The sequence below is a fragment of the Lissotriton vulgaris genome, chromosome 3_1 (assembly GCF_964263255.1).
Source record: "Lissotriton vulgaris chromosome 3_1, aLisVul1.2, whole genome shotgun sequence".
Classification (NCBI taxonomy): domain Eukaryota; kingdom Metazoa; phylum Chordata; class Amphibia; order Caudata; family Salamandridae; genus Lissotriton; species Lissotriton vulgaris.
In genome coordinates this window covers 1,053,552,284-1,053,696,462 of record NC_141689.1, presented here as the reverse complement: position 1 = coordinate 1,053,696,462, position 144,179 = coordinate 1,053,552,284, and positions in this window count along the sequence as shown.

The window sequence follows — 144,179 nt, the reverse complement described above, 5'->3', positions numbered from 1 at the left end:
GTGCAATTGGGGTGAAATGACGTTTGAGTCTTTTGTGGCTAGATAAGAAAAGAAGATCTTTCCAGTCAAGCGACAGAAAGTCGCATTTGAAAAGGTTCTGTATTAAGTGAGCAGGGAAAGATGCTTTTGACACATTTTCAATAACTTCACACCCAAGGCCAGGCCTGATATTGGTATTCAGTTGGGCAGAGAGACTCTTTCTGATACGGACCTCTGCAGCTTGAAAATGTTTAGGGAACACATGGTCGCAATAGTGTTGATGAAGATGTGCATGAGGGCTTGCATATGTCAGTTTTAAACTGGTGAATTCAGTAGGGGAGGTATTTGTGCGAAGTGTTGATTATGCCACAAAACAAAATGAAGGTAGGTAGGTACAACGTAGTATAGTTTAAACCACACGAAGAATGGTGGAGGGAGAGAAAGAACTCTTTGTAGATTACTAAGAGTTCTTTGGTCTAGTTATTTATAAAGTTTGGCCTGTAAGATGTAGTATCTAGAAGTTGAAGCCTGATTTGTTAATCAGTTGTGGACATGATTGTATATATGCACAGTAGTGGTTAAAGGGAGTAGTGGGCGTGTGTGTGACTGCTCCAGTGTGTGTGTATGTGACTGCTCCAGTATGTGTGTGAATGACTGCTTCAGTGTGTGTGTGTGTATGCGACTGCTCCAGAGTGTGTGTGTGACTGCTCGAGTGTGTGTATGTGTGTGTGTATGTGACTGCTCCAGAATGTGTGTGTGTGTGACTGCTCCAGTGTGTGTGTGTATGTGACTGATCCCGAGTGTGTGTGTGTGTGTGACTGCTCCAGTGTGTGTGTGTATGTGACTGCTCCAGAGTGTGTGCGTGCGTCACTGCTCCAGTGTGTGCATGCGTCACTGCTCCAGTGTGTGTGTGTGCATGTGACTGCTCCAGAGTGTGTGTGTGTGTGCGACTGCTCCAGGGTGTGTGTGTGTGCGACTGCTCCAGAGTGTGTGTGTATGTGACTGCTCCAGAGTGTGTGTATGTGACTGCTCCAGAGTGTGTGTGTGTGACTGCTCTAGTGTGTGTGTGTGGCTCTGGGTGTGGCTGGCTCTGGGTGTGTGTGGCTGGCTCTGGGTGTGTGTGTGTGGCTCTGGGTGTGTGTGTGTGTGTGTGATAGTAATTGCTGTCTGCTGAGCTCGTCCGTAGGGTACAATAGGTCTCACATTTGCGAGAGAGTAAGCTATTGGCAATGTAAATGACAATGCCATTTATTTACCTGTTTTCAAAACAACACATAAATACAAATTTTGTCATTTACAATGCCAATAGCTCTAACTTTTCCAAAGGCGAAACCGTTGCATTGTAAATGCTTGTTTTTCCTTTTGGAATTGACAAAGAGATATACAAAGCTAAGATGACTAGTAAAGCTGTGACTAAACAAGCTATTCATGATGAAGCAGGCAAAACTAATAGAGTTATTGTGCATAAACCAGAGATCCACCAAGATAGATCTGTTGGTGATTTTTCTAGTAATACTTTCTCTAGACTCTTGTCAGAATATGTCAAGGTGATGAATGTTAAGGATTGTTATGTTTGTGTGAAATTACCTGCTTCAGTTTCGGAAGGGGTTACTTATAATATGCTTCCTCTTACTTATGGCATTACTTGTAGTGTATTAACTAGTTTGTTTTATGAAACAGGTCGGTTAGAATACTATTATTCTGACTTTGATGAAATCTTTGCAAATCTAAAAGTTGTAAATAGCTTAAACAAAGTAAGGCCTGCGAAACAGATGAGGGAAGTTTTCTTAGTGTCTGGTGAACTCAATTATGAGTATGCGTATAAAAATTATTTAACATGGAAGCTGAGAACTGAAGAGAAAACTTTGTTAAATATGGTGGAAGAGAGAAGAGCAATCTATAAGAGAAACATGATGATGAAACATACTAAATCTAAGTTTTGGCAAAAGGAGGACGAGAAACTTAATGAAAGAAATGAAAATGTTGCTATTAACATAGATAAACCTGATAGAGGAAAGCTTTGCATTAGGAGAGATAACACGTTATATGACAATTACTTTGTTGGGGCAAGTCAATTTGAAGATACCTATCGTATTATAAGGGGTTGGGGATTTAAAGGGGGCAAAGATCCGATCTTTCCTGGAATTTATTTCATTTGTGGGAATAAAGCCTATTATAGTCTTCCCAACCATTGGTATGAGACCTGTTTTATTGGTTTAGTTTTCCCACAGATAGTCCATGTAGATAGAAATTCGAAGGGCTCATTTGAAATTGGTGATCACCTGAGCAGATTTAAAAAAGAAAGTTTTTCAGAAATCATGGGAGATATATTTGGTGCAATAATACCTATGGTGGGAATTACCCTGAATGCAAATAAGATCAGAAAAATTTCTACAATTTTTGACAGATTGTCAACAGACACAGCAAGTGGATTTCAATTAGTTGATACTGAACTTGTTGCCATGAGATCCATGGTAATGCAGAACCGTCTTGCTTTAGACATTCTGCAAGCAAAAGAGGGAGGAGCCTGTGGAACATTGCATGTCCAACATTGCTGTACATATATCCCAGATAAAAGTAGAGATATAGAAATGTATATAAAGAATTTAACAGAAATACATACTGAAATTGAACCTGTTGAAGATGAAAGTTTTACAGAGCGCTTGGCTAAAAGATTCGCAACAATTAAAAATTGGTTCCAAGAGATTGGTAGCTCAATCATTGGGAAAATAATTTATCCTGTAATAGTAGTAGCTATAGTAATACTTTTGTTAAAGATTAGTTGCATGCTACACAAGAGAAAGACATTTGTGAGGGAAAAGAAGAGAATTTATAAGCTCAAAAAGGAACAGGAGAAGGAAATAGAACTGGAAGAGTTTCATAGAGCTCAATATGAGAGTAGTAGACAAATTGCTGAATCCAAGCTTTAGAAAAACTAACACAGAGGATGTTCTAAACATGATCAATATAGCTAAAAAAATTCCTGAAAATTTTTGGGTGTGGTTTGGTGATTATAAAATCACCAGATGAGGGAGTTGATGGAGCGAGATGTTGTTCAAAAATCGCAAAGTCAAACTTCATAATAAAAATAATCGTAATAATAGCCTGAGTTGAAATAATTAACCAACTTAGATTTAAATTGCACACACTACACGCGGGACTAATATGCTTTCATGTTGCACTTGCAAGTTTGTGAAAAATAATAAACTAACCTTGTCTATCGTTATTGTCAGTATTAAATGCGGCTGTTTAATTAATGGCATGTGCTATATTTCTGTGCATATGTTTTGTCGTGTCTTTTCTGTGGCAAAAGCTTGTGGAGAATCCTGGTGGCTTAAAAGAAGAAGGTTTTTATTATGCCGCGTTTTGTGCTTTGGCTAGATAACATCATTAACTTGGTTAATATTTAGCAAAGGGGAGGGAAACAGAATGGGTTTCAATTTTTTAATTAATTACCGTCTTGTGTTTCTTTAAATATTAGTTCTCGTGTGGGCCCAAGAAAATGGTTGACTGGCAGTGCTGGAAAATACAAAACTTGACCAGAGTGAAGCCTTCACTCACATGCAGGAAAAAGAGTTTTCCTTTCAAACAATGGAATAATAAGCGGAACGGTTATGGTCGAGTTGCACGTGTTCTTAGAGAAGAGCACCAAGGACAAAAAGCCTGAATCGCCTGCCCTGCCAAGATTAGGAAGTAAAAGGTTTCGTGTTCGGTGAAATGTTTCTTTTCCGAGGAAGCTAGAAGGATGGAATCTAAGAACAATAGGGGTTTATGATGTGCCCCGGACTTGGTCAGAAAGTATGACATGAAAATGGTCTGACATCTGTCAACCAATGGGAACCCTGATGGCAAGGAAAAGTGTTCTTTTTGAAAAGATTAGCTAGTAAGAAAGGTATAAAAACTGGCCCTACTGACAGGAGGGGGCTCTTGCTTCCCGATTCCTGAATGACGTGCTGTTGGACTCTTGGTGCACGTAAGGATAGCAGCCTTTATTAATAATTCTTTAGTTAGGGAAATAGGTCTTAGGGAATGAGAACTTTATTTGCTTAAATTCATGCTAAATGATTTACTTTGAAATGTCAGACTAATAAGTCCATCCTTGAACGATGCTTTCAATTTGTTAATAAAATAATGATTTCTGAATAAAGAATACTCTTTCCTTGGATTTAAATAAAGTTAATAAAATAGATTTTGAAATGACAAGCTGGTCTTGTTTATTCATGGTCTAGTTATCATTATTAGATCCATTCGCCTTTTGTGACTTAATTAATGTTGTGTGATCAAAACCATGGTTAAATTCATTAAACTGCAGTTGTATATAATTTTGTAAATAGTTTTTGAACAGAATGTTTTAATTAGGTCACATGATTCAGTCGCTCAAAAATTGTCTCTAGTTTATGGGCCTAGGTAGTGATTTATGATTAATGGTGAGTATTGTGGAGATGAGTAGCGTTTGTGAGACAGTTTTTCATTAGGGGCGCTGGATCAAGCTCTTGTACCTTTTACATTAATTATTCATAGTTATAAAACATATGCTTTAATATAAAAAGGGATTTGTCAAATAATGGTATTTAAAATTTTCTACATCACTATTGCACTTAATAGCAAACACACATGGTGAGATCCTAGGGTGTGAAGTTGATTCATTGCAAAATAAAATACGGCACACTTGAGGGACGTACGTATACAAACTCTCAATTGCTCAAGTTACTTTAACTTGGGTTCGAATTTAATTCATGGTCATGAAGAGGGGGGCCATTCTCTGTAGTCAAAGTCTTTTTTATACAGTTCAAAATTCAGATATACATGAAGATACAAAAATACATATTGTGCTGCTTGAGCAGGGACTTCCTGCGTACCTGACGTACAAACGGTCAGAACATTTAGGACATTGCAAGACTTTCACATCATGAAAGATTTTGCTTGTTTGTCACCTTGAGAAGGTGACTTGTTACAGCCATTTATTGTTAATGAAATTTAACGTACTGGTCATGTATGTTTACTCAGGGACTCAAACGTACTTCAAAACATCCTTTTTCGTAAAACTCATCCCAAGTAACACAGAGTGTGATGGCAATCCATGTACAAGCATCTGTGTATGGCAATCTTTGCCTGTTTTTCATTGCACTCACAGTTCTCGACAAGCAAACGTTCTGATTGAAATTCATGGTCAAAGCCTCAAATGTTATACAGTTCAACCTGTACTAATTAGTGATGTGCCTCTCCTAAATGGTTTCTTTATCCGGACATGGTTTGCCCACACCTTCATAACATCAATGTACCCTTTTCCACCCTACTGCATCTGCAACATATGAGTGCAATGTGTAAATGTTTGGAAATATTACAAAAATATTAAAATGTGGCCAGTCAAAATCAAGGGCACATCATTTTTAAAGAATGTGAGTAATTTCTTTACATTTTTCTATACTTTTTAAAAGTCTGTGGGCCTGATTCCCAAAGTGCCTCTGCACTCATGGCAGAGGCCCTGAAGTCATGGGGGAGTCTGCACTTGTAGCTGAATCTCCACAATGAGAATTTTATTTGCAAATATTCCTCCAGGAAAATGGAGAATCCTGCATGATTACAGGGCTTCAGATTGAGAGAGGAGGCCCTTTGTGGACGCGGAGACCCCCCGTGAAGCAGGCCCTTAGACTTTTAAAAAATGCAAAAATTGGAATAAAAAATACTTTACAAAAATCCAAGACAACCCAATCAAAGATCTGATGGTCTGCGAGCCTATTAAAACAGGGTCCGTGAATAACTTACCCAAAAGGCTATAAGCCATGCCCCACAACCAAAATGTGCTGTGCAAGTTTAAGGGCCATGTGTGGCGGGGTAGGCAGTCTGCGGCAGATTAGCAAATGATTAGGAAATGAGCATTTTGTTGCAGTATCAGAACCATGCCCCCTGTTAATGGATTTGAATGAAACCCCATAAAATATGGGTAGCTAAACATGCAACAGTTCTGCCAAATTTCACACTGGTCCATGATATGGCACCAAAACATTAGCAAATAAAATAACTTTTGACCCCACTTTAGTTTTGCCCTCTTTGTCATATCTGTCTGTAACTTGATATCCCTGCACTGGGCTCAACCGGCTTACAGCCTGTCACATATTATACTGCATCAGTAACTAGTGTCAATATTACTTGCAAATTAGCAAATATTTTACCCCTCCCCCCTATTTAACTCTGCTCCTCCTTGATGGATATACTCAGCATAAAAAGTAATATATGATAATGGCCTGCGAAATTCCGTGCAGATCTGTGATGAGGGGGAGGCTTAAAAAAAATTGTAACCACCCTATTAAATTTGCTTCACCATAATTGATTTGCATAAAACATTGCATACCAAGAAAATATATATGCTACATGTCAGCCAATTTTATCTTGATATGTGGTTCTATGTAACAGTTATTAGTAATTGAACACTTTTTGGCCCACCTCTTGTAGACTGGCCATACTTAATAAATCAGTACACATTTTAATATAATAATGAGCTGATCATGCGAAATGTCTGCCATATTTTATTATCATTTGTCAATCAATGCTAAACTTATGAACAAATCAACACACACTATACTGGTGTTGAACGTTCCAGTGTAGTTATGATGGAGTCAGAGTTTCCATTTTTAAGGCCATTTTGCTTAATTATAACTTTTTTCGCCATTCTCAAATCTGCATGAAACATTAGAAAAAACTGTTCAATCCTCTTTGCTACATTCAAAACCAAAAAGAGGCCAAGAAAAAGAGGGTGGATCTCAATAGTGTGATTTCTTGTTTTTATTACCCTTGTGTAGTTTGTTCTTTGATACAGAAACATCTGCTCAACAAAATTATACCAAATTTGACACAAATATAGAGCTTTAGTTAATAATTGTGGGGCATATTATATAGAAGTGCGTTAAAAAACACACATCGCACATCTTCATATCGCTAGATTTTTTCGCCGTGATAGCGCGTAATTATCAATGCGCATCACGTAGGCGAAATTAAATCTGGCGATAGTCGGCGATATGGAACATTAGCGCATGAAAACAAACGTTGTTTTCACGCGCTAATGTGTGCCTTGATAATATGGGGGGGTGGAATCAGCGTTATGATCCACACCCCCATGTTATCAATGCCTTAACACCTGGTCAGAGCAGGCATTTGGGAGACCTGCGATAAACGAGTTTATCGCAGGTTTTTGTCTCCCAACGCCTGCCTTGGTAATAGGGTGTTCCCACCTCCAACCACATTTTACATGTGGTTGGACTTGGGAACGCGCACTTTGCATGTCATTAGCGATGTTTCTCACTGACATGCAAAGTGGGCTTGTGGCAGGCGTTAACATGCCCATGTGGATAGGGCTCTAGAAGAATCTCTGCTTTCTCGGCACAATTCGCCGAAAAAGCGGCGATACTTCGCCTTGTTAATATGCCCCTGTGTTGTTTGGTTTGCTGTAAATTCATTCAGCAGTTTTTGACAAACGAGTGTTTAAATGGATTAAAGTGGTTACTTTTTAGGTATATCATATATATAATTTGTGGATATTCATGGATACAGTTCTGCTGATACAAAATGGTCTGATTGGTTGTCCACAACACTGATAGAAAATGCTGCGGCCATTATTACAGGACCCATGGATTTAGTCCTTCAGTTCTGGAAAAAACGTTAGGAAAGGGCATTTAAGGAGGTGGGAGTGAGCATACCACTGCCACCTAAATCCATATGTGGGAGCCTCAGAAGGACACCATCTCTGATCAACTTAAAAAAATATCAATTTAATCACAAGAAGATACATTCAGAGCAAAAAGAAGGGGCTAGCTGCCTATTGCAGTAGGACACAAGGCCTGCAGCCAAACACCGGTGTGCATGTGTAGCATAGCGTAGCGTAGATACTGGGCACTGGCCAGGTCCTGTGACCAACCATCGCTGCACACAGCTGAAGGATCTTCCCAGTAGGAATGGGCCTCCATGGAGGGTTGGGCACAGGCCTGGTATCCAGCCAGGCACCACAGCCAAACCCCATTGCACAAGGCTCAGGGCCACGAGCAGCAGGGCTTGGCTCCCTGTGGAGGGTTGGCACAGGACCTGTCCTCCAGCCAGGCTCTACAGCCAAGTCCCTGCTCAGCTGGGATGGCCACCTGTATACGATTGGGTGCATCGATGCCTTTGATGTGGTGTTGGATCAAGCATCCCCAAATTAAAAACTGAGGTTAAAGTGGAGTTATCATTGTCTTTGCAATGTTCAAAAAAGCCCACATCTAAAAAGTCACTGTTAAAGTACAGATATAGTTTCAAATTAAAATTGAAAACCACTGAAGTATGAAGGTTATGGTTAGGACCATAATACATAACTTGCCCTACGCCTCGGTCCGACTCGGTAATTCATTACCGTTGTGCGGAGGGCGGACAGGTGAGGGCCAGGCACTTCCAGGAGCGGTTAGCGCTCTAGTTGTCCACTGGGGGCTACTTAGGCGGAGCCTTCAGACAGCGCAGCTGCGGTGGAAGACGGTGGCAGTGTCTTCTCACCGCTAGCTTGCTGTATGCGGAGACAAACTGTTAAGTGAGAGACTAGTAGCGCATTTTTATTCATCAGCGCATTTTAAGACTTGTGGTGTTTTAAATTACTCAGCGCACGATTCCTAGAGAGCGCTGCTCTAAATTGTTTAATTCTCTTTTTAAATACCTGTAACATCATTATTATAACTTCACCGGAGTGCTGACCCGATTCCTCTTCCTGCCCGCCTCGGTCCGACTCGGTAATTCATTACCGTTGTGCGGAGGGCGGACAGGTGAGGGCCAGGCACTTCCGGGAGCGGTTAGCGCTCTAGTTGTCCACTGGGGGCTACTTAGGCGGAGCCTTCAGACAGCGTAGCTGCGGTGGAAGACGGTGGCAGTGTCTTCTCACCGCTAGCTTGCTGTATGCGGAGACAAACTGTTAAGTGAGAGACTAGAAGCGCATTTTTATTCATCAGCGCATTTTAAGACTTGTGGTGTTTTAAATTACTCAGCGCACGATTCCTAGAGAGCGCTGCTCTAAATTGTTTAATTCTCTTTTTAAATACCTGTAACATCATTATTATAACTTCACCGGAGTGCTGACCCGATTCCTCTTCCTGCCCGCCTCGGTCCGACTCGGTAATTCATTACCGTTGTGCGGAGGGCGGACAGGTGAGGGCCAGGCACTTCCGGGAGCGGTTAGCGCTCTAGTTGTCCACTGGGGGCTACTTAGCCATCGCCTCTCCGGAAGCGCGCAGCGATTGCGCGCAGCCTCATTGCAGCCGAAGACCAGCCTAAGAGCTGCCCGTCTGCGCCCGTCCGCGACAGGACGGGGCGACGGGGCGAGACACTTACAACATGCCGCCTCTTCGAGCGGATAATCATATCAGGTATGAGGCTACCTTTCTGAAAACCTTAAACCAACAAACATCTCTGTGTTATTCAGAGGATAGCAGACCCTGCTTTGTAGGACCGTTTTCATGCAAAAAATGTCATTACTCCTCTATGCTTTTCACTGAGTCCCATAAACCTAGCAAGTCACTTCATGATTTGCATTGTATCCTAATCAATGCTCGCTCAATGCCCAAACATCAAATTGAGATCTGGGATTTAATACATTCTTTGACCCCAGATCTCTGTTTCATCACTGAAACTTGGCTAAAGCCCCACACGGTATCTGCCATTGCACTGGGAGTACCTCTGGGATACAAACTTCATCACTCTGACCGTCCTGACAAAATAGGTGGCGGCATCGCCATAATTTATAAAGAGTCCCTCAAACTAGACATTTTGGACAAACAATGTTGCAAAGAAATGGAAACTATGGTTTTCAGAATTATCTCTCCAAACAGAAAGGCTAGCAAAGGCGCACTTATATACAGACCACCTCCTCCTTGTCCCAATTTTTCTACATCTCTTTTAGAGATGTTAGGCCCCCATATACAGGCCAATGAGGATTTTCTCCTCCTTGGAGATTTTAATATTCATACTGACCAACCTGACTCCATAGGCGCTAAAAGTCTGACTACCGACATGAACACCATCGGTCTGACACAAAAAAATCAGGATCCCACTCATGAAGGTGGACACTGCATTGACCTGATATATACCAACTTTGACAACATACTGTGTCATAAACCCATCCAACTCAATTGGTCAGATCATTTCTTACTACAATTTACAATTTTTAAAGTCAATGTAGGTCCCCATAAGAAACCCCTACCCCCCTCTATACGCAGACAGTGGCATAAACTTACACTGGAGACGTTACAAAAGGTGTGGGAAAAACCCGAGATTAGAGACACCGAAGACGCAGAACACAAGTTAACTATGTTCCAGCAATCTCTTACAACAGCCATTGATAAAATTGCCCCCCTGAAAACATTCAAACAGCTTCCTGTAACTAAGCAGGAGAAATGGTATACCGAGGCCCTTAGGAAAGAGAAACAAGAATGCAGGAGGATAGAAAAAAGGTGGAGGAAATTACATTCTGAGGAGAACGAAAAGGCACACCGTGCAGCGCAAAACAACTACTATAAACATATTAAAGCTGCCCGCAAAAACACTATTGCTCAACAACTATTAGAAGCAGGCAATTCCCCTAAAGAATTGTATAGGATTCTGGAAACTTTCGCTAAACCCATGGCCTGCACAAGTCCAGATGACTTCTCACAAAATCTATGTGAAGAGGTCTCATCATACTTCGAAAACAAAATAGAAGCAATCTATGAAAAAATTCTGGCATCCCAACCAAATAGTGATACCATGAATACTTCCTCCCCCAATAACAATACCAACTTCACATTAACCACATTTCCTCCTGTTAATACCGAAGAGCTCTACATAATTATGACCCAAGTAAAATCTGGTTCACCGAACGACCTTATTCCTGCCAAAACCCTGACCTCTCTCCGCACCTTGCTAGCCCCCCACATTCAGGATGTAATAAATCAGTCTTTGAAAGAGGGAAAAGTACCAGCTGAGTGGAAAAATGCAGTGGTGAACCCCATCCGCAAGAATGCGGCACTCCCGTGGACAGAGCTTTCCAACCTCCGTCCCATCTCCCTTCTGCCTTATTACAGCAAGATGGCCGAGAAACATGTCAATGCACACCTGTCTAGTTACATCGAGGCAGCGGGCGGCCTAGACCACTCGCAATCTGGTTTCAGGCCTAACCATAGCACCGAATCAGCTCTCCTCTCAGTGACAGATAACATCAGAATGTCACTTGACAGGGGGAGCTCAGTGATTCTGGTGCTATTGGATTTGTCCGCTGCCTTCGACACGGTGTCGCATGAAATTCTCCTCGACCGTCTGAAGGCAGTGGGAGTAAAAGGGACCGCCCTTGCATGGCTTGAAAGCTTTCTTGAAGACAGACAACAAGGGGTCAAACTAGGCTCTCATAAATCTGTCTGCAGGAAGCTTACCAAGGGTGTGCCACAGGGCTCATGCTTGAGCCCCACGTTATTTAACGTATATGTGGCCCCTTTGGCAGAGATTATAAGATCTTACAGGTTCTTTCCAATCTCCTACGCTGACGACACTCAGCTGCTGTTTCCCTTTCAGACCATCACTCCTGCAGTCATGAAATCTTTCCAAGACGGCATGAGAGCAGTGGCGGGTTGGATGGCTCAGAACTTCCTCCAGTGCAATGTGTCCAAAACGGAGGTCATGTTGTTCGGAGGGGCCACTCTGCTCTGGTCGCCAGATTGGTGGCCACTTGAGCTAGGACCTGTCCCAGCGCCCAAACTGACCATCAAAAATCTGGGAGTACGCCTAGACCAAGCTCTGATTATGAAAGATCACGTCAGTCAGGTTACGGGAACATGTTTCCGTACAATTGGTCTTCTACGGCGTATCTTCCCTTTCCTACCTAACACCTATAGGAAAACGCTGGTACAGGCACTAGTCCTGGGACGAGTGGACTATTGCAATAGTCTACTCATTTCCGCCAACCAGGAACAACTACGCAGACTGCAGGTGGTGCAGAATACTGCGGCAAGACTCACCCTGAATGCCCCCCCCGCACCCCTTCCCGCCCTCTTCTCTCCCACCTCCATTGGCTCCCAGTGCAACAGCGTATAAACTTTAAAATCTGCTGCATTATGCACAAGTGCATATATGGATCTGGCCCCAAATATCTAAGAGAAATTTTTCTTCCCTATTCTCCTGGACGTGCTCTGCGCTCCAGCAACACCATGCTGCTGTATGTTCCTAAAGTCTCCAGAGCGAGACAGGGGGGGCGTGCACCCTCCTATAAAGGCCCCTTGTTGTGGAATTCTCTTCCACCTCAGCTGAGGCTAATTCCCAACCTCCTTTCCTTTAGGAAAAAATTAAAAACTCACCTGTTCTCACACGAATAACATGGCCACTCTCTCTGTCACCCCACCTACTACAGTCTGCCCAATTCATGCAAGCTACGCGCGGAGATACCCCTTCGGGGCTGATTCAGGCGCGATACAAGACCTAAAATAAAATAAATAAAAATAATCATGGCAACCATAACTCGTAGAACAAATGCAATGCTCTTGGCTTTACAATATTCATACCAATAAGTAAGAACGCCCGAAAGGAAAATGTAGATGAATAACAACACACACTTAAACCAAAAAATAATACTATATTCATAGTCATCCCTTTCTAAGTGGTAACTGTAATGTAATATGTAATATAATATGCAATCTTATTTATAATGTTTGCCATTGCATCTCTCGCATTAAGGTTGAGGGCATGAACAAGGCGCAGTTTAACCAACTGAATGTATAAAAATTATGAGGATTGGTCTAAATGTATACATCATAAAAGGTGGGGACCAATGGGCTTTTGAACAGGTCCAGCATACATGCCAAGACTAAGTATACAAAAAAGGGTCTAAATGACCACGCAAAGAAAGGTGCTGTTCCATAAGTAGCGTGGTTTAGGATGATACCTTTCACATTTAGCGATACAAAAGGGGATGATGGACGGAGCGTTTGAGCCAATCAAACACTCACCCCCAGTCAACTGATCTGGGTTTAATCCATCACCATTCTTTAGCTCACTCAGCCACCTCAGTTCAGACATGGCCATATGCAAATCAGTCTGACCCTGTGCCTCATGGGAACAATCCAGCCCGAACTGCCAAGCCATGTCTTCCATGGACCAGAAACAAGCATCCTGGGACCAGTTTCGGATTCCTTATCCTCATCAGCCAGGCTATCTTGAATCCAGTGGCCAAGTGAGCAAGGGACTCACGTCTGAGCATACCCTGCCAACTTAGGGCGAACAAAGCGATACAAAAGGGGATGATGGACGGAGCGTTTGAGCCAATTAAACACTCACCCCCAGTCAACTGATCTGGGTTTAATCCATCACCATTCTTTAGCTCACTCAGCCACCCCAGTTCAGACATGACCATATGCAAATCAGTCTGACCCTGTGCCTCATGGGAACAGTCCAGCCCGAACTGCCAAGCCATGTCTTCCCTGGACCGGAAACAAGCATCCTGGGACTGGTTTCGGATTCATAATCCTCATCAGCCAGGCTATCTAAATCCATTGGCCAAGTGAGCAAGGGACTCACGTCTGAGCATTCCCTGCCAACTTAGGGCGAACAAAGCGATACAAAAGGGGATGATGGACGGAGCGTTTGAGCCAATCAAAAACTCACCCCCAGTCAACTGATCTGGGTTTAATCCATCACCATTCTTTAGCTCACTCAGCCACCCCAGTTCAGACATGGCCATATGCAAATCCGGTTCTGAGTGGCTGAGTGGGCTAATCCCCTTTTGTATCACCTTTCACATTTAGGCATTGTTTCTGAATTGTTTTTATGAAGGAAAATATGGCTGATTCCAATTTGGTGAGACATATTACACACAAACGTAACTTTGTATGTGCACAAAATTGTACGAATTTGTAGGTAGGGGAGAAAATCCTAGAATTTGCGTCAATGTGGCAAACTGTGCAATCAATGCCTTTATTAGCATCTAAAACCAATATTGGATTTTAATAATTTTTCTAACTTGAGATCCTCCAGCATTTACGCACACTGCATACTATACAAACATATTCCTGATGCAGCAGTAGAATCCCTAGGTTGGACTTGATCACAGGTATTCGAGGTTCATCAAGATTGCAAGAAGGAGAACTTCATCAGACGTCTATGCAGGTTGCACACTATCTTACACACCATTTTGATCTCTGGCTGTTGTTCCTTATAGTTTCAACTGCTTAAAATCATCTCATCTGAAGAAGGTGCTACAGGCACTCCTGTATTCATTCATTCATCCGCCTGAGGTGTTGATGCTATTGTGGTCTGGTAGTTCCCGCTAATTGTTCTATGCCTCCATTATGCATTCTCATACATTATGCAAGGCCTAAACACCAGCTCGATATTAATGCATTAGCAGGCCACAGTGATGGCCCAAGCAGCAATATAAACCATTTTTAAGTGTGTCTGTACAGGCAGGTACAAAGCCAATCGATTCCACCTGTTTGTGTCATTCAGTAATAGTTGAGGAGGAGCAGTGGCGGTGCCACCGAGATGCATCCTGGCACTTCGAATGGAAATATTTCACAAAACCAAGGAAATCTATTATTGACGCGTTTCCAGAGGTTCAGAGGGATTTCCACATTGGTAATAAAATCCTCAGATTTATCGGGCAGGCTGCCAGGGATGTGGGAAGGAAGCTTCACATGCTGAGAGCTGTTTAGAGAGAACAACTTAAAGACGCGAGAAGACATTTGACGCGATTTCTCCTTCTCGCGATAGTTCGTTTTGTTTGGCCACCCCAGTTGGTCTTGTTTGATTTAGCCTTTGCATGGCGTATTTTTATGCGACTTTATAGTCTGTTATTGACGGGGAACACATAGTTTCCAGGGAGCTTATCAGCTCAGGAAGCGGACAAATTCAGTGCTTGTTGAAGACCACTCCTTAAAATTCCCGGGTATTTGTTGATATAAAAAATTGCTCTCCTTTCAGTTTTAAATGTTGACACTAGCACCAACTGTCTATTGAGCATGGAGTTTAAATAAGCAGATCTGTACTTGAGGCCATATCCTGGAGTTTGACAAATATTTCTCACAGTCCCAGTCCTGTCTTCCATCTCCTCTCTCCTTCTAGCTGCGTCGCCATATTAATTCTGTGTTTTCCACTAGCTTCAGACCCAGCTCCCTGAGCTTGCACCAGAGCAAGAAAGCAAAACCACACAGCAATAAAGCAATGTATAGGGCCCAAAGTAATAACTGACAAGCTGCAATGAGTGGGGGCAAAGTGCACCCCAACTGTTTGAGACCAGTCTGTAATATTGCAGTGCAGCCCAGAGACATCTTAAGGATTTTGGGGGCCCCGGGCCAAACGTATTTTGGGGGCCCCTCTTCGTAACAGCTTTTAATTGATGATCAATGTTCTGCTCTTTGATGCACATTTGGCCAGGTCACTACCAGTGCACAGGCACACCCGTCCAAATTCTACATGTGTTCTCATCTAAATATTCAAGGATAGTGACGTGTGTTTCCAATACTGTAACCCAGTTGCAATTTGCTAATATTACTGCAAATAATCTCCCTGAGACCCTCATATTTCTCATATGTGAGGTCCTGTTTTGATCTATAAGAAACTTTTATTAATGGATGTTGCATGAAACATAAACACAACATTTCACTACAAAATATCTGTAGTAGACTCTCACACATCACCCATATTAAAAATGAATGAAAGGTATTTAAAAGGATCTGTTTAAGAATTATTCAAGGTCATCAGGTCAAGACTCTCTGCAGAACAGAGCTGGGCTGTCAGGGAGGCCCCCTGACAGGCTGGGAACCTGGACCAGAGCCCCCTTTGCCCATCCCTCAAAACTCTTCCGAGGCAAGCAGTGTACTAATAGTTCATGTCACAAAGTGTCCACTTGCAGGGGACCGACAAATGATTTTCCCAATTAATATTTATCAGGCAGGTCACTATTTGCAATCCCCTCTGCTTGCCTAGGAACATAGGGTTCATTTGCCTGCAAGAACAATGGACTGTCATTCCTGCTTTTATATTAGGCGCCTTGACGCCCTATGGGCTAAGTAGCGCAATATAAGTCTGGTTTCATTCATTCATTCATTCATTCATTCATTCATTCATTCATTCATATTCCCAAATGGGAAACATATTTTTTGAAGGAACCGGCCCACCTGATGTTGCTTGACACAATTCTCAAAGGAATAGCTGTACCGCCTCCTTTGAGATAGCAGTAGCTTTCCAGTGGTTTGCAATTGCAGTCACAAAGCATTGATACATTTCATTGCATATTGCAATGGGGGATGGGGGGGACTTCCCCAAAACTGCTTTTGCAAATAAAAAAAGTCTTTCTGGAGCTGCAAATGGGATTTTGCGAATCACAGAATTTGTCACAGCAAGATGCTTTCAAACATCTGGTCCATGGTTTGCATTTACTTTCCAACTCTATATCACCCATGAAAGTTGACATGTTTGACAGCAAACTTCTCAGAGAGCAGAATAGAAGTTAGATCAGAGGAAAGAACAATACCTTTAGTCATTGATTACCCGTATATGCCCTGGCAAAGAATCACCCTCTCTTGCATCAAATTGACTATAATAATGGGGCGTCCAAGGAGGAAAAAACAATTTCCCACCGGGGTAAAATTAAAGCAAAGGCTTATAAGCAATGTGGTTGTACAATGTATATGTTGATAAAAGTGAACAACCTTGAGCACTCTTCTGGCGCAAAAGGAAGCACGGCTGGCCATTTGATCCCTTCCTCATTCCCTTAAGGATGAGACACCTTTCGAAGGTCAATAATGTGTCAACAAAGATGGCCATACCTTAGGGTGATAGACTAAGCCAGCCCTTATAAACGGGATGGGATTTTCATGTAACAAACGCTGTAGGGTGAATATAAAGCAGACTCATAATAGAGTTCATAATTGTATACACAACTGTTTAACCCCTTCGGTGCTCATGACGGTTCCCAGTCGTCATGAGTCATGGTGGGCGTGTGCTGATGACGGCTTGGAGCCATCACGACCACGCCCGCTATCGGAATGTTCAGCACCGGCGCCGAATTCGCGCAGCAGCCAAGGTGTTAATGCATTGAAAACACAAACATACCTGAATTTCACATATGATCAAGCCACAATAGCCTCTAGGATGCCCCCATTGACCCAAGCAAACTCAGTGGTCAGCTGCTCCAAGTGGACTCATTAATTACCATGCAAATACAGCGCATTTTAGGAGTCAGAAGACTCTCTCACTACATTGCTGCTACCACTGTCACTCTGCACTGTAATGTCATGTCATCTTCTGATACCATTCCAGCCCACCACCAATCCCTCCTTACAGAAAACATAAGGAACTTAGGTCACAATTTAAACAGTGAAAAAGAGGGAACTCTGTTGCAACAGCGGAGTTCCTTCCGTGCCAATGTTATGTTATGCCCTACTGTGGGTCTGTTTTGTGGACATAGATATGACTATGTGTGTATATCTGTTTTTGTCAATGCGTATCACATTGAGACGGGGTTTTTGTTATTATTGTTGAATTTTGCAGAGCGATATTGAAATGTATTTGCAATGACTATCTATGATATGCTATTCTGAAAAAGCTCAATTAAAAAAAAAAACGTTATGCTATGCCGCCCAATTTTGATTTGGGGGGACCATAGTTTGGCGATGATGGAGACTACTCAGTCAAACTGGTTAGGCCATCAGAGATTAGACTTGTTTAAGAGTTGTCCCAAATTGCACCTGAGTTCACCCTTTACGAAATGCTGGACGCACAGTAAATTCAGCTTTTGATATGCCTATGATGTTCTAAATGTCTGATATTAGAAAGGATGTGCCAAGTGATAACAATGACAGCTTCTTGATCACCCACAAGCACAAATGGAACCAAGTCCAGCCAAGGTGAGTCTGATTACCTTTTCGAACTTCTCTAGTGCAATGGAAGAGTGAAGAAGGTCCTGGAGATACAGACAGCTGTGTCTACCTGGAAGAGAACCAGAAAACTAGTTGGAAATGGACATTTGGCTATAGACCTAAGCGGTAGTTGTGAGGAGCCTTTCTAATCTTAAACTATGGACCTGATCTTTAAGGAGATGTTACTAAAAGTTTTAACAGTTTTAGGTCACCTGGAAAGAATATCTAGAACTTTTCCTTAAAGTTATGAGTGAGAAAATATTTATTGCTGAAGAACCAAGACGTGTTACCAGGGCTGCTAGAAAAAAGATGCATCGTCAGTAGTTACATTTTCTAGGTTTACCCCAATTGAAGTTTTTGATCAGAAGGTTTAACGCTTCTGTGGGACCGACAAAAACAAGTAGCCTACTAATAAAACTGGCTTCATGACCAGTCATCTGCAAAGTGTACCTAGGCATTGGTCAGACATTCATGGTACAGAGATCCTAGTTAATCGGACCACATTGGCTTGCATTGTTTTTTTAATACATATTGTTACTTGTTGAAATCTTATTTTTTTACAAATTCCTGATCCCTACATCCAAATGCCTTAATGTTTGTAGAATTTAGATCATTAGTTTTTTTCTTCTTTAGTAAATTAGATCAGGATTTTTTAAATGATTATTTTCCACCTATTGTGTTGTTTAAAATGTTTTTCCACGTATACCACATTTCATTTTCTATGAAGATGGCCTTGCTGCCTCTTCCAAACCACCAAGAGTGTATTCTAACAGAAATCCAATTTACATACTAGGAATTAGATTATGTTGGGCCTGTGAGAGCAGCACCACAGCAGACATCAGCCCCCTGGCCTCCTCCTTTTTCTCCCTTATAGATTAGTAATCCTGTTACCTACAGCCACTTAAGAAAGGCGATTCATTGCAGATAAATTAGAGACCCAAGAGAAAAGTTCATTATTTTGGCAGAACTAAAATATGGTTTCTTTACAATTCCAGCGTTTTCAATTACAACAGACACTTGTTTACTCTATAAATATTATTGTGGTAATTTTAACAGGTATTACCCTATGCTATTGTAACAAGTAGACAGATTCTGCCTTAGATAACCACATTCCTGTACATTGCCACCACGTTACAGGGATGCCAATCTAATTCCAGATCTGACTACTATCTCCAATGACCAATTTGGAGGAAAAGATCACTAGGAACCAGCAGCCTATGCAGGATAATATAATTTCCATAGTACCCCACCTCAATCTTACTGACCCTAATGGAAATTCTAATAACGCTTAACGGGTCCTAGTAAATCAAATACAATCTAAAAACTCTGTGGTTAATGGACGATTGGAGTCCAATAAACATAGGGGGGAATCTAGACTTAATACATCCGGTTTGCCTACTCTAACCCAAGTAGTTGTCAATGAAACTCCAAATTTAAATAGAAGAGCTGAGGATACAAGAGATGCCAATACAACCTCAAGCCTCCCTATTTTAAATTTGTCTCCTGAAGCGACGCCATATACGGTGGTGCTAGCCAATGTTCCTCCCCCACCTCCTAATGTTTATGAACATTGGTCGACTTTAAGGATTAAATCCCTCCATTTTTTATCAACTAAATTTGGGTTTAATAATTCTCTTTTTTCGGAATTTAAGATGGCAAGAAGAGTGAGTTGGCTGGGCACATCAAATAAATCAATGAGTGGGGACTGTGTAATTCTTACATTTCGGTCTCCGCCATTGGTTCGTAAATTAATTGAGAGGGGCTGTACCGGGTCAATTGACCCCAATTTTGTTAACATTCTCCCCCTCGGTTTCTTTTATTGTCCACCTCGACCAATTAGGTGCCCAGTTCCCCCTTACCCATTATTTAAGCAGGATGGACTGTGGGTTTGAAGATATGACATCCCAATTTATAATCCTTTTGACATTCTTAGTGGATTAGAAACTAACGACTGACAACAGTTAGACATCACTACACTAAACCTTCTAGGTGCTAAAACTGATTCCACTTACATTCTTAGCAATGAGGAAAGTGTAAAGGCAGATGGGGAAAAGTCTCTAATAAAGCGATCAATATGGTAGGGAGCATGGATCACATAGTGAGTTCAGAGGTCATAGATGAAGGATTAGAGGTTGAAAGGGAGAATAGGATTATTCTTTCATCAGTTGGTTCCACTGCTGCTGTTTCTGTCACTTCCCCGCTGGTCTCGATGCTATGCAAAATTTCCTCATGGAATGTTGCTGGCATTAGATCTAAAATTGTTAATCCAGTTTGGGGGAGTACTTTATTCAGACCCAAGATGTGCTCTGCCTCCAAGAAACATGGAGTCGGGATCTGGTCCATTTAAACGGTTTTAGGACCTTCCATACTCCAGCTGTTGATTCCCTGCATGGAAGAGCCAAGGGTGGATTGAGCATATATTTGTCAAATAAATTGAAATTAATAAGAGTAATAGAGCCTGTTATAGATACTTATTTTCAACTTTTAATATTGGTTTTGGTCTCTGATACTCCGATTGCTCTCATAAATTTCTATAATAATATCCCCAGTGGCGAAGTATCTACTGTTCTAAGTAAATTGGCCAAAGCTCTGTCTCTGCAGGATAAAATCTTTCAGACATGATTTGATGATACTTTTGTTTGGGGATTTTAATTGCACCTTGTGTAGTATGTCAGATAATAATAGGTGCGGAATGCTTTGGGAAGACGGCTTGTGCCACTCGCACTTTAATCACTCCTTTCAGGGTGATCAACTTAACAACTTACTTGCTAAATATGTTATGTGATGTTATCTGTGTTTTTTTATAGCGCTCGGCTACTCCAAGGAGTGTCCCGGCGCTTTTATTTTTAACCTGTAACAGAGAACACAACAGGGCAAAAGAAAAAGAAACCAGAAAAAAAGTGAGAACAAATCTAGAGGGCAAAAAGCCAAGTTTTAAGGCCCTTCCTAAAAGCTAACAGGTTGGAAGTGCTACGCAGTGACACGGGCAGAGTGTTCCATAACTGTGGTGCCAACAGCCTGAAGGACTGGCCCCCAATGCGTGCCCTTTTTATCCGAGGAACCACAGCAAGGAACAAAGACTCGGATCTCAGGGATCGGGCAGGGTGGTAAAAGGCTAGCCTCTTTTGAAGATATTTCGCTCCAGAAGCATAGAGAGCCTTTTGAACCAAAGTCAAGGCCCTAAAAACTATCCGCTTCCGGATAGGTAGCCAATGGAGTGACTGCAGGAGGACAGAGGTTCTGGCTCGCCTGTGGAGGCCAAAAATTGCCCGTGCTGCCGAGTTCTGGACCACCTGCAGCCGTTGCAAAAGATACTCCGGCAGGCCGAGATAAAGGACATTTGAATAGTCCAATCTCGAGCCAATTAAGGCCTGAACCGTAATCTTCCTGTGATCTTTCGGGAGCAGAGGAAGAAACTTGAATTTGATTTGGGGTTTGCTAATGAAGTCTGTACTATACCATCTTCCCCTCATCCAACATTTAATGGAAGGGGTTGTGCTTCCACTATCGATTATGCTATTGTATCAAATAAGTACGATAACAGAATTTATTCCTTTAAGGTTTCTGATGTTGCTTTGAGCGACCATTTCCCGCTCTGTGTGGCCATTTTGTTTCCAAAAACGTCCATCTTAAAAAACAGTAAAGAAAGGGATAGTGTGGACGAAAATCTATCTATTGGTAGTACAAATGGTAACTCATTGAAATGGGCTATGGTGGACCAGCCGTAAACACTCAAAATAGTCGTTTGTAAATGTAGACCTGAGCTAGCGACTTGCTTGGGGGAAGATTCTATTCCTGAAATGATCCTTGCATCTTTCCTGACTATCTCTAATGAAATTAGGACCTCTCTCACGAGACAGATTAAAGAACAAAAAGGAGGTTGGTTTGACTCTAGTTGCACTAGAGCTTATGCACTTCTAAAGAAGGGAGTACATAAGAAACCTAGGTGTGTCGAGGAAGTTTGCAGACTCAGGAAAGAGTACAAAATAGCTATAAGAGATAGAAAGAATATGTTGAAAATAGAAGCTTGGGAAGCCTTGCACCTAGCTTCCAGTAGTAACGATAGTGCGGGCTTCTGGAAGATTATTAGAACACCCTTTCTTAGGGAAGATGTTGGTCCCAGGCTGGAAATGGCAATTGCCGAATCTGATTGGATTAGGCACTTTTCTAAGGTATATGAGGGTGAGGGAGGGATAAGTTCACAACCCACCATTTTTGCATACCCCGCCTCAAGAAATTTGTTGTTCACTTTGGAAGAAGTAGAAAATGCATTGCATGCAAGCCAGGGTGGAAAGGCTCCCGGCCCGGATGGTGTCCGCATAGATATTTTTAAGACTACTCCCGGTCTGTGGGGCTCCCTCCTAGTACAGGTGCTTAATGCTAGTTACACTTCGGAATTTCTGCCTACATGGGTGGAGTCTGTAATAGTGCCTATCTATAACAAGCACTGGCGTTGCCAATAGGTCTCGCAGTAGGAAAGTTGGAGCTATTGGTTTTGTAAATGACAAAGCCCTTTATGTTTTTAAAATGAAATCAAAAATAAAAGGCATTGTTATTTGCAATTGTAATAGCTCCAACTTTCCTACTGCGAGACCTATTGGCAACGCCAGTGCTTGGTATTTAGGGTAATGGGGTGTGTGGTTTGTGTGACAGTTTGGTAGTAGCATTTGGTCTTCTGTACTCCTTTGAGTTTGGTAGTACTTTTGTTCCTGGAAGTTGTTATTATGAAGCAGTTCTGCTATTTTCTTGTGTGTGAAAAAAAGGGTACAATTTAGATATATTCCTGGGCGTGTCAATGGGCGTGTTGTGCCCCAAACACGTGGACTTTATTCCTCTGTCTGTTAGTCAATTCACATAAGGAGATGTTTCGCAATTTCATAATTTTGTCAAATTTCTGTAGAAACGGTGTTAACTCAGCGAATGATCTACTCCTTGTTGGACTAGGTGTAAAGCATTTGATTGTTTAGAAACAAATACACGTTTCTAAAGATTGTTGTTGGTAAAACTCGAGATAAAATCTAAATTTAAAAATAATTTACACTTCATCTTCTCTAAAAAGAGACTGGATACATATTAGTTTGCAAATATACGCACATTTAAATGAGGGTACAAATAGAAATAGCATTGTCAACACAACACACTGCATAGTTCTCTCATGGTTGTGTTATTTTACTTTCAGTTGTTTGTGTGCGTCACAATAGCACTCAGAGGCTTTTCTGGCTCACGCCACCAGTGCAAATAGAACTAACAAACATCACCCTGAATAGAGCTGAAACACGTCATGGAAGAGATAGCAAGGCACAGCAGACAGCAATAAGCATTGGCAAAGCAAATTTGTCCCACCTTTCAATGGCTTAACCCGACCTATTGGCTTAGCCTATGTATTTACCGAAGCTGCTCCGCCCTTTCAAAAAGACAAAACAATCTTGCTTGCTAATGTGGAACAGTATGGGCAAAAGAACGAAAGCGTAATGACAAACACAAATGCATGAGTCATCGCGCGAGCGCATAGAGTGACAAGAACGCGGACCATAGCAGAAAATGTTAAAAATATCACAAGTGCCCAAAAGTGCATTATTTTAAAAGTAAGGTGTAACCCAAAAGCATATCGGACCTGCTTGGCCCTCTAACAAAGAAAAATGTAAGAAAATAAAGAACTCAACGATGTGTGGGGGGACAGGGAGCAACAGGAGCAGTTGGGAGGGGAGTAGGCACAAGAGGGGAGCTGGGTAGAGGGTGGATTGTTTAAATAACTATGAAGACATTGGGTGAGGGGGGAGGCAGGAGCGTTGCAGGGGACGAGAGGAGGCTGCGTGTGAAAGAAAAGGCATAGGGGAGGAGAAGCCGCAGAGTGCACGCTGGGCGAAGCCCATTGTTGTGCTGTGAGCGGCCAGGAAACTGAAAGTACGGCCGGCCAAGGCTTTGAGGAGGATTTGTGCATCCAAGGCTGTGAGGGAACAGTATGCCCCCATGTCTCTGAGGGAACTGTGTGCAACCGTTGCTCCGAGAGGACAGTGTGCACCCACTATAGTTCTGAGGAGTGTGTGTGTGCACCCTTGACGTTTCTGAGGAGCCTTTGTGCACCCATACCTCTGCAGTTTGTGCGCCCATGCATCTGAGGAACCTGCGTGCACCCATGCCTCTGAGGAAGGAACATGCGTGCACCCATTCCTCTGAGGAGCCTGTGTGCACCCGTGGCTGTGAATATATCGTGAGGACAGTGTGCACCCACTATAGTTCTGAGGAGTGTGTGTGTGCACCCTTGACGGTTCTGAGGAGCCTTTGTGCACCCATACCTCTGCAGTTTGTGCGCCCATGCCTCTGAGGAACCTGCGTGCACCCGTGGCTGTGAATATATCGTGTGCACAGAACTATAGTGGGTGCACACAGTCCCCTCAGCCATGAGTGCACACAGACAGAGCAGCCCCACGTCTGAGCGGAAATTGTATTGACCGAAACCTGGGGACACGTCGTATGCGCCCAAGGCTAAGGAGAGACTTTGCAGCTGTGCTTGCAGTCTTTTAAGAAGAAGCACCCAGGCCTGGGAGAAGGCTAATCGCCGAGTGCAGATACCTTTCGCATTTCTCGCACTTTGCCTTTCCATGGCTGTAGTTAAATTAGAGCAAGAACGCAAAGGAATTGTGGTTTCACTTTCATTACGACGCGGCTCCCGCTCCAGCATTGACCCCCTCCTGATATAGGGTTGTGGGTGTGCATTGACTCTCACGTGATGGGTTGTGTGAGGGGGCACTGTGTGCAGAATCTGGCCTGCAATCAGAGCACGCTTTTATGTCGACTGATTAAGGCCGCGAGAAAACATCACATTCACTGAGTAAAGGTGCACATTTAGCAGCCGCTATGTAGGATTCTGAGGTCACATTGTTAATGTATGATATAGGGTCTGATAAGGGCATACTGTGAAAAAGGATTCCTGGGTTTTTATGGTAGCTTTGTTTGCATCTACTTATTGTAGAATGCAAGAACTAAGGATGACAAGAGGGTGACGCATGTATTACAATATCTATAATGTGTGGAGAAATTAAGTTAGTGGTGTGATGTGACATGGCACGGGCCGATGCACTCGGGTTGGAGGGAATGGTGCGAATAGCTTTTCAAGTGCATTTATGCCAAACCACACTCTTCACAGGTAAGACTTGGACACTGTATTTAGCAGTCGATGCCGTGGCCAATTTCCTCTGCCCTGACTGCATTTCTGGGAAAAGTCATCATGTAGTGCGTGAGCACGTAAAGCATGTCCCGCCTACCAGCAGAGGTCATGCCTGGGGCATGCCCAGTCTTCGTAAAGTTCGTGCACCCGACTTGTTCAATGCTGCGAAGCCGGAATCTGCTTGGGCTGCACAAGAGTATTGCCGTTCTGTTTTATAATCAATGTTCGAACCATCATTGGAGAGATGTTTAGCCTTGGAATCAACATTGGTTATTATAATTATTTATTTTAACATCTTCTGCCTATATTGTGAATATTTATCTCCAGTAACTGAAAAGCAACATTTAGCTGTGACCTCGCGCTGGTGGCAAGATTTAATCTCGGCATACACAACGGTGCTTTAATGTCTCGCTTGTTAACAAATGGTTAGATTTTAGCAGAGCGAAGGGAGAAGCCCTTTGATGTGCTGTGAGGGCCGGGAAACTGAAAGTAAGGCCGGCCTGTGGCCGGCCATGGATAATTAGGGGAGGAGAAGTAGGCTGTGAATGCGCGTGCTTGTTTGGTCACGTGAGTCATGTGAACTCAATGAAAACCGCAGCGCAAGAAGCCCTTGGTTTCACGAGGATTTTCGCTTGCGCGCATTGATAGGTCGCGAGACCTAAAAAGGGGGATAGATATGACCCGGGTAGTTAAAGACCCATCTCCCTTTTAGATTCTTTTACAAAAATAGTGGGTCGGATAATTCTAGATCGGCTCTTGGTGTGGGCCAGAGAAAACTTTATTTTGTCTGACCTACAGTATGGCTTCTGTTCTGGTTTGGGTACAATGAAACAAGGCATAAACCTCCTAATGCTGATCGGGAAGTACACAAGGGCCAAAAAAGGGAACTTATTCCTGGCCTTTGTGGACCTGTCGGCCGTATTCGATTGTGTAATTCATTCCAAACTGTGGATATTAATGGGACAACTTGGGGTTGACGAAAATATTATTTATTATCTTAAACGCTTTTACAGCGACGCATCAGCCCGCGTTCGCTATGGTCTGAAGGGGGAACGCACTGATAAAATTCCAATCAGGAGCGGGGTCAGACAGGGCTGTGTCTTGGCCCCCTTCCTTTTTAATTTGTACATTAATGGACTGGAAAAAGACTTGTGCAACAACAGCTTAGATCCCCCATATGTTGCCGGCCGCCCAATCCCAGCGCTTTTGTACGCTGACGATGCTGTACTGATGTCACATTCTCAAGTGGGACTCCAGCATGTGGTGGATAGTTTTTTCCTCTACATGAAGAAGTTGGGTTTAAGAGTCAACACATCTAAAACTTTTACCATGCATTGCGGCAGGTACCATAAACCCAAAAGAGCCATTTGTATAGCAGGCCAGAAGCTTGAATCCACTAATCAATTTTTGTACCTGGGTATATTGTTCACTCAGAGTGATTCCTGGTCGCAGGCTGTGACAGCGAAAAAACTTGCGTTGGTTTGCTCGACTGCTGCCCTCAAGAATTTCTCAAAGAAACTTGGCACCAGACCTCCAGTGGAGTTAATTAAGATCTATAAAGCCAAATGTGTGTCTGGTGCAACATATGGTAGTGGAGTGTGGGGCCTTGTGGACCCCACACCTATCCAGGTGGTGGAAAACTCCTTCTTAAAGTTCATCCTTGCAGTTCCCAAGAGCACCCCGAATTATAGCTGCCATGCAGAATTGGGTATTGCCTTTATATCTGATTTAATTAAGCTGGAGCCTGTGCTATTATGGCACAGACTATGGACAGAGGATGAAACCAAGCTTAATAGAGATATTATGACAGATATTTTAAAATTAGAAGGAGCTATGAGGATACCATGGCTGAGCTATGTATGTAAATTCCTAACAGATATTGGAAAGTTAGATTACTTACTAAATCCTCTTACTATCTCAGCCATTTCGCGCAAAGAACTAAAAAAGGAGGGTTTGGCTTTTTGGATTCCTTAAGAGTTACATCTGAGGTTCTAAAACCTACTGTCCTGCATCATCAACGATTTTATCAACTTTTAATATTCAACCCTACCTGAGCTATGTTCCAGATAATTATGATAGATTTTTATTGTCTCGTTTTAGATTTGGAATTTTCCATAGACTTGTTAGTTTTCCAACAGTAAACAATTGGATGCATGAATTACCTCCCTGTCCCTGTGATAATGTATCACCCCAGAGTACATTACATGTTGTTCTTTTTTGTAAATTTTATGGATCAATAAGACATAATGTTTTATTGCCCCTGCTTAGAGAGATGGGCCATCGGCAATGTCGTGTGGCGATGCTTAGCCTCCAATATTTAGATAACCATCTATGTGTTGCAACAATTACCTTGTATTTGAAAAATGTGATGTGTAGTAGAAAAAGTATGCCTACATGGTGCAATTTAAGATATATGATATTACGAACTCTGAAGTATTTTATTGTTGGTTTTTCTTGTTCATGTACGCCATGAGATTTTAAAATGAATTAATGATTTTTTTTAATGGAATGTTTTTTATGTACACTTTTATGATTACTTTTTAACAATCGAATAAAGTTATATTTGAATTTGACTACTATCTCGCCTTGGCTGTTAACAATTGTGTCAAAGATATCCAGAATATACCAAGGGTGGCCATCACTTTGCCAATACCACCTTCATGCCATGGATGGACTGCATAATGCCAAGAACACCTAGAATAGGCCAAGGAATGCTAGCATTGTGCCATAATGGGTGCCTTCATGAAAAGGATGCCCACAATATGCCAAAATGATCACAATTAAACCAGAGCCATTATTATGCCAAAGATGTACTCCATACTGCTAATTATAACGACAATATGCCCAAAAAGTCTACCCTAATGTCGACATGGGCTCTTGGCCGGACTGGCCGTACGGGCATCAGGCGTTTCCCCAGTAGGCTGGAAGGGTGGAGGGCTTCTTTTGTTACTGAGGGCTGCTTTTGTGCAGAGCAGCAGTTTTAAAAGCATCAAAGGGTTCCTTGTGCATCCAACAGTTTTCAGGCAAAAATAAAAGTGTCAAGCTAAAGCTGGCGATTAATGTATCTGCTGGAGAGAGAACAGAGTTTTGTCTAGTGGCAGTTTTGACTCATCTAAGGTTACACAGAGGGTTATTATGCCTGCTGCAGAGAGCAAGCATGTACTATGCAGGTCACAGAACAGTAGGTTACTGCTTTTGTCACAGAGATCCTTTTGTCACTGTGCAGTTCATAATATACAGTCATAATCTAGGTTAGAAAGTTATGTTTTTTCCCAGTTTTTCATTATCCTAATTTTGCTAAAAAGGGTTTGTTCGGGTAGAAATACATTCTTATTACTAAAGTCAACCCTAACCACTATGTTACATTCTGAATCCTGAGTTTGTGCTTCCCTGGACCAAGGACTCTAAAAAAATGGATGACATGTGAATTCTACACCTTGTAGTCCCCTTTGTCTTATATACATTTTCTATACACTGATTTACACACATATGAATCATTGTCTCTGTATGTGTGTGATGCAAAATGCTCTGACACCCTACTCTAGTACGAGAGGTGCTATAAAAAAAATCAAATATATGTGAGAGGGGCTAGGGAGAGATGGGAGGCACTGTTGGAGGGGGGTAGTGAGGGAATCAATGAAGAGCCCCAGTAAAGATTGCTGCATCCTGGTGCACAGCAAGGTCATCATTTACTATGAGTTAAATGCTAATTCCATTTTATATATAATAAAAATGTGCTGTAGAATGCACCATATTTACCCAAATTTTCTTTGGGGGGAGCCCCCACAAGCTCCCTTGTAGTGGTCAGACTTGCTCGCTGTGCTTGCTTGCTCTCTATGCACTGTATGGGGGCTGGCATGACAAAGTTTGCCAGGGCTGCCTTGGCTACCCAGTCCGGCCCATTATGGACACAAGGATGCTGGAATGCCTACAATAGGCTACAGACAGCCAGCATTGAGCCAGGGGTGAGCACCATCATGCCAGGAAAATGCACCTTGTTGCGCCATATTTACAAAGTGACGCATCTAGGTAGATGCGTCACTTTGTAAACCCCTGCGCCACATTATACCTGCGCCAGATATAATGTATGCAAGGGGGGGCCTATTGACGCAAGGAAGGGTCGTAGAAGTGACGCAGCGAAATCTATAAGATTTCACTGCATAACTTTTAGGACGCTGTTGCGTCAAAAACTTGCGCCTGCCTCACAGCAGGCGTAAGACTGACGCAAGCCCTTTCACATGGGGCTTGTCCCATGTGAAAGGACGCATTGCTGGAGTTGCGTCACTTTTGTCACACACTCCAGCAATGCGTCACTTTTGCGCCATACAGATACGCCAGAAATACTGACGCATCTGTAACTCCTTGCGACATGATGTGTCATACTGTAAATATGAGAAGTGACGCATCGCTGCTTTCACGCAGCGATGCGTCATTTCTCATAAATGAGGCCCCCGGAGATTGTTCATATGAAGGGTAGCTGTGTGTGTGTGTATTCTTCGAGTTCTACCTCTTCTTTTATTCATTATAGCTACTTGTTCTTTTTTTTCACGAATACGATTTTAAGAGAGGTTATAAGCTATCATCGCCACATCCCATGTCATGAAATAGATGTTTGCATTTTTGCGGCACACATACATATTGGTCACCTGTGTTTTAGGGTGCTGTGCTTCTGTAGGTGAATGACGATCGTGCACGTGAGCCTGTGAATGTCTGAGAATGAAACTGAATGTAATGAGAACGCTGATGATGCCAGCCCCTTGTTGAACTCTACGATTTTTTAAGTTCTCTCCAAGGCGGTAGCGAAGGTTGAATACCTTATTGATTGTTAGCATGCTTTTCCCATGCTTATTAGGGTAGGAAAATGATTGCACATTTACAGCGCACGTGCAATCACTCTCAGGCCTTGCAACACTAGGACTGACCCATTTTAGCAAGGACGCGACTGCTTTTTGACGTTTTACCAGTGTCTCAACAGTTTTGTCCCAGGCCTGGGCAACTGCGGGTTAGAGCTGCCATTTGCTGCAGACCCTTTCATCCTATTTGCCAAAGGAGAATAAATATTGCTTAGAAAAACTGCGTTCTAAAAGGCTCCATTCAGGGAGGCCGAATACCGCAGGCTTTCTGACACATGAGTGTCAAAAAATCCCCAACGTGACAAAGTTTCTCTGAAACTCCTGACAGACAAATAATCTAAAGTCAGATGTAGAGATGAGACATTGTAAACACACCAGCACTTTTTTTCTGAATGCTTGTACAGAATAGTTGTGTGCATATGTGTTAGTGGTATATGTATAAGTACTCATAAGGGTTGTTGGACATGAAAGCCTTAGGGTGGTCTCCCCCGCAACTTTTTGTCTACCTCTCTCCATTTTTCAGATTTAATTTTTGCTAGCATTAGGACTCTGTGCACTTTACCACAGTTAACCAGTCCTAAAGTGCTTGTGCTCTCTCCTCTAAACATGGGGAAATTGGCTCATTCCAAATTGGCATATTTCATTGTAATGTGGTACTACATATAACCATGGCCAATACATTAAATGGTACTAGTGGACCTGCGCCACCTACTTAAGTAGCCTTCTAACAATGACTCAGGGCTGCCATTGCAGAGCCTATATGTGTAGTTCCCACACTGCCATATCGACCTGGCAAAACAAACCTTTTGCCAGGCCTTAACCTTCCCTTTTTATACATATAAGTCACCCCTGAGGAAGGCCCCAGACAACCCAGTGTATATAAAAGGTAGGACATGTACTTTGCTGCAAGGCCAATCTCTCCCATAGGATAACATTTGGGATTTTTTTTATTACGTCTTATAAGTTTAATTCATAATCTGGAAGAGATAAACTTTTCAAGTTTGGTGTCTGCAATCTCAATTTAAAATCACAACATATGGTGTAATCGGACTTTCAATTTCAATTCTAAAAACGCCAAGAAAGTTTTTTTTTTTGTTTTGTTTTTTGGAGTTCAAAACTGCTTTATTGCATAGGAGTAAACACAGTACACAGCTTTTTGCGCCTACAACCCGGAGGCCGGCAGCGTAGTAAGGTGACAAAACACAGCCTTGTGACCGGCAACCCTGAGGCCCGGCGGCGTAACATGTGTGTAGACGATGGTAGTGGCACAGCCGGTGTTGTGGTGCGTTGAAGGATGAACTGCAGCAGAACAGTGTTTTTAGTTATTGTTCATTTTCGTAAGAGTTAAAAGAACTTCCCAACAGTGAAGAAACTAAGAGGCATTACATTCTCGCTCGGAAATGAGGTGTCAAGCCGGTATGGCAACCCAGATAGGCAGAGTCATGTATGTCGCAGTAGCCGTAGCCCATTGATCTCGACGGCTTATCATCAGTGCCATAGTGGGCGACGTGTGTGGTGTCATGGAATGTCATTGAATAGAAAAGGTGCGAGTAAATGTCGTGTGTGGCTCAGGGGATCCCTGAATAGGATAATTTATTTATTTATTTATTTATTGCATTTGTAAGGCGCACAGATACCCACAAAGGGTTTCCCGGCGCCAGGCCTATGGAACCAGAGCTGTACAAAAGCAGAAACAACTAGAGACCAGATTATTTATTGAAAAGCCAGGTCTTAATGCTTTTCCTGAAGTTGGCAAAGTTTTCCTCCTTTCGTATAACAAGAGGAAGGGAGTTCCAGAGGGTCGGTCCCAAAAAGGAAAAGGACCTCCCTCCGACTCTAGCCAGTCTGAATCTGGGCACTGCAAAATTCGCTGCATTTAAGGAGCGGAGATTGCGTGTGGGGAGATAAGGCCTAACCAGTTTTTGCAGATACTTTGGTGCGGTACCTGCCTTTATTTTAAACATATAACTCAGGGCCTTGAACCGTACCCGGTTTTCCACCCTGAGCCAATGTAAGTCCTTGAGGTGTTTAGAAATCCTCGCTGTTCTGGGGATTTTGCACAACAGCCTGGCTGCAGAATTCTGGACAAGCTGGAGACGTCTGATAACAGCTTGATTGGAACCCAGGTACAGGATGTTACCGTAGTCAAGCCGTGATGTAATGAGGGCATTGACTACGGTCTTCTGGGTGACCGAGGGCAGCATCCATATAATCTTGCGCAGCCATTTAAGAATTGTAAAGCAGATGCCAGCTACTTTATTGGCCTGTTGTTACATCGATAATGTGTCATCGATGTGCACCCCTAAGTTTCTAACCTGGGTAGCTGGTGTAGGAAAAGCACCCAGGGATGGCGGCCAATGAGTGTCCTTCCAGAGGTCCCTATTTTTACCTAAGAGAAGAATCTCAGTCTTTTCCCCATTGAGCTTCAGCTGGTTATTTGACATCCAGCTGAAGACTTCATGAAGGCCAAGTTTAAGCGCAGATGGAGATGAAGGGTCAGATTCTGAGAGAGAAAAAATAATCTGCGAGTCATCCGCATAAGTCATTAATTCTAAGCCAACTCGCTCCGCTAAGTCAGCGAGGGGACGAAGGTACAGATTAAAAAATAGCGGACTCAGAATTGAGCCCTGAGGCACGCCATGGGGCGAGCTGAAAATGTCCGACTGAGCCTGAGATGACGCGATCTGGAAGGTACGGTTGCAAAGATAGGATTCAATCCAGTCCAGCGCTGCCCCTCCGACACCATCCTCACCCAGCCTGGCAAGCAGCCTGGAGTGAGAGATGGTATCGAAGGCCGCACTAAGGTCGAGCAGGACAAGTGCAACCGTTTGCCCATCGTCCAAGAGCTCCCTAATCTTCTCAGTGACTCCCAGAAGGGCGGACTCGGTGGAATGTCCAGCCCTAAAGCCTGACTGGGAGAAATGGAGCAAGCCGTTGTTTTCCGTAAATGTGCTGAGAGCACTGTGAATATGCTTCTCCAAGAATTTTGAGAAGGCAGGAAGTAGGGAGATAGGACGGTAATTGGCTAACACCTCAGGGTCGGCGGTAGGCTTCTTCAGCAAAGAGCTCACCATGGCGTGTTTCCATGCCGCTGGAACTTTCGCAAATCGAATAGAGGCATTGAGTGTCTCAGAAACGATGGTCAGGGCAGGGTCATCCAATTGGCTCAGAATGCTGATAGGGAGAGGATCACATGGGGAACCTGACTTGATGGAGGTAGCTAGAGATTTCAAAGTATCCAGCGTAATAATGGGGGGTAGACGATCCCAGGAGGGAGGTCCGCACTGGTGGGCACCGTGTGGGGTGGGTCGGGCAGGCCGAAGCCTCGCGGCCTGAGGATATCATGTCCCCCGTGGTTACCCCGAAAAGGAATGTGGAAGTATTAGTGGGGATGATGGTCTGAGTCTAAGTCCCAGCCGTATTATTAAACAGCAGTAGGACTTTCCTCAGGTGTATCAACGTCATCTGCCCGCGCAAGCAAATAGCACACTAGAGGACCCCAAAGGTCTTTAGGCCGGCTTGAGATGGGTAACAGTTCAGCGAATGTAGTATGCTGTTCCTGACAGTAGGTCAAGTCCGCCAGCCAGTCCTTAAATTTGGGCCCTCTGCCTCGACCCGAGCGGCACGCCACACGCCTCTTGCCCAAGAGTAGTGCGGTATCAACAAATTTCCGACAAGATTTAGGGATTTGCAAAGTGTATCCAAGGATTGTCACCAAGGGGTCCATGGGCACGGCTCCCTTTGTCATCGCTGTGAGGGCGCCTGTTACCTTTTGCCAGTAGCGCAATATCTGAGGGCATTCCCATGCCAGGTGCAGGAAGTCCGCATGTTCGGCCCGGCAGCGTCCGCAGCGATCATCGTCCGCTAAGCCGAATCTGTGTTTCCTCACCGGCGTATAGTACACCCGTTGAAGGAATTTGTAATGTATGATTTTCAGTCTACTGCTGGCGGAAATGTGAGATGTGAGAGTACAGCAGTATTGCCGTTGACCATCAGTGATGTCAGTAGCCAGTTCAGTAGTCCAGCGCGCCCGAGCACTAGATTCGGGCATCGGAGCTGCACCCCTGAGCTGGCGATAAAGTCCGGAGACCAGATGGGCCCCATCCTGTGAGCATAACAGGAAATGGAGTGGAAGTAGGATTTCAGGTTCGTCAGGAAAGTTGGGTAGAATGTCTCTCATCCCCGCTCGCTGGCGTATATAATAAAAGAGCTCGAGAGGGGTGTGGCTGTGTGACGCAAAGAACAGCTCCGCAGATTTAAACTGACCGTTAGAGAATAAGTCACCCCAGCAAGTGACATGAATCCTTGCACAGAGGCTGTGAAATCCCTGTTCCCGCAATAGGGCGAGATCACGATGATAGGTTAGTGCAATCTGGGCGAGTAAGGCAGATGACAAGACAGATTCCTGGCTATGCGGCTCCAAGCATCTAATGTGCATGAGACCGAAGTATTCGGCGTAGTGATGGACGATTCAGGGCAGTGGAGCAACCCATTGAGCGGAAGGGGGTGTACTATCCAGTCTTCCACCGCAATATGAGGCATGAAGGGTGTAGGGGCCATCCAATGGTAGGCGAAATGTGCCTGCGCACATTGATAATACGCCTCAAAATCAGGGACATCGAAACCTCCTTTGTCATAGGGGAGGGTGAGCGTGGACCATTTTAGCCGTGGGTTCTTACCCCCCAGAACAGCCGACGCAGCTCCATCTTCAGGGTTTTGAAGAAAAAAGCACCAGGGAAATAGGGAATGTTGAGGAAAAGATATAGGAAGCGGGGGAGGATTACCATTTTTATGAGGGACGCCCTTCCGGCCATGGAGAGCGGCAGGGTGATCCAGCGATCCACGGAAGCGGTCAGCTTAGTGATTGCCACTCCATGCTTGGATCGCAATGTCTCATCCCTGTCTCGGGAAATTCGTATCCCCAGGTATCGGAGGTCGGTCCGGCACCATTCCAACGGATAGTCAAGGGGAAAGTCGGCAACCGCGTCCGTTAGAGGGAAGAATTGCGACTTGGACCAATTAATATGCACACCTGACATCCCGCCAAACACAACAAACTCCCTGAGTAAGGGATTGAGGTGTGTCTCGGGGTGCTTGACATATAGCGTGACGTCATCTGCGTAAAGGGACACATCAATTTGCCACTGCAAGCATTGTACCGCCCGCCCCGTTGCAGTTGACGCAAGCGACAAGCAAGAGGTTTGACAGCTATAGCAAACAATAGGGGAGATAGTGGGCATCCCTGGCGCGTGCCTCTGGTAATGTCAATAGGTTGCGAAAGACGACCATTTATCAGTACTCTCGCCGTGGGACGAGTATAAAGCAGGCGGACCCAGGAAATTAATAGTTTCGGGAACCCCATGCTAGCCAACACAGAGAATAAGTAAGGCCATTCAACTGAGTCAAAAGCCTTAGAGGCATCAAGGAAGATGGCCGCGACAGGCATGTCGGGGTGTACTGTGCGGAGCAGAGAGAACAGAGTACGGAGGTTGTGTGAAGTAGACCGGCCAGCCACAAACCCAGACTGATCGGGCAATACAATTCTGGTCATCAGCAGGGACAGACGAGTGGCCAGAACCTTAGTGAGTATTTTAACATCGCAGTTTAGGAGGGAGAGCGGGCGGTAAGAGTTGCAAGAGCTGGGATCCTTTTCAGGCTTCAAGAGGGAGGTAATTACCACCTCACGCATAGAGCAGGGTAGAGCGCCGTCGCTGAGCGATTCTGTGTAAACCTCACGGAGGACAGGAGCCATGATATCAATATATGCTTTGTAAAACTCAGCAGGGATGCCATCGAGGCCGGGAGCCTTGCCGTTCTTGAGGGACATGATGGCCTCGCGAATCTCATCCAACTCGAATGGTGCCGCTAGAAACGCCCTGTCCCCATCGCTGAGCCAGCATAGCGCCACATCTTTCAGATAATCAGCATAGGATGTATTGGACCCTGTGTCAGAGGTATAGAGCGAATGGTAGTGGGCTGTGAATACAGTAGGTATCTCGTCTGAGTCCCTAATAAGCATGGGCGAATTTTGCGAATCTCGCGTTCGCGAATTTTGCGGATTTGCGAACTCGCAATCCGCAAAAATCCGCGAATTCTCGCGAATTTGCGGATTTTTTTGTGTGTTTGCGCGGGTTTCTGCCAGTTCGCGAGGGTTTTGTACAATTTCGCAAACGCGAACTTACCTGTCGGGTCGCAAGTTTTGCGAACTTGTTGTTTCTACGTGTCCAGCCTGTTTGGGACACTCTTCTTCATCACTGCCACCCTCTGTCACCACTGCCACTCTCTGACTACTCATGCCACCCTCTGGCCCACCCATGCCACCCTCTGTTTCATCACAGCACCCTCTGGTTGTCCAGTGTACATTATTGTGGCAAAGCAAAGCACACCTTCCCTGCCTCAAGTGACCTGAATTAATTTGAGGCTGATTAATGTGTCACAGAATATTTTTTTAGCTGGCACCTGCTTCCTTAGTGCTTCCTGATTAGTGATCTTTTGCACTTGCTAAGTGCTTTCATTGTTGCAAAATTAGTTACAACACCTGCCCTGCCCCAACTGACAATAATGAATTAGGGGCTGATTAATGTGTCACTGTTGGATTTGAACTTCCAGCCTGGCTCCTGCTTGTCTCCCTTAGCTGTAATTCAGGACCTTTGTGGCATATGTGTAACTATTCTGAGGGTCAGAGCAGGGTCACATAATAGTTGCAAGTAGGCAACTGAACTCTGGAGGGGCCCTTCAGGAAGCACTACAGGAAATGGCTACTAATGATGAGCTTGAACTTTTGAACCTGGTAAGTAGTTTCAGTTTTGCTAAGATCGTATTTCTGCAATTTAGCGCTTATTCGCGGGGCGCGAAGTTGAACTGGGAAGCCGCGAACTCACGTGAACAGTGCGAGCAAGCCATAAAATCCGCTGCTCGCGGATTTGCGGATTTCGCGGGAAATTCGCGAATCTCGCGGATTGCGAATTTACCGAAAATCCGCAAAATCCGCGAGCGGAACGGATTTTCCGCCCATACTTAGTCCCAAATCGTGGCTCCGTGTGTGTCTGTAAGTTCAAGTATGACATTACGCTCTCGTGGTGTTTGTGTAAGCGTGGCAAGCACCTTCCCCGGCCGATCACCCTCGCAGTATTTCCTGGCCTGCCAGTGTTTCCCACAGAACTTAGTCTCCCTAGCCGCTTCCTCCTCATACTTCGACAACGTGTCTCTAAAAGCAGCGTGTGGTTCAGTGCCACTCTCCGCCACCATACGGAGTTACAAAGCTCGCAGCTCCTTCTCTAGTGTGTTAATAGTATGTTGGATGTCTCGCAGAACACCATAGCTCTTGGAGATGCAATAGCCTCTAATGGTTACCTTGAAAGCTTCCCAGATGTGTTCGACCGAGTCCACTGACCCTTTATTCCTTGGGAAAAAGGCAGCTATCTCTTCCCCCAGCTCAGTGCGAAACAGATTATCCAATAAGATCTCAGGGCGGAGTCTCCAGTGTGGTCTGGGGCTATCCCACCCAGGTATGCGAAGGTGGAGCAGAACGGGACTGTGATCGGAGTATGTTCTCGGCAGGTGCGCTACCCCTAACACCTCCGTCGTGATCCCTCTGGTGACTAGAAAGTAGTCCAGGCGTGACCATGTTCCCGTGTGTGAGGTAAAATGTGTGCCTTCCCTCCCATGTGGATGTGAGTGCCTCCAGGCATCTATTAGCTCGCCCTCTGCGATCACCCCCTCCAATGCCTCGCGTGCTCTAGGCTTATAGGAGCACACACCGTCTGCCCTATCCAGCCGAGGTACCAGCGCTAGATTGAAGTCACCACCCCAGATAACGTGACGTGAGCCAGCGGCCATGATCTTGCCCCACAATGTGGTGAAGAAAGCAGGTGTATCTACATTTGGTGCATAGTTGACAACAAATGTGTATGTGTCTCGACCCAGTCTGCCCCATAGTAATGCATAGCGCCCCTCATTATCCACCAGTTCCCCGTATTTATGAAACGGCACACTGCGGGCAATAAGGATGGTAACTCCTCTCCCATAGGTGGAATATGAGGAGAAGGTGCGGACTCCAGCCCATCTACTCGCGAAATTGGTCCTACCCTGCGGTGACAAATGGGTTTCCTGCAACATGGCCACCTGAGCGTGATGTCTATCAAGATAGGCAATGACATTTCGACACTTCTTAGCATCATTTAGTCCTCGAACATTCCACGACAGGCAGGTCAACTGTGTATTAGCATTCAGAGCAGCCATCAACAACAAATGCAGCAGTACCAGCCTATGTGACAAAGTAAGGCTCGCTCCGCCCCGCCTACATAGGAGCTCACACCAGTGTAAAGTTTGCAGATACTTTCAAAGCGATAAAAGCCTCTTCATGAAACGGCCCGCCCCCTCCCACCCCAGCATCCCAATCATACCAGTAGCCATTGAACCCCACCCAGTATCCCACCCCCACCCCCTCCCCCCAACCCCTGCATCAACATCAAAAACAGTAGCAGTCTCAAGGGGAATACCCTGTAGGGGTATAGCATAAAGTACGCACAGCCACTTCCCGGCCCATAGCTCCAAGTCTGTACCGCCCTCGGTGGAGACTAGGGCCAAGAGAGTGGTCCTTGGTTTACGTTACCACAGGAATGGTGAGGCAGCATGGGTCCATCATGTGTAGTCGTCTCTGTATCTGCGCTCAGAGCGAGAGTCAGCATTTAAACAGTGCAGGTGAAGCATGCAGTTCAGCTGGTGCAAGCAATCAGTGGCCGTTCACTGCCGGAGATGGGTCCCCGTCCTCCAGTTCCTCTGCAGCATCACGCTCTTCCCTATGTGCTCTTCGGAACGCTTTCAGGAAATCCTCCACTTTTTGTGGGTTCGTAAAGAAGCGTTGTTTTCCCTGATGCGTGATCCGCAGCTTTGCCGGATAAAGTAAAGCATAGTCCAATTGGGCTTCTCGCAGCTTCTTTTTCACCGGGATAAACTTACGTCCTTCTTCCTGTACCAACGGTGTAAAGTCTGGGTATATGGAGAAGGTGACGCCATTGTACTGCAATGTTCGCTGAGACCGGGCCGCCCTCAGTGCAGTGTCACGGTCTCGATAGTTTAATAATTTAGCAATAATTGGCCTAGGCGGCAGCCCGGGCTTAGGCACAGGCGCCAAGGAACGGTGTGCTCTCTCTATGATAAATTGGGGAGAGAAAGCGTCTTCTCCAATCGAGCCTTTAAGTAGTTTTTCAATATAGAGCTCCATCCTGCCCGTGTCTGTGGATTCCGGCACATTCGTGACGCGTATATTGTTTCGGCGGCTGCGGGCTTCCAAGTCCTCATTCTTAGCCGCTATGACTCTAAGCAAGTTGTCCATTCTGGCTAGTTGCGTTGTGTGAGTCGAGGCGACATCTGCGTTGTCGGATACTCGTTGTTCCGCAGCCGTTAGTCGCTCCTCGTGGCGATCCACCTTATGTACCAGGGCGTCTAATCTAGCGGTGACGCCGTCAACCTTTTCAACAACGGTTGCAAACCCCTGCCTCATCTCCTGAAACAGGCTGTGTAGGTCAATGTCTTTAGTGGGAGTTGCGACGACCTTCGAAGCCACATCGCTGGGCCCAGGATCCGCAGGCACTGATTTAGCGCCTCTTTTGGCGCCATCAAAGCTTAGCTTCGCTTGACGATTGTCAGGCCGCACCATGGTGGCGGCAGGTCGTGGCTCTCAGTCGCCGCGTACCCTGTCTGCGTTATGTGACCAGAGGCTGACCGAATGGACGTAGATGTAGCCCCAGAGGGTGGCACGCACAGGCAGTCTCAGTGTAGCAGCCGCCGGAGGTGATGGCTTCGATGTAAGGCAACTGCCGTTTGGGGGAAGGCATAAGCCTCCGACATCCCTCGCGCCCCCAGGCCCTCCAGCGATAATGGGCTACAAGGCCCGGTGGCGGCAGTGGCACAGCCGCAGTCCTCCAGCGAGTACAGCAGGCCGCAGGTGTAGCCCCGCAATGAACGAGCAGGCGTGCTGGCCGTCAGCACTTGGCACAGGGGGGAAGCAGCGCCCAGTATGGTTATGGCAACCCCAGTTACCCCACCGCGACCGGGCACAGGTCAAAGCCCAGCCATGCAGATCATCAGCGGGAGGTGATGCAGTCCACACAGTCCGAGGAATTCGGCCCTACCTCCAATGTGATCAAGGAGGACGCTTACATTCAACAGCACACCGGAGGGTTTCCGTACAGTCTTGTTGTCCTGCAAGTATGACCGAGCGCGGCCACCCCTCCTTCAGCGGGGAGCGAAGATGCAATCGCCTCCGTCTGGTTCGGGTGCCTCTTGGTCCACGCTACCCCACCGAAAGCACCGCCGTGGTGCGGGCCTCTCTCGCTGCTCAGGGGGTCGTCTCGCCACCCGACGCCCCTACGTGCTCGACCAGCGGCTCACCTCCAGCCTGGGCGCCGAGAGTCATTAGCCGGGGGGGGGGCAACGCACATAAAGGGGTGACAGCACCTCGCCTCAGCCTCAGGATCCCACGCAGGAGCTATCCCGGCTCCGGGCGGCCGCCCGCGCTCGCGGCCTATCTCCTCGTGGCCGTCCCCAGGGTCGCGTAGTCCACCTCAGCAGGCCCCCTCTGCACGCGAGCTCCGCGCAAGCTCCCGGCAAATCTTGAAACGGTGGAAACGCCGGCTCCGAACCTTATAGCGGCACCAAACTTAGGTCGAGTGTGGAGGGCACCCCCCTGCAGCAGTCGAGGGGTGAATCCAGTGATTTTTCACCCTGTGGCACAGGATAAGTGAAGGATAAATTGCCAAGGAGCGGGAGCTATTCGTCTAAGCAGCCATTCCGCTTGCGCGCCCTCTAGCGCCCCTCCAAAACGCCAACAAAGTTGGCATTTTTTACTTTAGCTATTTGGTGCCTACTGCCTGTGCCTACACCTCTGTTCACTTGTCTTGCCTGGGGCAGGTGACAGCTTGAATGTGTTTATTCCCCTTAACAGTCACACACAATGGGAGCTTATGTTTAACTTGATGGGCCATCCTGGAAGGATGAGCTGGACCCAGCCTCACTTACACTGAAATAGGTTGTGTCCTGTCCCCACACACTGGGCTTCATACCCCCCTGTAGCGAGTCTGGAGCCAGGGCAGGACCTCTGTGCACTTCAAAGGCCTGTCTTTGAAGTCTCCCCCACTTCAAAGGCCCAACTGGTAGTAAGTACTGGACCTCTGACACCACCACTTTAATGCACCTCTGTTCCTGTGAATAGCTGAGATTCTGTAACTATACAGATGGAGTCGGAGTAGGCTAGGCCCCTGCATAAATGGTGAATCTTCAATCTCTGAAGAGCCTGATAATGAAAAGGACCAGAGAAAATGGCATGTATGGATGAGGATAGGAAACCTACAGTTCTCGCCAGAGACCTTAGGGAAATAAAAGAGCTCTGAAGAGTCTGTAGAATCTCAGATTTAATGTATTTGACTTTTGTCAGGGGAAGAAGGAGGGTTGCACTTGGTAAACTTATCAGAAATCCTAGGAACTCCATCCGTTTTGAAGGAATTAGAACTGACTTCTCTGAGTTCATTAGAAAACCCAGATCTGATAGAAGGGAACAAGTGTATTGAACTTGTGATTGGAGCTGATGTGCTTTTTGACACATTAAAAGATTATTGTCTAGGTAAATGGTGAGTGTGATACCTTGGGATCTGAGATGAGCAACCAATAGCTGCAATAGTTTTATAAAGCACCATGGTGCTGAAGAGAGTCAGAATGGAAGAGAGAGTTAAACAATATGGTTGTCTCAGCCGTTGGAACTGAATACATTTCCTATGTTGGTGATGAATGGGAATTGTGAGATATGCATCTTGCAAATCTAACCTTACTATCCAGCAGTGTTGGAGCAAAGAATCTCTGAAGTATATTATCATTTCAATCTTGAAATGACCGTAAACTACAAACTGGTTGAAGTGTTTCAGATTGGTAATCAGTCTCATGTTTTTTTGTTTTTTTGTATAAGCAAAAGGGAATTGAAGAAACCTGAGGGGTCGGAGCGGAAAACTGGATTGCTTGTTTTTGTATGAAAGACTCAATTTCCAGGGATATTGGATTGGAAATGCCTGAACAACATTTTAGCCGAGGAGGAAACACGGTTTAAAAAGACATTGCGTTGAGCTCTGTAGCATATCCCTGAACTGTGTTGAGAACCCAAGGATTTGATGTTATGAACTGCCATTTTGTGAGGAAAAATTGGAGTCGGCCTCCTAAAGGAGGATGGCCAGAAAGGAGACTCACCTACTTGCGTGTTGGCTCTAAAGATTTTTTGTTCACTGCCTCGAAAACCCCTACCTCTTTCAGGGTAGAACTGAGGTTTGCACTCTTGGTAATTTGAGTAGGTTGAGTTGTAGGAGACTCTGGACCCTTGGTTACGATACTTACGGCTGGTAAATCAGCTCCTTCCTCTACCGGCCCTTGGAAAAACACGCTGTGAGAACATTTTTTCAGTGATTGCTGGGCTTTGCCAATAGAAGCAAAAGTGGTAACATATTTGCTGAATTCATTTTATAAAGAGTCCCCAAACAAGAGTCTTCCACCTTAATACCAGGATCCAGGTGACCAGATTTGCTGGCTTGGAGTCTAACTACAAGAGTAGGCCCTTTCTTCGGTCATGGGTATTGGCGGAATATGCATTTCCCAACAGGCAAAATGCCCTTTGAATCCATAAACACAGTTCTTCTGGGGCAACTAAGGAGTTGTCTAGTCTGGCTGTTTCTGCCATATAGAAAATATGAAACAGAGGCCCTATAATGTCCAGTAGCTTTCCCTGGCACATAGACCAGGGTTTGTCCATGCATTTGCAAGGGTATTTGCCAAACTTGGAAAAGAAAGTAAGGATAGTGGGATGATGGGAGGGAGTAGAAGTAATAATAGAGGCTTAAAAAAGGCCTATGGCATTCTGATTCTAACTTAGTCCTAGTCTGCTTGTCTGAAAGGCAAGAGAAGTTGAGAAGAAATGTATTACCCTGCGTGGTCAGTGGGGAACCATTCAGTTGAAATGGGATGGTGCATAAGTTTGGTTTCAAACATAGGTCTACCTTCTGCATCCAGAACAGTTATAGTCGAAAAGGGGTTGTGCGCAGGAGAGCCCAATTTGGACTTTTTAGGTGGAGAGGCTGAAAAAAGGGTCAAAGGCCTCCCACGCATCTTTATCATCATCTATATTTCGGATCTCCCATTACATCATCTGTGTCAAGAATGTGTGAAATGGCAATTTGAGAAGGTTTATTTTGAACATTTGTAATCTTGGATTTGTATTTGGACGCAGACTTAACCTTCCATTACTTGTTAGGCGGCCTGGGAGGAACCATGTCCTCCATCATTTGTGCGGAAGCCTCAGTAGTCATCAGTTTACACTCTGGCAATTGAACCTTTTCTTTGCCACTGTAGGAAATGCCATAACTACGTTTTCTGCTTTCTACAGCAAAAGGGGCAAAACTAATCTTAGACATAAGGTTCATAATCAAATTCTCATAATTTTTAGTCTCTTTATACCTAGTGGCTGCGACAGCCTGTTCATAGAGGAATGAATGAACTAATTCAAGTCATTTTTATATGCTTCTCCATCATCCTCATCGTTATTTACTAAAGTGGAGCTGTCTATTTCCATGGCTACAATTTGTTCAGAGAGAACTATGAGGAAAATATGAGGCAAAATGACAGAAAACGCGGGGTAAAATTGCACAGGGAGGAGTAAGGAGTGTGAGCCCACCCAAAGGGCATGTACAAGCTGAGGCACTGCAGCTGGAAAGATGGAGAAAGAGCCAAGGCTGCGCCACCTGGGAGTGGTTAAAATTCTGGGGGGCATATTTACAAACCCCTTGTGCTGCTGGTGCGACACTTTTTGTGATGCACCGGTGGCGCAGTTTGCTGCCCCATATTTACAAGGCCACTTAAAGCCACCATGCGGGGCTTTTGTGGTCTTGTAAATAAGGACCCTTATCAAGCATCACTGTAGGTGTTCCCACGCGACACCTATGGATTCGGCTGCATTTCCAGATTTACAAGAAATCGTAAACATGGAAATGCGGCAGGATGCTACACCTCCCCAGAGGAGGTGTAGGTAGGCGCAACAAGGAGAAATGTTTTCATATTTCCTCCTGTTTCTTTCTTTCTATGTGTGCTGCATTCTGCAGCACACATAGAAAGAGGAAAACAACTCTTGTGATTGTTTTTGTGCAAAAAGGTGTCCCTTCCTGAACAAAAAAATCATCCCCGCAACGCAGGCACCCTTGCACCAAGGAGTGCCTGTGTCGGCGCATGGCAGTCAATTGTGTGCCAGTGCAGGGGAGAGCAATGGGATCCGTCATATCGCTGTAGATATGATGCGTCCCTTTGCTTCCGAAGTAACGCAGCAAAGAGCAGCTAAATGGCTTGTTGCACCTCGCTGCATTACATTGTCCTAAACAAGGCCCTGAGTAGGCAGGACACAGCATCACCCACGGAAAGAGAGGACTGAACCACTGCATGGAGCTAGAAGTTGTAGTATTTTGGGGGCGAGGATGCCCACAAAAACATTCAAAGATTTGGCAGTGGTAGGCTATAGGGGTCTTGTCCTGGCCCCGGTCTCCCCTATTGAGTCTAAACTTGATGCTGAAATACAAGAAAATGGTAACAGATCTTGAGAATTTGTCGGGTGGTTCTGGGCTATATTACATGATGTTATCATTGCCGAATTGTGGGTTGTGGTGGGAGATGGGGGACAACCCGCTCAAATTGTAATCGTTTCATTGAGTATGGGAATTTGATTTATAAGCCAAATTCAGCCTGGATATAAAAAAAAACTTTATAAAATTTGTTGTGAAAAAAACTCAGCAGCAGAAGACGCTGACCGGAGTACTGAAGATGAAGATATAAATACCTGGAGGCCCCTGAAAATGGCCAAGAAGCAGCGGAAAATGGTGGCAAGCCAAAAGGCAACCAGCGCTGATAGGCGTGAAGACTATGCAGATAAGATGGTGAACGTAAAGAAGAGCGCACCTTGGAACGCCGGTCGCGGGTGATTGAAAGCACCATGAACACTGGTACCAGAACATAAGTGCACAACAGCAGCTGACAAAGAATGCAAAATTACTACAAAATAAGTATTATATTACAAACATATAATATAAATAACCGTAATATTAGAGAAAGATTAACGTGCAACACTTAGGTGACTGTGAGCAGCTAGAAAAGAGAAATGTTCGCCGTCAAGTTGGGTGTTATAAGCATTGCTGTGTTACCATTGGTTGTCATTCATGTTAATTTTTTTTCTCCCATTGGCTATTGTTTCCTAAGCATCATGGGAGTTGCAGTTCTTGACTGCTGCCATTTAAATAAATGCAAGAAAGAGAAGTGTAATAGGAGCCTCCGGTCTTGCAATAACAATCTAAATAGTCTATCATTGATTAGGACGTGTTTGCAAACTGAAAATTTTCTTGATGGCGGTACAATTTATTGAATCCAAATTTGCAGCTGCCTTAAAAAGGAAGGCATCATTCTCATAAGTGGGGGAGGGCATAACCTCTACCTTTATTTTTTTATGAATTGGTTCAATTTAAGGGGTTACAATCTTTGCATATAATCTGGCCAAGGCAAATGTGATTGAAGCACCTCTGATTTTTAACAGTGGCCATGTGATTTCATAGCACCCCTGTGTCAGACATCTACACTCTGAGATAAGTGTAAACTGAGGCACATCTTAGCAGCCTATCACCCATATACGTAAGTGAGAGCATTATCTTAGTTTTACAGTTATTTGCCTCTAATATATTGGCTCGACTCTGTACTACTCCATTTCCTTTAGTGTTCTTTACTGTTAAGAACTATGCCATAATCACACTGGAGGGCCTGGAGGTGCTATGACAATATTTCCTAAGGGAAAGACCTAGCTAGTTTCAAGGTTTTAGCCAAAACTGCAGGACTAATGATGAACAACTGAGGTACTAACTTGCACCCCCATTTCAGACCTCTCCTTGTGTATATACGCTCAGACACTCAAGAGTCTTTCCCAACCTTCACATTACCCAAGATTCCTGTAACCAAGGATTTAAGACTTGGAATAAATAAAAATATATAAGTATTGTAGTCCTGGAGACAAGTATGATTCAGTATGGTAAAATGTATATGGTGCACAGTATAACTACTAGCAAAATTTGAAGTGCAAACAGTACATTATTTAAACAAGGTAGAGACGTGGCGCAACTAGTGTGTGTTGCAGAAGTACGCTACAAATAATCTGTGGCTTAAATCAAAGTCCTGTTGCCAGATATGAAAGAAAAACTAAAGCTTATGTTTACAATAAATTGTTCACCCGTGGATTACTGTGCACATGGTGGCATTAGAGAGTTTGCATGTAGTGCTATTGACAATTTTTGTACAAAGTTGAAATTTATAAGGTACAAATATTTATTTTCAGAGGTTTCATGAAAATTCTGAGACGTACATTGTTGAAGAATGTATCATCTATGGGTGACTCACTTACAAACGGTTCAAGTCACAGAGTGATTGTAAGTGTTGTAATGGTGTACGCAATTCTGCTTGTTTAACAGTCCATAAAGCATAGATGTGAAGCCATTGACTTAAAATTGTTTGTCAGATTAGGAATTTGATAGGTACATCTCATTAAGGTAAATAATGACCAAACCCTCTTTAGAATGGTATTTAAGGTTTAACACAGTTCTGATTTCTTTAATGTATACAGAGACATTATGAGGTCTATTATGATAGCGGGTGGATTGCCACAGCCGGCCCAATGGTGGCCACCGCCGGCTCGGCGGTAGCAATCCACCCGCTATTTGACTAATGTTTACCCCCGCCATATTATCATGGTGGGGGGCACCGTGGTGGACGGGAAGACAGTCCGCCGCTTTTCAGCCTGTCGACAAGTCGACCGGGCGGAAAAGGGGGTTTATATGTTGGGGTGTCTTGACACCGCCATCCATATCAACATTCAGGCGGAGCTGTGCCTTTCCATGGCAGCATTGCTCGCCATGGAGAGGCATGCATTGTCTGCATGAGGGGGCCCGTTGCGGGCCCCCGGAGTGTTGGGGGGTCTACATGGGGGGTACCTATGGCACTCCCCTACATTGGCGTTTACAAGGTGGCAGGCACCTGCCACAATGTTGTGGATGGGGGATGACACCACCACTGTGGCAGTGGCATCCTGATGGCCACAGCAGGACCGCCGCCCCCCTGGAGGACGGTCCAGCATACCGTTACAGTGGCGGGCGAACATCGTAACAGATCCCTATGAGTCTTACTTAGAGTGTAAAGGAAAGGGTATTCAGTCGTAGCCGTGACATATTACTCTTTCAGCCATACTGAAGATATGCCTTCTTCATTTAGAGTCGGGTGAACCTTCAGTATGTCAGCAGCGGAAACTACTTCATCTCTGCCGCTGACATGCATCTCCAGTGGCCCGATGCCGCAAAATAGCCGATGGCCCTATTCAGAGTGGGCAAAGAAAGGGAAAGTTTTTACTTTTGTTATCTGCTATCCAAAACATGACAATATAAATAGTAAATGGGGCAACCCTGTATTATTAGGAAACTGTTATCGAATCTCACTCAGCACATTCACTGTGCCATTTATTTGAGCCCTACCACCTATTTTGCTGAATTGAAAAGATTGATAATGGTACATTCTGGTATTAATATATTTTGTGTGTGTGTCGATTGCTCAGGCCAGGGAAGTTGAAGCGAGGAGCTTCCTCTGATGAAACCATTGTTTCTTTATACTATTCTAAGCATGATGGCGAGTAAAAGCATTTCTATGACCACCGCACCAAGGGAGAAAACTCCCATGGTTAAGGGGCCATAGCTTTTTAAATTATCAAAAAGAAAATGTCACTCTCGGATATTTTTTTTGTTTTAAAAAGAAACTGAAAGTTTGCCATATGGCTCTGACACGATGATGGTGGTGGTTCCTATCAATGTAAGAGATGTCTATGGGGGCTGCAGACATCCGTAAATTTGAAATATGTTTACTCTATCAGGGCAACAAGTAAAATACACTGTCGCCCTGACAAAGCAATCACACCCTAAATAAAGCCCTATGTTTCTTAGCACCTGAATACCTGTAAAAGAAGAGCATAATCTTTACTAAATGTGGGTGCTTTCACAGATGTGCTTTAAATTCTGGATTTTGAAAAAGGTTACATCCATTAGCACTACAGAGGTTACAGAAAATTAGGTCTAGGTGTAGCTTGCTAATACATTCCAGTATGAAAAGAAAAGAGTATAGTAAATGGTCACATTCACTGGATGATGTGATCAGTGATATAATCAATGATGTATTTAATTATGTCATCAGTGATGTCATCAATGATGTCATTTACCATGTCATGAGTAATGTAATATATGAGATCATAAGCAGTGCATGTCAGGGGTGCAAGTTATAGTTGGTTCCCTGAACCATTAATGGATAATTTCAGTGGCATTTATTGTATTTTAAGCGTTAGTTTTTAACTCATCCCATTCACTTAACTATAATGTTACTTTGACCTATTGGTTTCTTCAGTGAAAAAAAGTGGTGCCTAGGCAACAGTATTTTTTTAAATTTCATATGCAAATTGTACATTGCTATAGTATTCCATACTTGTTCTTTGCAGATGTCTGTAAAAGGCTTAATTAAAGTGACTGTACCAGACAGGAAAAGCTTTTGCCAATCAATCTTTACAGCAAAGTGCCTTTATGTTGCAGTTTTGACCATGGATAGGTGTTTACTACAGGGTCCATGTTTAAATATCTATGAAAAAAATATCGATGTAAAAAGGTCGATAACCAAAATATCTACTCCCCATACTTAAACAGGTAAGTATAATAATATCAACTCAAAAATATCGATGTAAAAAAAATAGATGTAAAAAAAATTGCATCACTTAAATAAAATTAATTAAATAATATTGATATTATTAACAAAATAAATTAAATGTAATATATATTGTAACTAATTATAACAAATAAACTTAATTTAATAATTATAAACACAAACAAATGTGTACATGTACATATATTTACTTAAATACATTTTATTAACTATTATCTTTATTTAATTTATAAACTTTTTTAATTATATAAAAATAAAATAAACATATATATAAATTTTTTAAAATAAAATAAAATATTCTACATTTAATTAACACAATAAAATATTAAAAATAAAATACTACATACATATAATAACAAAATAAAAACATTAGTAGTTAAAACGTTAGATAGCGAGGGGGTAAATATTACTATTCCCACTCCAGGGAGGGCAACAGTAGGGAAAGTGCTGGATAGCGGAGGGGTAAAAATTACTATTCCCACTCCAATGAGTGCAACAGTAGGGAAAGCATTGGATAGCGTAGGGGTACAAATTACTATTCCCACTCCAGTGAGTGCAACAGTAGGGAAAGCGCTGGATAACGGAGGGGTAAAAATTACTATTACCGCTCCAGTGGGTGTAACAGTAGGGAAAGCGCTGGATCCCACAACAATAAAAAACAAAACTATCAACAATGTTATTACATTTAATTTACAATATTAACATAATTAATATATACATTTAAATATAATATTATTAACAAAAATAATAAAAATATTTAATTACACAATAAATGAAATAATTGCTAATTAATTAATGATAATTAATTTATAATTATTTATTAATTAATGAATAAAAAAGTAATTACTTACCACCTTTCACACCATTTACACAAATAACCACCACAACACAAACCTAAACTTAATTACACAATTACAATTAATAATTACTAAATATTTAATTGTAATTAATGTATAAATATTTAACAAATATCAATAAAAAATTAATTACTTACCACCCTTCACACCATTTAGACATATAAACACCACAACACACACCTAAAATTAAATAAACAATGAACATAATTAATTATTAATTGACTAATTGAAATTAATTAACAACGAATTATTAAACTATTAATAATTAATCAATTAACACATTAATTATTCAATACATTTTATGTAATTAAATTACTTCCCACCCTATTCCCCTATAAATTCACAACCCGCTACGGAACTAAAAACGCAAAATTAAAATTTAAAAAAACGAAATTAACTACTAAAATTATTATTTAAATCTATAAAATTAAATTACTTCCCATCCTATTCCCCTCTAAACCCACAACCCGCTTCGGAACTAAAACGCAGAATTAAACTTAAAATACATTAATAACTAGTAAAATTCTGAAACATATAATAAGATAACAAACAATTCTCATTAAAAACACTAAAATACATAACATTATTAATAAATTAATATTTTTGTCAACTATATTTTGTAAACGATATTTATTACAACAATATTTTTGTAATCGATATTACTTATCTGTCAGTCGATATTCTTGACAACTATATTTTTGTTGTTGATATTTCTTCCCCATGATATTTTTGCGTCGATATTAATGGCCCACGATATTCTCCGTCGATATTCCTACTCTGCACCTTTACTACACCTGGCTTTTTCACTCATGCCTTTACCATGCATGTCTTTAATGCACTTAATGGTAAGTATAGGTGAGCATGTGCTATTATATTATTGATTAATAATTGGAAGTACATTTAGGTTTTAATTTAAAATAATTTCAATCTTTTTAATTTAAAAATTAAATGTACAATGCATATTTGCTTACAATATGCAAAGTTTTTTTTAGGAGTGGGATATAAGAAATGTTGGGGTAATGGGTGGGAAGTGCATTAATTTTTAGGTAATAATCAAAATATTTGTGTACAAATTAATTTTAATATTATAAAAATTATTAAAATTACAAAGCACATTTGTTTAGAATATGCCTATTGTAATTTGGATATGAGTGTAGTGAATATAGGTGTAATGAGGAAGTGTTTTAATACTCAGATATTAATTAAAATACTTGTTTATAAATCATTTTTGAAAAATAAAAAATATAAATTCAAATAATATGTAGAGCAAAAAAGAAAATTAAGATAACTTTTTTTAAAGGTATTCAAATACTAATTATATATTTTTTTAATTTATCATTTATTATAATATAAACATTTTTTTAAACTAATATAAATTAGTAAATGCACACAACGCAATACATCCCATGATAATATTTTTATATAATACAGTACATATTTTAAACATATAAAAAAGTTATTTTTTTTTCAAATATTGTTTTATTTTTGACAAAATGTACATTTTTATTTTAAATGTATTATTTGAACAACAATTCTTAAACTACTTTCCCCAGTTTCCCATTCATTCCTGTATTAGGAACTGTCTTTTTTTGTTTTTTCTTTTTAGGGTGATGTTCTTGGTTGTGCATCTATTTCTACAGTTGGTAGAGTGTCACTGTCAAGATCAGAAGCATGGAGGGGCTGCGGTCAGGTAAAGGCTTAATTTACCAATTTATCATGCAGGTTAGGACATTTATTGTATGAGATATAGGGAGGTAGTTGAATAAAAGATTACTGCATGTATTTTGTGTTTTAGCCACTTTTACATCCCCGTACAGGTAGTGTTTGTATGAACACATCAAGTTGGTTATCTTTTTTTAATAATAAAAGGATGTTAAAAATATGTCATTTAAAAAAAAAATAATTCATGTTTTTTATCACTTTCCATTTTGATGAAGAAAACAACTCCTGTGAAGAAAGAAAACAGAATCACTGGATTGCATTACCCATATTTTAAAAGCAGCGTGTTCTTTTTTTGTAATTTAAAATGTTTGCATATAGGTATTAATTCATTATAGAGTGGTCATGGAACAAAGAAGATAGCATTTTGGAATTTGTTTTGCATTTTTTTGTTATAGAATGATCCAATCAAAGAAAAAAGTTTAACAAAAGGAATTCATGCAGAGAACATTGTGGTTAACTTTAATGAATTGTTTGATTAACTGAGACTCTTGGTGGGTGGCTCAGTAATTATTCACCAATAGTTGAAGGGAGAAGACAACACAAGATAGGACAAAATATATTTTGTAAATTTAAAACAATTTTGAAAAATGCCAATTGAATTTTGGTAATTTTTCAAAACAGGAGTGTAATATGTTTTACTTATTAATGTTGTCAGGAATGTAGATGTATGCAATATTGTGTAGGTAGACTGAACCTCCAATTACTAAAAACTGTTGGAGTTTGGACAATAGTCTTTAAGACATTTCTTTGCTTCTTTTTTAAATCTGAGGAGTCAGACTACCTGTCAATGACTGCACCTGTCTCATTGCCTGAAAACGTCCCTTTTTCAAACCTACCAGGAAATGATACAGGGTGGAGTGAGCTCTACCCATAGAACCGTTAGAAGAATTATGCTAACTCTTGATGGCATTGTTTCTCTTTGCAGCTCCCTCTAAGCAGGTTGAGTAGCAGTTCCACCATCCAATTGGAAATCTTGTTTTAATCTTGCAACCTGATCTTTTTAGATGGCCAAACCAGGTCTTCAAATTAATTCAAGAGTGGTGTCAATTTCTCTTTGTTTTGTGCAAAATAGTCTGATTGTACAATTGATGTACAGAAGTTATTTACACATTCAGGAGGTACAACATACAAATATTTGAATTTCTTTAGCTCAAATATAGTTTACTACTAGACATGTAATGCTCAGCTAGGAATGTTGTATAACATCTGTTCCAATATGCCTGGAAACACTGAAAAAAAACAATCCTTGAATTTGTGATTATGGATAAATCTTAATAACAGTATTTATCATTTGTAATTCAAAGTTTACTATTATTTTCGTCAGACTTTTGTGTATAGTTTTAGATTTTATTACTGATAAAAATTCAGAATGTGTTAAGGATTATTTGTCTGGTGGTAAACCATAAATTAGTGCCACAGTAGTGTTATAGATATTGGCATGTATAGTGTAAATTTGGGCAACAGAATGAGGTGGACTTAAGTGCAACATCCATTGTCCAAATGTCACTATTTTTAAGGGTTACTGTGTTATGTAAGATTGTAAAGATTAGTAAACATTTCTGAGGGTGCTCGTTATCAAAGAGAAGCAAAGGTTCATGGTTAAAGGATTCTGTTATTTCAGAGAGAATGTTAATATCAGAATATGGTATGGGGTTCTTAGTTGTGGATTACTCACCTATTTTTGTCATTGCACCATCTTCTCCAATTTGGGATTGTGGGCATACCAGTTCCAACATTCCGGGGGCTGGTCTGGGCTATCTCCCTAAATACCAAGCCACAGGGTTCATTGTAGTTAGCACCACGTGCTTTTATGTGCTGGACATGTTCTCTAACCTCCAACTCAGTCGCTGGGGCAGAATGGTTATGATCACTGGTCATCCCAAAAATATTACAAGTGTAACAGTTCTGCCTTTGCAACAGGTTGAGAAACAGTCCGCACACCTCCATTGCCGCCTGGGCTCAGTAGGTCTCTCCTTATAATAAAAGTACCCACCATACTTAAGAAGTCTATTCCCATTCCTAGTTAGAATATAATGTGTTCCACAGAAAGGTTCCATATTTAGATGATCTATAAAAGAAAAAGAAGTATTTGAATTGCTTTAAAATTATTTTTTACAGTTTTGTCCTTTCTGTTTAATCCTGCTGAAATAATGAGAATGTTATCTGTACATGTATTTAAAAAAATACTGTTAATGTTTTGCATTCTGTTCAGAGAAAAGAAATTAAAATATTATTTTTGTTAGGGTCTAAAATTTGGTTAACAAGTTGTTGTGGAGGTTTTGCCTTGATAGTTATCTTAGGGAGGTGAACATTATTTACTGAAGAAGATTTTTTCCTGGTTGGCCTAGCCAAAAACGGCCATCTTGTATAAGTGTTCGCTGTACTGCTTGTGCTTTTACTAGTAAAGTAGTGCAGAGGTTAGAGTAACGAGTGCCTCAAAGGCCTGCTTTCATGTTTTTTTCTAACACACTGGGAGTCTCTCACTGGTTACTGGTGTTGTGGTATTTTGAAGGCTCTGAGTAAATTTTTTTTGATGTGAAGACCCACGCTTAACCTTTCTTGGTACTCCAGCATCAGTCTTTTGTGTTGGCTCTACGATGAAATAAAAATGCACATTAGTAAAAAAAGCCTGAACAGCTCTTTACAACATTATGATCATAACCGCCAGTCTAACTATTGCTTTACTTTTTTTATAGCCCTTACTAGATTCTGGAATAAGATGCTAATTAAGACAAAAATACATTGGGGTCCTTTTGACGCTACATTTTGTAAAACACACCTGCTTTGCTCCTTTGTGGAACCCCTTTTTTGTAGCCGTCCATCTAAAGGCCTGGAAGGCTTCCTTTTTTTGAATGAGGTTGCAACACTTCCAGGACTTGTTGAGGCTCCGACCACCACTTTTGCTTGGGGGTCTGAGCTTTGGCAAAATTGTGTGTTTCTAAGGGAATTGTGAAGAAAAAGAATCACTGTCACATTTCCAATATAATACACGGGTTCAGCGCACTCTCTGAGAGCACAATGGAGTCTTGGGGTTTTGGAATGTACAAAAATGCTCTCTATGACTCACGGCCTAATCTTTACACACCATTTATACAACAAGTCCACCCATTATTCACCTGTAAACGCAGGATTATGCTGTTCGCAGTTTAAATCAGCCAATGCGTCTTTAGACTCTAAGGGCCTGATTATGTCTTTGGTGGTACTCAGGGCTTTAAGTGGGCCGGGTCTCAAGGGGTCTGAGCACCGGCAGTTTTTTAAAGGGGGCCTCGAAACGGGTCTCTATCGGGCTCTGTTTTGAGCCCTGGCACAGGTGGTCCGTTTTTTTCCGGCCTGCAGTGACAGCAGTTTGCTGTCACTGCAGTTCGGGGAAAAGTGCCAGGGTGCAAAACAGCCAGATAGAGACCCGTGTCGAGACAGCAAGCACATCGATGTGCGCTGCCCAAACTGCTCACTTCTTACTAGTGGAGAAGTTACGGCATGCCGTCATGCCAGGTGAGCGTTGGGGGGGGAGAGAAATCCTTTAAAGAGTCATTTTCTTTCTGGATTTCCCTTCTCTTTCTGAAACGCAAGAGCAGCAACATTGTGGTAGGGTCATCAGGTCTTTTTCTGAAGCTTTTTCAACATTATATGTAACAAGCCATATTTGCAGCATATTTATTTTATGCAACTAATAACCATTGACAAAGCCAATAGTCCTTACTTGTTGTAGGTATGATGTTACCTGTTGTATCACATATCTGGATGAAATGACAGAAACAGCAAAATACAAGTCGGGCGGCACACTATGCTACCACCGTATATTCATGCTGGTTGCAGACTGCTGGCCCAGAGGGATCCTTGATACCGGTGGAGCCGGTGGTCTCATGGAAGTCTGACCACCACACTCTGAATACTGCCACAAGAACGGCGGTCCTGTCTGGTTCTAATTATGAGTATTTTTGGATTAGAAATAGTGGGTTACAGTCTCATAGTGTTATTATGTTTCTTAATATTGTTCCTAATGGAGAAGAGAAACTTCTGTGTGCTTCCCTTAGGTCTAGCACTACTGATAATACCTGTAGTTCTGTTATGTTGGGTAGGGTGTTATGTTCTGTAACTTTCTCTACTCGTCATTAACAGTGGTCGATTTGCCACAGAAGCTGTTGGAATAAAATGTACAATATTTTCTGTGGGCACTTTCATTTGTATTACTTCTTTTATATTGGTATAAGCCATGTGACGTAGTAAGGAGTTCCTTTCTTGTGATGTAGTATGAGTAGCTATAGCTAGCTAACACAGGTAAGGTTCAATGGTAATGTTAATTTTGCCCTATTCATGCATAAACCTGAACTGTTGGTGATATCACACCCGAAAAATACCAATTCTAGATATGCCACTCCTACTGGATGAGGAAGCTTCACCAAAATCTTGTGGCATGCTTTATCCTTGGAACCACACTCCACCCATGCTGAGAACTGCCTGCATTTTAGGAATGTCCCGCATGTATGCTAATATGTATGGTGGTGTCTACCAGACACCGCCACCATATTAACAACTTTTCCGCCCGGTCGACTCTTCAACCGGGCGGATAACCGGCGGACGGTCTTTCCGTCCGCCATGTTCCCCCCCGCCATAGTAATGTGGCAGGGCGAAATGTACGTGAGGGGGGAATATGTCGGGCGGATCGCCACCGCCATGCAGGCGGTGGCGATCCGCCCGACATACTAATGGGGCCTTAAATTTCAATAAGTGGGAGTTCTTAAGAAGTGTACTAAATAAAGGAAGGATCCAGATTAAACGAAAATACCTTGAGGTAAACCCAAGGGAATACCTCTAATGGTGGGTGCCTCAGGTATATTAAAAACAGAAAGAGGTGGATGATGTTTAGGTGCAATGGCCTATTCATATCCTTATTGAGCCAAAATGTTTCTTCCCTCTCCAGTGCAAAAAACAGGTTAGCAGCATTCTTCAGGTCAAATTGGATCCTTGACTCTAATTCTAACTACAAAGATTGCAGAATTGTCTGGAAGGAAGTTCCTACCATCACAAAACACATTGATGTAAATCCCTAATCCTGGGATAATTATACTTCTTGGCCTGGTTAGATGATGTATGCCTTGTAGTCGCGCATTCATCAAGTCGTGAACCAGCGATTTCACCTACCTTGCCCCTGTGGAGGACACTTTAAATTTTATATTTATGTTGTTTCTCTTTTTCTTAGAGTTAGTCCTATTTATTATAGTGTTTCAGCATTTCATAATTTTTCTTTCAGTTGGTTGTTTCCATTTTCAGTTTAAATTCTGTTTTGTATATATAAATAAAAATATGTTGTTTTAATTATTTGGTTATGAATACGTTTTTATATTGGTAAGGTGACTACATCACAACATGTGGTTTCCGGAAGTCTGAATATTTGTATTTAAAATCATTATTTTTACTGGTATTACTTTTATTTATTTAATGTAATGCATTAGGATATTATAAAATAGTCTAGGATTGTACACAGCATTTGTGGTGCCCTGGAGGAGGTGGTTACTTTCTACAGTTTGATTTTTATTTTTAATAGTATTTTATGTACTTATGGCTATGGATCTGACTTTTCAATTTTCATTATAATACTTTACATGTGAATCTGTTCAGTTTTTTTTTCTATGACAACTTGCAGGTTTCTGTTTTTTTCACATTTATTTTTCAATTTTTTACATTTATTTCAGAAATATCATTAAAATGTAATTGCTGCAGTTGTTTAGTTAAATAATATACTTATCATTATCACTGTTTTAAGTTTATTTTTAAACAATGTATGAACTTACGTTTTTGAAGTGCGTTTCTGTTTTCATTTGTTGAAGTGCTTCAATGCGGCCTTTCTCTCTGAAAGAGTGACTCCTGGCATGATGACTACAGGTAATTTATTTATACAGTTTTTTAATTTGTGATTTGTTTCTATTAGTTAACTGTTTTGCTTTTAAATGTTAAAAGTTAATGTCCTTGCTAGGGGTTCCAACTTTTTAAACCTCATATGGAAGATGCTAATTTATTTTTTGGCATTGATTTTTAATTACATGATAATATTTTCTATATTCATTTTATTTTATGCTGGTGACATTTATTACAGGTTTTAGATTTTTGATGATTTATTTATCAACATTTTAGTGTATAATGTTTTAAGTATTTAAGTTGTGCAGCATTTGTTTTATTGTGTTCTCAATATTATTATTGTCTATATTTTTGCGTTTGATTTACAATATTTTTATCAGTGATTTTTTTCATTTCAAATTTTTTGTTATTTGTATATGGGTTTTAAAAGTATATATTAAGGTTATTGATAAAACTATATTTTGGGGTCGATTCCGATTCGGGAAAAAAAAGTCTGTACGATTTTCATCCGAAACCATCGCAGTACGAATCGTACCCGTCTGTCCGATTCGCATAGTACGATCCGTATTCCGTCAATCCGTCCGAATCGGCACGATCCGTACGTATTGCAAGGCTGAAACAGTGAACCGTACGACTCGTACACATGCCGTACGACCTGTGAGTACGATCCGGACCGGACTATGAGGACGCGATTCGTACGGTCCACGTCAGGTAAGGGCGATTCGTATGGAAAAGCGCACAATCACATACACACCGTATGGCGTGTACACCCCATGATCGCGGGGGTACGCGCCGTACCCCTGCGATCATGGGGGGTACGCGCCGTACACCCAGCGTACATGGGGTACGGTGCATACCCCATGTATGCTGGGGTGTGGACTATTATTTTTATGGGGTACGCAATATTATTTTTAAATATTGTGCCCACAGAAGTGCCCAAAACCAGGCTTGCAAACCTCTCTCATGGGGAAACAGCCATTATTACCAAGTAGCTGTTACCACGTGTTACCCTAACAAGGAGCACCTTACAATGCACATACCTTTACCACGTATAGCCTTTACCACACATGGCTTAACAGCGAGTATGCCTTTCCACGTATGCCTTTATGAAAATCCTTTTAAAGGTAGATGCATGGTAAAGGTAGTCAGCACTCTAGACTCTTAGTGAATGGGCAGGGGGTGGGAGGTGATGGAGAAGCTTGGAGGGACTTCCTGCTTCTTGTCTGTGCAATGCCCAAGGGGGGGCTTTGAAACTTTATTGCCTTCTGCCTTCCTGTGCAGGGCTGTTGCTTGGTGAGTAATTTGTGGGCTCAGGGCAGAGGGTTGGGGTGTTTGTAGGGCAGGAAGGTCAATTTTCGGGTTGGGGTGGGTAATTTTCAAGGTTGGGGTGTTTTTAGGCCTGGGAAGCTGATGATATTAGGGCAAAAGGCAGGGCTGGGGCAGGGTTTTTGGGCTCAGGGCAGGGGGTGGGGTGTTTTTGGGCTGGGAGGCTGGTTTTAGGTTTCAGGGCTAGGGGCGGGTTGGTATTCAGGGCTTGGTGAGAGGGAGAAGTGTCGCATAAGGCTCGGGCGTGGGAGGGGCAGTAGTGGGAGCAAGCAGTTACAAAGCGGGTCTCGTGACCACACGTAACTTTTACCACCCATATGCCTTTACCAATAATGCCTTTACAATGAAATTTGTTGTAAAGGCATGCGTAGTAAAGGTATATGCATGGTAAATACATACGTGGAAAGCATGATGACGGAACCACGTTTTAACAACCGCATAGTAAAGGCATGTGTGGTAATTGCATGCATGATTCCATCATACAACCTCTCTCAAGTAATGCACCAAATATCTCCAAAATGTAAGCTCTCCATGCCTGGACTGGTACATATTTTAAATGTACATGTCTCAGTCCACATACTTGTTAACTCTTTCAACACCACCCAATATTTGCAATGAAATGTCTCAAACACTACTGTATTGATTTACTTCAAACCAAGCAAAGGCAGTCTCATGAGTAAAGTTCACATTTCCTGCCAAGTTTGGTGTAGTTCTGTTCTGCCATGCAAGGAGCAACAAATGTTATGGTAGTGAAAATAACATTGACTGAATGGCACAAACAACTAGACTGCACATAGCATATGTATAAAGACATAAATTACAAAACAAAACTATAAACAATAAAGACTTCGCACTATACATATATGAACATTATAAAATACAGAACAATACTGTACACATTAAGACGTTAAAAGGTGTCACAATAATTTTTACTTGACACACAACTCATAAAAACACCCCAACATAGATAGTCCATCAGTTAAGTGCAGTATATTCTCAGCCTCACCATTGCTCCAGCAATTCAGGAAGGACCTCAAGACATGGATGTTCAACCAATAGGAAAATAGGCAGCACTATCTGACATCTCCTCGAGACCCTCAAGGGTGAAGCTGTCACGCTCTACAAATCCTGATTGATTGATTCAGAATATCTTCATCTGCCGAGCAATCTGGATCTCTTTGTGCTATGAGATGAAGCACTTGTCAATACTTCTGGTTACCCCCTGATATCCGCCATTGCTCAGTAAATAAGATATTGCCACCAAACTAAGAGATAGACCAGAACCCAGAACCTTGAAATACACCTTCACAGGCCGATACAGTGAGCAATCCGGGATGAAAACATGTGGAACTCTACCCAGACTGCAACAACAGCTACACAAATGCCCACAACAAAACAGAGTGTAACAGAAAGGGGGAGGGGGGCGAAGAAAGGTAAGGGGTGCATAAAGCCCAAGTTGTTGGTGGTGCTGCTGGTCTCAAATCATTTGATTTCAAGAGATGGAGACCCTGACAAGGGAGGGTGCCAAGAATGTCTCATCGGTCATGCTTATGTCTAAAATAAACTGATAAAGTTCGTGGAGTGTGAAGGAGGGAAGGTTTTGAACCTTAGAAGGGCCCAGGAGAAGCAAGGTTATTGACCTGATGCCTCTTCTTTTCAAACTGGAGGCTTTAAATCCACATATTCGGAAGTCCATTCAACAAAATATTATTCTGTTTTGCAATGTGCATTGATTTTTTTATTAACAAAGGGTGATACACGCTTATTTTCCACATTCAAAGAGCTCATTGCAAAAGGTGAAAGACATTTCCATAACAAGGTACATTATTGTACGATAATATAACATATTTTAATGTGTTTTTGGAATCTAGAAACATATTTTTGTAAACATATAATTTTTGTAAACATTTTATGTTAGGTTTTTTTTCATGACATGAAAGGCTAGGCTTCTTCGCTGTACTCATAATAAGCAAAATAAATCAAAAGTTTATTTTCATTGGAAACCCTTACATTTGGATGAAATATAACCAGTATTTATCCTGCTTCATTTATTTTATTTTATTTTGAAGGTTTTATATAGCGCCTACAAGACCCTTGCGGTATCAGATGTATCTCGTTTACAATTGCTGACTTTTCCTACTCCTTGCTATAATTTCTCGCCTAGAGTCCACTTTTGCAGCTCCTGGCTTTCCAAGCATCCTTGTAGGTTTCACATTTAGAGCCCAAAGTACAGAGAGGACGTGATTTGCCTAATATCACATTATGGACCGTGAGGAATCATTTCAATGTACCATCAACACGAACAGTCGTTTACTGGTGCCACACACACTTCTACTCGACAATGCATCTGTGACAGTGAGGGGGATTTAGCTCCACCACCCTGCACACAACAAAATGTCTCTTCCTCGTGCCTGCATCTGCGTGGACTAAGATGCGTAGTAGATTTCATTCACGATGGGCTTTTTCCTCTGTCATGGCGTCGAGCCCTGCCCGCGGCGGGCACAGAGACCGATGTTTACACGAGGGCTGGTTTCTGACGCTATTATTTATTTGTGTCTGGTACCTCGAGCTTTCCTGAAAAGTTCAATAACACGGACTCATGGAGTGGATTAGCGCATTCAAACACAAGTTAAAACATCGAAAGCTGGGCATTGAAATGCGTCCGCCACAGTTTGTGGAGGCTTCATGGCATGGAAGAAGTTCCAAAACACTGCAAGGTCCTGGAGAAGGATTAAGCTACAAAGGAGAACGAATGGTGGGCGAAGAAACTGCTTATGGAGGTCTCTGCAACTATACAGCGGAGTGTGAAAGAGGGAAAGGTGTGCAATCCCTGCTAAACATAGGTCCAGATCCTTATGAAACTGCAAAGGAGACAGCCTGAAGTTTTGGACACTGAGCACCATATTTAAGGCAATTCAGCACATTCCTGCCCTTTCTGCTGCACTGTAGCCCTTTTGCCTACTGAGCGCCAGACGCTGGCACGCTTGCCCCATGGTGCAAGGGGCCTGCGTTGCATGCAGGATTGTTTTTGTGCAGGAAGGGGCATCTTACTGCCAAAGGCAGTTAAATAATTTTATTGAAGAAAGCGGTGCCCTACATGAAACTCAATCTGGCTTTAGAGCCGGCTTCAGCACTGAGACGGCCCTCATCGAGGTTGCCGAGTCTATCAGGTGGTCCTTAGATTCAGGGGCATCAGCTATGCTGGTGCTCCTGGATCTATCAGCTGCTTTCGATACTGTAGATCACAGCAGACTGCTGACCCGACTTAAGGACATTGGCCTTGGAGACAAAGCACTTAACTGGCTACTCTCCTACCTCACCAATCGCTCCCAGAATGTGGCCCTGGGTCCCTTCTCTTCTGGACCAAAAAACCTTTGGTGTGGCGTCCCACAGGGGTCGGCACTCAGCCCCCTGTTGTTCAATGTCTATTTGGCCCCGCTTTTCACCTTGATTGCCAAATGGGGGGTCAAGGCAATATCCTATGCGGATGACACTCAATTAGTCTTCCCATATTCAGACACGTCTGAGGCAGCCTTCAGCAAAATCAGGGGTTGTCTTCAAGACGTAGCCAAATGGATGAACACCAACAAGCTCAAAATGAATGCGAGCAAAACGGAGGTGCTATTCTTCGGAAAACCTCAAACATCCCCCCCCGGATCTGTGGTGGCCAACGGAAATGGGCCCTGCCCCATCTCCCGGAACCCATGCAAAAAATCTCGGAGTAAAATGGGATGAGAACCTGTCTTTCCTGCCGCATATACAACAGCTCACCGCTGGCTGCCTGCATAAACTCAGAAATTTGCGGAAACTTCTGCCCCTGCTACCAGTCGAATGTCGAAAAACGGTCGTTCACGCAACAATCACATCTCGACTCGACTATTCTAATGGCCTCTATCTTGGTCTACCCAAATATGCGGTGCAACGCTTACAGATTGTGCAGAATGCGGCTGCGAGATTGATAAAACGTGTCCCTTTTAGGCAGCACATCTCTCCGCATCTGCACGAGCTGCATTGGCTGCCAGTGGCAAGCAGAATTAAGTTCAAAGTGCTGACCCTGGCTTTCAGAGCACTAAAAGGCACGTGTCCCAATTATCTAAAACTCCGACTCCCTCGCTACCACCAAAAACGAGAGCTGCGTTCAAACTCCTTGCTCAAGCTTACGGTACCGCGCGTGAGGAAAGCTAGACTTGGAGGCAGATCCTTTTCGGCCGGCACGGCGAAACTTTGGAATACTTTGCCACCTGCCATCCAATCCGCCACCTCAGAAGCCAGCTTTAGGAAACTCCTAAAAACATGGCTTTTTACTCAATAATCCTGTTCTTTCTCCTGACTACTCACTCTTGCTGTAGGACTCGCTAGCGCCGGGACACCTCCCCAGAGGTAGCTGTTCGCGCTTAACAAGCTTCTGTATTATTTATTATTATTAAAGACAAACCTGGGAGGCATATTGTGTAGCACACATAAAAAGATGCAGTCCTCCTTTCCGCCTCCCCTGGGAAGGTGTCAGGTTTTGCGGCATTTCCAGGTTGACACGTTATTGTAAATCTGGGAATATGTGAAAAACCATGCGAAATGCAACGCCGAAGGAATGCATTCCTATTCTTGATTTTCACTGTGTTACTCCAGATCTTCGATGCCTCTCAGAACGACACAAAGTGGCTTTACGTGGCTTCAAAAATCTGTCTGTGGTGCAAGATAGACATAAATCAGCTCATAAATATGGCCCTGAAAGTAGATCTTGTGAACTAATTTCCACAATCATAAACACTGTAAAAAATGTATAACCTTCAACAACAGGTGAGGACTTCTTTCTGGCGTCATGCTTCTGGTGGCACCCTTCCAAAGCAGGGTAACAGCAAAAAATTGTTAAAAATGCTAAAGCATTAGCCTTGATATATTTTTCCCACCTCAGACTCCCTCTTTCATCTGACACACTAATACCAAGTCATTCCTCCCTGGCAAATCTAAAGTACACTTCTTCTTCTGCTTGGCCAGGAGGCTCCTCCTCTGCACCCGGTATACACCTGTTACAACGCATTTGTTACAACGCAATACTGTTACAACGCGACTTTTACAACGCATACCATTACAACGCATTGCGCTGGGGGGCGCTCTAGGATAGGGAATAAGTATAATTTACTATCCAACACCTTCCCTAGGGTCCACGGGGACTGGAGTTAGAATAGTAAATTATACTTACCACTATCCAGCACCTCAAAGCGCTATGCGTTGTAATGGTATGTGTTGTAATGGTCGCGTTGTAACAGTAGGTAGTTGTAATGGTATGCGTTGTAACATGGTACATCCGCGACCCTGGCAAACAGATCTGCCCTCACAACCCTCCAAACATCTGATTGCTAGGATGAGCCTAAAGTTATCCCACCACCATTAGGGCTTGTGAAAAACTGCCACATAAAAGAGTCAGCACAAGCATGCATGCAGATCTTTCTTTGTCCTCCTAATGGCATTTATTTTTGTGACCTACTTACAGTATTCACCTGGCCATTCACTTTGTACAGAGGGGCCTCTACACATAGCAAAAGATGTCCAAAATCATTTTGCGGTCACACACTCTGCATGGCCCTCGTAGGGCAACTTCCCCTTTGGGAATCATATAAGGCAGTCTTGGGGGAGTAGGCACTGGGACCACGGCCTGCTCCCCTAGATGTCCTTCTAAATGGAAGACAGTTTGACTACAGCAGTAGGCTGCTTTCAATAATTTGGGAATGTGAACACAGGGATGAAGGGCTGCAGTCCCTTGCAGGCCACCATTGGTAGCCAGTCGCAGGGGGCCGCAAATAGTGACCAGCCTATTTATTATTTATTAAGCAGATCTTTCTGCAAGCTCATAGGAATGAATATTTTCGAATGCTACATATTAGTACATAAATCACATCACATTAGATAGGCAGGTCGTAAAAAGTCGGTGATCAATTAGCACTGGCTATTTGAGACCTGGCTGTTCATAAATCTGGCCGATAATTCTGCTGCATTCCAAAAATGCAATCATACTTTTTAAACCACAATAGCACTTTGTGGTACTAAAGAATTTAAGTCACTGCATTGTTTGACAATTAGGAAACAGCTGTAGTGTATTTGTGGTGCAAGGGAAGGCAGGCCCTCCTCAGCATCCCTACGCCTGACAGCAAACAGTGATTCATTAGACACACATAACAACAGAAAACCCAATTTTAATGATTATGGTGCCCAACCACAGGTTAGAAAGAGCCACAACCAACCAACCCCCTTCTTCCACTATTGTGTTAACTTGCATGGACATGATAGCCTGTAATAGGTACTTCTACTCCACCGTGGCTTCCAGAATCCTTCCCATCTCAAAAGTCACAGAGCAAACAATTAGGTGGCCACAGTTATACTGTCCAGTTCACTCCTGCATCAAAGAACATGCCCCCAGAATGGCAAATCAGGACTAGTCTTCCCGTGACATCTTTTCATTGGCATGCTGACAAATGTAGTTTTGTGGTTTGAGTTTTAAACACAATTTCCTGGCACATGTTTCACTTGCACGAAGACTCATCAGAGGAACTCAGCAATCCCTGTACTTTGAGGACCTTTAAGGTCAACTGCCACCCGTTTCATGCAGATTCCCTGTTTACAAAGGACCAATGCCACATTACCACTGCAAGGAAGACACACTTCTGGTGCCTGGGAGCACTGAGTTGACCCATTTTAGTGCCAGTTAAAGGAATCAACTGCAGAGTGTTTGTAAATTTTTTTTTTTAGACTCACTTGAGCCAAAGTTAGGCCTACATGCGAGTGTGTGCGGCTAGACAGGGTTTGGAAGTTTGGCCCAAAGAACAGTGTCTTGAACTTAGTTACTTATTTTTACGGAGCACTAACTATGTCAGCAGTGCAAGCCAAGGGCTCCCTGACAGATGCATGGGACATTCTTGCAGGATTTTCTCGTCTCACAAGCAGATTGAAGTTATTTTCAGTAGTCATTCTTCTTTCCTTGGCTACTAAAGCTAGTGAATGAGTAATTAGGCCTCCTGGAAAAGATCTAGCATTACCCACACTAAAGACCTGATCATGAGCTGGCAAGATTTAGGTGCAGGGATACTGGGTGGCCTGAATTAAGGTTTGCTGATGGTACTGTTCCACCTACATCTACATGTTAGGAATTATTCTCCCTGGAATGAGGACAAACATGACAACCTGAATTTACCAGATCAACAACTGCATGCTGATTCCTATTCTGAGACAAAGAAGAGGCATTTATGCTCCCATTTGCAACCTGCTTGGGGTGTCTAGGGCCTGAGAAAGCTGTTTGTAGGCAGGGGGAGGCTCTCTATGCTCCCCCTGTGCAGTTGGAGCGGGTAGGTAGAGGCTGAACTGTGCTTCGGGATGCCTTCTCTACCCAGATCCGCATGTGATTTGAACCGGGTGCAGTCCGCCCCCCTAAAATGTGGTCCAGTGTACCCACAATAAGTAATCCCACATGCAGTAACACCAGGCCTGTTGTGATTGGCCAGAGCAGCATCATCCCAGGGACACCGCTCTTGCCAACTTGTAATCTAGCCCCACGCGTTTGGCTGCCCATGTATACATGGAGATGAAAACCATCACAATAGCCAGTCAGACAACTTAACACCTACTTGAAGACAACTGTGTTGCTTTGCATGTGGTATAACACTGCCTGCAACGAATTACCCTTCTGCTTTTTTCCCCAAATCTTTAATATTTCATACCTACACCTATCTGACTGATAAATATTCGTGAGTAAAGCATCACTCGCTTTAAGACACATACCACGTCTCCATGTCATTTAATATCAGGAGAGTTTGCAAGGCTGGTTTCTGAGCCTGATCCTTCCACAATCCCATAGCACGCGCCAGACACACGTGAAGTAGGAGGAGAAGATGTTCCAAACTACCAGCAGAGAAGCATAATTGGGCATGGGATGATTGTTGTAAAAATGTGCATACAGTATAAATAAACATCATCAAGATGCTGCCTCAGAAGACAAAGAGCTGGAAGTGGTTAACCGAGTGATTACCACGAGGGCGTCAGTCTACAAATTAGCTTCAAACACTGATGCCAAGCATGCTTCCTATAAACAGACTGGAAACGCTGCAGATACGCCTTTGCCGCCAGCCTTCGGGAAGGGTCTTCCTGAGCTGAGGATACAGGCAAAGAAGTTCCTACAGATGGGAGGAGATTGGGAGAAGGCCTCTTTTGGGGCCTGGAGGCAGGCATTGAGCCTGGAGGAAGGAGTGATGCCAGGGAGGAGGACTTCATTCATTGTAGCTGGTACAGGACAGACTAGTGAAGATTTAAAATCAGCAGACAAACACAAGAGACTAAACATTTGTATTATTGAGAACATCTGGTGCGATTGCTCTGAAAAACCACTGTGTGATATAAATGTTCACTTGAAAATTGTTAGCATTGCTGTGCACTATAGTTGAGCCTTGCATTTTTTGTAAATTGTAAATTCTTGGAAAATGTGTGAATGTTAAATACTCAGAGAAGGTGAATGAATGGCTTTCTCCCCACGAATTCCCTAGTTTGAAAAGTCCCCTTTCCCCATCTAGCCTTCTCCTGCTGTGCCTAAAGTTCAGGATTACAAACGCAGAAGCGAGCCCTTTGTTTTACAACCACCTAAACGCTTCATCCTAGCAGTATTTCTGTTGAAAACTATCTCACTCCTCCCTGCACAAATCTATCATTGTTTTAATCAGATTGTGTACTCTTGGACCACCGACACTCGCCACAAATGTAAATGTAAATGTAAATGTGTGTATACTTGTAAAGCGCACTGCCGCCCCATCTCGGGGCATCCTGGCGCTGTATACCGCTGTGGAACCCTTCCTGGGCACCCCCAAGGTGAAGCCAGGCATCCCAGCACTGTTGGGGCCATTGTGGAGATTAAGCAAGCTATTGCCCAGAGTTGCAGAGTGGGACCCATGATTAGAGTAGGCACCGAGGCAAGAATTATTGAGTCCGCGGACATTGAGCCCAAGACCCTGCCGCATCGGGATTTGAACCCTGGTCCCGGGCCTGACCTCTGCTTCAGGGTCTGCCACTTCTAACCAGTGAGCCACACTTCTCCACTACGGTCAGCTCCCCATGAGGATCAGTTCCTAAAGCCAGCAACTCCAGGTCTTCCGGTTTCTCTCCCTCCTCTTCACTCTCTTCTCCCACCATCCCGCTTTATTCTCTCATTCGTTTCATCCTGTATCCTCATTTTGTTTTGTTTTTCCTTTTATTAAATCCATACTCTAGATCAGATTTTTCATTTTTTTTACTAACAAGAGCTACTTATGTTCAATGAAAATCCTATTTTAGAGAAGTAATGAAAACCACATAGCAGAAGATTGCATTAGTGGATTCCTTATGCATGATTATCAGCAGTGATACCCTGAGTGCATCAGGCATGGTTGCCAGCCCTATTCTAAAAAATGATTTGTTAATGTTGAATTATTCTACTTGACTTGGGTTACACATACAGCCATAGCTGCAATGCCCTTGGCACCAAGTTAATATTAGTAAAAAATCACCACAACACCGTTTGAGTTTTATTACTCATATATCTGCTTTAAATATATTTTGGAATTTCAACCATTTTTTGTCAGACATCAACATATGAGTTCTGAAAAGTGCCCACATTTTCATTTCCAATACACGCTTTTGAATTTTGGTACACATGTATTAATTCAGCCAAGGAAAAGCTTCTAATTTAGTTTACTGGGCTGCACACAGGAGAGCTACTTACAGGTAACTGGAGAGCTACCAGTAGCTCAAGAGCTACTCGTTGGAGAAGCCTGCTCTAGATTAATGTGGACATACTATGACGTTATTATTTCGTTTCAAATATTAAACTCTGATCTTTCCTACACTATCTACTGATTTGTACTGATGATTGGTCTATCAGTGCTCTAGAAGGACTCACCTTCATTGTTCATGTCAACGCCTCCACGGGCAATTCCTTTCCAGAGTCTTCTACAGTAGCGGCTGGTGTCAGGGCAGAACGGCTGGGCAGGGGGTGGTGAGTAACGTCAACAATGAAAATACAAAATAAATACCAAAATAGAACTGACCTATCCCTTCAGCATCGCAGCTCTTCTGCTCCATTCTGGCTCCAAAATAGTACAGGCTCCTAGGCTCCCCTACAGCCAATCAAGATGCTACTCTCATGCTGCATGAGAGCAGTATCAGGATTGGCCTGAGCACCCTGGATTTGTGCTGCCAGAGTTACAAGTAGAAAAATTATGACTACTCAGTTGACTAGGTGTTGGCGGTCTACATGTTTCAGTCCCAGAAGAAAAATTTGGCGGGACTTTCGTCAGGACCAAAGGGAAATGAGTGAGTGGCAAAAAGAGTGCCTCATGTGAAAGATCTCTTACACACGTGCTAAGGAGGGATGCCGAGGGCACCAGACTAGGTTTCCCGCAGAGGACTCCTAACTACCAAATCGTACACGGGAGAAGATTTTTTCGCCTACCTGCAGTCCCTGTAAGTAACTCAGCTGCATCTTTGTCCTTTTTCCACACACTCTGAGACAAAGTGAGCATGAGTGACTGAGCGGAAAATACTATACTGTTTCCACAATCCCTGATGGGACAGAGTTGTCATATTCGATAGTTGCTAAGAACTATTCTCTCCTTGATAAGAGGTGTTTCTAGTGGCACTGTGAGCTAGCTGGTATGCAGTCGAACATACCCGGTGGGTGTGTCCGTAATCAGTCTGGACACCAATCCCACAGTCTATGTTGTCTAAACGTGCAGATCCTATATAGGTTTATAGGAACTGCACAACATCTTCACATCCTGCCTAATGTCACATAACATGTGGACCCAAGATGGTTATAAAATGTGAGTGAGTAAAGGTCCCACCTAGCCACAGAATGAGTAATACAAAACATAAAGGCAGTTAAACTGTAGGGCTTTTACCTTCTTTTCCGTTGTCCAGGATGAAATCCCTTTATAGAGAATATGCATTACTGAGGTGATCTGGTGCCTTGGAAGTCTTGTCACCGAACCAGTCAGGAGACATCATATGGTCCAGCATGGTCATGGGGGCATCATTATGCAACCTGATATCTTGTTTGTGAAATTTGAAAACTCTGATCTTGACTCTTGTTTAGCTTCTTTTACTTACTATTTGTGATTCCTAAGTTTATAAGGAACTTTCAGCAAAGTGCAACAAAAAATCTAAACACTAGTCTAGTCTAGTCTGGATATTTGTATTGCGCAACATATCACTTCCCAAGGGAGTCTCATGACGCATGCGGACAGTCCCAGAAGAAAAAGGTAGGTCTAGAATGGGATTCTTAACTGAAGAGCCATGTTTTCAATTTTTTTCGAAAGCACATGAGTTCAGTAGTTGTGCGTATGTCTAGGGGGAGTTTGTTTCATAGAGATGGTGCCATAAAGTAAAAGGCGCGTCCGCCACTTCTAGCAGTTAGAACTCTGAGCGGCGTAAGCTGCGACTTGGAACTTGATCTCAGTTGTCGACCAGGCTGGTACCATGTCAGTTTTTGATTCCAATATTTTGGTCCTGAGCCATACATGTGTTTATGTACCAAGCACATGGGTTTTAAAAATGGCTCTTTTTTTAACAGGGAGCCAATGTAGACTTTTTAGGCATGGCATAGAGGGGGATCGTCTGGGTAAACCCAGGATCAGGCGAGCTGCCGTGTTTTGCACTACTTGCAGTTTCCTAATATGGCACTCATTTATGGCAAGAAGAAGAGAGTTACCATAGTCTAGCCTATTTAATATGAGGCCCTGAACAAAAGTTCTGCGTGCTTCTGCTGGTAACCATTTGAAGACCTTTCGTAGACTCCTCATGATTCCAAAACAGGTGCCTACAGTATGATTTACATGGTCCTTCATGGATAATTTGTTGTCCATACGAAATCCTAGGTTACGGACTGATTCTTTTGGGACGGGGCACTCCCCCAGTTCCGGGGGCCACTAGTCATGAGTCCAATGTTCGCTTGCTTGCCCAAAGGTCATAATTTCAGATTTGGTGCCATTCAACTGGAGATGATTTAAACTCATCCAGTTTTTTACCTCTGTCAGGCACATTTTAAAACGCTTTTTGGTGTCATTTACATCCAGGCCAAGGGTAACCAGTATTTGCGTGTCACCCGCATATGATAACAACAGTGAAAAAGCTAATTACACATAACCAACAGCCCAGCAGGACTGACTCAAACGTCAGCGGCTAACAGATATAAATAAGAACATTGAAGAACAGTATAGGGGAACTTAAATTCCATGTTAAAGATTAATATAAATTTAAGAACAGATTTATAGACGAAACAAAGAAAACAACATTTCAAACGAGGAAAAGAGAACCAGTGGAGATAGAAAACATAAAAAGAAATCCAAGCAGTAGGGGGATATTTATAAAGGAGCTATAAAGGAGGTTAGTAGCAGAATTAATGATCAGTTGGGGTAAGTGATAAACACATGCATATGGCTCACCATAAATCAATGTGAGGAAAAAATAAGAATAAAAATTAGGTTGGTAAATAAATGAAAAGTAAGAATATAATCAATCCTATTGATGATGAAAAGTTGATATCAGTAGTTGAGGGCAACTACAGTATATCACCATCCTGGTGATGGCAACACATCAGCCAGCCCATTCTTCCTTGCCTGGCCCGGAAGTCAGGCACCTGGGAGGAGTCACGTCATCGCGCCAGACCCAAAACTACAAGAAGACAGGAGATTGTACTGCCGTGGAGAGAGAAAAGAAGACGGAGACCAGACCAGAGAAGAGAGGAGGAAGGAAGCCAAGCGGAAGAAGACTCCTGGGAGGGAACGTGGGAAGGAGCAACGCAGAGTGAGTAAATGCCATTCATGAGTGAGCAAGAAGCCCAAACTGGGATGGATCCACCTCACCACCAGTTGGCAAGGGATACCTGCTGCGTCCCAGGAGGGGCGTGGCTTAGCCAGGTGCGTACCCGTTTTTTTAAATAAAATTGCTAGAAGGGTAAAATTAAGAGGGGGCTGTGGAGGAGAAGGGAGGAGGAAAAGAAAAGGGGAAGACAGAACGTGAAAGGGAGAAAGGATAACTCTAAGAAAGGGAGCTTAAAAAGAAAAGAGTCTGAACAAGGATAGGAGGAGAATACAGAGTTTAGGCTGAAGGAAGAAAGAACAGTGAAGAGAACAGTAATATTCATCTAAGAAAAGGAAAAGAAAATGGATACAAAGCATTGCATCAGTTATTTGGGGCTACCAAATATTGCTGTTTTTAATGACCGCGTTGATTTAGAGTTGTAAATGTGTACACCCCTCCCATAACAGCAAAGCCAACACTATTCCTATAAAACAAGGGCAGACACTTACCTGCTTCTTTGTTTTTGTCAAGGGTGCTGGCGGAGAGGGCCTCTGAAGGAACTGGAAGAGAAGAAGACGAGTGAAACACCTGAACAAGAACTTTATTCCATTAACACTTAATTGTACACGTTTGAATAAAGAAAAGAAAAAAACGAACTTGAGACCACTCTGAGTAGTCTTTAAGCGCCAATTTCAAACAAGTGGGCACACAGTGATACAGTGATATGAAATAGTAAATATCGTGGGAGGACTCAACATTGACCATAAGACTACAAGCAGGTGATAAAGGCTACATTGAGGAATGAGAATCAGCACAGAATGTGTGGAGGGCAGGCATGAGTAAAAGAACTAAGGAAGAAAAGTAAATTTTCTTGTTAGGATTTAAGTAACAGAGCAAAGCATCATCAAGACTGGTTGGTCAAGAGGCAAGATGAAAAGAGGAAATAAGAACAGTCAACTGGGGGTGCCTACGTAGTAGGTGGTGGGAAGCAGCAATAGAGCCCGGCACATCATAATGAAGAAAATATAGGGAAGTTCAAGGGACAGAACTGGTATGAGAAGAGGTTGACAGGTGAAATAGAATGAGAATGAATGAGCGCTTAGCATGACACTCAAAACATCATTGCACGGATAGGCAGGTCAAAGATTAGTCTGAAATTCGTAGCAATAGTAGGAGGAGCAAGCGAAAAACAAGAAAATTGATTGTAGACTATATATTCCAATAAGAAGAGGCTGATCAGGTATAAATTAGAAGGTGTTTTGAGGATAAGAATGGCAAAAGTGTATACAAAACAAGTTAGGGAAGGTTCCATGAGACAGTAGTTAAAGAAATTATCGAGAAATTGGGAGAAGGGCGAAAGAGTTTAGTGTGAATATGTGGCTTTTAAAAGTAGGTCAAGAAAGACAGCAAAAGGCATCCATTTCAGAAACAGGAACAAAAGCAGAGACTAACAAAGTAGCAGTACAAGAAGAAGCACATCATTTTAGAAGAGGGCTGGGCAAAGGAAGTCCAAAAGTCTAATAGTGGCTGAATCAGAGGAGAAGGGAGAGGATAGAGACATATGGTCAGGGGAAGGGAGAGAAAGAAGCTGATTAATTAAAGAAAAAAGATGGTCGGAGCAGGTGAGATATTAGTTATGGGATGGTAATAAAATGATTGCTCAGTGGAAAGTAGATCTGAGTCACTGGAAGAGTAACTGGAGGAAAGATCTGCAGTTATGTTATGTTATGTTATGTTATTCTGAACTTGTTAAGCGCACGGGCACCCAGCGGTTTCATGGCGCTAGCAGTGAGGAAAGAGTGAGAAGCAGATAACCTATCCCGAAGCTTGCTTGAATAGCCAGGTCTTCAGGGCTCCCCGAAACTCCATAAGATTAGTGCATTTCCTGAGCGACAGAGGGAAAGAGTTCCACACCTTTGGGGCAAGAAAAGCAAATCGACATCCGCCCTGGCGCTTCCGTTTGAAGGAGGGCAGGGTGAGAAGGGACAGATGGGCAGAACGAAGATTGCGGGAAGGCTCATGCTTGACGATTAGGTTATTGATGAACATGGGGCTTTTCCCGTGAAGAGCCTTAAAGGCCAGACATCCTACTTTAAATATTACCCGTTGGGCTATGGGTAACCAGTGGAGAGTAGCCAGCAATGGTTTTGCCGAGCTCCCTCCGCGGTGCTTGAAGATCAATCTGGCAGCTTGGTTTTGCACAATTTGCAGGCGTTTAGACAAGAACAAGGGGAGGCCTAGGTAAATAGAATTAGAAAAGTCTAGTCGGGACAAGACCAAGGCGAGTACCACTTGAATAAGCGCAGAGTGAGTGAGTAAATGAGCGATTTTTCTGATTTTGCGCAGTTGATGGAAGCTGGAAGAAATCACAGCTCCCATCTGGCCTTTCAGAGAGAGATCAGAGTTAATGGTGATCCTGAGGCTTTTCACCGAGAGAGAGGGGGAGGGAGGAGATCCCATTGTAGACGGCCAGTAGTGGGGGCCCCAGCTGATCGCACTTTTGCCCTGGAGTACTAGCTCGGTCTTCCCTGGATTGAGTTTTAGGTGGTTCAACTCCATCCACCGTTGAATGTGCAGCATGGTTGCCTGGAATTCCACGGCAGAATCAGTAGAGTCCAGTGGGAAAATTAGCTGCAGGTCATCAGCATAGTTGTAGATTGTTACCCTCCTGTTCTTTAGAGAATGTAAAAGGGGTTTGAGATATAGATTCAACAGGAGGGGGGACAATGATGAACCTTGCGGAACACCACAGGTGGTAATCAATTTGGGCGCGGTAAAGTTCCCAAGTTAAACTGCCTGGGTCCGATGCTCAGGAATGATTTCACCCAACCGAGAGCCGAGCCTCGCAGACCAGCCTGTTCGACACGGTGTAATAAGATGGTATGATCCAACGTGTTGAACGCTGCAGACAGGTCCAGGAGCACCAAGGCTTGATGTATACCCCTGTCGGCGTTGGACCTCATAGTGTCCAGGAATGCGAGAATCAAGGCTTCGGTTGAGTGCGCCTGGCTGAAGCCGGCTTGGTTGGGCTCCAGATAATCTGATGTTTCGATGAAACTGGATATGCAGCTTGCCACATGGGCTTCCAAGATCTTTGCTCCAAAAGGGAGAAGGGATATGGGCCGGTAATTAGAAAGATTAGCCGGTTCGCCCCCCGGTTTTTTAATTAACGGGACCAACGTTGCATTTTTAAACGCGGTGGGGACCCTTCCCTGTGCTAGGGACTCATTCAAAAGGGGGAGTATGCCTAGCGGGAGTGCTGAAAAAACGTCCCTTAGGACGTGAGGGGGGCAGCAATCACTAGGTGAACCGGACTTCACTCGATTCATCAGTTCCACTGGTCAATCGGGGTAAAAACCTCGAATTCAGATGGATTTCTGCAGATGTCCTCAATAGCTGCCGTACTTGGCCTTTCCGGGATACTTTCTTTTATGGTAGCTATTTTATCCATGAAGAAATTGTTGAGCTGATTGCAGAGTTCTTGCGTTGGAGCTTAGGGGGGGAGTTCTTTCATCGTTGCAGAGATCGTTCACCACCCTAAAGATTTCTCTTGATTTATTGTGCGCGTTCAAGATTTTCTCAGAGAAAAATGCTGCCTTAGTGGTTAGAATGGAGTTCTGATAGTTCCTACGGGCAGTCGTGTATGGCACTCTGTCCACATCAGAGTACCCCTGTCTCCATTTCCTCTCATATTGCCGCAGTTCCAATTTTTGTTTCTTTAAGTCTGCCGTAAACCACCTATGAGCAGCCATGCGACGAGCAAGGGAGAATTTGGATAGTGGTACATGCTCATTACAGGCTGCCAAGAGCCAGTCAGAGAGATTTTTTTCCATGAGATTAATATCGTGAGTAGGCGCTGGGATTGAGTATGACAGGGAGGAGAAGAAATCTTGATTGTTGAGCGATCTCCATTTCCTTATTACCCCTCCTAATGGGATAGAGGTCTTTGAATGGCCGTGTAGAGTGCAGGAAAACTGGATTAAATGGTGATCAGACCAAATGCAGGGGGTTGCAGTCGGGATAGACAAATGGACGTTATGGGACCAGATTTGGTCCAGGATGTGTCCTTTTTCGTGGGTGGGGGTCAGGACTGATTGAGAAAAATCAAAATGGAGGAGGAGCTCAGAGAGTTTGATGGCCTGGGGCCCTGCCGCTGGGTCGTTAAACCAATAGTTGAAATCCCCGATCAGCATTACCTTCTCATAATTGACAACTAAGCCAGCCATTTGCTCGCTCAGGGAGGCCGGGAAGGTGGGCATGACCTTGGGGGGGCGATAGATCAATGCCAACACCAGTTTTAATTAGAAGGTTTTCTGTATCCGGTAAGTCTAGGGAAGGTAATGTGATAAACTTATAATCTTTGTGGATAATGGCTGCAACGCCACCCCCTTGCTTTCCAGATTCTCTATTCACTGACAGTATGTAATAATCTGCCGGGAGAGCTGCAAGGACATCCGGTAGGGAGTCTTGGGTTAGCCAGGTTTCGGTGATAAGTAACATATCCGGTCTGTCTGAATTAAGAAGTAGAAAGATGTCCAGTTGGTGTTTTACCATAGACCGCGTGTTCAGATATAGACAGCGGAGCGTGAGGTCTTTGGATATCAAGGTTTTCCTAGTATAGAGAGAGTCAAGGGCCATTTTGTCAGTGGAGGTCTGGCCTGGCTGGAGGAGGCAGATGTTATTGGCCGTTAGGCATGATTGTGTGGCAGGGTCCAGGCTAGGAAGGCGAGATTGTTGTAAAGAGCGAAGTTCCATGGAGGAGTAGCTAAGATTTTTGCCATTCTGCCTAGTCCCTAGACCCGTCCAGGCGCGGACGGGCGCAGACGGGCTTCCCTTTGGCGCGCCTTCGGCGCGCTGACAGCGCGCCCACTGCGCTCGTCCGCTGCACGTCTGAGAAATGCACATTTGTTATAGGTGAGGGGGGCGTGGCCTCGCGGCCGTGGGCGTGGCCTGTGGGCTCTGAGGTAATGGCGGCAAGAAGTTTGTAACCAGCGGCAGCGCTAAGATCCGCTGTGCTGGGATGCCCAGCACGTGATTATGAAGGAGAAGTACTCAGGGAGAAGAGAATAGGTAAGTAAAAACACAGTATTACAATCAATTTTAAAAAGTTTCGTATAGCGTTTCTCCCGGCTTCCACCTCAGGAGATGGGTGTCCTCTGACTCGCGCTTGTAGTCATTGCGGCTTAAATAGCTTTGGTGAGGGCGGGCGTGGCCTCGCGGCCGTGGGCGTGGCCTGTGGGCTCTGGGGTAATGGCGGCAAGAAGTTTGTAACCCGCGGCAGCGCTAAGATCCGCTGCGCGGGGATGCCAAGCACGTGATTATGAAGGAGAAGTGCTCAGGGAGAAGAGAATAGATAAGTAAAAACACAGTATTACAATCAATTTTAAAAAGTTTCGTATAGCGTTTCTCCCGGCTTCCACCTCAGGAGATGGGTGTCCTCTGACTCGCGCTTGTAGTCATCGCGGCTTAAATAGCTTCGGTGAGGGCGGGCGTGGACACATAGCTTCTTCCAAATCCTTTCTGTCTTGCAGTGGACAGTATGACGTTCTTTGATGGAAGAGTTATGTTATTTGTCATTTATAAAACACTCTTTCACTGAAGTGTCATGGTGCTGAAGATACAAACCATACACAATAGAACAAAAACTCTATAAGTGACTGAAGAAGTTGCCCGAAATTCCCCCTTGGTAACGAAACTTGTCGGCGTAGATCATTTGATAATGGTTTGAAGGGAACCAATTTAATCTGGGAAGCTAGCAGCACCAAAAAAAGTTAGTTTTAGCTAGGTAGCTTCCCCAAGTTTTAGTGGTGAGGATTGCTTGTTTAGATCCTTACTACCTTGAGGTGCCTCCTTTCCGCACCACACTTTTTTTCATGCACATTGGGTGGATTATGATGGTATAGATACTTCTTTAGAATTTGAACACACCACAGCTGAGGGACCTAGGTATGTCTGGGAGTGAGTTATAAAGTATAGGTGACCGCTCCATGGCTGGATACACAGAGTTGGGTGTAATACTGATTGATCAGGCCCTTTGTTGATTTATATTACGGTAAGAAGTATGTGGGTGTCTGATGTTTTCAAGGCACTGGCTAACTCCAGAATGAGGTGGTCTCATTAAATTAATGTGGTTGCCTCATTAATATTCTTGTGACATCACTAGAAGTGTCACACACATATCAGATTGACCATGGAGGTATTCCCTACCGATCCTAGGTTTCATCGAAGGATCGAGCTGGTGGTCAGAGCTACGGTATGGGTCTTTGACAGTTATTACTCCATTCATCTCCTCCCTAGCAATGCAAACCAGCTTGATTCACGTTTTCTGTTCTCCAAATCAAACAAGCATTGGCAAAGCAGATAAATCTGGAATTGAATGTTGCTCCCCTAATTTTTATTTCTGTTGAATTTTTTTTAGCACAGAATATTAAAAGACTTTCAAGGATGGCAAGAAAGCATGCAACATGCCCATGTGATAGGCTGCATAAACAAAATCTTGTGGAGCGGTCCCATTTCTAATTTAGAATGAGGAAGATGGATGTTGATGGTGGAGGTGGCTTGCCCAGATCATTAGCATTGCAAATAAACAGCTGAATGTGAATTCTGCACTCACTCCCAATTCAACCCCACTGATAACAAGCATCAGTGTACCTGCCCAAATTTACAAGGCCACGTAAAGCCACCCTGTGTAGTTTTTCATGGCCTTGTAAATATGGCCCCCTTTCATGCATTACTTGGCATGAAAAGGGTGTTCCATGAGTGTTGCTGTGGGTGTTCTCACTGAACATAGATGGAACCTGCCTAGCATTCCCAGATTTACATGATTTTGTATTTCCAGCAGTAATCTCACAATTGCCAGCTTGCGCTCCGAATTTGATCGCTTTGTAGATAAGCATTGCTGATAGCACGCTATCTCCGCGATAAAATTCAGAGTTGGCCGGCGATAATTATCCTAGCGGTAAGTGCGTTTAGTGATAATTATCTCGTGACCTTGTTAATATGCCCCTAATTTTGTCCTCATCACCGCGAAAGAAGGAGGAAAAGAAAGACGGAAAACCGTGACAAAGGGAGAAAGCAGTAACCTCAACAGTGAGATCAATGGACTTGCAGGGCCTGCTGATGGATTAAAGAGTCATGAGGTGGAACAGTCAGATCTGGCATTCGCCATGTCCACATTCAGTAGCACAGATGCAGGCTTCTGAGCAAAACTTTGGGTCCTGGCGATGAGTTTTTGCCAAATTTAGCACCGGTAAGAGAACTTGTAGTCAGGCAGAAACACTGCACAGACACCATTCGGGGACAATGCCCAGCTGTGTTTGTTTTCGACCTATTTGACCTCTACAATCAACTTGAGGGGATCCCCAACACTTTCAAACATGAGACAAGAGCTGCTCTTCTGTACGACTTCCCCATTTCTAGTGTTTTTGCCACTGCCTCTTTACAAAATCATGTTGCATTTCCAGGCAGCACAGCACTGGATGCCTGGGCTGCATTTTAACGAGCATTTACAAAAGTCCGTCGACTCGTATTTTATTCTACTTTACGCAGATGTTTTATTTTAGTTTAAAAGAGAACCTGTAAAAACACGGAGCATGAAGCCGAGCATTAGTTCCGCCTGTCTTGCAGCGTCGCCTGACCTGCAGCCTGGCCACTGCTGGAACGCTGCCCGTTCCAGTCTGAAGGAACTGTTGCTTTAAAAAGCAAGACACTTCAAACAAAATGCCCCAAAAAGCCGAAGAACACTGAAGCATTCTTATTGGATTAGTTCAAGAAAACGATGGTCATGTTCCAAATTCCACTTGAGCAGATCGGGATTCAGATTTCTAGCTAATTTAATACAGCAGCCATTTCTACAGTTACCTACGTAGGCTCACGTACTGCAGGGGAAAAATGTTTGAGACCAGATAATTACGACAGAGGAGCCTGCATGATACACAGCCCTGCACGAGGAGCAGGCTGTGTGCCATTGAAAGAAAAGCAATATTGCAAGCAAAAACTGATCTTTCTATCTATCATCACATGAATGGCAAACAGAGGGGCATCAGATAGCTACACTAGAGGCTACTGTTCTTGTGCTGTTGTTCAACTGCTGGCACTGAATTGGGCGTCGCATTTGTGGCATGTGACATGCCTCTATGTCTCAGCAGGTCCAACCAGGGTGCTGGTGTTCAAAATGGGAAACAGCCGCTACAATGTAGGCATTACAACGTCTTTACCACACATACATTACCACACAATGCCTTTATCATGCATTGCCTTTACAACGCAAACCTTTGCACTGAATATGTCTTTACAACGCTTGCCTTAACATTTCACAGTAAGTATATATAAGTGATCTAATATGTGAGGTCATAAGCAGTGCAGTGCGGGGGCATAATTTATAGTTAGCTCAGGCAACTATAACTGCTGAATTTCACTGGTTTTGAATGAGTAGAATGTGAGCCTAACTATAATGTCCTTGTAACCTTTGCTTTTCCTGTGAATTTCTAAGGTTTTTTTTACATTCTATTTCCTAACTATAACACCCCTGTAATCTTTGGCTTTTTCAGTGAATTTCAAACGTTTTTTTACATTTTATTTCCTCAGTGTAACCTGTAAACTTTGAGAGGGGGTGTGTGAAAGGTTATATAGGTGCGTGAGTGGCTGTATCATTGGTTTTGCAGTATGGGTGTGTGAATAACTGTCTAAGTGTTTGTGTGGGTCTGTGAGTGGGTGTGTAAGTGGTTATATGGGTGTGTACGTAAGTGTGTGAGTGGGTGCGTGAATACCTGCGTGGGTCTGTGAGTGGGTATATGAGTGGTTCTCTGGGTCTGTGAGTAGATGTATCAGTGACTGTATAGGTGTATGAGAGGGTGTGTGAGTTACTATATAGGTGTGTAAGTAGGTGTATGGATGTCTGAGTGAGTGTGTGAGTGGTTTTGTTGGTGTGCCAGACAGTGTGTCTGTGAGTTGGTGTGTTTTTTAAAAATTGGGATCTGGAGCTGTGGGTCCTTCGCAGATTCACACTGGGGTCGCGCTGAGAGCTGTGGTAAATCTGCAGATTCTCATGTGCCCCAAAAAAGATTTTTTAGGGACAATTTCTTTCCTATGAGGGGTCCCTCACAGACCCCATCAGTCCCATGGACCTCTAGCCTGATCCCTTGTATCCTATTAACACATTATTTTCCCCAGAACTGTGTCCGATGGACAAAATGGCATGCAAAACTTTTCTCTCAGACTGTGGCCAGCCAATCACAGCATTGCTGTGGCTTCACGTCTCTAGTAATACATACATACTTTTTCTTTAATAACACTAAAACTATTGAACAGATTTACACCAACTTATAAAAAGCACTCTTTCTAGACCAAGATCTAGCCTTCTGCCAAATTTGGTGTTATTACGTTCAGTGGTTCAGGCTGAAGTCGTGTCTAAATTCTCTATGGGAAATTGCATGGGGAAAAAGCATTTTGTGTCTCTCCCTTTTTCTCAGCCCTCGCTTGACAGATAACCCCGAAACTTCCCAGACAGCAGCTGCAGTGAGTGGGAAACTAGATCTAAACAGTTTGGAAAGATTTGTCAAATGGAGCCAAAGTTATTAGCAACACAAAAATGCTGTCTATGGAAACTAGGTCTTTACTATAGCTACCTACTGACGAGAATAACGTTCTAGTTAGGTGAATTTGTGAATATTATTAACGTTTTGAACTAAAAAACACAGGCAATCACCACTTACACTTAGCAGCTCTAACTATGACTTGCACTCCCTCCATGCACTGCTCATGACCTTGCATATTACATCGCTCATGACATGTTCCATGACATTACGTCATCAATGATGACATCTCAAATGACATCATTGATGTTATCACTGATGACATTATCCAAGCTTCTTTTGTGCACATCACTCTATAAACTAAAATGGCATTAGATCCCTGAAAGTAAGTACTAAATAGCTCAGATTAATATAAAGCATACTTAATGCTATCACAGATACAACTCCCTTAGTTGTAGCAAACATGTGTTATGTGCAACATTGACCCTATACCATACACTTTACAGATAGATTAGTTCACACTAACAATCAAAATCACAGGTATGTGGGAGGCCTTAATACAATGCGGTATTCAATCTGTTTACAACTGTTCCAAAATTAATGCTCTACTATGATCAGCTTTTATCTGTCCCAACCCCACTCACAGGACCTACATTGAGAAATGGCATTGATTATAATATGAGTAGAGAAGTAGGTACTGTAAACACTGTTTACCTTAAGGAGAGAGTTAATTCTATACCACACTGTTTGCAAACAGTGAAACTATCATGAGAAATACACCACAGAATATTAAAAAAGTATATATATTAAGAATAGTGTACACCCTTTGCAACAGTTGTAAAAAAGACACTATTCCCTTAAATAACTAAGATCTAAAGATCATACTATCTGCACCCTTCATACTGTAGTTAATGCTTTATAGAAATCCCATCTTCTGATGCAAAACAAGCACATGTGCATATGTTAGTACCTTGGGCACACAGTTTTCTATGTTAAGTATAAATTGTCACGCTGAGATAATTCTATCTAATAACTCAAGGCTGCTTACAAAACATGGTATCCACTATGTATAATCTTTGCTCTGTTCAAAACCTTTTACAAAGAACCAAAAACTTGTGTGGAACATAATGAACACAAGTCAACTGTCACCTGCACACTGAGTTACTGTTCAATACAACAATTTATCATATATGCAATACCTCTAACACCTACGGTGCATTAGGAGCACATGTGTTTTATAAACACTCACACCCAGTAGCCTCACACCAAGTAGCTGGACCCAGGCTTTACACAGTTAGGTAGAAAAGTACTATGGTAGTTTCCTGTCACTATGTAAACTATAAAACAAACTAGCACACTCATTGTATGATCTCATCAGTGATTTCTTCAGTGATGTCATCAATGATATAATTTCACATTTCATCAGCAATGTCATAAATGATGTCATAATGTCATGGGTAATGTAATATGTGAGGTCATAAACAGGGCAAGGTGGTGGAGCAAGTTATATTTAGCACGGCCAACTATAACTGGTGAACTTCTGTGGCTTTGCAACCTACCTCACACATGCAACCAACACATGTAAAGAAAGCCAACCCCAAATTACCTAGGGCCTTTGGTCATGCAGGGCAGCGGATTGGCCACAGGGCCTGCAGACAAACCCCCACATGCAACCAACCCATGTTGTGCAGGCCTGTGGCTGTGCACATTGGGGAGGGCTGGCCTTGAGGCCTGGCTGCCAAAATACCCCAAAGGAAGCTAACCCCATACTGCACATAGCCTTCGGCCATGCATGGACGCGGTTTGGCTCAGTGCTTGGCCCTAGAGACTCCATCCCCCAGGGCCTTAATTATTTTCAACCCCAACTCTTATTAGGCCCTGGAAATCCCATCTCCAGGGCCGTTTATTTTTAATATATGGAGGGAGCTGTGTAGCCCCCTTCCAGAACCTATTAGGCCCTGGGGACCCCATTTCTCAGGGAAATTTCTAAAAATGAAGGGGAGGGGGACCATGTGACCTCCCTCCCGAGGCCCTGGGGACCCCAACTCCCAGGGATATTACTACAAATAATGTGGAGCGGGCCCGCAGAGTCTCCCTCCAAAAGTCTCTTTAGGCCCTGGGGAGCCCATCCCTCAGAGCCGAAAATATATATGAGACAGGGGAGGGGAGCTGAGTGGTCCCCCTCGCCAAGTCTTGTTAAGCAGTGGGGACCACATTCCCCAGGGCCATGAGTACAAATAAATGTGTGGGGGTGCGCGGCCCCCTTCCCAAGCCATTATTGTCCCCGAAGACCACAGGGCCCAGTGTGATTTTCAGTGGTAGGGGGCAGTTGCTCCCCTCCTTCGGCCAATTTTGGCAATGGGACCCTATCCTCAGGGTCCATCATGATTTTAAGGGGCAAGCGGGAATGCCACCCCTCTTACCGGACCATTACCAGTCCCAGGAAGCCCATTCCGTAGGGCCCTCACACTTAAAGATGATGTGCCTGGGGCCCACCCATGGCACTGACATACTCTTGTTGAGGGTGTGGGGGGAGCTCCAAGACCCCAGCAGGCTCCCTGCATGTAGTGGAAGCCAGCATTGCTCCCACCTACAAGTAGCAGCTACTAAATCTGCTACCTGCAGGCAGGAGTAAAATTTTGTTCTGTTTCTCTGCCCGCATTAGCTCTGGCAGGGAAACAGATGAAATGTCCGCTCCCAGGGGTCGGGTGCATTTTCAAAGCCGCCAACCACTGAGTGCGGACTTGGTGCTTGCTCCCGCTTAGTGGGAGTTAAAAATTGTTTTCCTGCCAAGCGAGAGCAAACACAGGTATTCCTACCTGCGCAGCTGCCGGGAGGGAACTAATATGTCACAAGGCTGGGCTCCCCGGGGCAGAGCTACTGAGCCATACCGGGGAGATGGGGTCCCCAGGGCCAGTAATGGCTCAGGGAGGAGGGCTGCGCAACCCCCCTCCCTTAAAGTAATCAAACACAGGGGTGGGCTACCTGGGGCCTTTAACTAACAGCTAGTCTTGCTCACCCCTGAGGCGGAAGCCGGGGGCTCTACATTGTGTTTTAAATTGTGTGCCTTATTTTGTGTTTGACATACCTGCAATTTGAATTCTTTTAAATTAGAGACCCCATTGATAAAATTACCGCTCATTACGCTCTAGCATCACGCGCAGCAGAATACGTGCTGACGTGGGCGCCATACTGGAGGTAGGAAGGGTGGCGGTCTAGTAGCTGGACGCCTCCCGCCCTCCCTGTCTACATAAGCAACGCGAGAACGCTCGCTCGCTGACTAACAGCTAGTCTTGCTCACCCCTGAGGCGGAAGCCGGGGGCTCTACATCGTGTTTTAAATTGTGTGCCTTATTTTGTGTTTGACATACCTGCAATTTGAATTCTTTTAAATTAGAGACCCCATTGATAAAATTACCGCTCATTACGCTCTAGCATCACGCGCAGCAGAATACGTGCTGACGTGGGCGCCATACTGGAGGTAGGAAGGGTGGCGGTCTAGTAGCTGGACGCCTCCCGCCCTCCCTGTCTACATAAGCAACGCGAGAACGCTCGCTCGCTGACTAACAGCTAGTCTTGCTCACCCCTGAGGCGGAAGCCGGGGGCTCTACATCGTGTTTTAAATTGTGTGCCTTATTTTGTGTTTGACATACCTGCAATTTGAATTCTTTTAAATTAGAGACCCCATTGATAAAATTACCGCTCATTACGCTCTAGCATCATGCGCAGCAGAATACGTGCTGACGTGGGCGCCATACTGGAGGTAGGAAGGGTGGCGGTCTAGTAGCTGGACGCCTCCCGCCCTCCCTGTCTACATAAGCAACGCGAGAACGCTCGCTCGCTGACTAACAGCTAGTCTTGCTCACCCCTGAGGCAGAAGCCGGGGGCTCTACATCGTGTTTTAAATTGTGTGCCTTATTTTGTGTTTGACATACCTGCAATTTGAATTCTTTTAAATTAGAGACCCCATTGATAAAATTACCGCTCATTACGCTCTAGCATCACGCGCAGCAGAATACGTGCTGACGTGGGCGCCATACTGGAGGTAGGAAGGGTGGCGGTCTAGTAGCTGGACGCCTCCCGCCCTCCCTGTCTACATAAGCAACGCGAGAACGCTCGCTCGCTGACTAACAGCTAGTCTTGCTCACCCCTGAGGCGGAAGCCGGGGGCTCTACATCGTGTTTTAAATTGTGTGCCTTATTTTGTGTTTGACATACCTGCAATTTGAATTCTTTTAAATTAGAGACCCCATTGATAAAATTACCGCTCATTACGCTCTAGCATCACGCGCAGCAGAATACGTGCTGACATGGGCGCCATACTGGAGGTAGGAAGGGTGGCGGTCTAGTAGCTGGACGCCTCCCACCCTCCTCAAAACTGGATAAAAACAGACGGCCACCCCGTCCGCGCAGCGGGCGGGCGCAGCGGGCGCGCCGGCGGCGCGCCGGAGGCGCGCCAGAGGCAAGCCCGTCTGCGCCCGTCCGCGCCAGACCCGCGCCAAGCGCCATACCCCCTGCCCCTTTCAGTATCGAAAGGATAACTTACACATCTGCTCAAATACGTATGTGGAATCCAGGACATCTGACGACCTGCACCAAGCACAACCCAGAGGATCTTCATGATCAAACTGAAATTGGTTGTAGCGACTGTAAATCTCCCGTACCGCTAATTAATAATAAAGTCAACCATTTGACTGATGGCTCTACTAAACCTGCTAATATATCCATCTTCCTTATCAACGCTCGCTCCCTGGCTCGCCATAGGCAAGATATAGCCGATTTAATTGTGGACCATGCAATAGACATCCTTTTTGTAACTGAGACATGGATGGATGACTCATCCGAGCCCGACCTACAGGTAGCAGTACCAGACGGCTATAAGGTGTTTAGGAGGGACAGGCAGGGTGGAAAAAGAGGCGGAGGCTTGGCAATCATTAGCCGAGATATTTTCCCGGTCAGAATCTCCCCTGTGCCATCGGCAGCTTGTGAGGCGCTACACTTTACCATCAACCTAAACCCTTCATATAACCTTAAAGGAGTGCTCATATATAGACCTCCAGGTCCCCGCGCAGAGTTTCTTTCCTCTTTCACCTCTTGGATGGAACCCCTAGCCATTGAGGATTCCTTTATGGCACTGGGAGACCTAAATTTTCATTTAGACAAGACGGATGAGGTTGACACCCAAGCTCTTTTAGCTGAATGTCACACACTGGGTTTAAACCAGCACATAAAGGCATCAACTCACGAAGCTGGACATACCCTGGATGCCATCTTCTCTAACATCAATGAGTTGGAGGTTTCCAATATACTGCCGCTGACATGGACAGATCATCACGCCATTCTGTGCCATCTACCGATTAAACGGATTAACCCTTTTAAACAGATCTCTTCTCAGAATAAATTTAGAGTATGGAAGGACATCGATTACGATACCTTCAGGATATCCCTGACCAATACTCGCCCGGAGATTCAGTCTAATCCTACTGAAGCAGTAGGTCAGTTTCTCAATTGGGTAGACAACGCTGTGGAAAAGCATGCTCCACTAAAAACCATCTCGAAAAATAGAAAAGTGCCTTCAGCACCGTGGTACTCAGAGACCCTCATAAAGCAAAAACAGATCTGTAGGCTCGAGGAAAGAACATGGCGAAAAACTTATGACAACATAAGTAAGGCCAAGTATAAAAACGAACTAACCACTTACAAAAAAATGATTCAGGAGGAAAAAAAGAAATACTTTGAGCAGCAAATTGAACAATCAAAAAATTCAAGTCGCCAACTGTTTGAGGTAGTCAAGACTTTGTCAGGGAAAGTGGTAGATCTGAGCCCCCCCCAATCACAGGAATTCTGCAATAATTTAGCAGGTTTCTGTTTCTCAAAAGTCAATGACATTTATTCCGAACTTTCGGTTACCTCATCCAATACCAGCATGCAACCTAAACAATTAAGAATTATCCCGGACTGCTCATTTACTAAATTCAGGGACGTGACGAAGGAAGAGATAATAGATCTCATGAGACAGGTAAAAACTGGCTCATCTCTAGATCCTTGCCCCCCCAAAATTCTTATTTCAGTAAATGACTTGGTTAGTGAAGTCATCACTTCAATCTGCAACGCCATGTTCCAATCCGGCATTTTCCCAGACAAGTTAAAAAATACACTACTGAAACCCCTCCTCAAAAAGAGTGGTCTAGATAAAACAATCCTTAAAAACTACAGACCCATCGCCAGCTTGCCTTTCCTAGCCAAAATAGTGGAGAAAGTTATGAATAGTCAATTAGCCGAGTATATCGAACATAACAACCTCCTGGACGAGTCCCAGTTCGGATTTCGCAAACTACATGGAACTGAGACCGCTCTTATAAAGGCTGCCGATGACATTAGAACCATCAGGGACCAAGGAGGAACAGCGATATTGGTCCTGCTGGATCTTTCGGCAGCCTTCGACACGGTCAATCATGCTGTCCTGATTGACCGTGTCGAAGAAATGGGCATTCGCTCAATGGCCAAAGAGCTTCTGGCTTCCTTTCTGTCGAACAGAACGCAAGCAGTGACCTTGGGCGAATTTCAATCCACCGAGCTCGCCCTCCCATGTGGCGTTCCGCAAGGCTCATCCCTAAGTCCGACACTTTTTAACATCTATGTGTCGGACTTAGCTAGGGTAATCAAGAACTACCGGATGAGCCTTACCTCATACGCCGACGACACCCAATTGGTGATCGCAATTAAGAATGATGGTGAGGAAGTAGCTGCCAGCTTCCAGGAAGGTATGGTGGCTATCAAGGATTGGATGGCTGAGAATTGCTTGCGTCTCAACTCAGATAAAACGGAGGTGATGATCTTCGGAAAACTATTCCCACAATGGTCCAACACATGGTGGCCGACTCCGCTTGGAGCCCCCCCAGAACCGGTGCATAAGGTCAGGAATCTGGGAATTATTTTCGACGACAATCTCAATTTCGCCAGCCATGCCAATCAGGTAGCGTCATCTGCCTTTTACAAACTTAAGATCATCAGAAAAATCCTGCCCTATCTACCTGAGAGTACAAGGAAAACAGTGGTGAGCTCCTTAGTACTCTCATCACTTGATTATTGCAATGGACTACAGGCACAGGTGGTGGCCAAACTGCAGCTTATTCAAAATGCTGCCGCAAGGCTACTATCGGGCATCCCCAGATTTCAGTCCACCAAGCAAGCAATAAGAAACTACCATTGGTTAACGGTGAGAAATCGCATCAGATTCAAGACCTTGTGTCTCACCTTCAAAGCTCTCAAGGGTCAGGGCCCAGCGTTTCTTAAACAGAAACTTTGCCACTATCTTCCGAAAAGATCTCTTCGATCTGAACAGAGACTTCTACTGGTAGTGCCACGAACCAGGACGGTTAAATGGGGCGATAGATGTTTCATCAATTCCGCAGCCAAACTTTGGAACATGCTTCCAATGGAAATAAAATCGGCATCCTCGTTACTCCAATTCAGGAAACTTGTAAAAACTTGGTTATTTGACCAATAACCGTTCAGCACAAATATTCTTTAAGGCAGACACCCTGATTAATTAGAGATTGTTAGCTAAAGTCACAGCGCCAAGACACCCACGGGTATATGCTGCGCTTTATAAATGTTTAAAATAAATAAATAAATAAATGGCTAGGGGAAGGGTCCAGAGAGGACCCTCCCCATTTTGGCACATTTTGGCCCCATGGGAGGGCTACCCAGAAGTTTTTGAGGCTCAGGGAGGGAACTGCATGGCCACCCTCCCCATATAAATATATGTTGGCCCCATGTATGGGCTCCCCGGGCCAATGGAAACAAGGGGGCATGTAGCCCTCTCCCCTTCATGAATACAGCCCCTGGGTTGAGCTCCCCAGGGCACAACCTTCATAAATACAGCTGTTTTTATCCTGCTGACATTTCTTGCTGATTTATTTTTCTTTTTGGCCTGGGGGTTCACAGTATCCCTACCCTGCCCCTTTTTTTTGTTTAACTTTAGGACAGGGGACTCAGGGCCAGATGTACAAAACTTCCAGTTTGGCATTTCCTAAATAGCGAATCCTAAGAAATCACTATTTAGGAAATGCAAAATGGAATGTGCAAAAATAGAGATTTCATAATAACGATTCCTACAGTGTAGGAATCGCTATTAGGAAATTGCTATTTAGGAAATGCTAAACCATTCATTCCTATGGGGCCTAAAGGTGCATAGGTACGACTGGTTTTGTATTATCACATTTGCAATTTCCTATTAGGAAATCGCAAATTTGCACATGCTTGGAGTCAATGGTAGTAGCATTTCCTAAATGCCCATTTCGTATTCGGGAATTGGTTTGTACACGTGCTTAGGAAATCGCAAATAAGAAATGCCTATTTGCGATTTGCTATTTAGGCAATCGCAAAATGCAATTTCTACTGGTAGAAATTGCATTTTGCAATTCCCTATCTGCTATTGCACATTAGGAAATGTTGCTTTGCATTTCTTAAAGGGTCAAAATTGTGATTTGGCAGGTTGAGAAATACAATTTTATTTTGTACATCTGGCCCTAAATCATCGCGTTCTGTAGTGGCTGGCAGCAATATTTTTCTCACGTTGCTGGCAGCCAATCAGAGTGCTCCCTCCCCCTGGAGTCTGTCTCCTGTGGGAGCAAGATGGCCGAAGGGAAATAAAGCGCCCTGGGTCAATCAGAGCACTTTTAAAAAAAATAGTGATCCTTGACCCAAGCATCTACATATGTAATTATATTTGTCCCATAATTTCTAAAAAATTACTGAACACATTTACACCAAAACATGAAAAGCACAATCTGCAGACCAAGATCTAGCTTCCTGCCTAATTTAGTGTAATTCCATTCAGCAGTTCAGGTTGTAATCATGCTCAAAAAATGAAAAATTCCCATAAACATAACATGGGGAAAACATGCTTTGGGACACCCATTTTTATTAGCCCCCGCTTGACGGATCACCCCAAAACTTTCACACAGCAGTGGAACCAAAAAGGGGAAGTATTGTGAACATTTTGTGAAGATTTCTCAAGTGGTGCCACAGTTATGGGCAAAACAAAAATAGCTTTTCATATGGAAACTTTGGTGCTACCTATAACTACCTACTGCCAGCAGGTAATGTATATATATGTATATTTATTTATTTAAAGGTTTTATATAGGGGGCATGGCCAAGATGGCGGGCTGAGTGGTCGCACTCGCTGTGAGCTCCGCCGGCCCTGGGCCCTTAACCTACTAAACTAGCGCTGATCTCCCCCCGTAACGCTGCACTTGGCGAGATATAAGCGCCGGACATCGGAGTGGCGGCTGTGAGGGCAGAGACCGCCGGAACCGGAGGCTGTGCGGTCCCGGAGTCCTCGCCGGGAACGAGGAGGGCCCTAGGCCCGGAGCGGAGGTGGAGCCGGAGCTTGGTTTTGGCGGCCGTCTACCTTGGTGACTGCGGAGGGGATGCTGTTTTTTCCCACCTGACCCCGACCACCATCACCTCAACCCACCCTGTGGCGAACCCCGAGGAGCTGCTCCGCTTGGCGCCCGGAGGCGGGGCATCGGTGGAGTAAGCTGCGGGGCCGGACACTACGCGAGGCCGTGGCTTCGGCCTATGCCCCCGGACTGCGGAGGCACTAGAGGTCACGAGGTGTGGCGCTCACCCAACGGCCCATCGGAAGGACCCCTGGGTGCGGGACTGCGCCCCCAGATTCGCAGGTGCCGAGAAGGGGGCTGAGAGACTTGGTGTTGCTGCCCAGGAAGATCCCGCACGTGGCGCCGAGACTGTGGCCTGCCTTTCCTGGAGCTCCGGAGGTGCAATGGTGGGTGCTCTAGCGGCTGGCTGTGGAAGGGCTCGGCTGCCTGTGTCCTCCCGGGGTCGGCCCCTCACCCGACGCCGACGCATTGCCTTGGAGGGGCTGGAAGGGAGGCGTTTGGTGTGATATGACCTGCACAGACTTGGCGGTGAAGCGGTAGCACGCTGGAAAGTTGGCGCGGTCCCCCCTGCTGACGTACCTGAGAAGGATATACCGGACCGGCTCGAGGGGGGCCGTCTGAGGAGTAAGAGAGCCGGGGATCGCGCCTGTGGTGTCGGCCGAGTTGGACGAGGGAACAGGACTAGGCCAGTCAGGCCTGGAGACTCGGGTGGGACGCCAGTCCCCAGGTTGAACGGATCGCGGGCCGCTCCATTGCTCATCGGAGGAGGCCTGCTGCCAATACGGACCGGCCCCCTTGGTTGTTGGTGGTGAGGTGCGGGGCAGTAGCAGCCTGGCCTGAGCGTCAACCAGTGGCTTGGACAGGGCCCCACCGAACGTTCCGGAAGGTGCCCTAGCAGACTCAATGGCGAACAACAAAGGGTCCAAGAAAGGGGATCGCACTCTGCCGTACATGTTAGGCAGGAACACCGCAAGACAGGATAGGGGACAGCCGTCTCCGAGTCTCTCGGGTGGCTCCCAGGGAGCGAGTGGAGGGGAGCCCCCGGTCACGAGAGCCTTCGTGGACTCCCTCTTCGGGACATTGCGGGACGATTTCCAAACACTCAAGCAGGAGGTGGCGGGTGAGGTCCGGGAGATACGACGGGAGGTTGATGGCCTGGGAGAGAGAGTGGCAACGGTGGAATGTGCTGGCCATGCCAGGGATGAAGAGATCACGCACTTGCAGCAGGAGGTTATACGGCTCCGGGACCAGCATCTTGATCTTCAGTCACATGCCGAAGACCTTGAAAACCGTTCCCGGAAGAACAACATCCGAGTCCGGGGAGTTCCTTCCCGAGAAGAGGGGGAGGACGTGGCTGCATACTTAGGGCACTTATTCAGAGAGGTGCTGGGTGAATCGGCCGACTTCCCCATTCGGATCGATAGGGCGCACAGAGTGGGCCTACAGCGCCGGGCCTCGGCACCCCCCCTGACATTTTGGCCTTCCTGCCAGATTATCCCCTGAAGGAACGAATACTTTGCGAGGCACGGAGGAGATCGTCCTTGGAATTTAGGGGTCACCGGGTGGCACTCTACCAGGATCTCGCAGCATCCACCCTGCAGAAACGCAAGGCCTTTAAAATTGCGACTGATTTTCTTCGGGAGCATGGCACTCAATACTCCTGGGGGCACCCTTTCCGCCTCATTTTCCGGTGGAATGGGACTCTACATCAGCTGCGTTCCCTTCAGGATACATGTGGGGTGCTGGGTATCACTGCTACGGACGACGGAACATACACACCTCGCCGGCGCCGTATCTCTAGGGATGGCTGGCAGACAATCCCTGGCCGGCGGTCCACAGCCTCCTCAACGCGACCGGGCTCGCCTGCTGCAGCTGCGGACCTGGACGATGCAGCGCAAGATGGAGCCGCCGTCACGGCGACAAGTGAAGTCGCGTTGACAGCCTGAATGAACTCCGGGGGGAGATCGACATCGCCATAACTGTAATGCAGGTTTGGGAGTTCGGGGGGGCGGGGTGGCAGGGAAGTGCGTAGTGGCCGGACGTCCACTTTTCTGACTCTCCACAGGCTTGTCCGCTACGGACCGGACTGGGACAATGGTTTTTGAGGGACCGGGGGGGTGGAGTCGGGGTTGTTTTGACAGTCCCAGTTGTGGGTGGGGACTGGGGTCAGTTGGGCAGTTGGAGGGGAGGGAAGCAGTTCTTGGGGGATCGGGAAGGGGGTGGGACAGGCAAGGGGGGGGATCCGGGAGTTGGTGGGGAAGGGGGAGGGTCGTCCAGTGCACAATGGGGTTCCTTGTTATTCAGGCAATGTATGTGCTTTTTGGTTTGCTCAGAATTGACTGCTGCAATTACAGCTTTGACTTTCTTTTTGATTTGCTGGAGAGTAAGGGAAGGAAAGGGAGGGCTGTCCAGTACACGTGGTGGTCTCTAGCTTTCCGGACATTGATTGGGCCTCTTGCTTTGATCGAACATATTTGCCCCACACATGTTAGCGCTTTGTTCATTATTGTATCACCTCTACTACATTGCAGCATTTGTGCCCTTATTGCCCTGTTGCTATGGGGCCCCTTCGCTTTCTGCTACACCCCTTCACATGCCTCCTGATACTTGCAAGGTTGTGACCCTGAATGTCCGGGGACTAAATAATCCGGTCAAGAGAAGGGCTGTGCTCTCACTTCTGGAGAGTACCCAGGCAGACATTTGTCTTCTCCAGGAGACGCACCTATTGTCACAAGACACGCACAGACTCCGTTCTCATAAGTTCCCGTCACAGTTCTTTTCCTCTGGTACTACTAAAACGGCTGGGGTGGCGATACTGGTGGCCCAACACTTTAGGGGAGAGGTCCTCCACAAGTTCGCCGAACAAAAAGGCAGGCTACTCGCATATCGGTTTAAGAAAAGGGGCCTTCTGTTCACGATCGGGTCCCTATATAGTCCTAATGAAAGGCAGGATCGTTTCCTACAGACCGCGATCGAGGACATTACCTCTTCCCAGGACAGACACATTATACTCGGTGGTGACTTCAACATGGTCTTTAACTCTGCACTGGATAGATCGGCGCAACGCTCCCCGCAGGTCGGGGAATTCTCCGCTGACCGTAGGGCTCAGTTGGAGGAGGTTGACCTCCTTGATCTGTGGCGACACATGCACCCCGCGGACAGGGACTACTCGTACTACTCCCATGCGCACAAGACGTATGCGAGGCTGGACCACCTTTTAGTTACTTCCCCGGTGCGGACGTTGACCTCGGGGTCAGAGATAGGTGTGATTTCCCTTTCGGACCATGCCCCAGTTGAGGCCAAGTTGTGTTTGCCCCCGGCCGTTTCTCGGCCCAGGACGTGGCGTCTACGTGACACGCTGTTACATAGGAAGGAGGTAGTGGTCCGCATTAAGGAGGCGATCCGGGACTTTCAATCCCATAATGACAACGCTGACACTAGCCGGGCCACGCAGTGGGCGGCGCTGAAGGCGGTGATTCGAGGGGAATTTGTGGCGATTTTCTCGGCTGACAACAAAGAACGGCAGGCCAAGAGAGATGAACTTATGGGTCGGGTTAGAGAACTTGAGCAGATACATCGTAGGACTGGGGCTCCCAGGATCTGGAGGCGGCTCAAGGAAGCGAGGAAGCTCCTGGCAGCCCTGGATCTCGACCGGGCGGAATATGCGGCACTCCGGCTGCGTCACACTTTTTATACTGGAGGAGACCGCTGTGGTAAACTGCTAGCCCACAGGCTCCGGGTGACACGTCAGAATTAAACTAGTTAAGGAAATCTCCGATCAGGCAGGGAACGTAGAGACGGAGGACGCTCGGATCGCGGCCGTTTTCCATGACTTTTATAAGGACCTCTACACGGGAGAGCCTCCGGACGAGATGGCTATGGCTGCTTACTTGGATTCGGTTACGTTGCCGTCACTGGATCCTTTGCAGGCTGAATATTTGGATAGAGACATTCGGATAGAGGAAGTGGTCTCTGCTATTGCCAGACTTAAACATGGCAAAGCGCCTGGGCCGGATGGATTCACGGCCACCTCATATAAAACTTTCTGCACATCTTTAGCCCCTGTGCTTATGCACCTCTTCAATTCCTTTGCTGCTCCCGGAGCTATCACACCTGATCTTCTCCGGGCCTCTGTTACGGTTATCCCTAAGCCTGGTAAGGACCCGAAGCACTGTGGGTCTTACCGACCGATCTCTCTTTTAAATATTGATTTGAAGTTGTATACAGGGATTTTAGCCGCGCGACTAGCTCTTCACTTGCCCGGTCTCATCGACCCTGACCAAGCAGGTTTTGTCCCAGGGAGACAGACTGTGGACAATACGAAACGGATTGTCCACCTTCTGGAGAAGGCTTCCCGGGTTCCGGGAGAACGAATGATGCTGGCGGTAGATGCAGAGAAGGCATTTGACCGAGTCCACTGGCCTTATCTGGAGCAGGTTCTAGTGAAAGCGGGGATAGGGGACAAGTTCCGATCCATGATTCTTAACTGTTACAAACAACCTTCAGCAGTGGTCCGGGTTAACGGGTTTACATCTGCGACCTTCGACATTGAACGTGGCACCCGGCAGGGCTGCCCGCTCTCGCCCTTGCTCTTTGCTCTTTATATGGAGCCGTTTGCTCAACGGGTGCGTGATAATCCTGCGGTGACCGGAATTCGGATGGGGGGTTTCACGCACGCTATCAGCCTCTATGCAGACAATGTCATCCTGTCCATTGACGGACCCCGGACGGCCCTCCCGGCGTGTATAGAGGAATTGGACTCCTTCGGCACGGTAGCGGGGTTTAAAATGAATATGGGGAAGTCGGTGGCTTTAGACATCTCCCTCAAGCCAGCTACTAGAGCCTATTTGCAACACAGGTTTCCCATGCTTTGGTCTTCGGGTGCAGTACCTTACCTGGGGATTCAGATTGCTCCCACTTTGTCAGCCATGGTGTCGGCCAACTATCAAGCCCTAGGTGCAAAGATTAGGGAGGAACTAGGGCGGTGGAATCGCGGAACTCTCTCTTGGCTGGGCAGGATAGCTGCTGTCAAAATGACGGTCCTGCCCCAAGTACTTTATCTTTTTCGGGCCTTGCCGCTCCAACCGCCGGTTGGGTGGATACCGCAACTACAAGCGGACGTTTCACGCTTTGTCTGGCAGGGGAAGAAGCCTAGAATGCGCAGAGCCTTCTCGCTGCTGGCCCCTGAAGCAGGCGGTTTGGGGATACCTGATTTCCGCAAATACTTTCAGGCTACGCAGCCACGTTATCTCGTGGAATGGAGTAGGTGGGAGTCCGGTAAACATTGGCTCTTCCAAGACCAGGCGGTGGCAGGGAGACCTTTGCAGGAGATTCCTTTCCTGCGTCGTCCGCATAGGCCCAAAAACCTCTACACCTCCTTTGTTACGAGAGTTCCCCTGCGGGTGTGGGCCGCTACTAACCTCCCACACGGTCTCACCACGTTCCCGTCACCGCTCACACCGCTGGTGGACAATCCAGACTTTACCCCGGGACTGGAGAGAGGAGCGTTCACGCATTGGAGGCAGGCGGGGTGCCGAGCCCTGTGCCATTTATATAGCCCTAAGGGGGTTATCCCCTTCTCCCAACTCCGTCAGGAGTTTTCACTCCCGGAGAGCGACAGACACCGCTATATGCAGGCTCGCCACTGGGCCCTCCAGCCGCAAGTGAGGGAGTCAGCCGACAGGCTTTTTCTTCCTATCAAAAGTGGCTCCTATCGCGAACATCAGATGCCAAACTGATTACATATCTTTACAAGCTGCTGCAACCACCTGCGACACACAGTTATCATCCCGGGAGGGAGCACTGGGAAAGGGAACTGGGGAGGACACTGAGCCCTAAGGAATGGGAACACATATCTTATAGGGCGAGGCACTCGGCATATCATATGGGGCTCACTGAGACTCTGACCAAGGTCTCCACCTACTGGTACTACACACCTGAACGAGTCCACGAATTTGAACATAGCAAAGAGGACACATGTTGGCGGGGGTGCGGGCATCGGGGTGCACTCACGCACATTCTATGGGACTGCCCGTTACTGGAGCCTTACTGGAAAGAAGTGTTGGATGATATTGACTCGCACTTCAACATTGAATTGCCACGCTTCCCTGCTTATAACTTGTTGGGGCTTCCGAACGGGCTGATGTACCCCCTTAGATCCCGTAGGGGCAGACAGATAGCGATAGCTCTAGGCTCTGCAGTCCAAAACATTTTAATACACTGGCACACTGCTACGATACCCTCCATCACAGGCTGGCTCCATAGGCTGTGGCACGTGTTGGGTATGGAGAGAATGTCCCTCATAGTAGCAGAGATGTGGAACAATTCAGGGAGCTCTGGCAACCGTTTCATTCCCTATTGCTCACGGAATTTAGAGAACTCACCTGCCTCTGCGGCTTCCAAGCCCGATAGAGCCTGCCCAGTGAATTGTTACTGGACTTCTTCTCGAGGAAAGGACGTGGCCTTGATGTATTTTTTTTTTTTTTGGTTGGGGACTGTGCACTGGACGGGGGGTGGGGATGGAGGGGGAAGGAGGGTTGGGGGAAGGGAGTTGGGTTGTTGGGGTTTGGGGAAGGGTTGCGCGGGGAAAGTCATTTCATGCTGTGACAGAACATATCATGTATTCTGTGAGGGCATAACTAGTCATGATGATCTTTACTGATGGTGCACCTGAGATTTGGGGGTTATTTCTGCCCTGTCGTAGTGCTTTTTGAAGATGTGTGTTTGTCCCAACATGTTATGCCGAATAAAATACTTTAAACCTAAAGGTTTTATATAGCGCTGGCTAGACCCAAGGGTATCAGAGCGCTTTACAGGAGTTTGAAGAGGAACAGCAATAAGACATTTGGTCAATGATATAGCATTCTGTTCCATAAGGCCAAAAAGTACAAGTTAGTTAATATAAAAAGGGCTGTTTACATAGAGATTACATAAAGCTATAGAGAGTACAGAGTAAGTTATTCTTGGGAAGGAGAGTGAATAGTAAATAGGGGAAGGGGAAGTAGTATAAATGGAGGAAGACTGAGGAAGGAGAGGGTAGGAGTAGATCTGGAACAGAAAGGCGGGGGAAGGGAAGGGAGCAAGGGGCGAAGGGAGGGAGTAGGATAAGGCATAGTTGGAGACAGGGCAGGGGGATTAGGGGCAACGGGAGTGTGTGTGTGCCCACACTTGGGAGGATGTACATTTAAAAAAAGAAAAGAAGGACGATTTGCATAACCTTAGCTGGACGTGATGCCTGTTCTTGCAACTGCACCGAAGAACTGGGATCATGAAAATGGGAACCTGGCAGAAAGGTAGATGTTGGTCCAGAAAGCGTGCTTTTTTGTGATTTGGTGTAAATCCGGTCTGTAGTTTTTAGATATTTAAATTTAAAATTATAATATCTGAGAACGCCAGTACTTGCAGTGGAATCGCAGATTGTACTGAAATTTGATTGGCTGCCACCACTTTAACCGAGAAATGTTCCTAGCCATCTCGGGACTTGGCTTAAAGAAGAGTCCCACAAATAAGTAATAAACAAAGAAAAGGGGGTTGAGTACGAATACAGTGAAACCTCCTGGTATGATGGGGGTGTCCCACAGGGACCCTGTCGGAGTTTAAAAGCGTTTTTTAATTGAATTTTGCTGCACATTTGTGGGCAGATCAGAGTCAAAAAAATAAATAAAAAGATGCACAGGTTCCCATGTCTTTTTCATGAAGCCCACTGTTGGGCCAAATTCTGGGGTCCTGTTTTTATAATAATGCATGGGGTGGCCATGTAGCACACCCTTGAGCCCCAGGGACCGCCTCCTCCCTGAGGCAAACATACCACCTCCCCGGGTCTTTATCTATAATGAAAACTGGGGCTGTGCGGACCCACACGAAGCCCTGGGACTGCCAACTCCCCGGTGCTCTAGTAATGTGGGGGATGCAGACTCCCCATCCCCATCCCCAAGGACCGCCACCTCCTGAGGCTCAAATAATATAATTAAGGGGGTCTCTTGTTGCCCCCGTCCCAGGGACCACCACCGCCTTAGTGCTACTTGAAACAAAGGAGGGGGCCACGCAGCCTCCCCTCCTAGAGCCATACACTGCCCTGAGGCCCGCCACCCTCCAGAGGCGGCTCCTACTATGCCCTGGGGTGCCCACTCCTGAGACATAGCTGTGTGCTACGGCTTGGCGGGATCTTCACTACTTCTGCCAAGCCATAGCATACTGTGCTCACTTTCTTCAAGCAAGAGCATTGAAAATGCCCTTGCTTGCTGAAAGCATGCACCATTGCTTTGACAGAGAGGGCTCCCGCACGAGTCAGGGAGCCAACAGGGACCCACGGGGGCCTTAAGGCTCCCCTCACAGTCCCCAACATTGTCAGAGAGTGCCCTGGGTTGGGACCAGGGTACCCACAATTGAGGCCGGGCCACCGGGATGGGGTCCCCGGGGCCAAAATCGACCCAGGAGGGGCAACCCCCTCCCATTATTATCCATAGGAAAAGCATTTTTTGACTTGCCTATAACATTGGCGCCAGTTGATGAATCTTCACAACATTTTCCAAATAATCTCAGTGTTCATAAAAGGTTTCGGGGTAAACTGTCAAGCAGGGGCTGACAAAAGGGGATGTCAAAATAGCTATGCTAATTCCCATAGGACCTTTGAACACAACTACAGCCAGAACCAGGGGACGGAATTACACCTAATTTGGCAGAAAGGTAGATCTGGTTATGCAGATTGTGCTTTTTCTTCCTTGGTGTAAATCCATTCATTAGTTGTTGAAAAAGTTAAGAGAATCAAGATAGAGATATCTGTGGCAGAGGATATTTTGTGACGATTTTGCAATTACTAGCGAATGCACGCGCCAACAGGAATACTGTGATTGGCTGGTCACAACTCGTAGAGAAAGTTGCGGCCACCATTTTATAGATTGGGGAATGGTTCCCAGGGCTATAAATTTGGGATGAAACTGAGGTGCTCTAATCCTAAGTTTGAGAAATGGGGGTGTTATGTTATTTGTTGAGAAATTGTTTTTTTACATGCAAGCCAATGCAGTCCCCTGTGTAACATTCTGATGATTTCACAACTTTTATATATATTGTCACATCCATCCACATTTTACTTAGATGCTCACAGACACTCACGCACCCAGTAACAGACTCATTCAGATAGTCATAAACCCATCTGCAGTCCCACATTGACATTAACACACCCACTCACAGACCTACTGAGACACTTACACACCCACTCACAGACCCACTTAGTGACTCATGCACCCACAGACAGACCCACTTACGTAATCACTGACAAACTCCATCAAACACTGATGCACCCACTGAGAGACCCACTGCAAGACTGATGCACCACTCACAGATCCACTCAGAGACTCATGCACCCATTGTCACACCCACTCAGACACTAATACACCCAGTCACAGACTCACTCAGAGACTGAGACACCCATTGACACTCCCACTCAAACACCGATGCCCCACTGACAGACCAACTCAGAGATTCAGACACCCACTTACATACCCACTCAGACACTAATGCACCCAGTCAGAGGCCCACTCAGAGACTGAAGACACACAATTGATGGACAGAATGCAGAACAAATCAAAACATTTGCTACCCCAGTTTAGACCTGCCATATGCAAATCAGTCTTGACCCTGTGCCTCATGGGAACAGTCCAGCCCAAACTGCCAAGCCAGGACCTCCCTGGACCGGAAACAAGCATCCTAGGACCGCTTTTGGGTTTTCACCCATCAGCCAGGATAGCTTGAATCCAGTGGCACAGTCAGCCCGGGACCCACGTCAGGACATACCCGACACACTTAGGACGAAATAGCAAAAGACACACAATTGATGTACGGAATGCAGAACAAATCAAAACATTCACCCCCCAGTCAAGAGAGCTAGGGAAAATCCATCATTCTTTTGCTCACCATACCACCCCAGTTTAGACCTGGACATATGCAAATCAGTCTTGACCCTGTGCCTCATGGGAACAGTCCAGACTGAACGGCCAATCCAGGTCCTTGTGTTTGCCACTCAGAGACTGAGACACCCACTGAGAGATCCACTCAAACACTGATGCATACACTGACAGACCCAATCAGAGATTCAGGCACCCCCGCACACTGACGCGTCCACTGACAGACTCACTAAGAGAGTCAGACACCCTCACAGACTCATGCACCCGCTCACATGCCCATTGATGCACCCAGTCACAGGTCCACTCAGACACTGAGACACCCACTGACAGACCCACTCAGACACTGGTGCTCTCACTGACAGAACCACTCAGAGACTCAGACACCCACTCACACACCCAGTGAGACACTGATGCATCCATGACAGACCTACTTTGAGACTCTCACACCCACTTACAGACCTATTCAGAGACTCATGCACCAACTCACAATCCCACTTAGTTATGTCCCCACTCACAAACTCACTTAGACACTCACAAAGCCAATCAGACAATCACATATCCACTCACAGACCCACTCAGTGATTCTTGCACCCACTCACATACTCACTGAGATACTCACGTACTCACTCACAGACCCATGCAGAAACTTACACACCCACTCACAATCCCACTCAGACACTCATGCACCCACTTTTAGCCACTCAGACACTAACATACCCACTCAGAGACCCCCTCAGAGTCTCTCACACCCACTCACACACCCACTGAGATACTTAAATACCGTCTCATCGCTACTCTACATAATAAAGCACAAACTCCTATGTTACACCCTTACAGATAGAAATTTAAAAGCCCTAGAAAACAAAGGTTATAGGGACATTATAGTTGGGAAATACCATTAAAAAAAACGTAGAAATTCACTGAAAAACACAAAGATGACAGAGACTTTATAGTTAGGTAATAGAAATTAACAAAACAAAGAAATAAACTGAAAAAAACAAAGGTTCCATGGACATTATAGTTAAGAAATAACATTTAAAATACCTTAGATATGTACTGAAAAAACAGAGGTTACAGATACGTTATAGGTAGGAAATAGAATGAAAAAAATGTTACAAATTCCCACAAAAAAATATTAAAGGGATGTTATATTTTGGCTCACATTTCAATCATACAAAACCAGAAAAATTCAGCGGTTATGACCTCACATATTCCATCACTCATTACATGGTCAGTGGCATCACTGATGGCATCATCTATTGAACTACTCACACTAAGCATGGGCGAATTTTGCGAATCTGGTGTTCGCAAATTTGCGTATTTGCAAACTCGCAATCCGCAAAATCCGCGAATTCTCGCGAATTTGCAGATTTTTTTTTGTGTTCGCAAGGGTTTCTGCAAGTTCACGAGGGTTTTGTACCAGTTCGCAATTGCGAACTTACTTGTTGGCTCACAACGGTCACGACTTTGTTGTTTCTACGTCTGGTTCATCATCACAGGTTCACAGCACCCCCTGTTTCACCACTGCCACCCTCTGATTCACCCATGCCACCCTCTGGTACATCACTGCCACCCTCTGATTCATCACTGTAGATTATGGGGGGGAAAAGCAAGCACACCTGCCCTGCGTCAACTGACATGAATTAATTTGGGGTTGATTTATTAATGTGTCACTGTTTTAAAATTCCAGTCTGGCACCTGCTTCCTTATCTGTAATTTGCTTTCTGTTGCAGTGCAATTTTTTTTCCCAGGACCTTTGTGGCCTACTTGTAGCTATTCTATGAGCCTGCTGTGAGGGTCAGAGCAGGGTCATAGAATAGTTGCAAGTAAGCAACTGAACTCTGGAGGGGCCCCTCAGGAAGCACTACAGGGAATGGTTACTAATGATGAGTTTGAACTTTTGCACCTGCTGACTGCTTTCAGTTTTGCAAAACTCGTTTTTCTGCGGAACAGCAACTGTAATGCCCCAAACAAACATAGGCAACTGAACTCTGGAGGGGCCCCTCAGGAAGGACTACAGGGAATGGTTACTAATGATGAGTGAACTTTTGCACCTACTGAGTGCTTTCAGTTTTGCAAAACTCGTTTTTCTGCAGAACAGCAACTGTAATGCCCCAAACAAACTTACTTGTGAAAGTTGATTTCTAATCCAAAAGTGATCCAAAGAAAGTCAAAAAGGCCTCAAATCCAAAAAAGTGCAGGCAAATGTCAACCTGAGGAGTTATTCTGATAAAAATCATCATTTTCAGAAGGTTTATGCTGCTTGCTAGTGGATTTCTTGTGCAGAATTGCACATTTTGTAATTTCGCGAGTGCGAGATTGTTGCTGCCCACCGCATCTACATGTTCGCAATTGCGAACTCTTGCGATGCGTCGCCAAACTCCCGCGGAATCCCGCAGCAAGATCCAAAATGGCGCAGCACTCGCAAAATATCGAGAAAAACAACTCGGCAAACGCTGAATGACGGTAAGTGAACGCCGCACGCCGCAATATTGTATCACCAAGCAAAAAAATCAGCTGCTTGCGAATTTGCGGATTTTCGGTAAATTCGCGAGAGTTCGCGGATTGCGAATTTACCGAAAATCCGCAAAATCCGCGAGCGGAACGGATTTTTCGCCCATGCTTAACTCACACACCCACTTACTTCCCTATAGAACCTCTCATACACCCACTTACACTTCACCACAAACCCTCACATACCCATTTACAGATCCATATCAGTACTTACACAACCAATCACTCATCCATAGAGCCGCTCCCACATCCACTCACTCATACTGCCACTCGCACACACCCTAACTCATCTCTAAAGCTACTCATACAATCAGTCACTCACCCATAAAGCCATTCATACAGCCACACACTCACCCATAAAGCTACTCACACACCCACTCACACCCCAATAGAATCTTTCATATACCCACTCCCACTCCCACACAATCCATTCCATACCCATTCATAGATCCATACCAATACTCATAAAACCAATCACCCATCTATAGAGTCACTCACATAGCCACTCACTCATACTGCTACTCACACACGGCCTAACACATATATGCAGCTACTCAAACAACCAGTCACTCACCCATAAAGCCACTTACATAGCCACTCACTCCCCCATAAAGCTACTCACACACCCATGTATTCACCCATAGAGCCATTCACACAGACACTCACTCTCCAATACAGCCACGCACACACCAGCTCTCTTAACAAAACACCTAATCACCCATACAGCCACTTCCATACCCAGTCACTTATTCATACAGCCTTATAGACACTCACTCACTCACCCACACAATCCCTAACACACCCACTCACCCACCCATGTAGCTGCTCACAGCTTCTCACTCACCAACCTACACAGCCTCTGACACGCCCACTGACAACTACAGCCACTCACACAGCTACTATGTCATCCCCACAGCTACTCAGACACCCACTTATAACACCTATACCTCCACTCACACACACACCCTGACACACCTGTACAGTCACTCAGATACCCACTTACACAGAGATACACACAGTCACACAGCAACTCCCATAAACTATGTTAAGAAAATAAATGACTCATTAGTAGTGCACAAAAAATACTAATTTAACTTTTGTGGCACCTTAGTATATAATTTTAACAAACTAAACTTTTAGAAAAAACTCACAATCACTGAACGATGTCATCAGTGATATCATTTGAGATGTCATCAGTGATGTCAGTGACCATGTCATGGATGATGTAATATGTGAGGTTGTAAGCAGTGCATTTCAGGGATGTAAGTTATACTTAGGTCTGGCAACCATAACTGCTGAATTTCTCTAGTTTTGTTTGAGTGAAATGTAAGCCTAACTATAACGCCCCTACAACCTCTGGCTTTTTCAGTGAATTTGTACGTTTTTGTAAATTCTATTTCCTCACTATAAAGTCTCTATAATATTATATAATAAATAAAATAATGTTAAATGCAGTAAAAGAAATATACTACTTAAAAATGGGAAATAACCTTTACAAGGCATCATTACATTGCACTACCTTTACATAGCAGCCATTACATCGCAACATCCTTTACATCGCATGTCACTACAACGCATGTCATTTGACAAGGCATGTCACTACAACGCAGGCATTACATCGCAAGTCATTACAGCGCATACCATGAAAACGCAAAGTACCCTTACACTATCCGACACTTACCCTACTGTTGCACTCAATGAGTTAGAATAGTAATTTTTACCCCTACACTATTTAACACTTACCCTACTGCTGCACTCACTGGAGTTAGAATAGTAATTTTTACCCCTACACTATCCTATACTTTTCCTACTGTTGCACTCACTGATGTTAGAATAGTAATTATTACCACTATACTATCCAACACTTACCTTAGAAGCAATGTAATGGTATGCATTGTAATGGTATGTGTGGTAAAGGTATAATGCGATGTTTTGGAATGCATTGTAAAGGGAGTTTCTGAAAATGTGATGTAATGGCATGCTGAGTAAAAGAATGCGTTGCAAAGTATGTTGTGATGTAAAAACTGCGCTGTAAAGGCATGCATTGTAAATGTATGTGTTGTAACGTCATACATTTCTTAAAAATACCAGTAAATAAAGAAATTAAATTATAATAAAACAATGAGTGAGTATACGACATTATTTTGAAAAAAATAATGAACTAAGAAATACTAGGAATAATTAAAATAATTTAAAACACAAAGGGGTCGATCATGATGTTGAGCGGAAAGTCTCCACCCGACACTGTCTCGGATTCGGGACCGACCGACGTACGATCAGCAGTTCCATCTGCCAGATTACGATGCGACCGAACACTTTATAATAACAGGGGAGGGCACTGTACAAACAGCGTCAGAGCAGAGGAGAAGGCGTCACTGGGGCAGGCAACACATTTAAGCTGCCACTTGTACTGCTGTTTTTGTATATCAAAGAAAGAACATTTCTGTAAACTGCAGTAACAGTAGGATTGCTCACAGGTTTTGAAGCCCAGCCACACAGACAGACCCTCGTTATCAGCATGCACAAATTAATATTTTAGCATCTTCATCTGTAGGGACAGACTTTCAAAGGAGAAGAAGTCACATGCCGACACATCAATCATTGCTCTGTCCGTATATTTTTCTCATAAGGCAGCCCTAGGAGCACATGAAATTTGCCTGTGGTTGGTCGAGAACGTTCCAGCAGTGGCTGCTGTGCGAGCACTTGCTATAGATGCTTGTGCTGTGCACTGCTGGTATCCTATGGGGAAACATGCCAGTCACAGGACGTTGTTCTGCGCCATAACACAGAAGAACTGGAATTATTGTCTTACACCCCTCTGCTCTGTTGGCTATCAGAGTGGTTTAACGACACCGTTGCTGCCACCGGGTGATAGCCAGGTACAGCTCCCAGTGCTTAATTTATTTTTAAAAAGTCGCCAGGGCCGGCTTTAACGCTGCTGGCGCCCTAGTCGACAATGTTTGTTGGCGCCCCCCAATGACAACCACTGCCACAGATTCCCTCACCACAGCCCTTTAACTGTGCCCCTCAAGTCTCCATATCCACTGTCTCTCAGATTCATTTAGTTTTATAGCACCACTCATACCAGAGTAAGGTGTCAGAGCACTTTACACCACACACACATTGGCACAGAGACAATCATGTGTGTAAATCAGTGTATAGGAAATGTTACATCAGACATGACTACAAGGTATAGTGTAGGAGTGACATGTCATCATTCTGGTAGGCAATATAGTTTAAGAGTCCTTCTTCAGGAAAAGCACTAATTCAGAATTTAAAACATAACACCATTGTTAGTGCTTCTCTTTAATAATAAGAATTGTTTTCTACCCAGATTAACCCTTTTGGCAAGATTAGGATTATGAAAGACTGGGCAAAAAACATATAGCTCTAACATATACCTTGCAGTTTGCATGTAGCTCTTTGATAGTTAATAGGTCAATGGTCTATATTAGGATTTTGACTTATAAATGACAAGCAACAAAAGGAGCTCTCTCACAGAAGCAGTAACCCGCTGATCTATGTCCATTATATGCACTTTGTTATCTGCATGGTACACTTTATTTGCAACAGGCATTTAAACCCTCTGCGCTACCTTACAATGAGTCAAAACTTCCACTAGACAAACCTCCAGTCTCTTTCCAGGAAGACGATTAATCACCAGAGTTATCTTGACATTTTAATTGATGGCTAAAAATTGCTGGAGGCCAGGAACACAGCAGGTGCTTTTAAAATGATAATATACCTGCACAAATGACGCACCCACCCCAAATCAACGACGGGTGCGGTGGCACCGATCGCACAGCCTTAGAGCCGGCCATGGCACCAGCGACTGCTAGATTCGTCAGAAACCAAGGCTACGTAGTCTTGCTTCCACATCCAGCCTCTTTCTTCCCCCGCTCCGCGTTTCCTCTCTTTTTATCTCACTTTGGCAGGGACGTTTTCATCTTTGCTTTCTTTAGTTGCCACTGTTTAGTGGCATAACGCGAAATGATGGGGCCACCCTACAGAATGTGAAGAGAGGGCTCTTTTTTATCTCAGCCTGAAGAGGTAGGAGGAGTAAGGGGTATTCTGAAGGGCTGGGGGTTCCCCCCGCACCAAATAGGACTGCCTGGATTTAACCCCATGTTTTTGTATCTTTCTCTTCCATCTTCTTTCTCACTTTTCTGCCTTTCTCTCTCTTGCTGTGGGTCAAAGTCTGATGATGAAAAGTAAGTTCAAACTGTTACAAGCCACCGCCAATTGCCCACACCCCTAAAGGTATCGCTACCCGTTTGGCATTCTACTTCAGAGCAAAAAAAGACAAGAGATGCATTTTTATGCAAAAAATATATATAATTTATTGATGAAAATGCATCTTGAAAGTGCAAGTACTAATGTGTTAAACAAAAGTGTTGATGACAACCATTCACACGTCAATTTCTCAAAAAATAAGTCCTTATTCTCAAAATGCGCGCTGGTACCCACCAAGTGCAACCAACAGTACACATTAAGTGCTGCTTAATGCCTTCCCTTAGTGTCACCATGTGAGGGTAACATACAACTGAGTATAATGTGAATCATTCTGATTGCCAGAGAGCAACATTTATTCACTTCCCCAGCAGTTACCTATCTGAAGCCGGGCTACCCAACAGCTGGGTCTGATACCTTATTGGACTAATGTGTCCAATGCAGGCATCCTTGCTTGACCTCATGGTCACAGGTTTGATCCCAGTGTGTCCAAAGACCTTTTCATCCCTACAAAGTCAATAAAGTGAGTGCCATTGAGTTGGATAACAATAAACATCTATTATTTCAGCTCCAAGATATCCTTCTGTGTAAAAAAGTGCTTTACAAATACACATTATGTTTAAGGCTCCCAGTTTTCCGTTGTTACTGATTTTCTTGTCTGTATATATTTTTAAATGTGGATAAAAACGGAAATTGGATTGCTTTTTGAGCAATTCTAAATATTGTCTGTCAAGACTGCCAGGCCAATAGATGTGTGGATAGATAGATAAGATAAGCAGGTTAAAAAAGAAATGATTTTTAGTGATGAGGCTGAAACAGCAGTAGATATGCACAAGGTTGATATTGAAATTTTCATTTTTTCATATAAGTGCACCGATTTATCTTCTGTGGGCGCTCACAGCACTGAAACCTGGCAGACCTTCAATCATGAGTGCATATTTATCGGTTAAATAAATGTGGAAATATGCACATTTTGGCTTACATTTTCCACAAAACCCAAAATAAATATGGATAAATACAGTTAAAATTTACAAAAAATAAATATGGATAAATACAGACGGAAATGGCAGAAAAATAAATACCACAAAACCGGGAGCCCTAATTATGTTAGACGTGATGGTGGGAGAAGGAAAGCATAGTCGTCTTGAGCCATTATCTAGCCAAACCGGCTTGTAAAAGCTTGTTCTGCCTTGTTCTCCTCTTATTTGGAGACAGGTCAGTTTAGTTGAGACTGATGCTGCCACAGCCCCTAAGTCTTGGAGTGAGTAGATTTGTAAATGTGTCTATACATTTTGTATAGGTCACCCACATTGCAACTTCATAAAGTTGTGAAGTTTGTCATATTTGCTGAATGTCACCTATGAATAATAATTGCTATAAAATAGTTTTGTGGAAGACGTTTTCTGTAAAAACTTTCTTTTGCATGCAAATTATACCATTAAAATTAGATTTTTGCTGGGGTTGTTTAAAAAAAGGTTATATTTGCAAACCTTTGTCAATGTCATAAGGCCTGCAGAGTTTTTAGAAATCTTCAAGCAGTTTACAGTGGGCAACCTTTACAACTTTGCACACTCAGCGCTCATTTTTGAGTCTCTGGCACTAATAAGAATATGGGCATTAATGAAAGGGAATAAGGCACTAAATGTTGGGACAACAGTAGAGATACATTAAAACCTGTGCATGATTAATGTATCACTCTTTATCTCCTAGCTGGTATTTTTTTTCTTTCTGTATTTATCTCATTTGAACTGTTTTTTCTTATCTAATTTTTGATTTTTGATTCTCGTTCTCATGTATTTCATTAATTCTTTCTATATCAATTTCATGCATTCGTGTATTTAAATTGTTTATATGACTTTTTCAAAACTTTCAATAAAGCTTATTTTGAACTTAAAAAAACCTGTGCATGATTAAATGTGTGCAGCATGGAGTTGGCTACAGGGCAGTCGGCAAGACCCTTGACCCAAGACTCATAGATGGCCAGACCTTGCAGCCAGTTGTCACCATATCCACACTGCGTAGAGCCAAAGGGGTTGGCTACAGGGTCTAGAATTTGGCCAGGCACTGCATCCAACAGCCCCTTTGTGGCCAAATCCCCCACTGTGCACTGTTTTGGGCGTGCACAGTGTGGAACTGACTGCAGGATTGGCCGAGCTCAGATTCCCCTATCTACAGACACCCAACCACCCAATACCCCCACCCCACATTTTTCTCGTTTTAAATTGTTTTCTTTATGGTACTGGAGCGGACTTTCAGATTTATTTCTAAAAAGTTTGTGACAAATGAAACTCTCGTGATTTTTTTATTTTTTTACTAATGTGTGTTGCATGATTTATATGTTTACTGATCCAACTTAGATTAAAATGCACCATCATGAACATGTGGGTTTAATCATTTGTGCTCTTGTTATGTTTGTCGTTTTGCTTTAAATAATACATTCACTTTGTCTTTTGTTTGTCATTTATTAATTGCAGTCGTTTTGGAAATAATAGCATGTGCATTCTTTAAATGTGCTTTTGTTTATGTATTGTCGTCTCATGTGTATGTGTTTGTTTATTTGTTTGTAATGCAAAACTAGGTAACATAGCTAATGGGTTAAACTTAGTGGGTAAGGGTGGGTAACAGAATAATTATTATTTCTTGAATTAATTATTGTCTTGTGTTTCTTTGCATACTAGACACCCTCATTGCATTGCATGCAAAAGGCTTGAGGCCTACTTCTAAAATGGATGACAGAATGGCTTGACCAGTGAGCCTTGCACAGCTACGAAGGAATGGAAAATTATATCTTTCTACATTAATTCTTGGAGAGAGGTTTGCAAACAAAGGCTGTGTGGAAGTTTAGGACATTTGGTTCAATTTGTTCCTTGGTCAAGGCCGTACTTGTCGTTCGGCAGCGGAAAGACGGAAAAGCATGAGCGGACGAAGGAAGCCTTTGCTTTCGTTAAATGTTACTTTCTTCGGAAGCTGCCGGTGTCATACTCATGAACAATAGTACTTTTGAAAGTGACTTTGGGTATGTGAGAAACGGATGATGACCGCATCGTATGACATCTAACAGCCAATGAGATTCAGTTTTGCTCGAATATTTGTATTCTTTTAGCTAGTTTTAGATAGGAAAATACTATAAGAATTGCCCCCTTGCTAAGAGCACTGCTCGATCGATCCTGTGCTCCAGAGACGCTGCCAGTTTTCCCTTTCACGTAAGACTTTATTATTTTTGCTTTTTTATAGGTCTCTACTCTTAGCTAAGTTTGGGAAATAGGCTATGGAGAAATAAATAAATAACTGTTTGAGCTTTTCTCATGCTGATGTTGGTTCATTGAATTTTCATGACCTTTTGTGCTAATAATGATTAATGTTTGAAAAATAAAATTGCTAATAAAGTTTGAGCTTTCTTTATGAAATAAAATAGATTTTTGAAATGACAAGCTGGTCTTGATCGTTTCTTTGCGTTACCATTAGTTAATCCATTGCCTTTATATGTGACTTAATTAATGAATGTGTTAGATTAAAATAATTAGGTCATATGGTTCAGTAGGTCAAAAATACAGTTATTTGCTAAATATGGGCTTAGTGATAGATTTATAAAAAATGGTGAGTGTTCTGGTGTAGAATTTATATATGACACTGAATTTCTTTAGACCCGCTGGATCAGTACTGAGGTACTCCCTCGGTACCACAGATGAAATGCCACCTGTGGTATTGTAAGTCTGAGCAAACTTCACTTGATAATGCTTGCATGGTCTTGCAGTACCAGAACTCCTGCGGGAGTCCCGCAGCTCACAAGAGGGAATGCCCTGTGTCCCAGGTAAGTACAGCAGGACCCACAACACAAGCATTTTTTAAAATTATGTTAGGCTGGTAGGGTCCCAAGAGCAAGGGGGTTGGGGTACTCCAAACCTGCTCCCCTGGTTAGCTATTTTTATTATTAACTCAGAACACTCTGACTAGTGCCTAAGTACTGAAATTTCGGCTGCAACATTTCTCTTGTTGCGGCAAGCCAATCAAATTGCTTGGACATACAGGAACAAGTTTTGGTTTTATGGGATCAAAGAAGCTGACAGGTTAAAAAGCCTTCTCGGCCCATCAGAATGCTTAATTTTTCAAACCTGCTCTGCTGTGAGAGTACCCTGGGACTCCTGTGGACCAACGGTCCAGATATCACTATATTTAGACCTTTAATTTCTCAAAAACAGGTGAACAGATTTACACCAAATCACAAAAAAGCAGGTTTTCTGGGTAAAGAACTAGAGCCAGATCTATTAACATTAGGGGCAACAATTTGCTAATTGCAATAATCTCCTAATCGCACTTAGGAAATCGTTGCTTCTAACGTATTGAACTTTTGTTTTTTAATTAGCGGTTCCTAGTGGGTCGCAAATGGACCTTCCTCATGAATATTAATGAGGTAGGTCGCAGTTTGCAACCCATAATGAATGGTAGCAATCACAGGTAAGGTGCCCTGCTAGGTTCATCAGACCACCATGTCTGTGATTGCTTTTAAATAAAGCAATCCATTTTTATTTAAATGAAACCCGTTTTCCTTGAAGTAAAAAAGAAAAGAAAATATTTATGTTTCACTTTTTAAGAGTAGACAGTGGTACGTGGGACCACAACTTTCTCTTAAAAAATATTTAGTTTAACATTCTCAAATGGAGAGTGGTCCCATGGGTACCCCTCCCCATTTGCGAAAGAGTTACCACCAGTTTGGAATTTGTGGTACAGTATTACTGTTTTGCCATCAGAATTCGATCGCTAAACACTAATACATACCACTGTAATTTGGTATTTGGAAGGGACGCCATAAACATGTTCCTTTTGAAAACCAAAACTGGAATTGGGTCGCAAATGCAAATTGGGATTCAGAAAACAAGTTACTGAATAGCAATTTGGTATTTGCACATTTGAAAAAAAACATTTTTGTGCCCACAATTGGCCTGACTCGGGCCATTTGTGAACTCAAAAGTTCTTCGGACATCTGGCCCCTAGTTTTGCTGCCAGATTTTCTTTATCTCTCCCCAAATTTCCTATGGGAATTAGCATGGAAAAAGCACTTTTTGGGACCACCCTTTTCTCAACTTCCACTTGACAAATCCCCCCAAAACATTTCAGGCAGATGCTAAAGTGGATGAACTATTTTTTGGAAAGCTTGTAAAGATTCATCAAAACAAAAGATGCTCTGTGACCTAACCTATAACTACAAACTGGTGACTTTCATTGTGTAATGAAATATAGAGAGTATAATTAAAGTTCTCAGGAAGAAGCATTGTTTGTCATAAAACTCAGTTTCTTAACTTCTATATTTGAAAAGGTCATCATCAGGATTTCTATTACATCCTCCTGTATTATCCATCCAAAGTTATCCTGTGTATATACACAAATTAATTCCTGATTTTTTTGTCTATTGAAATGTATGTATATTTCACTATAAATAAACTACACCTTAGGCCTAAGTTATGGGGTTTTGACATGGGGCAGTCAAGTCACCTTTCTGCGCTGCCCTACATCAAACTGAAAGGCTAAAAATGCACCAAATGTATCCAATATGGTGCATTCCTTTCCCTTTGCGCTAGCACCAATCCAGTCAGAAGTCCATCTTCATTTAGGGATAGTAAAACAATTGCCAATACGTAAACAAATATAGTGTAGCATTTCATTCTTTTAAGTTACAGAACATCAATAACAAAATGTCTAACAAAGTCAATTCCAGCATTCCATTTAGACCCTTTCATAATGCATCCAGGTTAAAAAAAAATGTACTTTTATTTAGAAAGTAAGGTGCATTCTGGAGTATTTTCACCCCTCTTGTTGATTTTAGTTGAAGTGAAACTTTACTTAACCCCTTCGATGCTCATGACGAGCCCAGCTCGTCATGAGGCACGGTTGAGCTGTGCTTATGACGAGCACAGCTTGTCATGAACAATGGGATTTCCAACAAGACCAGCACAGGAGGGGAATACCATCAGCAGCGATGGTGTTAAGTTCCTTTCCTTCACCTAATTCTAATTGTATTGCATTGTATTTTAGTGCCATTTATATAGTGCTTACTACTCCTGACAAGGCATTGAAGTGTTTTATAATAAGCAGCATGACCCAATGTTAGTGGTTAGTCGGTCATTATTGGTTATTGTTGGTCGTTGGAATTACCAAAACCAATGAGAGGGGAGGAGAACATTTATGTGGGAAAGGCCCTCAGTTTCCCCTGAACTAATGTACATAAACCAAAAGTGGAGGGTGTCTCCCAAAACAAGCAGTCACTATGCCTTGATCCTTAGTGCTTACCAGGCATGTGCATGGTTTCTTATAGAACCCTCACTCACATGCTAATCACGTGGCATGCTTCATCATGGAGTCCTCACCTGGTGAGGTGCTCACCACCAGGTGGGCTCAACCTTGCAGTAGGAGGTAGTACTATGATATTTTCTATGTTGTTAGTGGGATCCTAGGACAGAAAGCATTAAATATATCTCCAGGAAACCCTAACCCAATTCTTTAATAAGAGGGGTCTTGTGATATGGTTAAAAACATAACACGACCCAAAGAGGCATTTACTGGGCCAGTTTGTCTATTTTAGGTCAACATGTTTCATCTGCTTCACAAGATATGCAGATTTCATAAGGACTGCGAATATCATTGTACTTCTAACCTATACTGAGTAGGAGTTCTGCATCCACACACATTCCTTGCAAGATCAAGAGATAGTTAACCAACCCTTCTATACATAGTGAGTTCACTGAAAAGTGGAGATAATCCACTTCTCGAATCCTAAATAAGGTGAAGGAACATAGAAACTAAATGCATCTTTATTAGAATATGGACAGTTTAAACAAATAACCCATGCACTAAGCATGGGCGAATTTTGCGGATCTCGCGTTCGCGAATTTTGCGGATTTGCGAACTCGCAATCCGCAAAATCCGCGAATTCCCGCGAATTTGCGGATTTTTTTTTTTGTGTGTTCGCAATTGTTTCTGCCAGTTCGCGAGGATTTGGTACTAGTTCGCAATTGCGAACTTACTTGTCGGCTCGCAACGGTCGCGACTATGTTGTTTCTACGTCTGGTTCATCATCACAGCCTCCCAGCACCCTCTGTTTCACCACTGGCACCCTCTCTTTGACCCATGCCACCCTCTGTTACATCAATGCCACCCTCTGGTTCATCATCACTGTAGAAGATGGGGGGGAAAAGCAAGCCCACCTGCCCTGCTTGAACTGACATGAATTAATTTGGGGTTAGTTTATTAACAACACCTGCCCTGCCCCAACTGACAATAATGAATTAGGGGCTAATTAATGTGTCACTGAAAGAATTTCAAGTTCCAGCCTGGCACCTGCTTGTCTGCTCCTTTAGCTGTAAATCAGGACCTTTGTGGCATACAGTTAAGGTCAGAGCAGGGTCACACACTAGTTGCAAGCAGGCAACCGAATTCTGGAGGGCCCCCTCAGGAAGCACTACAAAGAATCGTTACAAATCATGAGGTTGACCTTTTGCACCTGCTCATTGCTTTTGCTTTTGCTGAAATCGTTTTTCGGTTTTTTCGCGCTATTCGCGGGGCGCGGCGTTGTGCGAAACCGACCGCGGAAGCCGCCAATTCGTGCGAATGAGCATTTTATTTGTTTGCGGCTTGTTGTTTCGCGAGTTTTTTTGCAGTATTCGCGAGCCGCTTGCAGCGCAACGCGCGAATTTACCCCAAGGTCGAGTACGGGCGCGGCCATTTTGTTTGTGTGACGTATTTCCGTTTCCGCCCGCTATGTATAATCTCGCGCAGTAAGCGCATTGCGAGTAGAGGTTCGCACGAGATCGCGCGGGAAATCTAGAGGTTCGCACGAGATCGTGAGGAAAATCTCGCGCGAACTTACTTTCGCGCTCGTGAACGGGCGCCGGCCATCTTGTTTTTCATTCATTTCCTGTGTCTGGGCATGGTGTTTAATCCTCTTGGTATCTTTGCCATCCTTTGCTTGTTTTCAGTTTTTTTTTTACGATTTTGCTTCTTATCTATCCCTCTCTTTTCCTAGCTGTATATTTTTGTCTTTTCTGCTATTTTTCTTTACTTTTAAACTACTTTTTTAAACTCTTTTCTTTTCTTCTTCCCTATCCTATTCTTTCTTAATTTTCTACTTCTTTTTCTACTTCTTCCTACCTTACCTGCCCAGACCATGGTCAAGCCAGGCGCCGTGAAGCTGCCCAGGCACTTGAGGGCCGCAGCGGCGGCGGGGAGTAGTGCTGGACCCAGTGCCAGGACAGCATGCGGGAGATTGAGGGGGGAGCAGGTGACGCGACGGGAGATATTCAGCCCGGAGGAAGTGGGCGCGCTGGTCTACTTCGTCCAGCGCCGCCTGCCCAGGACCATCGCGGGAGGCGGCAGGATCGCGGCCGGCGGCTACAACATGCGGGAGCGCTGGAAGCGGTGGGAGAAGGTGTGCTGGGCCATATCCCACCTCTACGGGGTCCAGCGCACCTACAGCCAGGTCACCCATCGCTGGACGGACCTCCTGGACCGCGAGCGCGACCTGCTGGACCAGCTCGGCTTGGAGATCCCCGGGCTTGGTGAGTAGTATTAGCCATTTAATCACTCACTACTATGATGTTTTCTCCTGCTCTGTGTTGTTGTATTGCAAATATTTGTTTTTTACATGGAGCAAGCCAATAATGCCGCTGATGACGATTACATTGTAGTTAAATTATATTTCAAAATCTTCTGTGCATTTCAGGTGCACTGCTCTCCTTCTCAGTGGCGTTGCTACTATGCTTATTTGTTTTCTATTTCGTGGTCTCATTGGCCTGAGTAACTATTATGTATGAGTGTACTTTACAGAACTGCGTAATGCTAGACACTAGGGGGCAGATTACATTTACAAGCCCCTTGCGCCACGTTTACGTTGCCTTGCGTGACGCAACAGCGGCGTAAACGTGCCGCATCCCTGCGAGTCGTTTACAGCATGACGCATCTAGGGAGATGCGTCACGTTATAAAGCCATGGGCCTGCACCACAATGGGTGCGTTCCTAGTACGCAGGGTGGGCGGTCCGGCGGCTGTGCGCCTCGCAAAATTGCCTGCGTGAAATCTACAAGATTTAACGCAGGCACTTCTGCGACGCTGCTACGTCAATTCAATTCCTTATGTCTGCTCGAAGCAGGCTAAAGGACTGACACAGCATGTTAAGTATTGGGTGGCCCTGAGCATTACTGGAGTTGCATTGCGTTGGCGACGTGACTCCAGCGATGCGCCGCTCTTACGTGACGAGATGCGTCACGCAAGTGCCTACCCTTGCGCCAGGGCGCGCCGCATTGTAAATGAGGCGCATCTGCCGTGTCGCAAGGGTAGTTTTGCGTGACGCATTTGATCTGGCGCATCTCTGGAGATGCGCCAGAACGCGTAAGTAAGTATGCCCCTAAGGGGCAGAATTGCAATTACCGTCGCATCCCTGCAAAGTAGCAGGGATGCGCCATTAATTGTGCGGCCCGCTACCACCACCAAACATGGTGCGCCGTATTTGCAATGCGGCGCACCATGGGCCCAAAACGTCACCGAAGCTTTACTGCTGGAGTTGCGTCACAACGATGGCGCAGCTCCAGCAATGCTCTGGGGTACCCTATCTCCCCAATGCTGGGTCAAGCCGTACGTCTGCTTCAAGCAGGTGCAGGGTTTGTGTGACGCATCATTGTCCTAAAGGTGACTGATTGAAATTTTGTAGATTTCCCTCAGCCACTATTAGGATGTGTTCCAGCGCAGGAATGCCCTCCCTTGCGCCGGAACGCCCCCTGATGGCGCAGGGCTTTATAACGGGATGCATCTCCCAAATGCGTCACGTTGTTATAATATTATAGGCCGCACCATGGCGCCCTTTTTTGTTTAGCTGCTGCGTCACAAAAGTCACGCAAGAACGGCGCAAAAGAGCCGCAAGGGGCTTAAATCTGCCCCTTCCTTTGTACCCCTGACAATAAGAAAAATAGTGGCGGTGGATTGATAGTTTGACTATTTAAATGACTGGTAATGTAGCAGGCAACTGTTAGTGTTGTCACTGATCTGACTGAAATCACAATGGAGTTTGTCTGTCACTTTGCGTCTTGCCTGCGGACTGCTGCCTGCCAGTCCTAGGTGAACGTTTCAGTACTTTGTTTAGTGAGTTACGTGACTCTCGAAGTCACAGGTCCGCAAATAAATGAAAACTAACCCTAATCAATATAATTTCGCGGAAATATTTTGTTATTGTTCTTTTGAAATGTTTGATTTGGTTGACATTGACAAGCAACAATCATCCATGTTTTCTGTTCTTTCTTTCATGTTGTACGTCAGCTCCCCCAGGGGCGAGAGGAGGACACAGGAGCAGCAGGCGGCGGATGCTGTTCAACAGGGCCAGGATCGGGCAGGCGAGGGCTCCTCTGCTGGCCCCAGTAAGTTTTCATTTTAGACTAGTACCTATTTTTCCTAGCGTTCCTCATTTGACTTTTTTCAAAATTGTCTTTGCTCTTCTTGTAAATTGTATCTAAATTCTTATCCTGCCTCTACTATGACTCCCTGTGGTATTACTAGATTATTCTTATTAGTCTGTCTGTGTAGCTAACTAAGATTGCACGGTTGGCGAAACTCCCATGATTCTAGTCAGCAATAGCTCTATCAACTTAGTGCAGTCCTCTGGGATTGTCCATAATGTCTTTTGAAGTGTTCTATCTGGACTCATGCTTGCAAAAATTGCAAAACCTTTCGCTCAGTCACTCTAGTCTGGACCAAAAAACACAGATTGTATTTAAGTTTAAAAGCTTTATTAAAAGTAAACACATTTATTAAAATGAAGTCATAATAAAACTAAACGTTTAACTGATAATGGAAAAGTGGTTAGTGCTGACGATTAATTGAAGACATTTCTTGTGGTCGAGCCGAGCTCTCACCTCGTTTCAACTTGCTCTTGTTGTTAGAAGTCCATCTTCTGTCTGTGTGGAGAAAAATGGTGCGTGTTAAAAAAACAGCCTTCATCAGTTGTGCCAAAAAGTGCAGCAAGACAACCTTCCCTGGAAAAAGGGACATTTTTTTTAACTTTAACGTAGACAGTCACAAATTACATTGTTTTCACATGTCTTCATTCCCAGACCAAAGACTAGTGAGTGCTTTATTCTAACATTCTTAAATGTACTTTGTAGGTGGAACATCTGGTGGCGGGGCCAGTGTGGAGGTGGTGGTGCTCGACACGGAGGCGGAGGGCGATTCTTCAGGGGAGGAGGCGGCGGCTGTGAGAGTTGAGACGGTGGTGGTGGCGGCCAGAGGTAAGCTCTTATATATTCCTTACTTATTGAGATTGAAGACTAGCTGGGAAGGCAAGAATATGAGATGCATGGCTGGGTGAATGATGAAGCAATGATGGGTGGAAGGACAACAGCCTGGGTGGGTGACACAGAAACTGTATGTGTCCATATACCTGGATCATGCTACTATCTGACTCTTAGATAGCATATGTGTATCTAGAGCAGGGGTACTCATAGTACGGCCCGCGGGCCGGTGGTGGCCCGGCAAGCCTTCCTTGGCGGTGCGCAGACCTTGCAGACAATCACTGCTCCCCCGGCCCCCACAGAGCAGAGGCTTTTTTGTATTTCACCTGTTAGCGCCCCTGCATCTCCACTCTGACAATCACTGCTCCCCCGGCCCCCACAGAGCAGAGTGGAGATGCAAGGCCACAAAGAGGTGAAATAGAACAAAGCCTCTGCTCTGTGGGGCCGGGCAAGCAGTGATTGTCAGGGTGGAGAAGCAGGGGCGCTACAACAAACAAAGCCTCAATAATATGTTAATGGTCTTTTAAAGACCTGTTAAGTACTTTGGTGTTGTTGTCTGTGTGTGCGCGTTGAGGAAGCGGTCTCAACCCGGGCTGAAGGCTGACACAGATAGACACACACACAGTGACATGACAGAGGGGGAGGGAGAGGGAGGGCATGAGGGAGAGAGAGATGGAGAGGGAGGGCAGGAGGGAGAGCAGGAGGGAGAGAGATGTATGTAAATGCTGGGTCTGGTGGCTCAGTGGATGAGGGCATCTGCTGCAGGGACCTGTGTGCAACCTCATGGTCACAAGTTATCGTTTTGCTTTAGCCCCCTCTGACTCCGCCCCCACCAGTGCGGCCCTCGGCCCCAAACTACACTGTAAATGTAGCCCCTGAGAGAAAGTTTGTGAGTACCCATGATCTAGAGAGAGTAGACGGTCAGTGGATGAACTAAGTGTAACTTTGAAGAGCATGTAACACTGCACCCGCACGTCCGTTCCAGTGTAGGAAAGGCAAGGAAAAGAACTTTTAATTTTGTCCAAATACTACCATCAATAGTAGCAGTAGTTTGTATTGCAAGCACTGCATAGATCCGGTTATTACGGTGGCCACTCCCTACCTCTCTTAATAAGTTTAGTAGTACTCAGTCATTCATGTGTGGATGTATCACTGGTCACTCAATAAAAAGCAAAGCACCTAAAGTCATCTCATATATAAGCAAAAACATCCCATGTGAAGTGATAGATAATCAGATTATTTATCTTCTTCAATTTTCCATTTCTAGTACTCATTTCCACTGTAGGGTGAAAGTTAAATTAATTAAGCAGTAGCCCTTGAGTTGTAACAGAGTATTCTCAGTGCCACCCGTAATAGAAAAGTAAGAGCTTCACCACCTGCATGTACTGGACGGGTACAGTAACGCAACGCAAGTCTAGGCACTCCTCATGGCGTGCGTCTCTTTTTCTCGGGTGCAAGTTTACTGCGCTGCCATTATGCCGGCTTGCAGAAGATAACGTACCAATTTTCCAAAACAAGAGACAAGAAGAAGAATAAGACTGGTGTACTTTCATAGTCGACTCCAATGGAAGTCCATAGTGCTCGTAGAATTTGTTCCTTAAACTCCCACTAATGTTAGAGCAAGGATGAAGAAGTGTGAGGTTAGATAGATACTGGCCTCAATAGTTATGTAATGCGTTTGCAAGTTGCTAGTTGTAGTGCAACACAAATTTCTGCTGAATGATTGAGTTAATCTTAAAGAGCATTGGTTACAGACTATGTCTTTCTTTCTTCATATAGGTTCTCCTTCCAAACGAACAAGGAGGAAGGAGCTGGCTAGAGCGGCCCGGCAACGGCGGATCGATGCCACTGTGGCCGAATATCGGCGGCTGGTGGCCCTGGAGGACGAAGAAAGTGTGCAGTCGACCACAACAACTACGTCGTCTGCATCGGCCTCCGTTCCCCCACGGGCTGCCAGTGCCACCCAGCACAGTGGTCCACCCAGACTGAGCCGGGCTGCCAAAGCCAAACGCCACCGCCGAGTAGCAAGGACAACAGCTACAGCTTCCTCTCACAGCCGTTGCACCTACAAGGCATTGAAGGCACGCCTGCGCCGCAGTACCCTGATGGTGTCCCGCCTCCAGCAGGAGCTCCACCACTTTTCCAACCAGTTGGAGGGGCTCCGCGTAGAGCACGCCTTGCTCCGCCAGGAGCATGATGCCCTGGCCCAAAAAGTTGACAGCATCCACCCATAGTGTCCCTTGCCCCTTTTTTAGAGACTTTTGGGGGGTGGGAATTGGGAGTTGGGTTTTTGGGGACTTTTGAAGGACAATCGTTGGGGTTAGGGAGGGTCTTGCGGGAGATTATTTTGTTAGGGATATAAATATACTTTTTCAAACTTTATCTGAGCATACCCGTTTCTTACTGCTTGCCTGGCGGGTGGGGGTTTAACAGTGACTTTGTTTTCCTGAAAGTTTAGTTCCATTTTCTTCCTTTAAGTGTAAATGCCCAAATGTTTTCAACACTAAGTGCCTCTCACAGACTAAGTGAAGTGAATCCAAGAGTCCTAGGACTTTAGTAGTACTACCTTCAGTCTCTCGTCTCTCGTACTAATACTCCATTATACCCCCAAACCACCAAACGCTTATCTTACCTGTAATTTGTGTTTGAAAGTAGGGCTAGACCCAGGGCTGGCTCCATGGGAAACAGCGAATAAGGTTGGCAATCTTGGTCGGATAAAATTTCCTCATAGCGGTGGTACTAGTGGTGTGACACAGTGGCAGTTGCATGCCTATGAAAAAAAGAAAATGAAATCTGGTTTGTCCTCCTGAGCAATTCAACGGTACAACTGAGAATATAGCAGGTGACAGAAGTACAGTAGAACAGTGCCACATTGTAGCCTAACAAATGGTAATGTATAACTACTAATTCGGTTGAAGTTCTTTCACATTAGCAATGGTTCTTTGTCAAGCAGAGTAAGAATATATCCTCGGATTTCTTCACCAGCCTGTTGCTATCACCTTATCCTCCCCAGCAAGTGTGTGGATTTATTGCTGTAATTTAGTCACACATCAATCAAAACCACACAGCCCGGGGGAAGAGGGTTAGGGTTTGAAAAATGGATGGGTACGGGGGTTTTTGGGAAAGGTTTTGGGAGACAAGAAAAAGTAGCACAGCATGGACAAACAATTGTGAACATAAACAAATCTTTGGGTACAAACCTATCCATCAATCTTTGAAAGTGCATACACTACTGCATGCATGTCAGTTAAAAGTGAGTAGTACTTTCGACAACTGTGGAAGAAAGAATGCGACAGTACAGGGCGTGGGTGGAAATATTGATAACTATATTCAACATAAGGTCTCTGTAGCCAGATACCTGAGAGCCTTGCTGGTCACTATAAATCCATTCACAACAACACTCAATGGGGTTGGTCTGGAAGGTATAGTAGATAGAAAAGGAGAAATTGCTTTTTTTCTAGGTGTCCCCTCACTCACCAGGGTTGCCCCTTGGTGACATGCTTCATCATTGGGGCCATCCCAGTCCTCTATGGCCTGGGACGTGCTGCGACTTGCGAATTACGTAGGAGCACTTACAAATGACTATGTGTGGTGCAGATGTGATAGTGGAGTGGACTAAGTGATGTGTTAAGGGATCAATTTAGAAGCAGAGAGAGATCCAAGAAATGCAGTCACAGTCAGAGAAAAAGGCAAGGGATACTGTATCTATGTGGTTGTAGTGGTCCTGTTGGAAGTGGTAAGTAAGTTGCCTGCAGAAAAAACATCCTCCTTTTAGCGGCACTCCTCCATTGCAGCCGACGCTTCGTCCATCGATGTTGGTCACCAGAAGACACCCTGTAAAAAAAAGCACAGCATAGACAAACAATGGAACATAAACAATTCTTTGGGTACAAACCTATCCATCAATCTTTGAAAGTGCATGCACTACTGCATGCATGTCAGTGAAAAGTAAGTAGTACATTCGACAACTGTGGAAGAAAGAATGCGACAGTACAGGGCTGTGTGGAATTATTGATAACGATATTCAACATAAGGTCTCTGTACTTAGCCAGATACCCGAGAGCCTTGCTGGTCACTATAAATCCATTCACAACAACACTCAGTGGGGTTGGTCTGGAAGGTATAGTAGATAGAAAAGGAGAAATTGCTTGTTTTCTAGGTGTCCCCTCACTCACCAGGGTTGCCCCTTGGTGACATGCTTCATCATTGGGGCCATCCCAGTCCTCTACGGCCTGGGGCGTGCTGCGACTTGCGAATTACGTAGGAGCACTTACAAATGACTATGTGTGGTGCAGATGTGATAGTGGAGTGGACTAAGTGATGTGTTAAGGGATCAATTTAGAAGCAGAGAGAGATCCAAGAAATGCAGTCACAGTCAGAGAAAAAGGCAAGGGATACTGTATCTATGTGGTTGTAGTGGTCCTGTTGGAAGTGGTAAGTAAGTTGCCTGCAGAAAAAACATCCTCCTTTTAGCGGCACTCCTCCATTGCAGCCGACGCTTCGTCCATCGATGTTGGTCACCAGAAGACACCCTGTAAAAAAAAGCACAGCATAGACAAACAATGGAACATAAACAATTCTTTGGGTACAAACCTATCCATCAATCTTTGAAAGTGCATACACTACTGCATGCATGTCAGTGAAAAGTAAGTAGTACATTCGACAACTGTGGAAGAAAGAATGCGACAGTACAGGGCCTGTGTGGAATTATTGATAACGATATTCAACATAAGGTCTCTGTACTTAGCCAGATACCCGAGAGCCTTGCTGGTCACTATAAATCCATTCACAACAACACTCAGTGGGGTTGGTCTGGAAGGTATAGTAGATAGAAAAGGAGAAATTGCTTGTTTTCTAGGTGTCCCCTCACTCACCAGGGTTGTCCCTTGGTGACATGCTTCATCATTGGGGCCATCCCAGTCCTCTACGGCCTGGGGCGTGCTGCGACTTGCGAATTACGTAGGAGCACTTATAAATGACTATGTGTGGTGCAGATGTGATAGTGGAGTGGACTAAGTGATGTGTTAAGGGATCAATTTAGAAGCAGAGAGAGATCCAAGAAATGCAGTCACAGTCAGAGAAAAAGGCAAGGGATACTGTATCTATGTGGTTGTAGTGGTCCTGTTGGAAGTGGTAAGTAAGTTGCCTGCAGAAAAAAAATCCTCCTATTAGCGGCACTCCTCCATTGCAGCCGACGCTTCGTCCATCGATGTTGGTCACCAGAAGACACCCTGTCCACTGCCTGCCTGATGCTGAATTGTGGCTCGCTACTGTGAAGCCTGACTCCATCCTTTTTTCCCCATTGCAGAGACTGAAACCCGGCCTGTAATTATTCAACGAAAAACAGGAAGTGATATAATATTACAACACCACTGATAAATAAATATAAGGTATGTAGGCTGTGGAGTGCAAAAAGTCACAATTTGATTTCCCTAGTAGACAGTACAATATTTTTGAAAGTGCGTACTCTGAGTCACCTTTTGAAGGATAAATAAGTATGGGCAAATTAATGTAGCGGATCTTGCCCCTCAAGCTAGGTGTACTGTAAACTGTGTTTTAGAACAAAATTAGATCTTCCTAGCAGTGCTCCCACCCAGACCCTTACTAAAGCCAGTCGCAAAAATGTAGAAGACCCCCAATCAAATCTCAAAAAACGAGGCCTAGCAGAAAACTGGTGACAAAACTTACTTTGAAAGTAAAAGTAGGCCGAAGTACCCCCTTCCTAATTACCCCTTACCCACCGTGGATTGCATTCAAACCACTTGCAAGCAACCAAGCAAAAGTAGCCATAGCCAGCATCGCTCCAAGACTCGAAATCCCCCCCACTCGAACACATGCAATAGAAATACTGCTAACCCTAACGAACCCTAAGTTAAGAATAGTGGCAAAGGCTTTCTTTAACTATGCCAAATCCCCCCTTTCCCACCATGGATTTTCTTCAAATGACTTGCAACCAAAATTACACATTCTCACGAGTGCTCTAAGACCCCAGAACTCAGTTGGAAAAATCTAGAACACCCTGAAACACATGCAATCCTGCTGCTAGGGCTAACCCTAACGAACCCTAAGTTACAAAAAGTGCCAAAAGGCTTTTCCGCGAGGATTTTGTCCCAACCACTTCTACCCGGTATTAGACCTTCCCAGGAATGCCCCAAGACACGCCAACCGACCCGCCAAGAAGCATAACACCCCCAAACAGGCCAAAAGCATAATCTCATACTTGCAATATTTCTGGGCCTTCGGTCCAAACGCACTGCGTAGCTAGGCCATAAGTCGGGGTTGCCACGACGGATTTCCTGAAAAGCAAATGCAATCAAGATTAGAGTGTCCCAGCAGTGCCCCCAGACCACGAAACTCACCCACAAACAGACGGAACCCCCCCTAAGAGCACCTCAAAGGCAAGCAAGTCATCAAAAACACAAAAAATTTTCCGCCTGGGATTTGGTCCAAAACACTTTTATCCGGTATTAGAGCTTCCCAGCAATGGCCCCAGAGCCGTCAACCCCGGAGAAAACGAGTAGAAGACCCCCAAACAGCCAAAGAGCAAAAGTACAAAAATGGGGACTTAGTCAATTTTTCACAAATTTCCCAAATCACTCCGCGCGCGCTCTGCAGCTAGGCCCTAACTCCCCTCTGCCACCATGGATTTGCTTCAAACCTCTTGCAAAGTAAAGTATATATAGCCAGCAGTGCTCCCAGACCACGAAACTCACCCACAAACACCAGGAAGCCCCCCAAACAGGCCCCCGAAAACGCTACATAGAGCAAAATGTCAGAAATAGCCCCAAAAAAAATCGGCCTGGATTTTGTCCCAACCACTTCTACCCGTTATTAGACCTTCCCAGGAATGCCCCAAGACCCGCCAACCCACCCGCCAAGAAGCATAACACCCCCAAACAGGCCAAAAGCATAATCTCATACTTGCAATATTTCTGGGCCTTCGGTCCAAACGCACTGCGTAGCTAGGCCATAAGTCGGGGTTGCCACGACGGATTTCCTGAAAAGCAAATGCAATCAAGATTAGAGTGTCCCAGCAGTGCTCCCAGACCACGAAACTCACCCACAAACAGACGGAACCCCCCCTAAGAGCACCTCAAAGGCAAGCAAGTCATCAAAAACACAAAAAATTTTCCGCCTGGGATTTGGTCCAAAACACTTTTATCCGGTATTAGAGCTTCCCAGCAATGGCCCCAGAGCCATCAACCCAGGAGAAAACGAGTAGAAGACCCCAAACAGCCAAAGAGCAAAAGTACAAAAATGGGGACTTAATCAATTTTTCACAAATTTCCCAAATCACTCCGCGCACGCTCTGCAGCTAGGCCCTAACTCCCCTCTGCCACCATGGATTTGCTTCAAACCTCTTGCAAAGTAAAGTATATATAGCCAGCAGTGCTCCCAGACCACGAAACTCACCCACAAACACCAGGAAGCCCCCCAAACAGGCCCCCGAAAACGCTACATAGAGCAAAATGTCAGAAATAGCCCAAAAAAAATCGGCCTGGATTTTGTCCCAACCACTTCTACCCGGTATTAGACCTTCCCAGGAATGCCCCAAGACCCGCCAACCCACCCGCCAAGAAGCATAACACCCCCAAACAGGCCAAAAGCAAAATCTCATACTTGCAATATTTCTCGGCCTTCGGTCCAAACGCACTGCGTAGCTAGGCCATAAGTCGGGGTTGCCACGACGGATTTCCTGAAAAGCAAATGCAATCAAGATTAGAGTGTCCCAGCAGTGCTCCCAGACCACGAAACTCACCCACAAACAGACGGAACCCCCCCTAAGAGCACCTCAAAGGCAAGCAAGTCATCAAAAACACAAAAAAAATTCCGCCTGGGATTTGGTCCAAAACACTTTTATCCGGTATTAGAGCTTCCCAGCAATGGCCCCAGAGCCGTCAACCCAGGAGAAAACGAGTAGAAGACCCCCAAACAGCCAAAGAGCAAAAGTACAAAAATGGGGACTTAATCAATTTTTCACAAATTTCCCAAATCACTCCGCGCGCGCTCTGCAGCTAGGCCCTAACTCCCCTCTGCCACCATGGATTTGCTTCAAACCTCTTGCAAAGTAAAGTATATATAGCCAGCAGTGCTCCCAGACCACAAAACTCACCCACAAACACCAGGAAGCCCCCCAAACAGGCCCCCGAAAACGCTACATAGAGCAAAATGTCAGAAATAGCCCCAAAAAAAATCGGCCTGGATTTTGTCCCAACCACTTCTACCTGGTATTAGACCTTCCCAGGAATGCCCCAAGACCCGCCAACCCACCCGCCAAGAAGCATAACACCCCCAAACAGGCCAAAAGCAAAATCTCATACTTGCAATATTTCTCGGCCTTCGGCCCAAACGCACTGCGTAGCTAGGCCATAAGTCGGGGTTGCCACGACGGATTTCCTGAAAAGCAAATGCAATCAAGATTAGAGTGTCCCAGCAGTGCTCCCAGACCACGAAACTCACCCACAAACAGACGGAACCCCCCCTAAGAGCACCTCAAAGGCAAGCAAGTCATCAAAAACACAAAAAAATTTCCGCCTGGGATTTGGTCCAAAACACTTTTATCCGGTATTAGAGCTTCCCAGCAATGGCCCCAGAGCCGTCAACCCAGGAGAAAACGAGTAGAAGACCCCCAAACAGCCAAAGAGCAAAAGTACAAAAATGGGGACTTAGTCAATTTTTCACAAATTTCCCAAATCACTCCGCGCGCGCTCTGCAGCTAGGCCCTAACTCCCCTCTGCCACCATGGATTTGCTTCAAACCTCTTGCAAAGTAAAGTATATATAGCCAGCAGTGCTCCCAGACCACGAAACTCACCCACAAACACCAGGAAGCCCCCCAAACAGGCCCCCGAAAACGCTACATAGAGCAAAATGTCAGAAATAGCCCAAAAAAAAATCGGCCTGGATTTTGTCCCAACCACTTCTACCCGGTATTAGACCTTCCCAGGAATGCCCCAAGACCCGCCAACCCACCTGCCAAGAAGCATAACACCCCCAAACAGGCCAAAAGCAAAATCTCATACTTGCAATATTTCTCGGCCTTCGGTCCAAACGCACTGCGTAGCTAGGCCATAAGTCGGGGTTGCCACGACGGATTTCCTGAAAAGCAAATGCAATCAAGATTAGAGTGTCCCAGCAGTGCTCCCAGACCACGAAACTCACCCACAAACAGACGGAACCCCCCCTAAGAGCACCTCAAAGGCAAGCAAGTCATCAAAAACACAAAAAAAATTCCGCCTGGGATTTGGTCCAAAACACTTTTATCCGGTATTAGAGCTTCCCAGCAATGGCCCCAGAGCCGTCAACCCAGGAGAAAACGAGTAGAAGACCCCCAAACAGCCAAAGAGCAAAAGTACAAAAATGGGGACTTAGTCAATTTTTCACAAATTTCCCAAATCACTCCGCGCACGCTCTGCAGCTAGGCCCTAACTCCCCTCTGCCACCATGGATTTGCTTCAAACCTCTTGCAAAGTAAAGTATATATAGCCAGCAGTGCTCCCAGACCACGAAACTCACCCACAAACACCAGGAAGCCCCCCAAACAGGCCCCCGAAAACGCTACATAGAGCAAAATGTCAGAAATAGCCCAAAAAAAATCGGCCTGGATTTTGTCCCAACCACTTCTACCCGGTATTAGACCTTCCCAGGAATGCCCCAAGACCCGCCAACCCACCCGCCAAGAAGCATAACACCCCCAAACAGGCCAAAAGCAAAATCTCATACTTGCAATATTTCTCGGCCTTCGGTCCAAACGCACTGCGTAGCTAGGCCATAAGTCGGGGTTGCCACGACGGATTTCCTGAAAAGCAAATGCAATCAAGATTAGAGTGTCCCAGCAGTGCTCCCAGACCACGAAACTCACCCACAAACAGACGGAACCCCCCCTAAGAGCACCTCAAAGGCAAGCAAGTCATCAAAAACACAAAAAAAATTCCGCCTGGGATTTGGTCCAAAACACTTTTATCCGGTATTAGAGCTTCCCAGCAATGGCCCCAGAGCCGTCAACCCAGGAGAAAACGAGTAGAAGACCCCCAAACAGCCAAAGAGCAAAAGTACAAAAATGGGGACTTAATCAATTTTTCACAAATTTCCCAAATCACTCCGCGCGCGCTCTGCAGCTAGGCCCTAACTCCCCTCTGCCACCATGGATTTGCTTCAAACCTCTTGCAAAGTAAAGTATATATAGCCAGCAGTGCTCCCAGACCACAAAACTCACCCACAAACACCAGGAAGCCCCCCAAACAGGCCCCCAAAAACGCTACATAGAGCAAAATGTCAGAAATAGCCCAAAAAAAAATCGGCCTGGATTTTGTCCCAACCACTTCTACCTGGTATTAGACCTTCCCAGGAATGCCCCAAGACCCGCCAACCCACCCGCCAAGAAGCATAACACCCCCAAACAGGCCAAAAGCAAAATCTCATACTTGCAATATTTCTCGGCCTTCGGCCCAAACGCACTGCGTAGCTAGGCCATAAGTCGGGGTTGCCACGACGGATTTCCTGAAAAGCAAATGCAATCAAGATTAGAGTGTCCCAGCAGTGCTCCCAGACCACGAAACTCACCCACAAACAGACGGAACCCCCCCTAAGAGCACCTCAAAGGCAAGCAAGTCATCAAAAACACAAAAAAATTTCCGCCTGGGATTTGGTCCAAAACACTTTTATCCGGTATTAGAGCTTCCCAGCAATGGCCCCAGAGCCGTCAACCCAGGAGAAAACGAGTAGAAGACCCCCAAACAGCCAAAGAGCAAAAGTACAAAAATGGGGACTTAGTCAATTTTTCACAAATTTCCCAAATCACTCCGCGCGCGCTCTGCAGCTAGGCCCTAACTCCCCTCTGCCACCATGGATTTGCTTCAAACCTCTTGCAAAGTAAAGTATATATAGCCAGCAGTGCTCCCAGACCACGAAACTCACCCACAAACACCAGGAAGCCCCCCAAACAGGCCCCCGAAAACGCTACATAGAGCAAAATGTCAGAAATAGCCCCAAAAAAAATCGGCCTGGATTTTGTCCCAACCACTTCTACCCGGTATTAGACCTTCCCAGGAATGCCCCAAGACCCGCCAACCCACCTGCCAAGAAGCATAACACCCCCAAACAGGCCAAAAGCAAAATCTCATACTTGCAATATTTCTCGGCCTTCGGTCCAAACGCACTGCGTAGCTAGGCCATAAGTCGGGGTTGCCACGACGGATTTCCTGAAAAGCAAATGCAATCAAGATTAGAGTGTCCCAGCAGTGCTCCCAGACCACGAAACTCACCCACAAACAGACGGAACCCCCCCTAAGAGCACCTCAAAGGCAAGCAAGTCATCAAAAACACAAAAAAAATTCCGCCTGGGATTTGGTCCAAAACACTTTTATCCGGTATTAGAGCTTCCCAGCAATGGCCCCAGAGCCGTCAACCCAGGAGAAAACGAGTAGAAGACCCCCAAACAGCCAAAGAGCAAAAGTACAAAAATGGGGACTTAGTCAATTTTTCACAAATTTCCCAAATCACTCCGCGCGCGCTCTGCAGCTAGGCCCTAACTCCCCTCTGCCACCATGGATTTGCTTCAAACCTCTTGCAAAGTAAAGTATATATAGCCAGCAGTGCTCCCAGACCACGAAACTCACCCACAAACACCAGGAAACCCCCCAAACAGGCCCCCGAAAACGCTACATAGAGCAAAATGTCAGAAATAGCCCAAAAAAAAATCGGCCTGGATTTTGTCCCAACCACTTCTACCCGGTATTAGACCTTCCCAGGAATGCCCCAAGACCCGCCAACCCACCCGCCAAGAAGCATAACACCCCCAAACAGGCCAAAAGCAAAATCTCATACTTGCAATATTTCTCGGCCTTCGGTCCAAACGCACTGCGTAGCTAGGCCATAAGTCGGGGTTGCCACGACGGATTTCCTGAAAAGCAAATGCAATCAAGATTAGAGTGTCCCAGCAGTGCTCCCAGACCACGAAACTCACCCACAAACAGACGGAACCCCCCCTAAGAGCACCTCAAAGGCAAGCAAGTCATCAAAAACACAAAAAAAATTCCGCCTGGGATTTGGTCCAAAACACTTTTATCCGGTATTAGAGCTTCCCAGCAATGGCCCCAGAGCCGTCAACCCAGGAGAAAACGAGTAGAAGACCCCCAAACAGCCAAAGAGCAAAAGTACAAAAATGGGGACTTAATCAATTTTTCACAAATTTCCCAAATCACTCCGCGCGGGGTCTGCAGCTAGGCCCTAACTCCCCTCTGCCACCATGGATTTGCTTCAAACCTCTTGCAAAGTAAAGTATATATAGCCAGCAGTGCTCCCAGACCACGAAACTCACCCACAAACACCAGGAAGCCCCCCAAACAGGCCCCCGAAAACGCTACATAGAGCAAAATGTCAGAAATAGCCCAAAAAAAAATCGGCCTGGATTTTGTCCCAACCACTTCTACCCGGTATTAGACCTTCCCAGGAATGCCCCAAGACCCGCCAACCCACCCGCCAAGAAGCATAACACCCCCAAACAGGCCAAAAGCAAAATCTCATACTTGCAATATTTCTCGGCCTTCGGTCCAAACGCACTGCGTAGCTAGGCCATAAGTCGGGGTTGCCACGACGGATTTCCTGAAAAGCAAATGCAATCAAGATTAGAGTGTCCCAGCAGTGCTCCCAGACCACGAAACTCACCCACAAACAGACGGAACCCCCCCTAAGAGCACCTCAAAGGCAAGCAAGTCATCAAAAACACAAAAAAAATTCCGCCTGGGATTTGGTCCAAAACACTTTTATCCGGTATTAGAGCTTCCCAACAATGGTCCCAGAGCCGTCAACTCACCTGCAAAGAGGTACAACAACACCCCCACAAGTGCTGAGTCTTTCTTCATTGGGCGTAAACCAGCCCTCTGGTTTGATGGAAATAGGAGTCTGGAGGAGGAGGATAGAGGAGCATGTTCTTCTGAACTTGTGAACCTGAGGAATGCAGACTGCGGCAACTTCAAATCAATTAGCAAACCAGCGAAGACAGTTCTGCTGATGGGCTTGATTTTGTGATTATCTGATTAAAGTTTGAAATATATTAACTGTGCACAACAAAGAAAGACAGACACACAGGAATAAAAGTGAATAGGGACGAAAAAGAAAGTTATTGATTCGTTGTCTCATTTTCAGGGCTCGGTATCACGGTCCAGGAATAAGAATAAGGCTTCGTCATCATACTCTGCGAATTCAGGCAGGGTGAGCTCAGTGTCACCTGACAGAGTAGAAATTCCCTCATCTATGTTGCTGGCCACCTCCTCTTCATCCGGCACGCTCTCTCGTACTCTGAAATCTGGTGGTATGAGGTGCTGATTCATCTTGATCATTGTTAACCTCTCCACATTTTTGGGCGAGAGGCGGCTCCATTTGGGAGTTACAATCCCACCAGCCGCACTGAAAACCCGTTCAGAAGACACGCTTGCGAGTGGGCAAGACAAGTAGTTTAAAGCCAGGTTGGTGAGCTGTGGCCACAATTCTTTTTTCCCATGCCAATACGCCAATGGGTCAGAATTAACATAGACCTCTGTTGAGTCATTCAGATAGTCCTTCACCATCGACTCAAGGTCCTCATCCAAGGTTCCTCCACTTTGCTTAGCTCTTGCTGTGCCTCTGACCTTTTGAGAACCAAACCCACGCAGAGCTAGCCAATCCTCTTCAGCCTCCAATGTTTCTGTTGTGTTTCGTGCAGATGATCCGGTTGCTGGTGTCTTTAACGGCTGAGAGGTCACTTGTGCCACAGGTGCAGAAGTGGATTGTTTTGACTGGGGATGGCCTGCTGATGTACTGCCATTTCCTTCAATTTCCAGCCGTTCTGTTTCAAACCTCTTGGCTGACAAGGCTAGCCAACGTTTGTACTTTGGAACATGTTCATCATCAAAAGGAAAGAATGCTTGGCCTGCCAGCGCCTTTTTGTAGCGTGGATCCAGAATAGTAGCACAAATGTAATGCTGTTCTGAGTGGATCTTTTAAGACGTTCATCACCTTGTAGGAGCTCTAATAATTGCTCAGCCAGAAGCAAAGAGTCTTGGTTTTTGTCATCTTTTCCAAACACAGAACACACCTCCTTCAGTTGGTCCTCCAGCATGTACAACAATGGGATAGCTTTTCCCAAATTAGAGTCCTCCTTGCTGACTGCACGCGTGAAGAACTCAAAAGGACGAAGCATGCGTGTCAGGCTTTCAACTATGTTCCATTGCGGCCCACCCATCCTCAGCTCCTCTGTACCCTCTTTAAGGAAATATTGATCGAGTTCCGTATACTGCTCATACAGACGCTCAAGCATGTAGAAGGTTGAGTTCCAACGTGTTACCACCTCCTGGATGAGTGCTTTCACTGGCATTTGACGTTGATATAGCAGGCTCCTCAGCTGCTTCCGGGCCTTAAAAGAATGGCTGAAATGCTTGCACATTTTTCGGCAGGTCTCCAATACACTGTACGCTGCACTGCCTTTATTACCCAAGAATTTTTGGACAACCAGGTTTATACAGTGCGCCAAACACGGCACTCTGAAATAGTAACCGTCCCTCATGGCCTTAACTATATTGGCGCCATTGTCCGTGGAAACATAACCAACCTTGCGTTTTAGTGGGGACAGCCAGTTAAGGACCTTTGTGTTAAAGACATCCAAAATGTTTTGTGCTGTGTGACGTTTCTCCAAACCAAACATGGCTAGTGTTGCATGTTTCCGAGCAGCTTTAAAAACAATGTTCGTGTCAACACCTGTGTTTAGCTTTGCTTTAGCCCCTGAAAAAGAGACCCAGTGTGCAGTGATGCACATGTAATCAGCGCCTGCGCCACTGGTCCACGTGTCTGTTGTCAGATGTATAGTGTGAACAGCACTCTTCTGCAAAGCTGCCCCAATCACCTTCAGAACATCTTCATGTAGTGCTGGAACCGCAACTCGGGCAAAATAGAACCGGCTAGGAACCTTCCATTTAGGGCAGAGCGCTGCCACTAATTCTAGAAAACCAACCCCTTCTACAAAAGAAAAAGGGAGAAGGTCCAGAGCTAGCATTTTAGCCAGCTTAGTGTTATACAGACGCGTCATTGGGTGGTTGCGTTCATATTGCGCTTCTGTAAACAACATCTTTTTAATGTTGCCCTGGACCAAGGATTTACGGGATGATGATGATATCTTCGACCCAGTTACGCTCGCTGATGAACTTTTCCGCATTGATGTCTCACTCTCTCCCACACTCTTAGTGTGGCTCCCATGGGGTGTGCTGCTGACAGGGGAACTGGGTGTAAGTGAAGTGTTTGAATCGTCTTCTTCCTCCTCGTCATCATCAGATGAAAAATCAACGTTTTCATTGCGTGCAATTCGGGCTTCCTTGATCGCGTGTAGGTGCGCAAACCATTGGACATCGTGCGTTCTCCTAAGATGACCTCTCTGGCCTCCGGTACCATAGTTGGTACCCAACTTTCCACGACTAACTCGAAGCTTACAAATGCTACAAATGGCTACGTTTTCCTTTTTTGGGCAAACACTAAAGAAGTCCCAAACTGGAGACTTGAAATGTCTTTTGGGGCCGGAGGAGGCGGCGATTCTGGTGGTGGTGGTCCTGCTGCTAATGCCAGATGAAGTGGAGGATGTGGATTGCCGAACTTCAGTACGTTTTGCACTTTCACCACCACGAATTGAGGTCGAGGACGAGGTGGGTACCTTCTTGCGAGGAAGAAATATGGAAGCGGTAGGTTTTGGTGTACTACTTAACTCCAAATCTAATGATTCCATTTCCATTGCCTCCTCGCCGACATCATCATCACGCTCAGCAGCTTCTCGGGATAGGGTCAAAATGTCTCTTTGCTGCATGCCCGGTGGGGCTGCAGTGACCTTTGTGATGACTGGCTCGTCGTCATCGTGAGAGGCTTCATCACCAGCAGTATCTGTCACTTCTTGTTGAGCCTCATCACACTCCATAGGTTTGAGTTTTTGGACGACCTTCCTTTTACGCTTAGGTACCGGTGTCAGATCATGGTGTGCCTCACTGTCAGACCGCAGTTGTGGTTCCCAAGACAGATCACTTGCATCAGAACGAGGTGGGCTTGAAGAAGATGTAGACACCCCCCTTGATCTTTTCCTTGCTAGGGATGTGGAAGACAATGAATGATCATCAGGAGGAGTGGCTTCCAATGATACCTCGGCTTCATTGTCGATTTCCTGATGTGCCCCTACTTCGGGAGGAACAACTATTGTGGGCACTTGTGAACCTCCATGCACCTTTGCTTGCGCATCTCCTTTTGCTGCCTCTCCTTCCACATGTACTTGGGCGTGTACTTGCACATGGTGTTGTTGTTGCGGCTGTGGTTGTTCAACACTTGTCAGATGAGTTACAACAACCTGTGTTGATTCAGGGACATTGCTGCTACTTTCTTGCGATGAGCCAACATCACTGGTCGATGGTGATTGGAGAAGTACACTGACTGCCTCTGAAGCACTCAAGGGCTTTGACTTAAGTTGGCGTGGTGGTGGAGGCACTGAACCCAATGGAGCAGGGGTGTTGCTCCCAGCTTGGTCCCCAGCAGATCCTGCTGCTGCAGGCGTACTTTTTTTTTTGCTCCCAAAAAACGTGGCGGGTGGCACACCAGCCTCCTTGGTAACTTGCTTCTTCTGCTCCTTACTAGCAACTTTCTTGCTAGAGGAGCTACGGAGACCTTTCTTTGGGGCCATCTTCTTCAGAGCAGGTCAGACAGCAGGCCGCAGTTGCACGAATTGTAGAGTTGTCTGAGGCCAGACGTGACGTCGCGTGACGTTATGCTGCACACACACACCGCTGCAGGACTTCTTCCTGGCACTGGTGGTTCTCTTGAGTCTTGTGCACCTAAAAAAAATGGAAGACAGAGGAACATCAGTTCAGTTATAGAGCACAAAAAAATCGAAAAACACTGCAAAATCAGCACAATCCCAATCCATCCATGCCCTCCATAATGTTTAAATTCAAGACAACCCACAGAAAGACTAGGCCCATGCAAGACTCACTACCCCTGGGCATAAATAAAGGTTGAAAAGTAGGCAAAATGGTTGGAGGCCTAACAACAAAGCCTGCATTCAAAATGGCCACTTGCCTCCTAGCACATGGCCAGGGCCTGCCTGTACCAGCAATCAAAATGGCCCCCACCCACATGGCCTGTCCCCATGAACAATCCAAAAAATCGAAAAACACAGAAAAATCAGCACAATCCCCATGCCATCCATGCCCTCCATGATGTTTAAATTCAAGACACCCCACAGAAAGACTAGGCCCATGCACCACTCACTACCCCTGGTCAAAAGGCCCCAACAACAGGTCAAAAATCGAAAAACACGGCAAAATCAGCACAATCCCATTCCATCCATGGCCTCCGTGATGTTTAAATTCAAGACAACCCACAGAAAGACTAGGCCCATGCAAGACTCACTACCCCTGGGCATAAATAAAGGTTGAAAAGTAGGCAAAATGGTTGGAGGCCTAACAACAAAGCCTGCATTCAAAATGGCCACTTGCCTGCCAGCACATGGCCAGTGCCTGTAGCTGCACTCAAAATGGCCACCAGCCACATGGCCTGTCCCTCCCCATGAACACCCCCAAAAATCGAAAAACACTGCAAAATCAGCACAATCCCATTCCATCTATGGCCTCCATGATGTTTAAATTCAACACAACCCACAGAAAGACTAGGCCCATGCAAGACTCACTACCCCTGGGCATAAATAAAGGTTGAAAAGTAGGCAAAATGGTTGGAGGCCTAACAACAAAGCCTGCATTCAAAATGGCCACTTGCCTCCTAGCACATGGCCAGGGCCTGCCTGTACCAGCACTCAAAATGGCCCCCACCCACATGGCCTGTCCCCATGAACAATCCAAAAAATCGAAAAACACAGAAAAATCAGCACAATCCCCATGCCATCCATGCCCTCCATGATGTTTAAATTCAAGACACCCCACAGAAAGACTAGGCCCATGCACCACTCACTACCCCTGGTCAAAAGGCCCCAACAACAGGTCAAAAATCGAAAAACACAGAAAAATCAGCACAATCCCATTCCATCCATGGCCTCCATGATGTTTAAATTCAAGACAACCCACAGAAAGACTAGGCCCATGCAAGACTCACTACCCCTGGGCATAAATAAAAGTTGAAAAGTAGGCAAAATGGTTGGAGGCCTAACAACAAAGCCTGCATTCAAAATGGCCACTTGCCTGCCAGCACATGGCCAGTGCCTGTAGCTGCACTCAAAATGGCCACCAGCCACATGGCCTGTCCCTCCCCATGAACACCCCAAAAAATCGAAAAACACTGCAAAATCAGCACAATCCCATTCCATCCATGGCCTCCATGATGTTTAAATTCAACACAACCCACAGAAAGACTAGGCCCATGCAAGACTCACTACCCCTGGGCATAAATAAAGGTTGAAAAGTAGGCAAAATGGTTGGAGGCCTAACAACAAAGCCTGCATTCAAAATGGCCACTTGCCTCCTAGCACATGGCCAGGGCCTGCCTGTACCAGCACTCAAAATGGCCCCCACCCACATGGCCTGTCCCCATGAACAATCCAAAAAATCGAAAAACACAGAAAAATCAGCACAATCCCCATGCCATCCATGCCCTCCATGATGTTTAAATTCAAGACACCCCACAGAAAGACTAGGCCCATGCACCACTCACTACCCCTGGTCAAAAGGCCCCAACAACAGGTCAAAAATCGAAAAACACAGAAAAATCAGCACAATCCCATTCCATCCATGCCCTCCATGATGTTTAAGTTCAAGACAGCCCACAGAAAGACTAGGCCCATGCTAGACTCAAATACCCCTGGTGAAAAGGCCACAAGTACAGGCCCAAAAAACGAAAATCACTGAAAAATCTGCACAATCCCATTCCATCCATGGCCTCCATGATGTTTAAATTCAAGACAACCCACAGAAAGACTAGGCCCATGCAAGACTCACTACCCCTGGGCATAAATAAAGGTTGAAAAGTAGGCAAAATGGTTGGAGGCCTAACAACAAAGCCTGCATTCAAAATGGCCACTTGCCTGCCAGCACATGGCCAGTGCCTGTAGCTGCACTCAAAATGGCCACCAGCCACATGGCCTGTCCCTCCCCATGAACACCCCCAAAAATCGAAAAACACTGCAAAATCAGCACAATCCCATTCCATCCATGGCCTCCATGATGTTTAAATTCAAGACAACCCACAGAAAGACTAGGCCCATGCAAGACTCACTACCCCTGGGCATAAATAAAGGTTGAAAAGTAGGCAAAATGGTTGGAGTCCTAACAACAAAGCCTGCATTCAAAATGGCCACTTGCCTCCTAGCACATGGCCAGGGCCTGCCTGTACCAGCACTCAAAATGGCCCCCACCCACATGGCCTGTCCCCATGAGCAATCAAAAAAATCGAAAAACACAGAAAAATCAGCACAATCCCCATGCCATCCATGCCCTCCATGATGTTTAAATTCAAGACACCCCACAGAAAGACTAGGCCCATGCACCACTCACTACCCCTGGTCAAAAGGCCCCAACAACAGGTCAAAAATCGAAAAACACAGAAAAATCAGCACAATCCCATTCCATCCATGCCCTCCATGATGTTTAAGTTCAAGACAGCCCACAGAAAGACTAGGCCCATGCTAGACTCAAATACCCCTGGTGAAAAGGCCACAAGTACAGGCCCAAAAAACGAAAATCACTGAAAAATCAACACAATCCCATTCCATCCGTGCCCTCCATGATGTTTAAATTCAAGACAACCTACAGAAAGACTAGGCCCATGCTAGACTCAAATACCCCTGGTGAAAAGGCCACAAGTACAGCCCCAAAAAACGAAAATCACTGAAAAATCAGTACAATCCCAATTCATCCAAGGCCTCCATGATGTTTAAGTTCAAGACAACCCACAGAAAGACTCAGTCCACCCACCACTGAGTACCCCTGGGCAAAAGGCCCCAAAACAGCCCAAAAATCGAAAATTCCAAAATTTTAATTGCAGCAACTGTAATGCCCCAAACAAACTTACTTGTAAAATTTCTAATCCAACAGTGATCCAAAGAAAGTCAAAAAGGCCTCAAATCCAAATATCCAGCAGCATCCACAAAAAGTAATCCTTCCAGCTCCAGACCCAAATGAAAAGTGACCAGGAGAAGGACAAAGCACTGGGAGGAGCCTGCTGAACAGGAACAGGAAGTTGAAGACTGTGGGGCACTTCCTTCCTCCCACCCCCCTGCCCCCCTCCCCAAAATGGACTCCTCGCTAAAAAAGTGCAGGCAAATGTCAAACTAAGGAGTTATTCAGATAAAAATCATCATTTCTAGAAGGTTTATGCTGCTTGCTGGTGGATTTCTTGTGCAGAATTGCAAATTTATATTTTCGCTCGCCGCATCTCAAATCTCGCAATTGCGAAGTACCGCGAGACGTGATCTCGCCGTACTCGCGTTGACAAACTATCGCTGGCAAGCCGCGATGACGTAATCGCGCTCGCCAATTCCCGCGGGATCACACAGCAAGATCCAAAATGGCGCAGCACTCGCAAACTATCGAAAAAAACAACTCGGCAAACGATGATAAACGCCGCGCGCCGCAAAAATTGTATCACCAACGCCACGTGCCGCCAAAAAAATCCGCTGCGTGCGAATTTGCGGATTTTGCGGGAAATTCGCAAATCTCGCGGATTGCGGATTTCGCGAAAATCCGCAAAATCCGCGAGCGTAACGGATTTTCCGCCCATGCTTACCATGCACTGCATTAACACAATCTAAAACGGTGAGATCTCTAACCTTAGAGATATCATCATCTATAAGTCATGGTAAGTGACCGGTTAAAGTACCTGTACCAGCTAGTGCTAAAAAAGCATGCAGTCATCTCATTATCCAAGTGTATTCACCAAGTGTAACACACAAATAGGAGAATAAATACATGAATGTAAGTCATTAGGCTCCTAGTTTTTTAGGTAGGAGGCACACGTGGCAAAGGAGATTATCCAGACCTCATGGGAGCAAATGCAGGAGCTTGCTGGGATCAGGTAACACACTGTAAAAACTTGGGAGACATAACCTTACATTACTAGCAAAGGAGAATAAATATTCCAACAAATGACCCAGGGGCCAAGGATTTTACTTGTTGCACCAGTGCAGAGTGGAGACTTCCCAACCTAATTCTGTGGACCACATCTCCCTTCCTCTGGTACTAATGAGCATTCAAAGTACCGTTTGTAGGTGAACTGGATTGTCTCCTCATGAGGTGCTCACGAGGAGACCTATGCAAATTCCTTCTGCTCCTGCATCTGCTGTGTGAATATCAAAGATGACCTGGTCCTTGAGTTCTGCAAGGGGCTGTCTGATGTGGTGCAGTCTATCTCTCATCAGGTCAACGCTGCTAGTCCAGCCGACCAAGGGTCCCAGGGCATGATCTGATTCCAGGTGATTGGATCTGGAGGAATGCTGGAGAGGGCCCTACTAGGTGATCCTGATCACCGACAGTGATGTTAAGTTTGCTGGTGTGTTGAGCTGGATTCATGCCTTCCATACCAAGAGGGAAAGGCATGAAGAGGAATAAACGGAGAGAGCATCCACTAATTCCTTGGGTCCTATCAGGTTTGAGTGTCTGAGGCTTCAGAAGAAGAGGAGGACCAGGCTAAGGGTCTACAGCATCGTTACTCACAAACTTTCTGTCGGGGGCTAAAATAACAGTGTGGTTTGTGGCCAACGGCCGCACCGGTAGGGGTGGGGTGAGTGGGGGGTGGGGTCAGTTGGGGGGCAGGGCTAGATTTTAAAAAATCAAACCTGTTTCAAAATATTAGATAATGCGACAATGCTGTATTTCAAAAGCAGATGTAAGTACATTTTGATAATACATTTTTATTAGCAGACAATAGCAATCTTAAGAGGCATTGCATAGCTTCGTACACACTTTGACCCCAATTCCATCACAGTCTCTCTCTCTCTTTCTGCCAGTCATTCTCTCTCTCTCTCGCTCTCTCTCTCTCTCTCTCTCTCTCTCTCTGTCAGTCAGTCTCTCTCTCTCTCTCTTTCCCTCTTTCAGTCAGTCTCTCTCTGTCAGTCAGTCTCTCTCTGACTGAGAGAGAGACTGACTGACTGACAGTCAGTCTCTCTCTCTCAGTCAGTCAGTCTGTCTTTCTCTTAGTCAGTCTCTCTCTCTCTCTGTCAGTCAGTCTCTGTCAGTCAGCCTCTTTCTTAGTCAGGCAGTCTCTCTATCTCTGTCAGTCTCTCTCAGTCTGTCTCTCTCTGTCAGTCTCTCTTTCAGTCAGTCAGTTTCTCTCTCTGTCAGTCAGTCTCTATCAGTCAGTCAGTCTCTCTGTCAGTCAGTCTCTCTGTCAGTCAGACTCGCTCTCAGTCAGCCAGTCAGTCTTTCTCTCTCTCTCTGTCAGTCTTTCTCTCAGTCAGTCAGTCTCTCTCTGTCAGTCCGTCAGTCTCTCTCTGTGGGAAACAACCTTTACTACGCGGTCAAAACACCGCAGTACCATCACAAAGCAGATTTTACAATGCAAGTCGTTACCACGACTTGCACTGGAGGGCGCTCTAGACTAAGGAATAGTGTGATTTACTATTCCAACACCTTCCCTACTGTATGTAGGCTGAAGTTGGAATAGTAAATCATACTATTCCTAAGTCCAGCACCCTACAGGGCAAGTGGTGGTAACGACTTGCGTTGTAAAAGCTGCGTTGTGATGTACCGCGTTGTGATGTACCCCGTGGTAACGTCATACATCCCTCTCTGTCAGTCAGTCTCTCTCTCAGTCAGTCTTTCTCTCTCAGTCAGTCTCTCTGTCAGTCTCTCTCTCTCTCTCTCTCTCTCTCTCTCTCTCTCTCTCTCTCTCTCTCTCTCTCTCTGTCATTCTCTCTCTCTGCCAGTCTCTCTCTGTCAGTCTGTCTCTCAGTCAGTCAGTCTCTCTCTCCCTCAGTCAGTCAGTCAGCCTCTCTCTCTCTCTCTCTCTGTCTCAGTCAGCCTCTCTCTCAGTCAGTCTCTCTCTCAGTCAGTCTCTATCTGTCAGTCGCTCTCTCTCAGTCAGTCTCTCAGTCAGTCAGTATCTCAGTATCTCCAGTGCAAGTCGTTACCACGACCTGCACTGGAGGGCGCTCTAGACTAAGGAATAGTGTGATTTACTATTCCAACACCTTCCCTACTGTATGTAGGCTGAAGTTGGAATAGTAAATCATACTATTCCTAAGTCCAGCACCCTACAGGGCAAGTCGTGGTAACGACTTGCGTTGTAAAAGCTGCGTTGTGATGTACCGCGTTGTGATGTACCCCGTGGTAACGTCATACATCCCTCTCTGTCAGTCAGTCTCTCTCTCAGTCAGTCTTTCTCTCTCAGTCAGTCTCTCTGTCAGTCTCTCTCTCTCTCTCTCTCTCTCTCTGTCATTCTCTCTCTCTGCCAGTCTCTCTCTGTCAGTCTGTCTCTCAGTCAGTCAGTCTCTCTCTCCCTCAGTCAGTCAGTCAGCCTCTCTCTCTCTCTCTGTCTCAGTCAGCCTCTCTCTCAGTCAGTCTCTCTCTCAGTCAGTCTCTCTCTGTCAGTCTCTCTCTCTCAGTCAGTCTCTCAGTCAGTCAGTATCTCAGTCTCTCAATCAGTCAGTCTCTCTCTCTCTACTCTCTTTCCACTCTCTCTCCACTCTCTCTCTCTCTCTCTCTCCACTTTCTCTCTTTCACGACTCTATCTTTCTCCACTGTCTCTCTCTCCACTTTCTCTCTCTTCACTCTCTCTCCACTCTCTCTCTCTCTCTACTCTCTCTCTCTCCACTCTCTCTCTCCCCACTCTCTCTCGCTCCCCTCTCTTTCTCTCTCTCCCTCTCGCGCTCTCTCCACTCTTTCTCTCTCTCTGGGGGGCCTTGGGTTCATAACCTGCAAGGTCTGCGGGCCGCAAAGGAAGGTTTGTCAGGCCACTGGCAGCCCGTGGGCCATACTATGAGTATCACAGGTCTACAGTCTCCATCGGATGAGCATCACTCAGAGCAAGAGGGTGATCAGAGTGCTGTTGCAACCACTATGATACAGACCACTGGATTTGGAATTCGCATCCACCAGGACACTGGAATTCGAAGAAAGCAGAAACAAATCTTCTGCAAAAAAAAGCTCGCAAGGAATAGAAGCGGGAGTAAGGCAAAGAAGCCCCACCTCGGAGAGCAAGTCACCCTCATTAGAACCTGGGATTTTAAGTGTCTCCAAGGATCAAGGTCCAGCTGAAGACGACTGGCTAAAAACTGAAAAAGACTGTTAACGCATATGAAGAGAACAGAGACCATTAGGGAAGACAGTGAATTAAACAAACAAGAACATGCTGACCAGATTGACACTGTGGATGGAAGCCTGGATTTGACCAGTACCAAGGACCCAAGAGAGAGAGAAAGATCAATCAGAAGTATTTAGGTCCCGACTTGATAAAATTGCGTTTGACTCTGACGACTTCTCAACTGACATCGGCAAGCATCCCTGAGACAGTAAGATGCCACGAAGGGTGCCTATTCACATTGACAACTGTTGAAAGGACGAATAGAGAGGGTAACTGTCAGAGTGTGATAGTTCCTTTAGGCCTCCAATTGATGCAGAAAAAATCCTGGTAGCTTTCGAACTAGGGTAGAGACAATAGGATAATACCCAGAGGACTAACCGCTCTACTTGAGATTTCCTTGTTCTGATTTAGGTTAAATGGCAAAGCAATGCTGCAAAACTTTGCTTGTAAGCCTGGCAGTTGCCATTTCTGTTTCCATGTTTGGATGTCTGTTGGATTTCTCTATGTTGGGAGTGCTATATGGTTCCTACTAATAAAGCAGAACGGTGTATAAGACCAACACAAACATCACAAAATAGGGACTCAGTCTACATAAACCATCAGTAAGTGTTAGGGGTTTCAGATAGCTCACAGTTCCACATTCAACCCCTAAACCAACCAGGGTAACAGGCGTTATTGGGAGCATCAAACATGACACTCTGATTCCCAAGGAATCCATGAAAACAGATCTAAACCTTTCGTTTGGTCACTCTTGCATGTCAAACATAAATGCAAGAAAGATACAACAAGGTATTTTCAAACATTTATTGAAAGGATCGTATTCTTGCAATGAAAGCATGAGCTGCAATTATTAGAAAGATGAGGCATGTTACTGTAATCCGCTTTATTAGAATGGTAAACAATATGAGAAATCCAACCATATTAATTGTTGTTAATGTTGACTTTCACCTATCTGTATCTAATACTATACTAGAGAGAGCATAGCAGGGGTATCGTCCTGCCAAATCAATTGGGATAGTCCAACCCCCACACCTTGGTATTAGGTGTCAGGAAGCCCGTAGCAGGGTACAGGTTATCCTCCTTAGCAGGTTGGAGGTTGGAGTCAACAGGGCTGCATCTCAGTTATAGTTCGCAGGGGTTCTTGGATAATCCCAGCATGTAAATGCTCCTCTCACCGAGCTTAAGCACGGAAGCAGTTTATATAACAAAGTAGTGTTCTTATCAAACTGTGGCACAGGTGCAGATCAACTCATCTGCTTTTGTATATCTAGCTAAAATGAAGGTTCGTCTAACGAGCACAGACAAAAAGGAAAACAATGACATTGTGTCCTTAATGAGCAATTCTGGAACTAACTGTATCAGAGATGTACACACAGCACATTCACACATTAACTGAAAAGTGTGGCAAAGGGCACCATGAGAAGGAGATGTCAGTTGACTCTAAAATAGAGACTACACGTGAGCCATGCAATAAGAGGAGATCTCCCTCATATGTCATCACCTCTACTCTTGAATCCTTAGTTACAACTTCCCCACCTAAAAGTAAGGTGTCACATATTCTGCAGCTCACAGAGCAACATACTTTCATTTACCTCTATCCTACTCCTTCACCTGTTCAGTTTTCTTAAAACCTCTTTTATCATCAGTACTTTATCAAACTGTTTTATTCTGACTTTGATGATCCATTAGAAGATGTGCCAATTATCAGTGGTGATTTTGTTTTACTTGTGGGCTACTAAACATGTTTCTTTCTCTTACAAAAGGTTTAAATCAAGGGATCAGTGTGAGAATATTATGACATTTTTTACCC